The sequence below is a fragment of the Ochotona princeps genome, chromosome 15 (assembly GCF_030435755.1).
Source record: "Ochotona princeps isolate mOchPri1 chromosome 15, mOchPri1.hap1, whole genome shotgun sequence".
NCBI lineage: Eukaryota > Metazoa > Chordata > Mammalia > Lagomorpha > Ochotonidae > Ochotona > Ochotona princeps.
In genome coordinates this window covers 14,299,874-14,407,044 of record NC_080846.1, presented here as the reverse complement: position 1 = coordinate 14,407,044, position 107,171 = coordinate 14,299,874, and the positions used below count along the sequence as shown (strand labels likewise).

The 107,171-nt window shown below is 38.6% G+C and overlaps 4 protein-coding genes and 1 non-coding gene across 8 annotated transcripts; 2 read left to right on the top strand and 3 right to left on the bottom strand.

Moving 5' to 3' along the window:
- Window positions 1-14,903: 14,903 nt before the first annotated feature.
- On the bottom strand, window positions 14,904-47,283 carry NUP37 (nucleoporin 37). The gene is made up of 9 exons (XM_004589602.3): window positions 47,127-47,283; window positions 36,963-37,087; window positions 35,951-36,023; window positions 34,649-34,743; window positions 20,557-20,647; window positions 16,594-16,775; window positions 16,090-16,140; window positions 15,644-15,737; window positions 14,904-15,169 (listed from the first exon to the last, which is right to left on the bottom strand). Exons 1-9 carry the CDS (start codon window positions 47,280-47,282, stop codon window positions 15,056-15,058), a joined length of 981 nt encoding a protein of 326 aa, XP_004589659.1. The 5' UTR covers window position 47,283; the 3' UTR covers window positions 14,904-15,055.
- Window positions 47,284-47,960: 677 nt separating this feature from the next.
- On the top strand, window positions 47,961-95,066 carry PARPBP (PARP1 binding protein). Of its 4 annotated transcripts, XM_058673544.1 has the most exons (12): window positions 48,307-48,418; window positions 49,766-49,919; window positions 60,148-60,378; window positions 67,620-67,727; window positions 72,552-72,722; window positions 73,701-73,855; window positions 80,998-81,181; window positions 83,579-83,757; window positions 87,039-87,117; window positions 92,690-92,825; window positions 93,621-93,893; window positions 94,310-95,066. In XM_058673544.1, the coding sequence occupies exons 2-12, from the start codon at window positions 49,767-49,769 to the stop codon at window positions 94,354-94,356; spliced, it is 1,716 nt and encodes a 571-aa protein (XP_058529527.1). In that variant the 5' UTR covers window positions 48,307-48,418; window position 49,766; the 3' UTR covers window positions 94,357-95,066. The 4 variants fall into 4 exon arrangements, 3 of the variants coding, with proteins under 3 accessions (XP_058529527.1, XP_058529526.1, XP_058529528.1); XM_058673543.1 differs by having other exon boundaries at window positions 93,621-95,066; XM_058673545.1 differs by lacking the exons at window positions 48,307-48,418; window positions 49,766-49,919; window positions 60,148-60,378 and adding an exon at window positions 64,470-64,877 and having other exon boundaries at window positions 93,621-95,066.
- Window positions 63,582-64,317, top strand: CCDC201 (coiled-coil domain containing 201). Its single transcript, XM_058673546.1, has one exon. The coding sequence runs from the start codon at window positions 63,612-63,614 to the stop codon at window positions 64,281-64,283; it is 672 nt and encodes a 223-aa protein (XP_058529529.1). The 5' UTR covers window positions 63,582-63,611; the 3' UTR covers window positions 64,284-64,317.
- Window positions 94,631-95,441, bottom strand: PMCH (pro-melanin concentrating hormone). Its single transcript, XM_004589600.2, has 2 exons — window positions 95,175-95,441; window positions 94,631-94,837 (listed from the first exon to the last, which is right to left on the bottom strand). Exons 1-2 carry the CDS (start codon window positions 95,421-95,423, stop codon window positions 94,631-94,633), a joined length of 456 nt encoding a protein of 151 aa, XP_004589657.2. The 5' UTR covers window positions 95,424-95,441.
- Window positions 95,442-100,326: 4,885 nt separating this feature from the next.
- Window positions 100,327-100,433, bottom strand: LOC118757648 (U6 spliceosomal RNA). The gene has a single exon (XR_004995306.2). It is a non-coding gene; the product is annotated as a U6 spliceosomal RNA (small nuclear RNA).
- Between the last annotated feature and the right edge of the window lie 6,738 nt (window positions 100,434-107,171).

Sequence of the window (107,171 nt, the reverse complement as noted above, 5' to 3'; positions counted from 1 at the left end):
ACAGAAGTTGCTCATAGGTCAGATTGGGGGACAGTAAAAATGAAAGCAGGTGATTTGCGTGGATACTGTGAAAGCAAAGGAAGCTGCTGCGTGGGATCGCTGCATCCCATCTCAACGTGCCTAGGACCAAGTTCCTGCTCCCTGGGTTCTAGTTCAGCCTCTTACTGATGTATCTGGGAAGGCAGCGGATGAGAGCCAAGTGTTTGTGTTGCTGCCACCCATGTGGGAGACAGGGATGGAGTGGCCAGCCTTGGCTGTGGTCTGGCCCTGCCTTAGCTCGTCTCCCCTCCCCCTTCACCCTTGCTCTCCTGTCCCCTTCCCTCACCTGTTACAGCCTCCCCCTCTTCTTCCTCTCCTTTTTCCTTTCCCTCCCCTGCTTTACTCTCTGCTCCCATTCCCTTCTCCTTTCAAATAAAGGGAAAAAGAAAAATTCTGTGATAAAGACTCAGCTTAAAGTATGCCCTGAGGTGGAGCCCTAGTGACATGAGGGGAGACTTTGTAAAGGAGCTGATGTCTGAGCTATGTTGGAGGACCTAGGCTAACTGAAGAAGAAAGGAGAGGACCATCAAAAAGGCAACGAGGTTTGTCCTCCGGAGCTAGAGTGCTCAGTGAGGGAAACTGTGAGGTTGAGTGTCCAGGTATAAAGGATTACTTCAGGAGACCAGAGATAACGGAGACACTCGGCCATCAGTGCCAGAAGAGGAATGAGTGAGGTTTTCAGCGGCAGTAGGCAGAAACCCTGAAAGGATAATATAGTGTCACTACCACCAAGGTTTAAAAAAAATTTTTTTAAGTGATTTATTTATCTTCTATAGGAAAGGCAGATTTACAGAGAGGAGGATTTCCACCCACTCCCCAAGGAGCCGCAACGGCCGGGACTGAGCTGATCTGAAGCCAAAAGCCAGGAGCCTCCTTTTGGTCTCTCACACGGGTGCAGGGTCCCCAGGCTTTGAGCCGTCCTCCACTGCTTTCCCAGGCACAAGCAGGGAGCTGGATGGGAAGTGAAGCAGCTGGGACACGAAATGGCGGCGATATGGGATCTCGGTACAAGCAAGTGGAGGATTTTAGCCACTGAGCCACAGCGCCATTTTAAGGAGTTATTCGAACATCCCACTCAGGACCGGCGCCATTTCCTCTTCCTCACAGCTCACGAAATTCGCGCCGGGCCACCCGTCCACCAATCGGATGTAACCCGGAATTGCGCCAGAGAAATCCCACCCCCAATCTTCCAGCCCCTCCTCCAACCCTGCGCACTTACCAATCATCCCTAGACAGCACGTGTGACAGTCTCAGGCACCAATCACCTGAGGGCCTGCCCTCAATCCTTCCCAATCCCCGCCCCCTGCACCTAGTGGGCTCACCTGAATGACGTAAAGAGCCCCCAGGTCGACTCAGCCCCCCCCTCCCCTTTCTCTCTTTGTCCTCTCTCTCCCGCCACCCTCCGTCCCCTTCCCGCCCCGCTGGAATAAACCTCCCAGAGTACCTCGTTGTGCGTCCGTTGTTTCGGCTCAGGGTAAAAGAACCAGGCTGCAGGAATTAGCTGCGCGTAATAACGTAAGAACTTTAAGTGGTTTTAAAAAACAACCTCCACCCCCCAAAATATATTTTAAGCATCTTCCCCAGAGCTCAGAGTTCTTGCCATGAAGGTACACAGAATGATGTCCTCAGGGCAATCGTCCACAGTGTCCTGGATTGCTACAGTTCACTTTGTAAAACATCCGTAGAGGTGATCCTTCCCTTACCTGAGCTCTTAGTTCTTACATGCCCGTGACCTTGTCCCCCTACCCTGCTACTTCGGCCCTGCTTTTGCTTCTCTCTTTCATCCCTAGAACTCGTCATGGCCAATGTCTTCTATTTGCAACACGCACTCTCTAGCCACTAAGGGTTCCAGCTCACTTTGTTTCCCTGCCTTATTACAGTTCTCTGAGCTGACGGGAGTTTTAGGTTTTCATTGTTCCTCAATTCCCTGATGGCCTTACTTCCTTTTTTAGCCATTTTAGATCCTGTAATTCATCATAATCAGCTGGGAAAAAAAAAAGTCCCCTCCTTCCCGTGGTCGTACTTACCTGGCAAAACTTAGTAAACAAAATGTTCTGCTTTTTCTGGAACTGCTACCAATAATATACAAGCAGTGTTGGTTGGCCTTAAGCAGGGCTTGTTTCAGTTTAAATTCAAATACTTCTGGGATTGGATCTGCACATGCTCCGGCCACGTTTGTTTCTCAGCCACAGCCAAGTGCTTGAAGTTTGCCTGCTCTTCAATTACTGTGGATAAACTGTCCTTGCTCTGCTAGCAAAGGCCAGTGTCTTTACCTGTGTTCTGCATACACATTTGTTCTCACATGCAAAACAACATAATTTCAGTAATTGTCTCCCTGCGGGGTTTTTCTTTTTTATTCCATAATTCCCAGTAAAATACAAACAGACTGTTGTTTCAATCCCTATTTCACAAAGTAAATCTCCTTGACTCCCCTTTTTATGTCCAGAAAAACAAAAAAGATTTTATCCTCCCTTACTTTTTTCACTTCGTTTCCTTCCTATTGTTTTCCTGAGCTTGTTTTAAGCAGCCTTGCTATTTTTTGCAAAAACTGGTGATTTTAAGGCCACTGTGCTAAATCTGTTGATCAGTTCTTGTCTAGCTTGACCTATGATAATAAGCAGCATTAGAGAGAGGGTGGGTCACCTTGGTTTTTCTGGTCACCTTATAGTTTAATTTGCTGGCTCCCCCTCATTTCCCTAAATCATAGAGTTCCCTGTATTTGTTTATCTAGCCTAGAGCTCATATTGGGACTCAGTCTAGCTAGAGCAGAATGAGCAAAGAGGGGAAATGAAGGACTTAGACAGCTGGCGAGGCAGGGCTTTGTAGGGCTTCAGGAGGAGTTTGTCTTTCACTCTGTGTTCATTGGGAAGCCATGGAAAGAGCTTGAGCATGTTGGCATCCGAAGCAGGGAGTGTCATCCATTTGTATTTCGGGGACAATCATTCTATTTGGGACAAGGTTAGAGACCTGACTTGAGGTTAGCTGTCACTGCTCCCCTTGGTTCTGCCCTTAGTGTCGTCAAATCACCTGCCGGTTTGTGTATCTTCTAGCTCCTAGGTAGCTCTCGTATTCATCTGTAAGTTTACATTGTCACTGCCAAACTTTTCTTTTGCCTTGTTTTTAACTCTGCCTTCAAAAAAAATAATCCTTAAAAATAAAGCAAATTTTCTGCTTCCCACCCTTTTTTCTCTCTGTGTGTGTAAGAGTGCATGTGTGTATGGGCACGGTAAAGCACTTAGTGTTGTTCATAGGTAGCCGAACCAGTAGCTGCAATCATTCTGTGCGTCCCTCCTCTCTTTCTGTCACTCTGCCTTTCAAATAAATACGTACATGCATGCATAAATTCCTTAATACAAAGAATTCAGCACTGGAACACACTCCCCCCACCACCGCAATATATTTTTTAGCTTGTGACAGAAAGAGAGAGGAGGGACGCACAGAATGATTGTAGCTACTGGTTCACTCCCCAAATGACAACATAACCCAATCAGCCACACAGAGAGGAGGAGAGACAGAGAGGAAGATCTTCCGTCCAATGATTCACTCCCCAAGTGACCACAATGGCCGGTACTGTGCCAATCCAGAGCCAGGATCCAGGAACTTCATCCAGGTCCCCCACATGGGCGCAGGATTCCAAGGCATTGGGCCGTCCTCAACTGCTTTTCCAAGCCACAAGCAGGGAGCTGGATGGGAAGTGGAGCTGCCGGGATTAGAACTGGTGCCCACATGGGATCCCAGCGCGCTCAAGGTGGGGACTTTAGCCGCTAGGCCACAGTGCCAGGCCCTCAAGTTAACATTCTGATAACTTGATGCCAGGGTCCCAAGGGATGGCTTAGCTCACTGCACCACAATGGGTGCTCCAAAGCACAGACTTACATGTTTTCTCATGTCAATTTATTATAAAGCTTATCCAATAAATTTGATTTTGGCTGTTTTAACTTTCAATTCCAAAACTATTTTTAGCTTCTATCCTTCTCCACAAACTTTCTTCACTTATTATTTTCTATATATTAAAAAATTTATTTGAATAGTCCCTGTAAAATCTTACTCTAATATTTCCAATATTTACTTCATCTCTGTGCCTGCTGTATGACCCATTCTTTCCAGGTTATATCTTCCGCTTTTTAGCATGTCTCATAATTTAAATTTTGTTCTGGACGTTGTAAATGAAAAGAACATTTGGAAAGTTCATTAAGGCATAGAACCTGAAGATTCATTCACAAACTTAGTTGAACTGGTGGTCGGCATTATGGCTGTAGAGCCTGAATCCCTTAGGGGCATAAGATCAAGTCCCGGCTTCTGTACTTCTGATGCAGCTTCCTAATACTGTCCTGGGAGCAGCAGAGGAAGATGGCCCAAGCACTTGGAGCCCTGCCACCCAAATGGCAGATGCAGAAGAAACTCCTGGCTTCTGGGTTTAGCTGTTGTGACCATTTAGGGAGTGAACCAGCCAACGGAAAAGCTCTCTTTCAGTTTCTCCTCTGTTGCTATTAGCTCTGAGTTTCAAACAAATGACTCTTAAAAAGCAAAAATAGAAAAAAAATCAGATTGAATTGAATTGGTGCTAAAACTGCAGCTTTAGGTTGTGTTTATCTGCGGTTAACCCAAACGGACCCCCTGCAATGAACTGAGCTCTCCTTTTTTTTTTTTTTTTTAAGATTTATTTATTTTTATTGGAAAGGCGGATATACAGAGTAGGAGAGCTAGAGAGGAAGATCCTTCGTCTGATGGTTCACTCCCCAAGCAGCTGCAACGGCTGGAGCTGAGCTGCCAGGAGCTTCCTCCGGGTCTCCCACATGGGTGCAGGGTCCCAAGGCTTTGGGCCATGCTCAACTGCTTTCCCAGGCCACAAGCGGGGAGCTGGATGGGAAGCGGGACTGCCAAGATTAGAAGTGGCGCCCATATGGGATCCGGATGATCAAGGCGAGGACTTTGACCAATATGCTATTGCGCCGGGCCCTGAACTCTTCTTCTAATATCTTGTGGAGGAGAGTCACAGAGGGGAAGAGAGAGAGACAGACAGAGAGAGAAAGAGCGCCAGCGAGCCATGAATCTCCCCATCTGCTAGTTCATTTCTGATTGGGCAGGGATGGGCCATGTCTAAAACTAGGAGCTCAATGTTGGTCATCCACAGGGTTGTCAGGGATTCATTGATTTGAGTCAAAGCTGCTGCCTGCCAGCATGCATGTTAACTGGAATTGGGAAGTGAGCCAGGCCCTTCGGGGGGGACACAGGTGACCTAAATGGCACCTTACTCTAGACCAAAATTCCTGCCATGGGATTACGCTCTTTGCTTTGTCAGTGTTTGAATTAGAGGAGGATAGGTCACAGTTTTTGGTCACTTTTGGATTAAACTTCAGCAGGGCCTTGGAATCCAAATAAGACATGGTGAATTCTTTCTACTTACCAAAAAAAATGTATTTCCTCCATTATTGCCTTTTTTTTTTTTTTTTTCAAAGCAATCTTGGGACTGAGTACAGAGCTAAGTGATTTGTTTTTTAGATTGCTTTCCAATTACAGGCAAGTCTGCCCAAGCAATTCACATTTGTAAGGTCTGAGCTGGTGTCTTCCTAATGACGAAGCCTTAGAGCATCACACTCCCACCATGTGCACCCAGGCCAGGCCCTCTCCCTGGCCTCGGCAACACTGCCTCTCTCTGCTCATTTGTTTCCTTCTAGGCAAAGATAATTTTTCAATTTATTTCACTAAAGTCTCATATCTATACCAACACTCCAAGGGGAATGTGTGATTTTTGTTTGATTCGGTTATTATTATTATCATCTCAGCTATTAAATGCTTTCTTCCATCTTTTCATATGTTATCCAGTGGTAGCAGTCTTATCAGCCATCCCTAGAGCTTTCCCTCACCTACCAAGACCAGATTAGATGTCCTAATATATGCTTCCAGGATATATTCTGCCTAATGGAACCTTAGTGCACTTTGTACCTGCCACTTTGCTTGAGTGTCGACCTGCTTATCGATTTGGGGCAGAGGTTTTACCTTGTTCACTCTGAACGTCCTAGCTCAATACCCGCCATACAGGAGAACCTCAGCCGGTATCTATGGAGTGTCATTTGGGCCCAGTGACCCCTGAACCGCTGTATATTACTCCATCTTCCATGAACCCTTTCATTAGTTGGAACTAACAGCTCTGGATATTTCTTTAAACTACTTCCCTGAGCAGAATCCCCAACTAACTAACCTAACTTTCCTCTCCTGAGCCAAGAGAGGCTCCCAGTCAGGGCAGCAATGAACTTGGTTGAATTCCTTGGTTATGTATAAGTACCAGGCGTATTCGTGCTTGAAAATTCCTCCAAAAAGTTCATGGAAAATAGTTGTAAAAGACAAGTTTATTTTGGTGCAAAAAAAAAAAAGAAATCTATGCATGTTTTCTTCATAGTACTTATTTTAAATAAAGATTTTTCTAGTTATTTATGGAAAGGCTGACTTCATCTGCGGAATCACTTCCTAAATGGATGCTTCAGCCAGATCTGGGCCAGGCTGAAGCCAGAATATGGAATTCCATGTGGGTCTCCCACATTATTAGGGAACTGGAGCAGAAGCAGAGCGGTTGGGACTTAAATGGGCACCCAGTGTGGGATGCTGGCTGTTATGCAGTAGCTTAACCCTTTGCACCACAATGCCAGCCCATTCCAAGAACCTTTTGAAGACCTCTCATTTGTGTGGATTTCAAAATATTTTTGTACCAAAATGATTTTTAAATTCCGTTTTCCATGAACCTTTTGAGTCAACTTCATATGTAGTGTACAACAACAGAAACATGACAAAAGTGAAAAAAAAAAAACTTTAAAAAATGGTTTCCTTCTTGGAGGGTGGGAGTCACATGTAAAGCTAGAAGTTGTGATTTCCAGTTAAAGAGCGGACATGCTCTCTGCCTCCTAGGATCCCTGATGATTTCTGTTCATTAGCCATCCACAGCTTGTGACAGCAGTGCCATTCACATTCTAATAGCTGAATTTCCAGCACTTAAGAACAATCTATAACCAGAAATGGCCAACTGCCAGAAAGTCTCTGAAAGATGGATTCTTTCCTTCAGGCTTTCCATCACTGGTAAAAAATGAAAACTGTGTTACCAGATTTCATTTACTGTAGTGCATGTTGGAGACAAAACCAGGAGACTGTAATGAGTACTGATCTCCAAGGGCCACCTGCATGTACTCAGTAAAAAATCCAAAGAATTTCCCAATAGTTATCTTTGTTTTCATAGTAGATCACCGAATTGCTGTTATTTCATTTTATCATGAAATTCTTTCTTATCCTGGGAACGATGAGAAATGGGATCTCATTTTTCTTTTGTGTTTCACTCTGTTCTCTTCAGGAAGGAGTGGTTAGGGAGGCATGGTGTTTGGCTCATATTGATGGGAATAGAAAATATCCACCATCCCACATCCTTCATCCCAAGTCTCAGGAGTAGTATAATTCATTTCTAATGATTTGGTGAAGTGAACATACCCTACCCGAGTTACTTCCATTGAATGATGTTTCAGGCTACTTTTATTTGTTCTGGCTTTTTAACTCCACTCAGCAAGCTGGGTTGTGAGCTCATATTCTCCACACAGGACACAGAGTCCCCAGGAAGACAGAAGAGTAGCCAATGATTGTTCTTTCCTTGAGGGGAAAGGATCTCACTGTCTCATGTGTAACTGTGGTGGTCCCTGTGTAATGACATGGAAAAGGTAATGCCATCAAAGAATTGATTGTTGACATTTCCCGAGAAAAAGGAGCCATGTCACACCATGTAGGTTCACAGAATAGGACCAGGATGTGGGCCAGGAGGAGAGCCTGGCCAGAGGTAGGAGAGGCAAGGCAGGGCAGAGCCCATGGTTTAGGATTACAGTTTAATCACTGGTGGTGGTGTTGAGGCATAGGAAATTCCTTGGTTGTGTGGTGTCTGGCCCTGGGTTCAATCAATGCGTGGGACATGTGGGCTTCACATACAAGTTAGATAAGGAAGTGAGTGGAGTATGTGGGTATAGGATTCGTTGCTTTGACCCAGTAAGTAGTTTTGTTGATACACTTGGCCCCAAGAGGAATGATGACAAATAGATACACACAGAATCTAAGAAAACACAAAGCATGCAGCATCCAGTGTGGGGACTTTCAGGTAATAACCCTGGTTCCCAGAAGACACGTCACTCCTGAGAACAGAATCTCAATAATCAATTTCTCAAGTTATCAGTCAGGTGGAGTACAATTCGGAGGGGGGAAGAGATGGGGCTGGGGAAGAATGAGGGGGTATGCTGATGACCTTCAATCAGACTCTAAGCCAGGCCTCCTGCTTCCCCAGCCTCTGAAACTGGTGCTCTAAGTTCCTTAGAGATGTGTTCTACATCCCCAAGTTTCCTAAAAAATGAAGACCATGAATGCCCCTTGCCTCTCTGAATCCTTGTACTTCTCCTTGCTTGCATGCCCCTGGGCACACGTGACCTTTATCTTGTGACCATGAGGGAATTGCCAACCTCTTTGTAACTTTGAGATCAATCAGAGACCAATTTTCATCCTTTAATATACCTTTATACTTATAACAGACCCATGCACATGGTAGACAGTTAATACTGGAGCCAGCATTATGGCACAGCTGTTATTGGTATCCTGTATGTTATTGCCAGTTTGTTTCCCAACTGCTCCACTCCCAATCCAGCTCCCAGGTGAAGGCTTGAGAAAGCAGCCAGAAGACAATTCAAGTCCTTGCGCCCCTACACTCATGTGGGGGACCCAGATGGAGTTCTTGGCTCCTGGCTTGGCTTGGCTTGGCCTAGCCATGCCTGTTGCGGCTACTTGGGGAATAAACGACAGGGTGGAAGATGCCTCTCTTACTCTTTCAAATAAATAAATGTTCAATAAAAATGTTTTTTATTGAACACAGAAAATGTAGAAGTAAAAAAAATGCATAGGAGGGTAAAATGTAACCCATAATCATTCCTGTTAGCAGTAATTGGTACCATTTCTATAAAGGTATTGTACTTCGTATTTTGTTTTTCACCTTGGGCGGGAGGGGAGAGGGTGGAGACGAGTAGGCCGCAGACCTGAGTCTGATTAGCTCTGAACATCTTTGACAGCACTATTCTCTTTATGGTGAAACCTTTTTCTTTTTTAAAGGCAGCAAATGATGCCATGATCAGCTGCTTCTGATTAACTTCCCCTATTTCAGAAAATGACTCAGCACCTGGACTTCTTAAAGCTGTCAGGTTATTTTGAATCACAACCACATAAAGCCCCCTAACCTGACTCTTAAAGTTCAATATCAACGTTTCTTCCCCGATGCATTGTTTTCTGGAGTCCAAGATGGTTATTATATAGCCTTAAAAAAATGGTAAATCTAGGAAAGTGCTTCATAGTTTCCCAATCTGAGCTTTTATTTAACAATTAAAAAATTGAGGAATCCAGTGATTGTGGATGGACTTCCACCATCCATCGAGCATACCTCTGGTGTAGTTGAGGGAAGTTTAAAATAGGAACATGGAGAGGAAATTGATGTGTTGGGAAACCCATCTGAGGATTCAGAAATTTCACTTGAAGCCGGTATCATGGTGTGGCCCCTGGCTAGGTTTAGCCCAGGTTCTTTTCTCGATATTAGAAATTCACAAATGAGACATAAGGAAAAGCAAGCAGAGGAGCAGGATTATTGAAAGCTGAAGTTACCATGGAAGGAATGAGCAAGGAAAAAACTTCGAGCCCGTTCTTTCTTATGTTCTAGGGTCATGGCACATGAATATTTAATGAACATTCAAAATGAGAGCAACATAGAGCTGGGCTTGAGCAGAACTCATTTCCCTGCTGTTTTAAATCTTGGGATTGTCATGGCCTCTCAGGCATGAGTGCTAGTCATTTCACTATAACTAACAGGTCACCATGGGACCCAGCGCTCTGGCTGTTTGGAGCGTGCAGAGCACAGTGGGTTTGGGTGGTGTACGTGGGGCTGCGTTGGAAGTGCGGTTGTAGCAACGGTGCTGGCAGTCCTCAGCAACTCTGCTAGCTACCTCCCTTCCTACAACAACAGTACTTTTTTGGGCCTGGCGGCGTGGCCTAGCGGCTAAAGTCCTCGCCTTGAAAGCCCCGGGATCCCATATGGGCGCCGGTTCTAATCCAGGCAGCTCCACTTCCCATCCAGCTCCCTGCTTGTGGCCTGGGAAAGCAGTTGAGGACGGCCCAATGCATTGGGACACTCACCCGCGTGGGAGACCTGGAAGAGGTTCCTGGTTCCCGGCATCGGATCGGCGCGCATCGGCCCGTTGCGGCTCACTTGGGGAGTGAATCATCGGACGGAAGATCTTCCTCTCTGTCTCTCCTCCTCTGTGTATATCTGGCTTTCCAATAATAATAATAATAAAATCTTTAAAAAAAATGAGCTATTATACAATAATTATAAGAAAATATATCCAAGCTATTCCATGTATGAAACCAACTTTGGTAAGATTAGTAGAAAAATTAACATTTGACCAAAGAATCACTAAAATAGTAGAAAGTTCAATGACAATAACTTCTAATGCTCTGATTTATACTTGATTTGGGGGAGGTCTAGCAACAAAGGTGGCAGCATATGGTATCAGAGTACATGGGGTCTTTACCCTGCAGACTGCACCTTCTGCCAGTGCACATGCTGAAAGGCAGCAGGGGATGGTTGAGGAGCTGGATCTCTGCTGCCCATGTGAGACAGCTGGACTGAGTTCCGGGCTCTGGCCTCAGCTGTGACCATCTGGGGAGTGAACCCGCAGATGGGAGCGCTCTTCAACAAATTAAAAAAAAAAAGTTAATGTCAACTAAAAAAGTTATTTATTAGAATTCTAGTCAAAGTAAAAATGAACCCAAATGAACTCATTTGGTTAGACAGTTTTCACTTTATCACTGTGGTGTAATTTATCATTGAGCTGTCTCTGGCTTACTTTAGGTTAGTTGTCTGGGACCTATTTCCTTTGTCTCAGAAATAGATATTTCCTAAGCCAGCATTAGAGAGCTCTTATTTGAGATGGTTGTGAAGATTAACCTTAATTTTGGCCTGAGTCTAATCCTGTCTGGATTTGGCTCAATGACAGGACAACAGCTGTGTTTATAAGGAAGATCAAAGTTTTGTGTTTAATCACTATTAGAAGCAAAGATACCAGCAGCATTTATTGTCCTACTACAAAGAAATATGAAGGACCGCCCCTCCAGAGCCACATAAACCCAAGCAGTCTTTCCATAATACACATTTTATGTGAAGCCATGGACAAATGTCTCAGACAATTCAATGCAACTGTAGAATTGAAAATAGAAAGACTTATTTCCTAAATCCTGAATTCTATTGAGTTACAAAACTTGTCTGCAAAGGTTGAGAAGCCTGGTGGTTTCTTTACTTATTGTTCATTACAGGGATTTTACAAGCTTACATTAATGTTTACAAGTTCTAGGTTCTTCTGTTAAAAATTACTTGAAAAGGCACATAACTAATGCAGTTCAAAGAACAGTTACAAAGGCCAGAAGGTAAATTAAATGCTTTTCATTTTCCATGAAGTCTATCTCCATGCATAGAAAAGCAACTACTTTGGCCTTCTGCATGCTATCACAAAACATGTACTTTTTCTCCTTTTGTAAAGTGAGATCTGCAAAGTTGATCTCTTATTTTGTTGTGTTGCTGTGCTTAGGTAACTAAATGGTTGCATTAAGTTAAAGTCATGTTAATAGAAATAAGAGTATGTCTGCCTGTTTTAAAGGACACATTTAAGTGTTTAATTAGACATGAATGTTAGCTGTTTTGAAATTCTTTGCAAGTGTATTAAATTATTTTGAATCAGCAAGGTGTTAAGATTAAGGAAACGGTGTTCTCTCATCTTTGTTCCTTGAGATACGGCCAGAATGCTGCTTCTCAGTGCTTGACCTGCCTCACGGGAATGACCTGTGCGAATGGATCAGCACGGTGGTCACCTGCGCTTTGCACACTTTAGGAGGGTTCAGAGCTAAGGCTACTGCTGCTGTAAGATAAAGTGGGGTTAAACTGGGTGTAACTTTTTGAACTACAGAGAAACACGGGGAATACTGTGCAGCTACAACTTTTTTCTCTCCTTTCAAGTGTTAAATTATATTTGGGTACAACATTGTCCTCGAATTCTTTCCAATCAGCATTTCTCGGATAATGTCAGGTTTTGGGACATTTACAAAAACCAGACAGAAATGTGCAAACCAGATTTCAATTTCTTCTCCACTGACATGAGATTTAAAACAGGAACGTTTTTAGGTCAGTGTCAATATGCAGTCACAAATTACCAAAGTAAGAAACAAACTAGAGTGCATGGGTGTGTGATTTTGTGTTTTGGCATGGGACAGACATTGAAATATTCCCAATATACAAGCCAAATCATAAAAATAAAAGGGGACTTATGATCCCATCATTTTGAGAAAGCAGGATTTAGCTTTGACATCTTGCAGATTTGTGATATCCTGACTTGCTTCAACAGTCCTAAATAATACAAATTTTAGTACATAAATACAATTTTTTTCTTTCCAAAATTTTTGTAAGTGAAGCAATCTTGAGGAAAGCTCAATTTCAACAGAAGAAAAACCCTTTTAGACATATTTATAAACAAATATAGAAAAACTAAAACTGGGATGCACACGGTATATGGCTCATGCTAATTATCAAGAATTAGAAGTGAAGACCAATAACTGCTTCCCTATAAACATTTTCCCTGGTAATAGTTTAACTTAAACATTTTCAAAGAACTCAGTTCACTAAGGAAAAAGAGCATCATTGTACCATTTCAAAGTAATTCCAGCACAGGGTTTAAGAGAGCAGAAGTTGGAAAATGGATTTACATGTAAACTAAAGGCAGAAAAAGAGGTTATAGTTCTCAGTGCTCAAACTTTCAGGTTGGAACACATTCCATCCCTGAAATCCCTCTCTCGAGACTGTCTTAACTCACAGTAAATATTAATTCACAAATGGAAGTGTTTTCTTCCCTGTGAGGATAACACCTCCTGCCTCTTTTTAACATACTCACATTTACATGACACGATGAGCTAGCTTTTTCCAACACAGCTTTCTCTCCTACTAGATAGCAGTTCCACTGGGTAATTCTGACAGACAACTTTGTATTTTGGTAGGACTATTGTAGAGAACATGTTCCTTCATACCCAAGCCTCCAAGACTCCTGTCCTAATCGCTATCCTTGGATACATCTGACTGAATCTCCCAACGAATTTTTAAAGTGTAAGGTAAATATTTTCAAATATACTGGCTCACAGGATGACTTATTTTTGGATGCACTATGGAAATACAAATTCTTGTGACACTGTTGATTTGTGTCCCTTTTACCTGTTCTGATTCTTTCAGCCACCTTGGTCCCATCGGAGGATGCTACATGGGACCAGGTGAAAACCCATGCACTTTGCTATTTCCTTTGTTCTGAATCTAGTCATGAAGGGGTCAAGGAAACTGTATTTTTTGGTAACATTTTACTGTATTAAATAACTGACCTGGATGTGTCTTTACGATAATTTTCCAAAAAATTCTTAGCATTATTAATTAAATCTTCAAATTCTTAAAAATAAGAACTACTCATCCTTAAAATAAAGCAGCAAAACCTACAAGTCCTTGATTTGTGTGGCAGATGTATGCAAAGGTATTTCCATTCATCTTTATTTAATCCTTACAGTGACACCAAGAGACAGTGATTTCAAACTATATTTTACAAGAAACAATGCTTTCATGGGAGGTTGCTTTCAGGAAAGCATGGTCTGTGAAACTTATCTAATACCATACGCATGAGATTAGTAAAACCAATCTCATACTTTTCTGACTGCGTTGTAATGTTGCTTTACATGATGATGATTTTAATGATCATGGGGGTAAAAGGGTTCTAGACCTACTAGGTGCCATCTCAAAAACCCTTAACTTTGTTAGTGAGAAAGGTGAAGATCCATGAAAAAGGAAGGCCATTGTTAGTAAAATACGTAAGTTATTTATTCAAGGTGAGCTCTGTCCCAGGTACCAAAAGTTTTAAGAACAATGAAATGTCTAAGGAAAGGAATCTATAAGCAGCAAACAGGGTTGAATGGCACAATTTATTCAAAAGGAAAATTTTTTCATATTAACAATTTTTCCTAGTTACTGACAGAATTATAAAAACCCTGTACATACAGATTACTAACAAGTACAGACACACAATAATTATTCAAAAAAGTTTGTGGAAAAGAGTAAAAGAGAAGTTTATTTTGGTGTAAAAAAGGAAATTCACCCATACTTGTATGTACAGTCAATCACTTTTAAAGTACAGTGAGAGATATTCTCTTTTTGTAGATGTCTATGGCCCTGAGAATTAGGAAAACAACATATAATCAAAATTTAGAAGACAGGACCCAATGTGATAGTCTAGTGGCTAAATCCTTGTCTTGCATCTGCTGGAATCCCATAGGAGCACCAGTATATGTCCCAATTGCTCCACTTCCCATCCAGCTCCCTGCTTGTGGCCTGGGAAAGCAGTGGAGGATGGCCAAAGCCTTGGGACTCTGCACCTGCACGGGAGACCTGGAGGAAGCTCCTGACTCCCTGCTCCAGATCAGTTCAGTTCCGCCCATTGCAGCCACTTAGGCAGTGAACCAGTGGATAGAAAATCTTTTTCTCTGTAACTCTGGTTTTCTATTAAAAATAGACAAATCTTTAAAACAAAGCAAAACAAAACCCAAAATATATTAGGCAGAACACACTTTGAATAATTCCTTGACAAAATAAAAAAGCATGACTTTTTTCTAGTCATCTCTTACAGAGCTGTGCTTCTACATCATTTGTAGTCTTATGAAACAGTTTAAAATATATCTACATCTCTCTACTTACCTACCCATCTTCCCACCCCCAAAGTAGAGCAGGAAAATAATGTCCAACCACCAGCACTTTATTTAATAAAAGCAACAACTCAGATGTTTCTAGAGTTTACAGTAACATTTGATATAAAAATAAGAAATTCTCAAAAATGTGTACTAAAAATACGAAGTTTATGCATCTAAAGAACCGAGGAAATGTATGTTACACTTCAGTCACCCAAAACAACAGCTTGTGGTCTCCTCCAATTGCACAGAGTGGCAGAGTTCTATGCCAGGAGAGGCCAGATCCAACAGCTACAGATCCAGTAAGGATGGGCTGCAAAATATGTGAAGAATTGAAGAAGCACAATAAGTTTCCAAATTTCACAAAAAGTACTTCCAAAAAAAATGCACTGATTATCTTTGCTTATAGTAGAAACAAATTTTAAAAAATGTTCCCTTAGGCGTGACTTGCACATTATTTGCAGTTGGTGGGAATGAAAGATATAGTCCCTCTATGAATAACTGGCACAGCCAGCATGTACCAGTTTTGTAGTTTGTACCAATTAACCAAACAAGCAAAATTAAATTTAGGAGAAAATATAAAAGCAACAGGGTAACTATGCTTCTTACATGAATACTGGCAAAAGAATTCCTTGTTTCCATTGGTAATTTAAACATAAACACCTTTTCATTTTAAGCAGATAACAGACATAAATGTCTTTGGTTCCAATTACAAATGTGGTGGCTAGGGACCAAAAAGCTGAAAACACAAAAATAGGCACATGATCACAGAACATTTCTACATTACCTGAGGGTGTCCCAAATGATGAATTTGAAACTGACTTGCCATCTTGCCAGGATAACCAGTGGTTGCAAACAAGTGTTCACTAATTTTGGACCACCTAAGAAAAGGGAAAATAAAAAAACATAAACGTGGTTACGTCTACTTTTACATCCTTATCAGCACAGAGCAATAAGGAAGTAATATGCTTACAGCAAAAACTGCTGTGCTGGCACTGGGGGGGGGAGGCAGCATGTATTTTTGGTTAGACAACGCTTCAAAGCAAATATGTGAAAAAAAAATCACTGTGTTGCCTGGACCAAAAGACAAAAGCAACGATGTTGGGAAAGCAAGACAACCACATACAAAACAAACAGCATGTAAAGGAGAGGAAATGTGAAACCATTCCAGCGGTGGCTCAGTAAAACACCAACATTTCAAATCATTATGACTCCAACAAAACAGCCCCTTACCTGAATAAGTAGGCTCGATCTATGTGAATAGGTCTCTTTTCCTGAGGATAGCTGAAAGATAGTATTTTGCATTTTGTGAATCATAGTAGAATTTACTAGATGGATTTATTAAAGTCAAGGGCTTTTCTCTTTAAAGGACATAATTCTAAGTACCTAAACTGTCAGAAAATTCCAAATAAGCATTCAGTTAAAATACACAAACTGCACTACAACTCAGAAACTCCATGAGGCACAATAAAGTCAATGTTTTTCTTCTTTTCTAACAAAAGTAAACATTGCTCACATCAAAGATTTTCTTCTCTGCACTGTCTTTTCTGGGCTTCTCGCAAAGTCAATGCGCAGAGCATGATTATGTTACGTAAAAATCCATAGTCCTGCCCCTTCCATGGGAGAGCCTTATTTTCACCCTACACTTAAGCCCAGGTAACATGAATGGTCCAATGGCACATTTAGCAATAGTTTTCTTTTTCTTCTAAGCAGGAGATAAACGTGCTGAAGAAGTACCTGGACCGAGTAATATCCCAAATTAACCAGTCATTTCCTGCAACAGCTCCAACTTTGAAGGTGTTTTTCAAACACCAGTGTGCTGACATCAATGGCACCTGCTCTGATTCCAGAGACAAAAGAGCCTGTTGGGCCATAAGATCGTAAAACCGGATAGTTCCATTTTTTTCTGCGACCATCAACTGCAAGACAGAACAATAAAAGGAAATTCATTTACTTATCTTACCAGCTAAATCTGAGAAGCAGGCACTTCAGTGTTATGCAGTAAAAAGGAAATAGTTGCCTATATTACAAGTGGATGATCAAATGCAGCAGAAGTAACAGCAGGCTATGCAAAAACCTATGTCAAATATGAACCTCAGAGAAAACTAGCAACAGACTCAAGACACTTAAGGAGATTCACAAGTGATGATGTATGGTCACTAGCAAAAAAATCAATTTAAAGACCTTATTCCAAGAAAAGTCACCTTTAAGTGATGTTAGTTAAGCTCTCCAGAAAGGATCACTAAGAATGTATTTCTCAAGCCAGATTCTCATTAAATGTCACTTCTGTTTGTATAATCATATCTAGTTTCTGGAATGGAAGGCAGCATACACAGTTAAAAGGTATAAGTAGATCTGGGTAGAACTGAGTGACTGTCGTGACGGGCAGCGTCCTCATTTCTTTCATGGAGCTGTGAGGACAATAGCTGTTGTGTTGTTGTGATGAGCAAATGCACAACGCATGTAAAGCACTCTGTACAATACTTGACACACAGTAGCCATTCAGTCAAAGAAACACTAACTATTGCTTCGGTTATTAACTTTTCTTCTAGGATATCACTTGTTTAAGACATCAATAAATTGCTTTTTATCCATCTATGGCTCACCTTATCAAAAAAGGAAAAATTATGAATCTCAAGGCTGGTGTTGTGGTGCAGTGAGTTAAGCTGCTTTCCTGGCTGTTTCAGACCCAGCTCTGTCATAATGTACCAGGAGTAGTGAAGATGGCCCAAGTGTCTGGGCTCCTGGCACCCACATGGAAGCCTACGCGGAGTTTCAGGCTCCTGGCTTCACCCCGGCCCAGACCCTGCTGGTGTGGTCATATGGGGAGTGAACCAGCAGATAGAGTAGCGCTCTGCCTTTCAAATAAATAAAGTAGATCTTAAAATAGATAAATCTGAATTTTATAAAATATTATATTGTGCAGTTTGTTTTTATAGACTGAAAAGTAGAGCATTAGGAATACACAATTTATGGGAGATAAGATACAGAGATTGCTGTGACTATCTATGTGTATAATTAATTGATGCCCAAAAGTGCTTTAAAAAATTCCCAGTAAGGGCTTGGTGGCGTGGCCTAGTGGCTAAGGTCCTCGCCTTGATCCCATATGGCCGCTGGTTCTAATCCTGGCAGCTCCACTTCCTCTCTGTCTCTCCTCCTCTCAGTATATCTGACTTTGTAATAAAAATAAAATAAATCTTAAAAAAAAAAAATTCCCAGTAAGAGTGTCCTTTTTTAAAAATTATTTTTACAGGAAAGGCAGATTTACAGAGAGAGAAGGAGAGACATGTGTTGGGTTGCAAATGGAGCAGCCAGGACATAAACTGGTGCCCATGTGGGATGTTGTGCTTGCAGATGAAGGATTAACAAGTTAAGCCAATGTGCCGACTCAGGAATGTTCTTTAAATTCTGGTTTCTTTAAGGAGAATATATCACTGAGGGTTGCAAGTACTCCTGGAAAATTCAGAAGAATGTGGGATGGACACACACACACACACACACAAAGACACACACTGCATTATATTCATTGAGTGACCTGGAGTTTCCTTTTTTTTTTCTTATCTCTTTTTTTTTTAAAAGATTTATTCATTTTATTACAGCCAGATATACACAGAGGAGGAGAGACAGAGAGGAAGATCTTCCGTCCGATGATTCACTCCCCAAGTGAGCCGCAACGGGCCGGTGAGCGCCGATCCAAAGCAGGGAACCAGGAATCTCCTCCGGGTCTCCCACGCGGGTGCAGTGTCCCAATGCATTGGGCCGTCCTCAACTGCTTTCCCAGGCCACAAGCAGGGAGCAGGATGGGAAGTGGAGCTGCCGGGATTAGAACCGGCGCCCATATGGGATCCCGGCACGTTCAAGGCGAGGACTTTTAGCCGCTAGGCCACGCTGCCGGGCCCTTTTCTTATCTCTTTAAATGAGATCATTTTTGCTATTGATTTGCATGTTTGTGAATACAAAAGTACCATAGTATTGATTTGGGGATGCCAGAGTTTTAATGAGTAGATCAATTAGTAAACATAAAATCAGCAAATAATAAGGACTTACCCCCAAACACTATGTCAATTTCAACAAAAGTAAATGAGAACAGACCCTTTGTTTTAAACTTTCCATGTAGAAAAAAATCATAGGGAAAAGTTCTGACCATATTTCAAGGTGAACTGAGTACAAAAAAAGGGGGGAATTATTTAAGAATACAGGCAATTTTTGGGACTATGGAGTTCTTCAGAGAAGGAGCAGAATATAAAACTATTTCTTAAGAAGTGGAAAATGTTTAAATAGTACTACCAATGATAACTTACAATGAGGGAAATGATGAATATACAACAAAAGCAAGCACAGCCCAGAGGTATGATTCTACCTCATACCCTCTTCATTTAATCCTCAAATCCACTCTAAGTGGTAATATTTTAGATGAGGCTCACAGATTACAGTAATCTGTTCATGGAACCTGGATTTGAACCCAGGCCTTCACCCCATAGGAGTTCAGCTGCAGACCATATGGAGTTTGTTATCAGAGGCTGGACTGCCGAAGACGCGTGAGAGGTCTGGTGTGTGAAGTACGGATGTGGGGAAGGGCTGGCAACAGGAAGAGTTCAAAAATCAAATTTATCTAAACCCTAAACCATGGAAGGCAGCAGAAGTGGTTAAGACTGGAGTCTGCTACTGTATATGTTTTTCATCTTTCCAAGTCAGTATGTTTTTTTAAAACTCCTATTAACACTACAGGTATTAACATGATACAGGGAAAACTAACCTCAGGTTCCATTCTCATGTTCATGTGGTGAACAAAAACTTGGGTAAAAATTGTAAAACAAAACCAACCAAACAAAAACAGATACATGGATAGTAGCTCATGAGGCAATACAGCTTGAAAAGTCACTGAAAAAGTTTCAAGTAGGAGGTGATGGGTAGTGTTAGTAAACTGCCAGCTTCCTGCTCATGGCTTGGGAAGGCAGTGAGGCAAGGTCAAGTGCTTGGGCCCCTGCACTCCCATGGGAGACCCAGAGAAAGTTCTTGGCTCCTGACGTGGACCCATCAAGTTCTGGCCATTGCAGCCATTTGGGGAGTAACCCAGTGGATCAAAGATCTTTCACACTCTCTCTCCTTGTAAAAGGAAAAAAAGACAGAAGAAGGGTGGGGAGGAGGGGGAGAGGGCCAAGGAGGGTTCACTGTAGGGAGGGAGGCAGTGTGCTGATCCTCCATCTGCTGGTTCACTACTCAGATGTCCACAATGGTCAGCTCTCTGGGCTAGCCTGGACCTCCACCTGGCTGGCAGCTAAGCCATCACCTGCCCTCTTTGAAGGTGAATTAGCTGGAAGCTGGCTGGGGGGCAAAGTTGCCAGCACTCCAACCAACACTCCGGTGTGGGAGGCAGGAGTCCTAAGTGGCTGCCTAACCCACTGCATATAAGGCCTGCTTGCTTGCATGCTTCGTTTTTTAAAGCTGAATACAGCTGCCAGTCACCAGTTTTTAAGACTATAATCCACCAAGGCTCAGGAAAAGTATATTAATAAATGCCATCTGTGGATGTTGGCAGCCAAGTGAAGACTATTAGTTATAGATAAACTTTCAAAGTATTGATTTCTAGACTAATCCAAATCTATTTGTGCCTTTTAGTCTCTAATATATATTTGCATATGCACTGTTTCTGCATGTCTTTTCAATTTGCTGAAGGAAAGCTAAGTTACAGATACTAACTTTACAAGTTTCCTCAGGATGCCAGCACACACTCATTCCTGGAGAATGAAGAACAAAATGGGCCGTTTGCATTCCTTCCAAGTTCCAAACCCTAATAAAGAAGAAGGATATAATGTTAAATATTTTTGATATATCCCTACTAAAAATATCAAACTTCTTTGGATTTCTTCAAAGCTACTAACTACAAATTATAAAGCAGACATTAGTACTCAATTCACACGCTAAAAAAATGGTAATATTACTTTTAGAAAATCTGAAAGTAGGACAATGAATTTAAGTTTTACTATGTTCAATCATGGAAAAAAGGTCAAACGCACATTCTGTCTCTAATATAACACCAATTGTGTAACACAGTAACCACATTAAATTACTTATGCATTCTTATCTTATGGAAGTTTCTAGGTTAACTGGTCAGACAGTATCCCTAGTCATTCCAACCAAGCCTCACTCCTACCAAGGGTGCTGGATATGCCTCCTCCTCCCAGCACACGACAGCACTTACATGTCAGAACACACGAGCAGCCAGTGCATAGCCATCTTCCATACTGCTTTTCTTGACAGCTCTAGGTTTCCTTCCCAGTGGCAACTTCCCATTATCTGCCTGAAATTATTTGGCTCATTTCTCCAGCTGGCTCTTCCAAAGATGGCCATGCTTGATGGCTACCAGATTAATGGTGGGTTGGAGAAAACAGGCTCTGGCCTGCTCCTCCTTTCCTCAGTAGTTACAAATCCATAGTAACAAGGTCCAGATTGCTTCCTGACATGGCTCTCTAGTTCATTTGCGTTCCCATTCCCAGAGGAGGATCAAGACTCAGAAACATCAATTACGGATTTTGCTGTGAGAATTGCTATTCCCTACCCAGACTGCTAAATATTTTCCGGCTCATTCTTTATACTCAGCACTGTTAATATAGTGCTGGCACAGAGTGCGGTAGTTAGAAAGGCAGGAGACAGAAGCGGGTGGGTGGCTGGCAAAGTGCCCACAGTTTCCTGATCCTTAGGAATCAAACCCACACACTAACATGACCTAGACTTTTTCCCTTCAGGTTTTACAGTTCATATCTCCTTAAGTCCCATCAAACAACTTCTAGGATCCTCAAGAATGTATCTTTAGTGTTTAGGCACAAATCTGTTTTCAAAGACAGTAAACATATTTATTAGGCAATGATAATATTCTGTGTCAAGCCACATTACTGCAAGTATTTTTATTCTGTGGAAATTATAGGGTCTCTGACCTGAAATAGCATAGTTACCGATAAATGATCACAAATGTTTCTCAAAATGATTATCTGCTTGATTAAATAATTTAGAGGCATATTCTTTCCATTGGTAAATCAGTTTTTTATCTGTATTTACAAAGGAGATAATTACAATTTAATTGAAGAGAAGAATCATAGTTACTGAGGGTTTTTGCAACTATGCTTCACTCCCCACAATGAATGAGATTACTAATTATGGCAACTGGCTGTTTCTTTCTTCCCAATTTCTTTTTGCAAAGTGAAGTGCTGGGTTAGCATGTATGTCACCACTACTGAAACAGTGGGATCTGTTTTGCAAATTCAGTCAGTCCCATGACAGGATGGTTTATTTATTTATTTAACAATGATTTTTTTTTAAATTTTATTGGAAAGGCGGATATACAGAGAGGAGGAGAAACAGAGAGGAAGATTTTCTGTCCAATGGCTCACTCCCCAAGCAGCTGCAACGGCTGGAGCTGAGCCAATCCGAAGCCAGGAGCCAAGAACTCTTCTGGGTCTCCCATGTGGGTGCAGGGTCCCAAGGCTTTGGGCCTTCCTCGACTGCTTTCCCAGGCCACAAGTAGGGAGCTGGATGGGAAGTGGGGTCACTGGGATTAGAACCGGTGCCCATATGGGATCTTGGTGCGTTCAAGGCGAGGAGTTTAACCACTATGCTATTGCACTGGGCCCCTAACATGCATTTGATATTTTGTTGACTATTATAAAAAATTAGCAAATACATACCAGTTTTTCCTTTCAAGTGAAGGTACAAAAGAGGTGGAAAAACTTGGACAATCTACAAAAATAGGTCAACTGAAAAGGTGCAGTCCTGTCAATGGGCCAAATTTTAGCCTAACTTTTTTTTTTTAAAAGATTTTATTATTATTGGAAAGCCGGATATACAGAGAGGAGAGACAGAGAGGAAGATCTTCCATCCGATGATTCACTCCCCAAGTGAGCCGCAACGGGCCGGTGCACGCCAATCCGATGCCGGGAACCAAGAACCTCTTCCGGGTCTCCCACGCGGGTGCAGGGTCCCAAAGCTTTGGGCTGTCCTCGACTGCCTTCCCAGGCCACAAGCAGGGAGCTGGATGGGAAGTGGAGCTGCCGGGATTAGAACCGGCGCCCATATGGGATCCCGGGGCTTTCAAGGCGAGGACTTTAGCCACTAGGCCACGCCGCCGGGCCCTAGCCTAACTTTTAAACAGTATTTTACCCTGAACAAAACCTAGCCCCTTAAAAAACAAAGCAAAAACCAAACACACACCTGAGTTAAAAATGAGGCTGAAATTGATTATTTTTCAGGGATCTAGGATAAAATGATTTATGGTTTATAGTTATATGCTTATTCAATAATTCACACTGGTTGCATAATCTAAGTATGCAAAACCAAACTAATGAGTTATCCTAAATTAGTTACAGATGATATAATTTAACTATTCTCTTTTTAATAGATTCCCTAATTAAGTCAGTCTCAAATCCATCTGTAGGGCTCAACTCATTTTTCTACATGGTCCATCTAGTTTTTTTTAACCCCATCATAGTCGCATGTCTTTTTGCTTCCTGGATAAATTCTTTGAAACTTACCATACATAACAAAAAGTACCTACATCTTCTATGTACAATTCAAAGATAACACCCTCAAATATGGCATTCAAATCAACAGCATCTCCAGGATCCCAGAGCCACGCTGTGCTTACTTCCGTCTTAGTTCCCTGCTTTCATAAAAGGTACCCAATAGTCTAACTTCTAGTATCACATCTTCCACTTACTTGTTTCTGTGCATTATGGAAATGGATAATAAATTACACATGTTTTTTGACCTGGCTTCTGTTACTCATCAAGTGCTGCGAGATTTATCAACATGTTGCATGTTTTAGTGTGTTCATTCTAACATACAGTATATGCCAATAATTAAGCACAACATAATTATTTATTCTGTTGTTGAAACATTTTAGGCTGCTTCCAATTTGTTTGTTTTCAATATAGCTGCTACATTGCTTCTGGCACATGGTTCCTAACACATCATGTCCCATCATCCTATAAATAGGATACTTGCAAAAACTTTACCTGAGCAGTAACAGTATCACTTACAACTTTTAAATATATATTAAATTGTTGTAATAGTCACAATATTGAGAAATTATAATGTAACAGTTGCTGAGTATAGGCACGAATATATCATCTCCATTGTCCTGTTACACACATACACACACACCCCCCCCCACACACACACCCTCTGCTGCTAGGCCCTTACCAAGGTACAGAATTGCTGCCCAATAGGTTAATAAACATGTTCACCTGTAGCAGCACCATGAGATTTGGTTGTTATATATTCTTGTTCCTTTCATATGTATTTTTAATAACCAATGGAAGAAGCTAAAACTTTTCCTTATTTTCTGACAAAATCAGTCTGAAAATAGTCACTTGCTTGTTTAAAAAAAAAAAAAGAGGTACAGTTTTAAGTTGGTCTTACTTTACAGGGTACACTTCTCCATCCCTTTCTCTGGAAATTACTTTGTTGGCCTCATTTATTTATGTCTGAGTAAAGCTGTGTCAGCTTGAAAATGCGGAGAACACAAAGTCCAGCAGAGGCTTACTGAATCTCTTCCTTGGAATCCGTCATTGTGTGCATTTCTCACATGCACACCAAGGGAGGATATGGGCTCTGTGCTTAGCAAATGATATATGTTGTAAACCTATGCTTACAGTGTAATTACACAATATTTTATAAGCTGAAATAAATGTGAGCTTGAGAGAACTGTTTAAATGAATCCAAATAAATAGCAAACTAACTAAAGTTTCTTCAAAAAATAAAACTCTTTGTGTAACAGCTATAAAAGACTAAACCAAAAAAGAAAAAAAAATAGATGTACCCTGAATCAGGCATGCTTTTCTAAGTGTTCTTTTTATCTTTTTATTGCAGAGGTTGTGTTATGGTCCAACATCCATTAACACTCATAACCTAGGAAAAAACTGTTGGGACCATATCAAAAGATTGGCAAATGGTTTTTCATACAGACACACAGTGCCTGCCTGGCACAGTAGCCTATGGTTAAAGTCCTCGCCTTGAATGCGCTGGGATCCCATAAGGGCACCGGTTCTAATCCCAGCTGCCCCACTCCACTTCCCATCCTGCTCCCTGCTTGTGGCCTGGGAAAGCAGTCGAGGAAGGCCCAAAGCCTTGGGACCCTGCACCCACATGGGAGACCCAGAAGAGTTCTTGGCTCCTGGCTTCCGGATTGGCTCAGCTCCAGCCATTGTAGTCACTTGGGGAGTGAATTATTGGACAAAAGGTCTTCCTCTGTTTCTCCACCTCCTCCTCTCTGTATATCTAACTTTCCAATAAAAATAAATAAATCTTAAAAAAAATATATATATATACTGTATATGTATTACAATAGAATAAGATATGGACAGTTTTACAGTTTTGGTTAACTCATGTTTTGGTTACTAAGAAAACCATAGGTCCACAGCATTTTACATACTAGGGGATTACTGTAGCAGGAAATACAATCAAATCGCAGAAACTCAGGTTGTATATTCTTTGTCAATAAATTATTTTACAATACATGATTCTCACAGAAGTGTACTTTTAAAGAAAAGGTGCATCACAGGGAAAAGTTTTAAGAGTTCAGTTTTTTTAGTAAGTGTGATCAAACACTTAAAGATAACATACCACATATAAAGAAGTAGCATATAAGAATGGTATAAGTATTATGAGATTATGTATCCTTGAACAAAAGTTAGAAGTTATAGCAAATATATGTGTGTATATATTCTGGACAGTCACTGTGGCATAGCAGGCCAAGAGTTTCACCTGTGGCTCTGTGGGTGCTGCTTCAAGTCTGTGCTGCCCGACTTCCAAAACAGCTCCCTGCTACCAAGTCTGGGAAAGGAGCAGACGATGGCTCAAATGCTTGGGCCCTTGCACCTTGCGGGAGACCCTGAGGAAGCTCCTGACAGCCCCAGCTCTGGCCGCTGAGGCCATTTGTGGAGTGAACCAAAGGATGGGAGAGTTCATTCTGTAACTTTTTCAAATAAAAATGAATGTTTAAAAAATTTTAAAATGTGTATGTGTACATATTTAAATGTTTGCAAGAAAAATTTCAAAGGAAAAGCTTTTAGGATGAAATTAATCTGCTGACGTATTAAACGCTGTGATCCTAAACTCCTATATTTAACTATAAGCTTGAAGGATGAGGAAATGACTTGATCTGATGATTATGAATTATACTTAATTAGTTTATTGCTAAAGCTATTGCCTCATCTTTGCTGAGTTCTTTTCAGCAGAACATTAAACAGAAACACCATAGGGCATTTAAATGTAATCATCCCATATAATTAATAAAAAAGCGCCCTAAATAGGGTGTTGACATTCAGGAGATACCCTGACACTGTCAAAGGGCTTTCAGTTGGCAATTAGTAGAGGGTAATGTTCCTGCTGAGAATCCACAAGGATGCTTCCTTGGAAAATAATCTGTGCTTTTCATTTGCTTCTTCTCCATTTTTAATTGGTAGCTCATTGTCTATTAGGGAGCCCACTGTGGAAGGAAATTCCTACTACCAAATGTTTTGGACAAGGGACAAAAGGAGAAATGGATGACATTAAGTGACACATCTGTATCCATTTGGCCCCCTGTAACTAGTAAAGCAAAAATTACAAACCACAACCTTTCTAAAACCATAGCTGGATGGGGAGGGGTTGGGGGAATCCCAGAGCCTATGAAACTGTGTCATAAAATGAAATGAAATTAAAAAAAAAAAAAACCATAGCTGGATCATATGAATCTGCGTTCTGATTAATTAAATATGAAAACAGGAACAAAACAGTTATAGAGAGATGTAGCTATAAAAACGAAAAGGCACTTTATAATTTTCCTGGGTACATAAAAGGGACTCCAGGATTTTTAGAAAACTTGCATTTTTCACTAAATCCATGCTAAGGAAATGGGGATTTCCTCTCTCATTTGCAAATAATCAATCACTAAGTTACTCATCAAACTACTGAGAGTCAAGCAGGGCAAGCATCCATTTCCTTAAGGAGTGAATGTGCAATTAGAAAGGAAAATGAAACAAATTATACAAGAATTTAGTGCCAAAATACCTAGTTTTAAGTGGAAATTAATCCAGAAGTATACAACTATGTCAGCAAGAGCATCAATCCAGGCACTGCAAGCAGAGAGGTGGATATACCTCGTCAGTTTATAGCACAGACCATGGAGAACTCTGACAGAAACAATGCAACGGCCTGACAGCTGTGGATATGTAGAAGGTACTCTGAGTATGTATCAGTGTTCCAAATATCTTCATAAAAATGATTATGCTTTTAAAAAAATACTTTATGCTACTGGACACATAGTAGCTTTAGTCTACTAGCAATATTAATAAAAGTGACTACTAATTAGAGGCTTCACTGGTTTCAGAGTATCAAAATGGTGAAAATGGCAAATGTATACTATTATTTTAGCCCTTAAGAATTAAAAATGCATCAAAAATTAGTCAATAGTCAAAGGCGATGTATACTTGTGGGGAGAATGGCAGGAGGGGGAGTGGCCTGCTTCAAACACTAACAAGAAAATTACACCATACAGACAGTAATCAGCTGTGCTTCGTGAAGCCTTGAGGGTGTTCAAAAATCTCAAACTCACACACAACTGCTGGAAGTATAAACAAGCTCTGCAGAAGCTACAATTCTGTCATCACAGAGGTGAAAAACTGAGGCCACTGCAGAGGTAAATCACTGCCATGCTACTTAACCAACACAGGCACACAGATATCTTGAAGGATGGGAACTGTGAGAAATTTTGTCACATTTAAAAACAATCCTCAAAATTGAACTCTTAACTGCAAAGACACAGCACATGGCAGCTTTCAGACAGATCCTATGCAATGGCTGCATCGGTAAGGAACTCGGGGCTTTGCCTTTAATATACTTGTTGACACAAACACCAGTAATGCTACCTACGAAATACTACCATTTTCTTATTTTTGAGAAAAATGTTGACAAACCTGAGTTTGGCTTTCTGCAAAATACCAAAGCCATACAGGAAGGGAAGTACTTATCATTCATAGATTCTCATAATAAACTTTTAATAGTTGTAAGGACATGACTGTCACACAATTCACTACAATGTAAATCTTACTAGCTGCTGGTTTAGGAATCTATAGAATTACTTAACTGTAATGGTTTTGCATTGATACTTTGTATTAATTGTATTGTTTTTGTACTTCACTTACAAAGGAGTATGAGAAACAGCTAAGTGTTGAATATTATAGTGGTGTTAACAGCACATGATTACATACTCTTTTAGAAAACTCATCAACTTAGACTTTTCTTTTTTAGAAACCTTTACTTACACTATTTTATTGCTTTGAATGTAAAAATGTCTGCAAACATGATCATCAGACTTGAGACACAGAATTCTTACATTCCATTCAACAGAGGTAAGATATTAAGAAATTCAATATAAATTGGAATTGTTTTCTAGAACTAGGCAGTAACTGACATTGATTCAACTTTATTTCCTGAATTGTTTGGCCCTTAAGTTAGCATGAATAATATAAATGATCCCGATTTCACTCAGAACTGGAATTATTTAGGTTTGATGAATGTGCTCCTAAATGTGGATTACTTTCCAAGGAATGTTTCCTTGGCTGATCTTCAGAAGACACTCAGTCTCCGCTTTGTTTCCCACAAAGATTGTTTTAAAATACATCACATTTTTGTGATCCCAGTTGCGAGGGGGAAGGAGGAGGTGTACTCCAGCGTAATTACAGATGGTAAAGGCGCTCTCACGTACAGCAACAGAAAACTAAGAACCCACCTGGCTGGCATGTGGGACAGAAGGGACATCTGCTGAACATTCTTTCTCCTCTTGTAACTTTCTCAAAACTCTACAACTGGTTTGGTGAATGTCTTAGGTAATTTAGTAGTTCCTTATCCAGTTTATTGATCTTAAACTAAGAATTCCCAGTTTTTAGACGTTAATTTGTCTCAGCCATAAATTCTAACCTTTCAGGATTATTGATGGGTAAGGAAGAGGAGGAAAGGGAATTGTGACATTCTTTGGCATTACAGTGAGTACTAGGTCTTCTATTTCTTTTGTATCCCCTGAAGTACTAAATGTTGGCTATACTAAACGTCTTTAATAACACTTGTTGATCTGAGTTGTTCTTACAGAATGGTACTGTTTCCAATATACAAGAACATCTGTTATTTGGCACTGACTGGGAATGAGATGTTCTGTATTAGCAACTTTTAAAAATAATATGCTTAACCCATTAATTACTTACACAGTATTCCTACCTCTGTTTCTAGGCAGAAAGTAATAAATCTTTCTAAATGAATCTATACTCCCTTACATCTCAAATATTGTAATTTTAACCTTATTGTGAGGATAATAGGCTGTAACTATTAACATTAGTATCTCTGGTTTCCTGTCTGCATATGTAAGTGCATAAAACAGAGATGAACATCAGTTGTTTTACATCATACAGTTTGCTATCTGTAGGCATGTAGGTGTATACACACATATTTCTGTATATACATGTATGTGACTGTGTATTTGTATATGCTGGAGATGATGAGATACCATAAAATAAGTGGTGGCATGAAGCCAAATGTTAGTAATCTTACATTACTTGAGAATTTCTTTAAATATATTTGGGAAGTGGCTGCTTTGGAAGGTGGGCAATGCCCCCCTTATAAAGGTGTAGTGACATTTCAAACTGCATTCCTCTCATCACAGTCATTGAGCACTTACCACTAAGAGACTCTTCCATACCCTGTCTGACCTCTGATGACCTTCCCAAACGCCTTCTTACTGAAAGGCTGACACAGCCCACTTTAGGAGAACTTGCTCTATCCTCTAAAATGTTATGTCTTAGCTGCGTTCAAGGCTTTTGTAACTTAAGCATGACTGAGTTCATGAATCTGTGGCTCCAAATAATGCTTGAATCTGTTTACACATGTAAGTTAATACAAATGTTAACTTCCTTAATAACATACAAAAAGAAACTGCTTCAAGAAGCTTAAAGTAGGGCTCGGCAGCGTGGCCTAGTGGCTAAGGTCCTCGCCTTGATCCCATATGGCTGCTGGTTCTAATCCCGGCAGCTCCACTTCCTCTCTGTCTCTCCTCCTCTCAGTATATCTGACTTTGTAATAAAAATAAAATAAATCTTTAAAAAAAAAAAAGAAGCTTAAAGTAGAGACAATATAAAACTTGAGGGCCTGGAGGCGTGGACTAGCAGCTAAAGTCCTCACCTTGAACACACCAAGATCCCATATGGGAGCCGGTTCTAATCCTGGCAGCTCCACTTCCCATCTAGCTCCCTGCTTGTGGCCTGGGACAGCAGTCGAGGATGGTCCAAAACCTTGGGACCCTGCACCCTGCACCCACATGGGAGACCTGGAGCAGGCTCCTGTCTCCTGGCTTTGGGTCGGCACAGCACCAGCCGTTGTGGTCACTTGAAGCATCGGATGGAAGATCTTCCTCTCTGTCTCTCCTCTCTGTATATCTGACTTTGTAATAAAAATAAATAAATCTTAAAAATAAAAAACTTGAGAGCCAGACTATTTGGGTAACTCATCTGTAAAAAGAAAATAACAACAGAATCTACCCTATAATATTTCTGAATATTAAATTAATATAAATATTTAGAATATTGCTTGGTCACATGTTGCTTTATACAATTACAAATCAATGCTTATAATACCAAGGGGGCTATTCTTGGTTGTTAAAATGACTGAGGTGCCTCGGGCATGAACTGGATAAGAGCCAGACACACTATTTTCTGTGACTTTTGAGTTCCAAGAAAACATTACAGACTTATCACAAGATGGGCACATTTCAAGAAAGGAGATGGCTGCAGTGTTGGGTTACTATCCTTTTTCTCATAAACTATTTAATTTTGTTCCATCACTACTAAACATGAATTCTCACTGTAAGACTGAAGACTTATTCAGGGCTATGATGCTGCAGCACTCCAGATGGCACTATTTACATTATACTTCATGCCAACCAGATCCCGGGAACTGGGCAACTTGGCCTTGCCTCTGCCTTCATGTTTCCTAATGTCTTACTTTTCTGATAATCATCACCACTGTAAAGCAGGATAAAGACTATCCCACTATGTACATGTCAAAGGTTGTATCTGAGTACAAAAGCACTGTTACTTTATGAACTCATTTTAACAGAAATGTGCAACAATTAAGGTATTGTAACAGACTTTTTTTTTTGCAATTTTTAATTGATAGGTAATGTCTTCTATATTGTAAAGTACTGACAAAGATGGTACTGGGACTGAATGTTAAGTGGTATCCCATTTGTAGTTTTGTTTTTTTTTTTTTTTTAAAGATTTATTATTATTGGAAAGGTGGATATACAGAGAGGAGGAGAGAGAGGAAGATCTTCCGTCTGATGTTTCACTCCCCAAGTGAGCTGTAACGGGCCGGTGCTGCGCCAGTCCAAAGCCGGGAACCAGGAACCTCTTCCGGGTCTCCCACACGGGTGCAGGGTCCCAAAGCTTTGGGCTGTCCTCAACTGCTTTCCCAGGCCACAAGCAGGGAGCTGGATGGGAAGTGGAGCTGCCGGGATTAGAACCGGTGCCCATATGGAATCCAGGTGCGTTCAAGGCGAGGACTTTAGCCGCTAGGCCACGCCGCCGGGTCCATAGTTTTGGTTTGTTATTTTACTATTAAGTAATAACATTCAGCATCTTTTCATATGCTTGTTGTTACTTACACATCATCTGTTGAACTAAGTTCTTTGTCTACTTAAAAAGATACCATTTTGTTGAGACTGAATTACAAGTTTTTCATATATTCTGGATATGACATGATTTGCAAATTTTTTCTCCAAATCTGTAAACTATCTTCTTATTCTCTTGAAACTATCCTTTAATGTCCAAGTTTCAATTAAAAAATTCATTTATTTTTATTGGAAAGGCTGATAAGATTTATGGAGAGAAGGAGAGACAGAGAAAGATCTTGCACCTACTGGCTCATTCTCCAAATGGCCACAGCTGAGCCAATCCGAAGCCAGGAGCCAGAAGCTTCTTCTGGTGCACAGTCCCAACGCTTTGGGTCATCCTCTACTGCTTTCCTAGGCCATAAATGGGGAGCCAGATGGGAAGCGGAGCAGCTGGGTCATAAACTGGTGCCCATTTGGGATCTCAGTGCTTGCAAGGTGAGGATGCAGCCACTGAGCCATTGTGCTGGGCCCACAAGTTTTAAGTTTTGATAAAGTACCATGTATTATTTCTTATTTTGATTTCATATTTAAGAAACCACAACTGAATCTGAGATAATGAACATATCACCTTGTGTTTTAAGAACTTTCCAATTTTAGTTAGATGTTGAGGCTTTGTTATCAGCATAATGTTGCTGATAATAACAGAATGAGTAAGAAAGTGTCTGCGCCTCTTCTATTTTTCCAAAGTGTTTGGAAAGGCTGTTGGTAACTCTTGAAGTACAATGATGTCTCCAGGAAAGCATTTTGTCCTGGACTTTTCACCACTGAGTCTGCATTGCTGACTCAATCACTGTTACAGGTCTGTTCAGATTTTTCTTCTTCAGTCAATTTTGGCAGTTTGTGTGTTCTGGAAATTTGTCCATTTCATTTTGAAAATTCAATTTTCAGTGTATAATTGTTTTCATCATTCTTTTAAAATCCTTTCTGATTTCTATAAGATTGGTGGTTGTATCTCCTGTTTTTGTGACTATACTATCTGGAGTAGTATTTTTGTCCACTTTAGCTAACAGGGTGGAGAATGTTGGGCCCAAAGGCCATATAAAGCTGTGAAATCATTTGGTTTGGCCCTGCCAAGGTAAGAGCAAGTGGGAATAGAAATTAAATAAATCTATAACTGGCTAATTTTTAAGCTGATAATTTTATATGGCTCATGAATGATATTATAAATATCCAAATGGCTCTTGGCAGAAAAAAGTTCCCCACCCAAAGACTTGTCAATTCTATTGATTAAAAAACAAAAAAACTGCACTTTTAGTTTTCACTCCCTCTTTCGTGTCTCTTTTTCTTTCCAATTTATTATTTATTTCATTCTTGTATCTTTGGTTTTTATTTGCCTTTTTTTTAATAGTTCCTTAGGGTTTAAACTTAGGTAAATAGATACGAAATCTTCTGTTCTTACCCATTACACAAGATTTTATATTCTCCTTTGTTATTTCTTCCTTTATATACTGGCTATTCAAGCTACACAATAGCATATAATACCCCCCTACTATATATAGATGTTACTGATTTGTTTCATTTCTTTGTAGTCTAGGTGATGCTTTGTGTACTTTGTGTGATTTCAGTTCTTCTATTAAGACATGCTGTGGGGCCCTGCGCCCTGCTCTAGTGGCTAAAGTCCTCACCTTGAACGCGCCAGAATCCCATATGGCAGCCCGTTCTAATCCCAGCAGCCCCATTTCCCATTCAGCTCCCTGCTTGTGGCCTGGGAAAGCAGTCGAGGACGGCCCAAAGCCTTGGGACCCTGCACCCACGTGGGAAACCTGGAAAGAAGTTCCTGGGTCCTGGCTTCGGATCGGTGCAGCATCAGCCATTGTGGTCACTTGGGGAGTGAATCATCGGACGGAAGATCTTCCTCTCTGTCTCTCCTCCTCTGTACATCTGCCTTTCCAATAAAAAAAAAAGGGCTATATCCAAAGAGTGGGAAAAATCTCTTCCTTTTATGGGAGACGGAAGACAGAGAGACCACCTGATAAGCAATAACAATGCTAATTATGGTCTAGCATGATTAGACTTTCAGGGGTAATGCAGCAAATTTTTTAAAAAGTCAAATTTATCTAAATGAAAAGACTTCCTCTGAAGTTAAGAATTCTGTACTTTTAAAAAAAGTATACACTGTTCCTTTCATAAGGTAAACTTGAAATTTCTTATTACTTAGTAAAATACAAAATTTGGAACCTTTTTCCAGTCCCTAAAATGCTTTGCAAAAAGACTCCAGAACAATCAAAGCCCTAAGTGCAACCCTAGGGCTTTTTTAGGCTGTGGCTCTTTCTTTACCAGCTACTTCTTGGCTTGTGAAGATAATTCTTTCCTGCCTTCAAAGCTGTTCCATTTACTTTTCAGGTCTCTATATATACTTGTAATACTCGGAGCCTTGGAATCTTAATGTCCTATAAATCTGTATGTCTTTTATTAACCTATTAATAATGGCTCTGTCCCTAAAACTGTCAAAACATGAGTATAGTATAGTATAGTATAGTATAGTATAGTATAGTAAGGTTAAAATTGTTGAGAAAGCTGTCAGCATTTTTACATCTAACATAAGTGAAGCACTTTAATAATTTTATTAAATGGTTATAGTATTGATGATTTAAAACATCAAAGCTGTGCAAAACAGCTTGTTGATGTTCTCAGTTTTGTTACAGAAAAATGAAGCAATGACACAGCTTTAGCGACTGAGTCACTCAGTTCATTACTGACTCTGTAGCTGGTTTCTCCCTCCCATTCTTGCTCTTCAAGTGGCTCTTGTGATAAGATCCAGTTTTCAGTCTATTAAAATGTTAGTGGAGTGGAGGAACAAGATATTGGCATATACTGTATCAACAGAATTATTGAGACTTGAATTTGTCAACATACCCAACAGTCCAGGTATGACATTCAGAGAGTATATCAGATTCGCAGTTCACTGCTAAACCCTAACTTACCTTACAGGGTCTGGAAGTACTTCACAAAATAGCAGCCGCCACATAGGGCCGTAACAAACATCAAAAACAAATAAATCTGAAAACAAAAGTTACATTTTCCTCTAATTTTTGAAATGCAGTTCTAATTACAATAAAATAAAAAATAAAAAATGTGCTTCTAGCATTGGCAACGTACCTGCAGGTATGATCATCACTCACACTTGCGATTTCTTGGCCTTCTTTGGGATCAAATACCAAATCATTAATGAAATCTGAATGGCCTTCAAAACACTGACAGAGGGGAAACAAAGCTAGTAAGAACACAGGAAAATAATCTGCAGTATTCCTACCTAGTCTTTCCACTTCACTGCCTTAAAAAGTTTTCATTGCACACTTTTCTTTTGTATAAATACTTCTTAGACATTCTGCTATTTTTAAGACATGATTTACACACTTAGTTTTCTGGAAGGTTTTTCTTGGAAAGAAGTTGAACATTCAACACACTGCTATTAGCTTGGTTTTTCTTTTACAGCATTCACTTCTTACAAAAGCACACTTTTTAAAAAAAACTGTACCTGTCTTGTTTTACCTCCTTTCCTGTGTATCTAAAGTTTAAGTAAAAGTTAAAGCTACAAGCCTTTCAGGGGTACTAAGACAAGTGTTCTGGTATGCTTTTTACCTCCTATCTTCTCCTTTGTGGACTTATTACTACTTCACACACACACACACACACACACACACACACACACACACACACACGGTATGGACTTCTACCTTCTACATTCTTTATTCACTGTTCACTCTGATTGCTGGCACTGGTGAGCCAGCATTCTAAGTCAACAGTCACAATCAATATTTTTTATTTACAGGAAGACCAAAAAGGCAATACATTCTTAAAAAAAAAAAACATGCTAACCTTTTAATCTAGGAACTATTTATCAACTCAACATGGAAACATATGTGAGGGTCACTCTTAGCATGTGCTTTATAGATGTCAGCACAGCCGATCATGATCGCGTGAGGCATAGGATCATTCCCGTTTTATATACAAGGAAATGGGTGCAAAGACATGAGGGTACTTGACTAAGGTCACATCATTACTAAAAAAGTTAGAGCTGGCACTGAAAGAAGAGGGCCCGGCTCTGGTATCTGTGCTCTTCCCACTTCGCAGTCCTGCCCAAGCTATGTTACATTCAGCATTTGTTTGCTTGCAACTCTAATCTTACTTTACAGTCTTTTAAAGTCTACTATATCCAAACATGAATGTCTAATTCTTTTACTTGCTGTTCCTAATTTTTTAATGTTATTTTTGATAATGTAAATTATTAACAATGTAGTTACTGTATTATTGAAAACGTATTTACGTTAGCCTTACATAAACAGATCCAAAATTATACACTTTAAAGATTACCATGTCAATTTAAAAACTGAGTTAAATCTAATTTATAAAGCAAAAAGTAATGAACTATAGGTTTGTGAATTTTAATGGCTAGCATACCTTATATTCATTTTTATCTTGAAGATCTGAAACAAATAATCTGATTTTCATATCAGCAGCTGAAGTACAGAATCTGGAATAAAAAAAAAAGACAAATCCATTTTTAATTTCTAAAATGAAAGTCCTTCACCCCCTATATTATCAAAGCTTTTATTGAAACTCATAATCACAATTTTTGGGGGGAGTGTGATGTGGAAGAATGGTGTAGCTGCTTTAACAAAATACCAAAAGGCTCCTAATTGGAAGTAAAAGGCATATGAAATATTCACAGCAGTTTTTGTCATGACAGATAAAAACTGGTCAACTATCCATTCACAGGTGAACAGATAAAGAAGCTGTGGTATAATCACACAATGTAATGAAAATCTATTAAAAAATAAAGAGGAATGAAATGGGAGTTGTGTGCAGGGATTAACTTGTGTAAAGAGGAAGGTTGTATACTAGCAGGGTGTTGCTTATGGAAGTGCATGCATTTGTCAAAACGGATCCAACTACACTCTACAGAGCTAAGACTGGTGTTTATTATGCTTTGATTAAAAAAATTCAGTGAGCTCAATGACAGGTAACATGACGGCTAGGTACTATTTAGCATCTATCTTTCAGATCAGACACTGTAGGAAGCAAGATTAGTGTTTTGTAACTGACTTTGGCCTATATAAAGGTCAATAAGGCTCAATAATGTGTTAAATTTAGTTACTTTAGCAAACTGTAAATTCAATAATTAAAGTGGGAAAGTCAATAAAGAACTTGTTAAATTTCAAATGGATGAAATGAACTTCAGGAAAAGAGCTTTATTGTGTGGCTTACAAACATTGTGAAGGCATCACTGTAGTGGCTGCATATTTAAATCAGAAATTCAGTTGATAAGCTTTAATTGATAATAGCAAATGTCAAAATATCTGGAGTTGGAGAAAATGAAAACAGAAGAGTTCCTATGACCCAAGATTTCAGATTACTTAACACAACCAAAGAACATGAGAAAATAATAAATTTGTGATGCTTTTAAACTTACTTGATCACTGGAGGTAATGAGTCAAGTCTAGTCTCTGGGCTCCAGGCTATGCCATCAACCCTGACTCCGTGATGAAATGTTCGCAGTGTTTTATACTGAATTCCTTCAATGTTTGCTTCTTCTTCCTAGCATACACAGTGTATGTTTTAACAAGTTATCAAACACTCTGAATTTTGTCATAATATTTTGTCAGAGGCTATTTATGTACATTCTCTTGAAAAATTCAAAAGCTAAGACATTCATATTTAAATAGTTAATTGAACTATAAAAAATTCAAAGTTGCCTAATCCTTATGAAATGACTAAGGCAATGAAAACCAAAGAGTAAACGTTATATCTTATCTTAGGAGACATTTCACTATTCAGAACAAATATGCTTCCTAACAAATTCAATGAAAATGGAATGTCCTAAAAATCAGAACATCAAAGGTAAATGAATTAGTATACATGGGTTATCAATTAATAACATCAATAATATACACTGAACATGAAGCTTTGATTGCTTAGAAGATATTGATGCTTGAAAGTCATTCGTGTCAATGATTGTTATATAGTAGTACAGATGGCACTAACTGTGTAACTCATCTGTTATTAGTCTATTGACCAGTGAATATGCAACTGAAAATCTGGTTGATTTAGTTTTGGGCATTTGATCTGGGTATGAATGATTAACAACGTCAGCTAATCTACTTATTCAGTGCTATTAAAATGGTTTGTTTGTCCTCATGAAAAAGGAAAAATGACTTTTAAAAGTTAAGCCGCCTAATTTTAGCAATGTGGACACGACCCAAGAAGCACTCCTGCTACAAAATAATGTTAAAACCCGCACTCAGAGAAGTCTCGGAGTACCAGGGTATGCAGCTGTTCCATGAGCACTTGCTTACATCTAAGGGCTTGACTTCAGTGTCAAAGGGAAAGATAACACAGGTTAGTGTCCACAAAAGGAAGGATGCCAGAATGGAGATTTCTGAATAGATACAGGTCTCTTAGAGAAGTAGGACCAAATAAGAAGAAACTTTTCCATGTAAAATAACTCGCAGTCAAGCCCAGGAAAATGAGACCTGTCCACAAAGTTTCAACCATTAGCAGGCACTAGCATGAGCTTGCGGCATGAATCAACACTAATGATGTGGTCCAGAAAATAAGAAAAATGGATTCCAAAGTGGCCATGTATTGGTGTGTCCTCATGAATCTTAGAGAAACAGGCCATTTCTTTTTGGGTTAAATACTCCTAACCAGACATCAAAAAGTTCCCATGGATACAGTTCAACTAAAAATCTTAAATATAGGTACACTCATAAAAACAAAATAACATGAATAAAAATAACAAAATATTATTATTAGATAGGAAGACAGTTTTTGGAGAAATTAAGGGGAGAGCAAACAATCACTGACCAACGGAACAGGATAAAGAATTTAGAAATAAGCCTATGAGTTTATGGATAACTGGTTATTGGTAAAGGTGCCAAAAACATACAATGGGGGAAAGGACGGCCTCCTCAATAAATGGTGATGGGAAAACGGTCTTTTTACATGCAAAGTAAAATTAAATCCTTATCTCACACCATCTCAAAGATCAACTACACATGGAGTCAAGTTTGAAATGCATGAAGGACCTTAAGACAAAACTGCAAAAAGAGGGGAAAGCTTTATGTTACCAGACTGCCATGAACCCAAAAGCAGTTAAAACAAATGGGATTGGTTCATGAAGAAGCTTTGGCCTAGTAAAAAACAGAGTCTATTAACCATATAACCTATATGGGCACGGGAGAAAAGTATCTGCAAACGATAAAACAGGTTAACAATCAAAACACATAAAAAACTCAAATATACTGGGTGTGGCGCAATAGTCCTCGCCTTGCATGCGCCAGGATCCCATATGGTCACCGGTTCCAGTGTCCCTGCTTCCCATCCAGCTCCCTGCTTGTGGCCTGGAAAGGCAGTTTAGGAAGGCCCAAAGCCTTGGGACCCTGCACCCACGTGGGAGACCCTGAGGAGCTTCAGGCTCCTGGCTTCGGACTGGCTCAGCTCCAGCCACTGCGGTCACTTGGAGAGGGAACCATCAGACGGAAGATCTTCCTCTGTTTCTCCTCTTCTCTGTATATTTGCCTTTCCAATAAAAAAAAAAATATTAAAAAAACTCAAATATACCAATACCATGAAAATAATAACCTGATCACAAAACGATAACCCGATCAGAAACTGGGCAGAGGACCTGAACAGGTATTTCTCAAGGGACATTCATGCGGCCAAATAGGTAAATGAAAAAATACTCCGTATCATTATTCATTAAGGAAATGCAAATTAAAACCACAACTAGATACTGCCAGATATCTGCTATACTGGCTATCATAAAATGAAAAACAAGACAAAACAACAAATGTTAGAGGGGAGATAAAAAGGAATCTTTATTCTGTTGGTGGAAATGCAAATTAGTAGTGGCATTTTCAAAGTTGTTTGAACAGTCTCATTCCTGAATAAATCACCAAAGAAGTGGAAATCAGCATATAGAACTGACTGGTATACAATCCTGGGCTCTACTGTATGACTCATAATGGCGAGCAAATGGAATTCACACAAGTACTCACCAATGGATGATGGATAAAGTAAATGCCAAAATATTTTCATGATGGGATACTACTCAGCTTATGCGGGAATCTGATCTGGGAATACCTCTAAGTCTCTTTGGTGATCTCCCCAATCGAACTGCTGGACTCAGAGCCCTGGCTAGGAGAGGACGGAGGACGGAACAGGTCAATCAACCACCTCAGCTAAACGTTGGGCAGCGAAATACTGGGCAAATGAAGACCCCATGATGGACTGTGACAATCAGTGGCTTCTTCAATGACCTAATCGAGCTGGGAGGGAAGTGACTGGCAGCGATCCATAACTGGAAGACTATTAAGACCACTTGAGCAAGTATCTCAGCATGCCCCACATCTGGGACCTTGGGCGGGTGGGAGACTGGGTGGGGATTCTCCCTCAATATCCCCTTCTCCTCAGATACATAAATAATATAATAAAAATATATATTAAAAAAAAAAGACAAGTTAATATTTTTATCAGCAATGAAAATGGATGAACTTGTAAGACACCATGTGAATGGAAATAAGCCAGGCACAGAAAGACAAAAGCACACTCATACAATGGCAATTTAAACGTTCACATATGGGCCCAGCACAATAGCCTAGTGCCTAAAGTCCTAACCTTGCACGTGCTGGGATCCCATATGGCAGCCGATTTGTGTCCTGACTGCTCTGCTTTCCATAGCCTGGGAAAACAGTGGAGGATGGTTCAAAGCCTTGGAACTCTGCACCCACATGGGAGACCCTCTCTTCGAACAACCTCCTGGCTCCTGATTGGCTGAGCTCCGGCTGTTGTGGCCACTTGGGGAATGAACTAGCAGATTGAAGACCCTTTTCTATCTCCTATCTGTAAATCTGACTTTCCGCCAAAACAAAAACAAAAACAAAACAAACATAAAAACCCACTCATACAAAATGTAAACAAAAGTTTATTTATGTGAAGTTTCTGAAGATCTCGTACATGTGGAATCTAAAGACCTCATGAATGCAGAGTAGAATAGCAGAGACTGGAAACAGGAAAGGCGGAGGCAGAGGGTTTGGCTCAAATTACTCTACAAAGCAGGAATAAATTTTTGTGACAGTCATCACAAATTATAGTGAATATCATAAAGTAATGTATTTTTCAGAAATGGAGGAGTTGAAGTCAACTCATAAATATGGAGAATGGTGCTGGGACAGAAAGGGTGGCTGGGACAGACACAATGGAAGGATACTGCTCAAAGGGCATGATGTAGCATCACAACACATGATGTGGGTAATGACATGTTCTCAAGCTAATTTGTATACATTAAACCATCACACGTATCCCATAAGCACAAATAATTATTCGTCAATTAAAAAAACCAAACTATACAAACCTTTAGAGATGAAGATAGGATACTTAAAATGACGACAAAAATCAATGCTTAGATGCAGCTGAAAATAAAATTTCCCAAGGGTCGGAAAGAAGGAGAGCAGGTTGTGATGTCAGCATTCCATATGGGCGCCAGTTAGTCTTGGATGTTCTACTTCCAAACCAGCTCCCTACTAACGTACTCAGGAAAACAGAGGAAGCTGGCCCCTGCCACCTTTGTGGGCGACCTAGATGAAGCTCCAGGCTCCTGGCTTTATCTTGGCACATTTGGGGAGTGGTTTGATGGATAGAAAACCTCTGTGTCTTTTAAACAAATAAATTAAAAAAAAAATTGCGCATGGGGCATGGCACCATGGCCTAGCGGCTAAAGTCCTCGCCTTGAACGCGCCGGGATCACACATGGTTGCCGTTCTAACCCCAGCAACCCCACTTGCCATCCAGCTCCCTGCTTGTGGCCTGGGAAAGCAGTCGAGGACAGCCCAAAGCCTTGGAACCCTGCACTCATGTGGGAGACCTGGAAGAAGCTCCTGGGTCCTGGCTTCGGACTGGCTCAGCTCCAGCCGTTGCGCTCACTTGGGGAGTGAATCATCGGACGGAAGATCTTCCTCTCTGTCTCTCCCCTGCTGCATATCTGACTTTGTCATAGAAACAAAATAAATCTTTAAAACAATCACGCAGAATACAGTGAGGACAAAAAGAAGAGAGGCACAGAGAATTCAGTGACAATTTCCACTATAAAGCTTGTATAGGTCACAAAGAGAATGGAGAAATAAGCAGTATTTTCAGAGTTACAAATGATTTTCCATACTTGACGAGATGCATCAACAATCATACTTGGGGCAATAAATCCAGGCAGCTAAAATAAAAACAGATCTGCTGCTATATTATTCATGGAAATTTCCAAAAACAACTCCACCCTCCTACACCCTACCCCTACCCCGCACAGAGATGGGAATTAACTTGTGAACTGAAGCTAGAAAGCCAAGGTTTCTATTGAAAGAATAATGATTAGATCAACAATCAATTTCTTGGCAGAAAACAAGATTAGTAGAATCTTCAAAACAGATTGACAATAACTGGAATCATAGTAATTTACTAGAAAAAGGTTGCATTAGAATACTCTCCGAAAGACCAAGCCAAGAGTTAACATCAATAAAGACTTGCTAAAACATGAGCTGGCAAACTGTGGCTCATGGGCCAAATGTGGCCTAGGACCAAGCTTATGTGGCCTAAGAGCTGAGGATTGTTCTATTGTTAAAGCAAGTAAACAAAACCTGAACGATAATATCTATCAGAAAGCTTTAAGCATTTGGCCCTTCAAATAAAAAGTCTGCAATTCTTCCATAAAGGATGTGCTTTCAAGCAAAGAAAGAGACAGTGAGTACAAAATGCAACAGGTGGGTGGTAACTGTAAGCAACTCTTAGCCACAGCAATTAGAGGCTCACCCTGAATTTGCAGGTTAAAGCAAGAAGTGTGGGAACTACAATACCGCAGGAAGTCTGCAGGAGTGAAAACTCATATGGGAAAGGTTCTTAACTCCTTCGTGAAGAAGTCAAAGATAGTTTTATCTTGTCTTATTAAATATATATATTAAAATATGTTTGGTAACAACTTTAAACAAAGAGGGGCATTTAAACCGCCAAAGCATCAGGGAGGAAGAGAAATAAAGATGAGCACAAAACATGGCGCTTTGCATTCTGGTGATATTATCAATAGAAAAAAGTACAAGTAATCCAAAACAATACAGTTCGGATAAATATGTTGCGGTGTATTTATATTACACTATACAGCAGTAAAAGCAAATGTAGTTAGGCAAGGAGGCATCTAACAAATACAATGTCAGCCAACAGCAATGAAGTTTAAAAGAACTGCTAATGTCTATCTTAAGCTCAATATTACATATGCAGGGATCTACTCTTCTTACGTCTTATGTACATTTATTAGTGGTATAATCTTAAAAATAAATCATTGTTCTGTTATTTGCATCAGTATCAAACTGGGTATAGACTTTATAGGCAAAATTTTTCATAACAGGGCCTGGTGCGGTTCCCTAGTGGCTAAAGTCCTTGCATTATATGCACCAGGATTCCATATGGGTGCTGGTTCTTATCTCGGTGGCCCCACTTCCCATCCTGCTCCCTGCTTGTGGCCTGGGAAAGCAGTCGAGGACAGCCCAAAGCCTTGGGACCCTGCACCCACGTGGGAGACCTGGAAGAGCTCCTGGGTCCTGGCTTCAGATGGGCACAGTTTCAGCCATTGTGGCCACTTGGGGAGTGAATCAGATCTACCACTCTGTATATCTGACCTATTAAAAAAATCTTAAATATTTTTTGTAACAAAGATGTCCAAGGAATCCTGTTTAATATCTTTTATAAATTTATAGGATTATAAAATATCACAATCTACCGCAGATCAAATTTCATACTTATCGAATTGAAATACATTCAGCTTGAATTCAAATGCAAACATTTATAATGTGTACTTTTAACTGAATGCAGGTGGATATGCTGACTTTTCCAGCCTTTGGGATGATGGTAAAATCATTTCACAGACACATGATCTTTCTCTATATAATGCTGACATTATTAGAAAATAAATTTTGGTTGAATTCAGAGTTAACAGCAAAAAACTGTTCCATAAATAAAAGAAGGAAATAGAAATGCACTCATCAAGTAGAAAAACACTGTCAAATTTTATTATTTTATAATCTGGGTGTATAATAGCTGTATGGTTAACAGTCAGATATGCCAAGGCAGCAACCACTAAGCAATTTTAAAGCTTAGCAGCCTAATCATAGCTGACTTCACAGATTGAATTACATCTATTTTCCCAGACTTGACAAATCGTTCTTCTAAAAAATGAGGCTTTTGTCTGAGAACACATTATTTTGCTACTATTAACAACAGTGTTGAAGGTTAGCTCCTGCAATTTGTTATTCAAAGTATAAATGAATTATTGGGTGGCCATGGAGATAAAAAAATTGCAGGGATGGTGTATAGCCTAAGCTTTGTGTATTACCATGGAACCTTTTTTCCTGGCAGCACTGTCTGCCAGTGAGTCAACTAACAAGCCAGCCTGCGTGTGGTACAGGCAGTGCCTAATGCTATTCTGGGCTTAGTTTGGAGTGTAAGCAGTATTGTAAAGGCAGAAAATTAAGGCACTTTGGGAAACTTGCTATAATACAAACGATTTTACAAGGCTCCAACATATTTGAGGTTGGGGCCAAGCCAGGTTGATGGAAGTGCTGCTGTAAGACTTTGAAACTGGTAGGTCCCAACACACCCAATGAAGGCCAAATACATAGGTTGTTTCAAGACTGGAATTTATCTAGTCCAAACCTTTTATTCAACGTTTTTTAAAAAAAAATCTATTAACATAAAAAAAAGTTAACACAACCATTTCCTGATGAATATGGAGAGAGGCAACTAGCCACTACTTCGGGGACACATACAAATGTCAGTAGGGCTAATTAAATGGAAGGGCTCTCATTCTGTCTCTAAATCCATACAGAATAGCCTCACTTAGTGACAAATTATCTAGCCAGAGCTGATCTACCTGAAGTGAACACACTCAAGATGCACATTCAGTATCATTAGTTTAAAACAAATACTGCCTTTTTGACAGGGATGTAAAAAACCTTCCAGTGAAATTTACCTTAGTTTTCTCATAGGCCTACTGGCATGAACTGGGTGCTATAGAACTTGTAGGTTCTATACGTAAAATAAAAAAAAAATCCTCCCCTATACCCACTAATTTTGGGCCAGTGTCACAGCACAGCGAATTAAACTGCTAGTTGTCATGCTAGTACTTCATGTTCAAGCACCAGTTTGGAGTGTTCTACTTCTGACCTGGCTCTCTGCTAATGCGCCTTGGAAGGCACTGGAAGATGTCCGAAGTGCCTGTGCCCCTGCCACCTGTTTAGGAGCCCCAGAAGGAGCTCAGTCTCCTGGCTTCAGCCTGACCCAGGCCCGGCCACTGGGGCTGTTTCAGGAGTGAACCAGCACATGGAAGATCTCTATCTCTCCCGTCTATGTCACTCTGCCTTTCAAATAAATAGGTCCTAAATGAAAAAATAGATCTTAGAAAAAGCAAAATCAAATTACAAACAAAGCAAAAATCATTTTTAAAAGTAATAAAGTAAAAATTAGCCAAGAGGGGCTGCTTTCTTCTTTAGTAAATTGGTGACCTGCCTGGAGAAAAGATGTTTCCTTAGTTTTCTTCAAGAGGTTCCTATACTATTTGCCTTCAGTAATAGGATCCTAACCTGGTAGCTCCAATGAAATTAGGTTCAAGGGCATATGTAGCCTACAAGTTAGGAATTCCCACCTTCACTGGAACAGACAATGAGCTTACATTCTGTTTGGGCACCAACAATCTGATGCCTTGACTTCATACTTCACCTTAGTGTAAGTGCAATGGGACAATAAAAGATATACAACCACCCTCACATGAATGCACCGAAATATACAGCTTCATAAATTTATGCTATTGTAAAATGATAAATTACATTTTTGATGTCAAAACATTCTAAGGAATGGCATTTGGCACAGTGGTTAAGCTGTCACTTGAAACATCCTCATGTATTATCAGGGAGCCTAAGATTTGAGTAGATTTCAGGATTCCTAAGTTCATCTCTGCTTTCAGCTTCTTCTTTGTGCGTATCTGGGAGCCAGCACCTTGAGTTTCTGCTACCCATGTGGATGACTGAATTCTAGTCTCCTGGTTTTGTTCTGGCCCAAACCGAACCATTGTACATCTCTGGAGAGTGAATCAGTGGACGAACATTCTGTCTCCTTCAAATAATTAAAAATAAATGTAAGAAATAAAATATTATGAAGTGCACTGTAGATGCAGAACTGCTCCCGAGTAAAACAGTAAAAGAACAAATAAAGTTCAGAACAATATGCTACCATGTTAGTGATGACATTATCTTCAATCAGCAAAAATTGGTCATTGCTAGATTACTTCTGTTAATCTGAGTAATACAGTTCTATGAATAATGTTCTTATAAACAAAGGATTAACTAGAGACTCCTGAGGGTTGAATGTTCCTTCTTGGACTCTTTTTTGTTTATATCTTTTTTTTTTTCTACTGGAAATTAAGATTTACAGAGAGAAGGAGAGATAGGGAGAAAGATCTTCCATCTGCTGGTTCACTCCACAAGTTGCTGCAACGGCCGGAGCTAAGCCAAACCGAAGCCAGGAGCCAGGAGCTTCTTTCAGGTCTCCCACATGGGTGCAGGGTGCCAAAGCTTTGGGCTATGCTGTATTGCTTTCCCAGGCCACAAGCAGGGAGCTGGATGGGAAATGGAACAGCTGGGACATGAACCAGCACCACGTGAGATCCTGGTGTGTGCAAGACCACTAGGCTATCGTGCCAATCCCCCTTCTTGGACTCCTATCCTACATGCACACTAGCTTTCCTGCATGCTAACAATGATGTGCTCAACATAAAGCAATCTTAACTTTGGCGCCTGTAAGAGGCTGCGACTGAGTATCACTGTTGCCCATATCAAGGTAAACTAAACTTAGGTACATGAATTACAGGGTGCTGATGCTTTCTGGGAATCTGACACATGCTAGCTCATTCTCAGAGAACTCCACTGAGCATTATTTCCTCTTCCTTACAGGACAGTCAAGTACTTGGTCAAGATCTTACAGCTATTAAGAGGCATAGCAAAGCAGGGATAAACACCTGCTTCTAGAATTCATTCTCTTGAAGCCCATGCTGAACCGTCTGCTCAGTTCTAACAAAGAGCTCCTACTTGGCATTGTCCAGATGTACACTTGAGAGATAAATGAATCAAAGGAAATTGATAGGAAGTCTCAGAAGACCTGTAACATCTCCAGAAAGGTCATTTCTTAGACCCTCATTATTAGCTTGTTTCCAATTAAAGCACAATGCAGAAAAATCAACTGTATTTACTTAATTGGTGCTTTCATTTTACATTCCAAAGCTTAGTTAAGTCACAGACTTTGTATGTCCAAATGTTTCATTACTAACCGCGATGAAAAATATGGGTTTCTCATTCCTTTCTACATATACGCATTTTTTATTATTATTATTATTTTTACAAATCTTAGGTATATTTTGCTGGGAATGTCTTTAATCTTCCCTTTCTAACATTTACAGTCAATACACCTTCAAAAGTTAGCTTTTGTTTGTACCAGTTTTCTTATCATTGAAATGTCTTCACTATTGTCCACTGCAGCTTTGCACACTAACCTGAAACGCACACGTGCCGATGACCACAAAGTTATTGCCACCATACGCAATTAGGTTTCCCGAATCCCCACTCTCAAAGGGATTAAATTCCACCACATGCACATAATCCTCACAATCCACGGTATAGGTAGCATTTCTCGTGGCATCTTGCTTCATCTTGTATTGTCAGAACTCGGGCAGGTATAACAATAGAATCGCAATCTACAGGAAAACATCACAAAACTGTGGGTTACAGGCCAGAAACAATTATTAACAGCCAACATGTTACTCAGCAATGAACCCAAATCAAGTTATGGCATTGTAAGAACAACCCACCCCCCCCAAAAAAAAACCCTAACATTTTGAAGTTAGGAACAAACACTTGCAGGAAAAGCCATTCGATGTAACGATCAATGGCTCAAGCCTTGCTCCACAATCTTTCTTCAACCCACACTTGTAATACATATCCACAAAAGATTAATACCACAAAAATCCTGTGTACCTAGATGACATCCCGAGTATTTGAAAACGGAATCATTTTAACAGAAAATATATTCGTCAAAGTCAAGCGTCCTTCACATTTAGGGAGCACTGTTCTGGGATTATGTTAAACGCTGTGCTGACAGCATCATGGGTTACACCTGCATCCCCGCCCCCTTCTTTTGAAAATTACATCCAACCCGAGTTAAGAGTCGTCAGGGAAAATGAACTCAGTCACCAAAACATAAAAGTGTCTGCCGATTATCTTCCACTTTTTGGGGTTTATAAACCAGTCACCTCAACGAATGAACGGCAGGGACTGCACACCTGTTCGAGGGGGTGACCAGCTATGCATGGGGGTCACAGCACGACGGGAAGTGCCTGAGACTCGGGGGGCAGGCGACTGGCCCTGGCAGCTTACCTAACCTTCACAGGGCAGCGCCCTGGACCACTACGTCCTCAAGGGTCGCCTGGACCACGCGGACTGGACTCGCCTCTCTCCAGAGCTGGGAGGAGGGAGGGACAAAGTCCCGAGAGGCCCCGCAGCCACCTCCCTGATCCCGAGGCGGGAGGGGCAGACCACAGGCCAGGAAGCGCGGCGCCTCGGGAGCCCCGCGCGATACGCACCGGACAGCTCCAGGGACCCCGCAAAAGCCACCTGGTCTCCGCGCTGGGCTGCCGCGGCGTGCGCCGGCTGGGCTTCCGGGTCGGAGGGCGAGCGCAGCGATTGGCTCCCGGGCCTGCCGCGAGATTTGAAATGGAACCGGCCGGGCTCTGGAGGAGCCTTGGGGCCGCAGCGGGGGACTCTGCGCCTGCGCATCGCCGGGAGCTAGGTGAGTCTGGCTTTCTGCGGTGCCTAACCTGTCCCACCTGAAGTGGTGATTTAGGCTGCTGCAGGCCGAGCTGTTTGGGAGACAAGCAGGTGTCGTGTCGCCGTGTGCGGTGTTCTTGGAGCTTGCTTGGTTCCGGGGCTTTATGGGAAGGTTCTGAAGGGTCGTCGGTGTGTGGGAGGACAGGCTCACGGATGCGCTCGTTTGAGCCCATTCCACAGGCCGGGAGTCAGGGTTGGGAGGTCCACCTTCCCCACCCTCCGGGATCGTTCTGTGACTGCCTCAGGTCCCAGCCACGACTGCCAGTGTTAGCTGAGCGCCTACTTACCGCCTAGCACCATTTCGCTAAACGTCCCATTTATTCCAGAAGATTGGAACCACGTTTCTGCTCTGCTCAGAAATTTTAAATACGAAGGGGTGTGCCTCCAGCCCATGGGAGGGGGAGAGAGAGTGCTGGGTGAAGAAGGTGTCTTTCATAAATCATCTCACATTGCAAGTTCTTGTTTGAAAGATAGTCTGAGGTACAAGGCTGCCAGACAAGCTCAGCGAAAAGCAAAGGCTGAAAGGGCAAAGGCAAGGGGAGACCAGTCCCAAGGTTCCAAGGATTCTCTCCTTGCAGAATGGCTTGCTGCCTTGCGGGGGGTGGTGGGATGTTGTCTGTGAGGGACGCTCCGCAGGGACTCCGTGCCTTGATTTCCAGTGGGCGCTGAACAGGCGTCGTTTGTGCATCCACTGAATTCCGGGGGAAAAGCAAGGATTTGACAGAAAGTACCTTTGGCTTCAAAGGATACCGGGCATTCCTGCCATGTTAACTCTTCTACATGGATGTCTTCAAACCCTAACTTAGAATTCTTGTCCTGCCGTTGTCACCACATTGTGCTGGTCACATCCAGTCACAAGGCTGGCCCAGATTCAGAGGGCTGGAAGAATAGAACACTCTTTTGGGCCGGTATAGAAATTGTTTTTATTATTTTTTTTCCTTATGCTAATCCACCACAGATACTACCTCTACTTCCAAACAAAATTTTTCAAATACAACTTTAATTAGTTTTGCCTGGATCTGTGATTTGCAGAATTTACATGTCTGTTTTGTGTGATTTTTCAGAATTAAAGGTTGAATGTCGTTATTTCAAAAGATTTGGCTTAAGAAAACTAAAGAGGAAAATATGATTGGGCAGAAATTGTATTATTCTGTTTTCCTAAACTTAATTAAAAGCAGTCTTGGTAAACATTGGCGTGACCTCTAGTTCACTGCTTATTTTTCTCTAATTGTGCTTGCTTACACATGTTCAACATTAATTTCCAATTAAAACAAGGCACTCTAACATGGTATTCTTTCTTGCTTTGAAGAATGGCTGTGTCTCACCAGGAGTCTGTCTTGGCTATGATTAAGGAGTTCAGAAGGAATTGGCGCGCTCTGGGTAATTCTGAGAGAACCACTGTGTGTGGCGCAGACTCCATGTTGTTGGCCTTACAGCTTGCTATGGCGGAGAACAACAAGCAGGTTGGTCAACTTCGTTTAGGTTAACTGAATTTTTTTTAGTCTGAATTTTCTGATTTTGGTTGTCGCTGTTCGAATGAATTTCAGCTTAAGTATATCATTTCTTTACAATATTGATACTACATGATTTTCACAATGAATTGCCTTTGCATATTTTTTGTCAAAATATTACACTTTCAAAACGAAGGCTTCATGTGCTTAATGAACACAGGACATGCACATAGGATGTTTGATGGGAAGTGCTTAATATATACTTGCAACTACTATCATAGCTGTGGCTCAGAATTATGTCTGTTTCAATAAGACATCCTTTATTTCCTAAAATAAATCCACAAAGGTGAATATAAGTATTTTCATATTTTAGGTCTAGTTTCAGACTCTGTGGGTTAAGTATGTCTTAATTGGTAGATCAGACACCCACCTCAAGAAATATATGATCTTAAAACGAGATAATTTTTCTCACACATGGATAGCAGGCATATTTAAAGCAGTGTAAAATTAAGATAGACTTTAAATTTGGCAAAATATTATATTGATTTATGTAGTCTTTCATTCTTACAACAGATACCTATTGAGTTTTTATTATGTATTAGGAATTATTCTGAACATTAGGAATATAGCAAGGAAAGAAATCCTTGCATTTTTGGATTTAATCTTCTAGTGAGGAGATATAGGTGGTGCTCTTTTTTTAATGATAACTTTATTTTATTTTTGATGATGTTTACATAGTTGAGAAAGATGTATGTTCATTTGGGTAACCAACTAGGGTGGAGAGGGTTGAGGAATGGGGCAAAGTAGATGAGACAAATGTTTCTACTCTTATTTCTTATAACTGGGAAAAGGGGGCGAAGAAGCGGAGAGGGCCATTCCCAGCAGCCCAACCACATTAGTACCTGGGGAAGGAGCACGGCCACCAATGTCATCCCAGGGTCCCCAATGTGGAACATGTTCCGAGGATACTGCTTAAATGATTTTCATAGTCTCCCTCCCCTTCCCCATCTGCAGACATGGGAGAAGATTAAAAAAAAAAAAAAAAAAGCCAACCTGAAACACCTGTCCCACACACCTTCCTTCAGATCTTGACCCACCCAGCCCTAAATGCAGGTCACACAGGTGTGCATCCCTCTTAACTATGTAAACAATATTAAAAAAAACTTACATAGTCGCAAACTAGCTCTATATAGGTTACTCAGTAATAACAACAAGGAATAAAGTTTTTTTAAAAAGAGATAAGATGGGGCCCAGGATGGTAGCATAGTGGCTAAAGTCCTTGCCTTGCATGTGCTGGGATCACACATGGGCACCAGTTCATGTCCCAGCTGCTCCGCTTCCCATCCAGCTCCCTGTTTGTGGCCTGGGAAAGCAGTCGAGGATGGTCCAAAGCCTTGGGACCCTGCACCCACGTGGGAGACCCAGAAGAAGCTCCTGGCTTTTGGTTTCGGATTGGCTCAGTTCTGTCATGTGGTCACTTGGACAGTGAACCAGTGGATGGAAGATCTTTCTGTCTCTCCTCTCTGTAAATCTGCCTTTCCAACATAAATAAATCTTTTTTTAAAAAAAGAGAGCGGTAAGATTTATTTGGGCCTTGTGTGGTGGCATAGTGGCTAAAGTCCTCATCTTGAATACGCTGGGGATCCCATATGGGCACTGGTTTTAATCCTGGCGGCCCCACTTTACATCCAGTTCCCTACTTGTGACCTGGGAAAGCAGTTGAGGACAGTCCAAATCATCAGGACCCTGCACCTGTGTGGGAGACCTGGAAGAGCTCCAGGCTCCTGGCTTCTGATTGACTCAGCTCTGGCCGTTGCAGTCACTAGGGAGTGAATCATTCAACGGAAGATCTTCCTCTCTGTCTCTCCTCTCTCTATATATCAGTTCTAAGTGTTTGGGCCCCTGCCTCTGAAGTGGGAGGTCTCAGATGAATTCTGTTTTTTTGACTTTGGCCTTGTCATTGCTTTCGTGTGCCGGTTGGTATTGGTTGATACCAGTAAGCCCAGGTCAGATCTACTATGTGGGTGTATTGGATTGTCCCTGAAAGGTCATTTGGTTTCCCTGCTCTGAACCACCTGGGCTTAGTCCCTTCGTTTACCTGTAAGTGTAGTAGACTGGTTGGTGGCAGTCCTTGAGAAGTCACTCTCTTACGACATTCTCCCTCAGCAGATCTCAGTTGTACACATCTCCAGACCCACTTCCCTGAGCAATCCACAGCCCTCTGATGCCCACAAACACCTGCAGGCCAAGCCCCATCCTCCTGTAGTGTGCCATGCCATCCTGGGGGCTGCTTGCATACCCAAGGCCCATGCTCATTCATTCGTGGGTCTCCAATCCTGTTTGCTCCCCATATAACTTAAAAAAAAAAGTAGAATAAGCAGCTGTGCTGGCATACTGGTATGGATAACGTGAATTTGGCATTAACCAGGTCCAGAATGCCTGAGAGCTATTAGGTGCTTTTCTCATGGAAGTGTAACACTTGCCTAGGTAGAATGCAATCTAGGTAGTTGCCTATGTCTAGCCAAAATTTCTTTTTCTTAAGCAATCTGTTTCGTCCAAGCTTTAGCTATGTACTGTGTTTCATTTCTCCTCTTAGAGTTTCCTCTTGATGACCTTTGGCCAACTACTTGTATCTAAACAGAGACAAATGCCTATCAGACTGGCTGGGTCTTTGGATGGGGAAACATCTGATAGAGTTGTCCTTGTGATACTCCTTTGAGAAGGTGTTTTCCTGACAAAATAATTTTCTTTCTTCTTATACGAGTGCTGTAAAGTCCAACCACTGATGTGTTAGGCATAAGGTGGGAACCCAAAATTCAGAATGTAAACATATTTTGTGATTCCTTTCCCTGCCCTTAGTTGCACTCATCAATCTAGCAGCTCCATTTTTTTCCTTAGGGAATAAACTTCGTTTCCTGCAAAGGTAAATGATTGCCTTCCACTATCTTGGCAAACGGTTTTAGTCCAAAATCTAAGAGGTGTTTATTCAGAGAGGTGTCATACTGAAGCTACTGCAAAAACTGTTTCACTGCACAATTTCTCTTATTACCTTGTGTTGGACAGTATTTTTTTCTTATTGGCTGTGTTAAGTGTTGATGTTGCCCTTTTTTGTTTTGTTTTCTTTATTTTCTCTCCCTCTCTCTTTTATATTATTATTTGAAAGGCAAAATTATAAAAAGACCGAGAGAGACAAAGATCAAGATCTTCCTTCTGCTGTTTCACTCCCCAGGCTGGCCAGGCTGAAAGCAGGAGCCAGCAGATGTTCCTGGGTCTCCCACATGAGCACAGGGGCTCAACCACTTGGGCCAGCTTTCAGTGTTTTCCCAGGCAGCTGGATCAAAATTGGAGCAGCCAAGTCTTGAGCCAGTACTCATATGAGATGCTGGTTTCTCAGGTGGCGTTCCAGCGTGCCATGCCATAATGCTGGCTCCAATTGTGGACCTTTTTGAAGGTTTCTGTTTCATATATTACAAAGGGAGCAGAAGTCTTTCTGGTGTATTTGCTGGTCTTAGCTTTGCCTCGTAAACTATTCTCACAGCTTGTATAAACCCAGTGTCAGACAAAGCCTGTTTGCTTATGCCTCTATTTTGTACATTGTCCTTGTTTTTGACCTTTGTAGTTTTTTTTTCTTTTATGAGTGATTCAGTAGTTAAAAAATTTTTTTTTTGCATTTTTTTTTTTTTTTTTTTTTGGTGGCAGTTTTAGGTATTCTCTCCCCGGAGAGGCTTGTCTGCATATATAGTCAGCAAAATTACCCTCGTACAGTGTCTATTTTCAGATGATAACAGATGGTGTCAAGTTTTTCTGTATCTTGTTTTTCCATCAAGATTGTTTTAAGACCTTTGCAGGTACTGATAGAGCAGTTGCTTTAGTATATCCATTTTAACAGCTGTATGTGCTTCTCATATGCCAGCTGTGTTTTGTTCATTTCCAGAGCTTTAACTTAAGTTGTTTGAAAGTTTTGGTGTTACAGAGTTCTGCCTGTGAAAAGTTGTGCTGTGAAATGAAATGCCTGTGTAATGAGAAAGAAGCTCCAAACATGGTGTTTATTTGAAACACATCTTTATCTTGCTTGTGACTGTGAGAATATTTTTATTTTTGTTTTTATTGGAAAAGCAGGTTGACACAGAGAAGAAGATAGAAAAATCTTCGGTCTGCTCCCCAAGTGGCTGCAATGGCTGGAGCTGAGCCGATGTGAAGCCAGGAACCTGGAGCCTCTTCCAGGTCTCCCACGTGGGTACAATGGCCCAGGGCTTTGGGCTTTCCTTGACTGCTTTCCCAGGCCACAGGCAGGGAGCTGCATGGGAAGCAGAGTTGCTGGGATTAGAAGTGAAACCTATATGGGATCCTGGCAGATGTAAGGCAGGGACTTTAACCACTAGGCTACCATGCTGGGCCCGAGAATTTCTAATTATGTCAATAGAAAACTATCATGAACTTATCCACATTTTACATGTTTTCAGCTTTTATTAGGGAAGGGGAAAAGCTGTATTCCATTTTAATTTTTTTCTGAAACTACAGTGTTTAAATATTTATAAATGCTTATTTGAGTTATTTGTTTTTATAGCAGAATCATATATGCTATTGGAAAAAACTAGGGGTAGCCCACATGTACATCTGGGAATGTTACTGTAGGAAACTGAGCGGGTGAGACATGGTGGGTAGAGGTGCTCCCATGGACATTTCATGTTCAAAGATGAGCACTGAAACTACAGTGGACCGCAGGTAGCTCTCAAGGCAGCCTGTGTTGGTCTGCAGATTCCAGTGGCCATAATGGCTGTCACTCTTTTTTTTTTTGTTTTGTAAGATTTATTTTTATTGGAAAGGCAGTTTTACAGAAAGAAACAGAGACAGAGATTTTTCCATCCGCTGTTTCACTCCCCAAATGGCTGCAAAGGATGGAGCTGAGCCAATTCAAAGCTAGGAGCCAGGAGCCTCATCTGGGTCTCCCATGTGGGTGCAGGGGCCCAAGGCCTTGAATTGTCGTTCATTGCCCTCCCAAGCCACAAGCAGGGAGCTGAATGGGATGTGGGGCAGCTGGAACATGAACCTTCACTCATGGGATCCCGGCGCATGCTCAGCGAGGACTTAGCCACTGAGCCGTAATGCTGGGCCCTGTAACTGGTTCTAATTTTTTTTTTTTTGAAAACTCCCCCTAAAAGATAGGCAGGAGAAATTTAGTAAAGACAGTTATTGGGTTTCTGTGCAGACTACGGGACAGTAACTATTGTAGGGTGTTAGTATGGGAGCTAGCCAAGGAAAACCTGCTGTTAAGCAAGGGAAGGGGTTCTTTATTGTCCTTGGTCCACAACTCTCCACAGAGTTGGCTGAGTCATTCTCAAATGTGCCCTGATTTCCAAGCACTCAACCAAAGGAAACAACATATCCATAGGTTTGCAGGTATATTTATAAGTAATGCATAGTAATAAAAGGGCAGAGTTGGTTGTGTATAACCCTTACCTATAGTTTTCATCTTGTGTTTGAGTTCCTTTAGGCTTTCAATTCTCTTAAGTTTGGCAGCATAGTCCTAGACTATAGCCCTTACAACTGAATTTAGGACCTGTATGTTAGCTCAGTTGGCTAACCCTCACCTTGCCTGTGCTAGGATCCTGTATGGGTGCTGGTTTGTGTCCCGGTTGCCCCACTTCCCAACCAGCTCCCTGCTTGTGTCCTGGGCAGGCAGTGGAGGATGGCCCAAACCTTTGGGACCCTGCACCCGCGTGGGAGACCTGGAGGAGGCTCCTGGCTCCTGGCTTTGGATTGCCTCAGATTCAGCTTTTGCAGCTATTTGGAAAGTGAACCAGCAAATGGAGGATCATTCTCTTTGTCTCACTTTCTCTGTCTGTAAATCTGCCTCTACAATAAAAATAAATAAATCTTTAAAACTTTAAAGCAAAAAAGTAAAATAAAACTGAAGCTTATTATAATAAAATTTGAATTCCTAATAGGATCTAGCTAATAACACTTTTATTAACCACTTAGTTGGGAATGAAGGAAAAGTAAAGTAAAATAATCTTCGAGTTTTAGGTTATGGGCATTTTTTTGAGCGGGGAATTTTTTTTTTTTAGCTTGGATCTTATAATGCTTCTCTAGCATTTTATACTGCTAAGCAGTATAATTATAGATCAATAAGGAATATTGATTTGTTTATATGGCAAATAACTCATTGACTGATAATATTTTGACTTTTCTTTGACATTGCCTTGATAGGGTAAATTTTTCTGGCAATGAAATTGTATAGCATATTTTTCGTGTTATATAGTCTTATTTAAAAAAGGGTTTAGGTGTTCCATTATATGAAACAGAAGAAGTTATTAATTTCTCAACTTCATGGAATGTAACCACAGAATCTTTGGCTCACAGATTTGAGGATGGACTGATAGCGACCTAATCAAGATAGAGGTTTTAGAATTGTGTTCCATGGAACCACCTCTTGACTACCCACACAGATTTTACCTTTGATTATACATCTTTCTGGCATTATTTAGTTTGTGTAATCTAATGTTATAATCAAGGAAGTAGATTCTTACTGAATTTAACATCTTACTCTAGGTCATATACCCAATTGGTGCTTTAGGAAATCCTGCTATGTTTCCTCTAGTGATAACAATAAAAGCATCAAGTTAATTAAAAATTTTAAGTTTATTTGAAATTCAAATTATTAGAAAAATAACTTTGATATATACAGAGTGCAAGTATTTTGAAAAATGTGTAATTTACTTTTCTCATTTTTTGCTTGTGAAATAAAAGCCCAAGTCTATCAGAGAATTAAAGCATTGAACATTTTGAACTTTCTTCATATGCTAGCCAGCTGGCATGTTTTCCTAGCAAAACATTTTCTGATTTAACCACAGATTCTCTCAATCAGTTGTTACTGGTTTGAATAATAGAATATGCTGTCATAGTGGGCACCTGATCATGAAAACTGATATCTGGAGTACGTTTTTATTTGGATTTAAAATGTTTTTGCAGTCCCAGTATAAACACTGCTAATCTAGTCAAAACCATTTCTCACAAGATCAGGAGCTTACATAGTTTAACTAGTGGGAATCAACAGGGTGAGAATAAATTGTCCACATATATTAGGCAAAAATCTTAATTTATTTTAGATATTAATGATGTACTAAAACAGTTTTAAGAATTTTTGAGATAAAGCAATTTAGTTTTGAAATTCTTAAGTAGCTAGATTTATTTAATTTAAATACCACTTGGACATTTTCTGATATGTAGCCTTTGGGATCAGAAAGTAAAATGTACAGGTTTTGCTACAGTACTGGAAAATTACAAACCTGTCTTATGTTTGGGTTAGAGAGCCAAGATTTGAAAGTTGCTGGTATTTTTTTTTATTGCCTGCTCATTGAATTAATTTCATAAAATGCTGTGAATTTTTATGTTCATGACATATTTACCCTACCCTAATGATAGGATGATTTTGTTTGTTGATGGCATTTATTTGTTTAGTTGTCCCCTTTGGTTGAATAAAGAGCTAATTATTTTAAGGCAATCTGAATACCTTATCATAAACCTGTGTAGTAATTGATAAAAGTCACTGATTTTTGTAAAAATCCATGAAGGGATAGGTTTATAGTGCAATTGTGTGGATTACCTGAAAATTCCTTCTTTTTAAAAGTAGTTTAAAGGATTTATTGATTTACTTAAAAGGCATGGTTACAGAGTGAGAGAAGAAGAGACAGAGAGAGAGAAAGAGAAAGAGAAAGAGGTAGAAGACAGAGAGACATCTTCTGTCCACTGATTCATTCCCCAAATGGCCAAGATAGCTGAAACTCAGTTGATGTGAAGCCAGGAGCCAGAAACTTCTTCCTGTTCTTGCATATAGTTATAGGAATTCAAGCAGTTGGGCCATCCTTTGCTGCTTTCCCAGGCAAATTATAAGTGAACCGGTTCTTAAGTAGAGTAGCCAGGACTTTAACTTTGTGCCCATGTGGTTCTGATGGCACAGATGGTAGCTTTACCCACTGTGTCATGGTGCCCATCTGAAGTTTCTTTCAGTATTCATGTCAGTGGCAAAATGCAAATGACGGTCTAAGTTGTAAGCAGGAAGGAGTTTCCTGGTTTTTATAAACCAGGAGCTAATTGGTTTAGCAACTAAAGCAAGTTTTATGGGACGTTGTACATAGTAACTGAAGTAAAGTTATGCATATTCAAAAAAGATGGGTATTCATGCCCGCTAAGTCATCATTGGTTACATGTATTCTGTCTTTGGTTGGAAATCAAGATGTAAGCATTATTTTAATTTAGTTAAGCTTTCTACATTGGTGAAATTAAGGACGTAAAGATTATTGCTTGTATACGTGCTGTTTATGCTATACAGATGGACCAGAACGTTAGAAGTTTCTTGATAAGGAACATAGCCACTAAATTGTTTCTCTGTCCACTCAGTTATCTCTTTGTGTCAATGTGTAAAAAAAAATGCTTGATTATTTTCAGCGAGGGTTGAGTCAAGGTTGAGCTATAACTTTAAAGGGCTGGAGGTATTAAAAAGAATCACATACATAGAAAATAGTATACTATTTGCATGTATTTGATTACTTTTAATTATTCTTCCATCAGGTCAAAGTAATGTCACAATTTATTTCCACTGATTTATAGATCTGCCTAAATTCCTATCGATCTTAAATACAACTCATGGAAAGACACTGGTGTTAGCAAAAACTGCTAATATAGTACAGATCTTAAGACAGCAGTGGGGCCTGGCACAATGGCTCAATGGCTAAATCCTTGCCTTACACATGCTGGAATCTCATATGGGTGCCAGTTTGTGTCTCCCAGCTGCTCCACTTCCCATCCAGCTCTCTACTTGAGGCCTGGGAAAGCAGTGGAGAATGGCCCAAAGCCTTGGGACCCTGCACCACATAGGAGACCTAGAAGAAGCTCCTGGTACTCATTACTGAGTGGTTCAACTCTGGTTGTGGCTACTTGGGGAGTGAACCAGCAGATGGAAGATCTTTCTGTTTCTCCTTTCTGTAAATCTTCCTTTCCAATAAAAGAAAATCTTTAAAAACAAAGAGAGAGAAAATAGCAGCATATTATGTTTCACAAGACTGTATGTGAATACTTAAACGTGTTTATTACCCATCTGTGTTCGAGAAAGGTAATTAGAATTTTTTTTTTATACTGAATTAGAGTTGGCAATTTTTGGAAGGCTTCATTGTTAGTGTCTGGGACATTAATGTGGGAGAATTCAATCAGTTAAAAAAAAGTCTTCACCATATCCACGGAGAGAATTTATTATGTGAATATTGAAGAAGAGTTTAAAGAAAGCCTTATGATAAAATATTGACATGAACATGTTGGTAACATTTTGAGTCTCTCAGCAATGATATGTCACTGTAGCTAGATTTAAAAATCTGTTTTGTCTCTTCTGGGAAAAATAGCCGGTCAAAAAAGAAAGAATGATTTGAATGATTAGTAACATGGTAACTTACAGAAAGAAAACTGACTATGGCTTTGTAGCATTTATTTGTTATAGTTTAATATGTCTGTGAATAAGAATGCATTAAAATTGTTTCTGGCCCAAGATTTTAAGTTTTGTTTTCCTTGTTAACAATAGTAAAATGAAACATGATTTTAAGAAGTTTAGTCTCTGTGACCCTATTTTTAGGCTGCCATGTAGACTATGGTTTTGCATGGGAATTCACTATGGCATTGACAGTTTAAAATAAGAAATTAAAATAAAATCAGTAGCTTAAATAACTAAATATTAACAGAATGAAATATTTTCTTTGGATAGAAAAAAATTTAGAGAGAGGTCACAACAAGTGTACATAGTATCCTGTTGAAGTGGAGCCAGCTCTGCTGCTCCGCTTCTATTTCAGCTTCCAGTAGAGGCCTGGGAAAAACAGCAGAGGATGGCCCAAGTGCTCAACCCCACTGCCCTCATTGGCTATCTGGAAGGAAGCTTCTGTATCCTGGCTTTGGTCTGGCCCAGTGCTGGCTGTTGCCACTGTCTGAAGAATGAACCAGCAGATGAAAGAGCTCACTCTCTCTTTTTGTAACTCTTTCAAATAAATACATACGACTTTCTTTTTCTATGAAAGAAAAAATTTAGAGCAGTTCTGGGAATTAGTGACAGTTCACCAATTTTGTCATGTACATATTTGCCTGTATTGTTTATTCATATGTTATAAATCATCAAAACTTTAAAAATTCAAGTTTTGTTTTCATCTCAACTGCAAGTCTGAATATTCTGATACCTGACTTTTTTGTATTATCTTTTTAGCAAAGTGGAGAATTTACTGTCTCTCTCAGTGATGTTTTATTGACCTGGAAGTACTTACTACACGAGAAATTGAACTTACCAGTTGAAAATATGGAAGTGGTTGAGCATTACAAGGACATTAGGAAAACTTATGATGATTTCTTGAAGAACAGTAATATGTTAGATCTGATTGATATTTATCAAAAATGTGGGATTTTGACTTCTTATTGTGAAAAGGACAAGATGTCACCTGTAAGTATTCTTCATTTATTTTTTAATCAACATTCAGTTATATTTACTTTAATTTCAAACTGTATCACCAATTATAGTAACTTGACAGTGTTTTTCTTTTTGGAGGTCATGCCAAGAATGAATACTTTGGCCACTGAAAGCTAGCTGTTACTTGAGAGAGTAGTTCATTGTAATTTCTTACGATTTTGGTTATTATTTGGTTATGTAAGAACAACATTTTATTAGATCAAATAATTGGTAGCCAAGAAATCAATCCCAAATACTTTATTTTTCAAATATGGTAAGTATTGATTTCTGTTTATTTCTTTGTTTAGTGTACACCTGATACTGACATGTTTTAGGAATGATGGACATGGTTTCATAGGCCAGTATTACTTTGATCAGAGTGTCATATCATGAGAATTGTGTCATTCCCTATGCAAACATTCACACACTATTCCTTTTTTACACAGGCATACTTTTTAATGGTAGATAAATTTTAAAAACTAAATGAAATAGTATTCCTTACAATATTGTTCTGTCTACATCAGAATTTATACACTGTTTAGAATATAGTTGAGCATATTTAGTTTCTTAAAAATTTTAAAAAGATTATTCTTTATTTTAACATTTAGTGAGTGCTAATAAAAGATTAACTAGTGGTAATAACTGAATAATGTAGCTGAATTTAAATGTAGCTGAATTGTATTTTTTAAAATATTCAGAAATTTTTACTGTATTTCTATCTGATCCTTGGAATTCTATTTTCGCTGTATATATTAGAAATCTGCACTATAGCAGTGGCTTAGAGAACATAGAAGTTTGTTTTGTTCTTCTGTGAAAGAATTCTCAAAATCTTTTAGGATGAGATAATAACTCCATAGTTCTCAGACAGCTCTGGCCTATCCTATTATTATTCTCTGTGTCCTTCTTGGTTCTTGGTCCTGCCTGCAAGACCGTATTGTGGTTCGAGGTGTCGACTGAAACTGCAGACATTCTGTCATTGATCCTTGCAGTAAACAGTAGTAGAGCTGTTCATAGACTTTGGTTTCCATGCCATTGCCCCTTGCTTTGTCACATGGTTTTGGCAAGCTAAGATATGGTATATAGTCTTTATTCTGAATATAACATAAAAAACCCTATTGCTAAGGAAAAGGGGAGAGTAGTAACTTACAGGTAATATATGGCCCAGTCATTTAATTGGCTATCATAACTTCATTTTTTTTTCTTTTTTATTAATTATTTTGCATTATGTGACAGTTTCATAGGCTCTGGGAATCCCCCCACCCATCCCCACGCCCATCCCCCCTGGTGGATTCCTCCACCTTGATGCAGTATTACAGTTCAAATTCAATCAAGATTCCTTCCTTGCAAACGTATACCAAGCATAGAGTCCAGCTACTTATTGTCCAGATGGGTTGAACAGTTTCTTGGGGAGACCATTTCTGGTCCGAAGTTAGAGCTGGTAGAATATCATCCCAGTCAATTAAGAGTCCCAGTATAACATCAACAGCAATTTGCAACATTATGGAATTGACATGGTTTTGAGTAACCAGTATGTTAAAAAAAAAAAGCAAGTTCTTAACCACAACCTCTGATTAGCTCATTGACATTTCAATTTTAGTTCATATACAGGACCGGCTGCCATATACCTTAAAATGGCTATAAGGTACCATTCAGCTGTCTTGTGTCTATTTCATTTTAGTATTTAGCCGTTTGTTGTGTTGAAGTATAATTTTGCTGGTCTTGGCAGATTTTAGGATAATCTAGACTGTCTTGTAACTCTAACAAGACATCTGTCGACAATTAAGGTGCAGGACATTTTTTTGGGGGGGGGGTGTGCAGGAAAATCCTCAACACCATGGTGAGGAGTGACTAATCTTTATCATAACTTCTTCAAAACATGTATGTGCACATGCAGATTCACATGTACACCATGCTGGGGTAAGGACACTTGCAAATTAATTTTTTTTTTTAATTTCTCTGTTTGCTTGCTCATTGAGAGGATTTTCAGTTACTTTTTATATTATTTAGAAAGGCTAATCATGCATATGTATTGGATTGTAGGAATAACGCAGAAGATTGTTTGATAAACTTGTCCTTCTCCAGAGAGCTCTGGACACGCTGTGGTCACTGCCCTGCACCTGTCCTGCCATTCTCTGATAGGTCTGCTCGTTGGAGTGAGTTTACTTGTAATATGAGATACGTTGAGAGTATTCCAGAAAAAAATCATGGAAAATAGAATTTTGTCTTGGTGCAAACCATTTTGGAAATCTAGCCGTACTTACTAAATACACAGTTACACATTTGTGATGTTTTATATTGTCTCCAAGCGCCAGCATATCTTTGCAGAATACCAGGAATGAATTTGGAGCTGCTAAAATGTTAATATATGAAGCAGAGTATTTTCCACATTTAAAATGAAACCTTAAAGTTTGGTCTCTGATACTTAACTTTCTCCTAGGGAAATGTCCCCTGAGGAGAAAAAAGACAGGAAAATAGATTGATTTCTCAAAATGTAGCACATTTAATCTTTATTTGTATCTTTAAGAATACGTGGTATAGATAGATATCTAGATTCCACAGTTTTGAATTTCATGATCCTTCATTTTCATGACTGAGTAATTGATAGAGTTTGTTGTTTGTTGTGCCTTAAACAAAGCTACTATTACTAGGAATTAAGATAATGCCAAGAGCAGTTCTAGGAGCAAGGTTAGCTCTCCCTTTCCATTCTATTCCCTACCATATCATTCCTTACCCAAGGAACAGCAGTACAGGACCTGTAAGGTGAGGACAAGAACACAGGTTTTTTGGTGCTTCCTCGCCTCAGCTGTGACTGGCAGCCAGCCTGAAAACTGCCGCTCCATAGGCACAAGGACAGTGAGGCATTTCTTAGGGGTAGAACTGTCTTCAGTTAACGTATCCCACTAGTCAGAGCCGAGCCAAGGGAACCAGTGACACAAAGGAACAAACCAACTGAGTAAGGAAGGGTTCCAGCATCCAAGGAGCTGTGAGTCAGCTGAAAGCGCATGTGCCTAGCAAACGAGAACTGCTGGAGAGGAAAAGCAACTCCTGAATATCTAAAAGCATGATGCAAGGAAGGACCTTCACCGGTAGCAATTAAGCATGACTTTCAGATGTTTGGAGAAAGAAAGAAGAGTTGTTGGGCCAGTGGCCTTTCACTGGGCCTTCAGGCACTAGGTTAAGGGCGCGTGCCCTCTGCAACGGCAGACAGCGACCGGGCAGGGAACAAGATGGGGCCCGAAGGGCAGCCCCTGGGGTTGAATTCGTCTGAGCTAGAAAGCCCCTCTTTCCTAAGGAGAAGGCCACTCTTGAGAAAGCTCATCAAACACAGCACCCCTGAGGAGGAAGAGGCATTCAGTTGGAGCTTTAGGCTCCTGGGAGATCGCTTGGACCTCAGCGAACGGGGTTCTGCGGGTGGGTCCCCACTTCCCGTGCATTTCCAGGGCCGCTGTACCCACTTGACAGGGGTCAACTGTATCACCCCCTTCAGAAGGAAGAGACTTTCTACTGTTTGGGCTTCTGGGGAGTCCAGTAGGCGGTCTGGACCTGAGCAGCACCAATCCGCTCCTGGGAGGGAAATGAGTGGGTCGTCCTTGTTGGTGCTGGAGCAGCATCAGGACGAGTCCCTGCATATAAGCTGCTGGCCAGGATTGCCCGGCATTTCTAACGTAACCCACAGGAAGAGACGAAACCTGAAGAAGCTGGCTGCTGCGATGGAGCGAGTCAGGCAGTGGGAAAGGCACCTGCTTCAGAACATCGAAGAGGCCACCCAGCATCAACTCACCATCCAAGTGAGGAAGAAACGGAAACCGGAGGAACTGAAGTTGAACACAGACGATCAGCATCAAATCTCCCCAGGGCAGGCTGCTCAGAACACCAGTGTCCATGAACGTGGCCACTGAATATAAAACCAGATTTGCAAATGCTTGCATCTTCCACTTTGTCCGAAAATTATGTTTTTCTTGATAAGAATGAACACCTACTTTTCAGACGTGTCCTTTGCTCTGCTGCTCCTCCTCTGTCCCTTTTCCCTGGTAGGCTGACTGCTCTCCAGGATGGTTATCAAAGCCTATTGCTAGATTGGATTAAAAAAGGACTACTCTAAATGACATTGCAGACAGAATGGAAAAATAGGACACAAATTCTCAGGGCATGTAAAGTCTAGGATGTCCTATTTTTAAGAAACAGGTGAAAAGTTTGACTCTCAAGCTGCAGGTGTTTCAGGGGGTTGTGGAGGAAGCATTCTAAATCAAGGATATTGTTTGTCCTGGAAGCAGCCACATTTCTTTGGAGTGTTCTAAAAGTGTCATGTCATGAACTTCTTCCCTCACAAGAGGGATTACAGGCAGGCTGGGAGCTGCAATTATCCTCATAGTTTAAATTTCCTTTGCTGATATTCTTGATAAGGGAACTTTTAAAAGTTCATGGAAAATGGGTTAGTTTGGTGCAAGAAAACTTCCAAAATTTATGCAAATGACAGAAGTTTGTCTTTCAAGGTAAGAAAACCTGAAAGCATAAAGAAGCAAGAAAAGGTTGTGTGTAGCTACATAACAGAATTTGCAGCGCTAGGGTTCCTCCCCCCCCCCCCCGTTTTTTCTTTCTGCTTAGAGCCATTTACATATTTGTGACATCATTCACTGGCCATCCAAAATGATTAACTTAAAAATGAACCTGTGTTAATAGATGTGTGGAATTTTGAGCCCTGCCCATGGTTGCCTTGGAATGATTTTGAGGGCCTTATGTGACCCACAAGCTGGACGTTCCCCACTATGGCTGAAGTCAGTCCAACTTTTATTACAAAAAATCAGCTTGTCATGAGAACTAAAAAACGAGAAGAGCTCCCAACACAATGACACAATAGATAAATTCAGAGCCAGATCAGTGTTCTGAAAGTCATTCAATAATTTTTTAAAAAGTACAGAGATAAAGAAATCATGAGGGAAATGTTAAGAAATTTGGAGTTGAGCTCTAGAGAGCCCCACAAGTAAATTATAGCAATCCAAAAATGGGTAAAAAAAACCTGTAGAACATTTTATAATTAAATGCATTTTATTTATATTACATCTCCTTTCCCTAAAAGAAGTTTGAACCTGCTGGCAGTGTTTACCAAGTTCTTTCTGTTCACAAGAAAAGACACATACATAGTCATGTTCAAGTGAGATAAATTCCCCCAGCTTTCTGATCATGTTTCATGCTTTGCAAAAAACCCTAAGTAGATGTCTTCAAGACACTGACCGGAGGCTCTGTCTGCCACCCAACCATTTATCAGTTAATCTAAAAGAAGAATTTGTGTGGCTATGCAGAAATTTAGAGTGCCATGCTGGTGTCACCTCTGAAGAATCTAATTTTCCAAAGTATCTAATAAGTAAACACACGAGCAAGACAAAATGTGAAAGGAAATAGCCATGGTCATTAAAGCTGGAATTGTGTGAGTGTAGTTAAAATCAGAAAAATGATCCACCACTAAATAGGTGTAAAAATGGATGATTGTAACAGTTACTTAGAAGTAAAATTGCCAGCCCAGTGCGATGGCTCAATTGGTTAATCCTCCCCCAGCAAGCACCAGGATCCCTTATGGGTCCCAGGTAATGTCCCTGCTGTCCCTCTTCCCATCCATCTCCTTGCTTGTGGCCTGGGAGACCAGCAGAGAAGGATGGCCCAAAGCTTTGGGATCCTGCACCCATCTGGGAGACCCAGAAGAAGTTCCTGGCTCCTGGCTTCAGATGGGCTGGACTCCAGTTGCTATAGCCATTTGGGGAGTGAGCCAGCGAATGGAAGATTTTTACCTCTCTGTCTCCTTCTCACTTTGTATATCTACCTTTCCAATAAAAATGAATAACTTAGAAAAGAAGTAAAACTGCGAAATACCGAGTGTGCAGGAGAAGTGACAGGCATTATCACTTTTGAAAAATAAGAGAGAATATAGGCCCGATTTGAGTATGGGGGAAAGGAAGGGCAACCATTGAATAAATGAAAAAAAAAATGTAGTGTACTTCCAAATTAAAAGGATAAAAGTAGAAGAAGTGGTAATCTATCAAGTCAGTAGAAATAACAATTTGTAAAATTAGTAGTGCATGACAGCAAATATATTGGGATTTTTATACTTCCCTCAGAAAGCTTTGCTTTCTATTATCTAAGTCTTGATGGTCATAGTTTTAGGTCTCAGGAATTGTCTACACTCTGAGAAATTATTTCCAGTTACAAGGAGGTTTTGATTTATATTTTAAAATATTTACTGTACTGAAGATTAAAATTGGGAAATACAAAAAAAATCAATCTTTCAAAAGTTGATACTAACTCCATTGCAGGTGAACTTCAGTAACATTCGATGAATAGTCTTCAGTTTCAGGAAATGGAAAAATTGTTAGGATAGTGGCATCACTTTGTATTTTTACGGACATCTTTAGTGCTGTGTGTGGTGGAAAATAACGGAATCCTCATGTCTGCTTCTGTTAGAAGCATCATTTGATTGAAGTATAAAAAGGAAGTTTCTCTTCACATTGGAAAATGGAAGATCTTGAAGGACTTTTTAGTGTTTGCAGGAGTCCTTTGCCCATTTTTTAAGTGATTACTCTATAAGCATGCACTTTGTAAATGTTTAAATATGAAAATAATTTTAAACCAGAATAGTGTCCTTTCTTTGTACATTATATTTATGAAAAAAATAATTCTCAGCCTCCAATTTTTTTTTAAACAATTCTTTTTTTAAAGATTTATTTATATTTTTATTGGAAAGGCAGATGTACAGAGAGGAGGAGAGATGGAGAGGAAGATCTTCTGTCCGATGGTTCACTCCCCAAGTGACCGCAAAGGCCGGTGCTGCGCTAATCCAAAGCCAGGAGCCTGGAACCTCTTTCCGGGTCTCCCATGTGGGCGCAGGGTCCCAAGGCTTTGGGCCGTCCTCAACTGCTTTCCCAGGCCACGCGCAGGGAGCTGGATGGGAAAGCAGGGCTGCTGGGATTAGAACCGGTGCCCATATGGGATCTTGGTGCGTTCAAGGTGAGGACTTTAACCACTACATTATCGTGCCGGGCCCCAAGTTCATCTTTTAACTCAAAACTTGTAAAACTCTGGTACAAGTTTCATTGGAAAATGATTGAAACATTTGATTTTGAAGGTAAATACAATATATGGTGCCAACACCTGTCAGGTAATATTCTATGTACTGGAGTGCTGGAAGGGAAGTATTTTATATATGTATTTGATACAGCATTTTGTTAATAACCTTTATTTCCCAGAGTCAACTACGGGATTTTCTGTGTGGCAGTCCGTGTGCGTTAGATGATGAAGCTGACCGTCGTGTCCCAGCCTCACCAGTGCGTGACCACTGGCAGGACAATGAAAAGGTACTGATGAATTGTGAGAATCTCAAAGCAGAATATGACCCGTGTGGCCACTGTGAATTTGGTGCTATTTTAGAGTTGCTGATCTTTTGTTCTTTTTAAAAATCTGTTTTACTAGTCCAAATAAAACTTCATTTGTCAACACTGAATCATTGACAGCTGGGGAGGACATGGTATTAGTCATGGTTTTCATGGTTTGGGGCTAAGGTAGTGGACTGCATGAAAGTGGATATCCACACTACCAGAAAAGTAGTTGAAGCTTTCAGGTTGATAGAGTTCTCTCAGTTTTTCGTTGGTAAACCTTGTGTCTACTCTTTTGGATGGTTGATTTTTATCTAAATACGTTCAATTGAAAAATCTGATCTAAATTTGCCATAGTACAAACTATATGTCAAGAGTTCTGCTAGCAAAATGTGTAAACAAACCCCAGGAAAAGCAGGGCCACATGATCGTTTTTCTAAGATAACTTACTATCAACTGAACCCTATATAAGGTACCTAAATATGCATATGAACCTTCTCTGTCTCCCCCCGACCCCATGAACATACGTTACCCCAACTGTGGCAGTTATGTATAAAAGCTTATATGGTTATTAAAATCACCACTGAAAAAGTGAAATTGTAAAATTATTGGAAAAAGCAATAAAATTACATTGAAAGTATTTTAAAGCTGTGATATAGAAAGGTGTAGACTATCTACTTTCAATACCAGGTGCTCCAGTAAATGATCACATTGGATGAATCACCTTCATTTTTCAGGAACTATGCCGAGGGAGATTTTCTCCTCAGATACCACTGTAAAAAGTATTTTTTATTATGACACTCCTCCCCTCCCCCATAAAACCCTGTGTACTCTCTGGGCTCAATAACATCTTTATCATGATAATTGATGTTCTTTCTGATCTATGTGAATGTAAGTTATGTAGCGCTTCATCCCTGCATTTCTTCATGCATTTCCCAAAAAATAAGAGCATGACCACAGTATCATTCAGTATACATTAAAAGAAAAACTAAGTTTTCCTAATATTATTTATTAAATTCCATACTCAAACTTCTCCATTTACCCAAAAATGACTTTTGTTTGTTTGCATTTCTATTTTGGAAGACAGAGTTACAGAGACAGAGAGAGAGCAAAAGGGATCTTCTATTCTCTGATTCACTCCCCAGTCGGCCAAAATGGTTGGAACTGAGCCATTCCAAAGCCAGGAGCCAGGAACGCTTTCTTTTTTCATGTATATATTACTGTGAATTCATGCTTTTTTTGTTGTTTTAAAATCAATTATACTCGTTATTCTTTAAAGTAGAGGAAGCCCCCTTCAATTCTGTGTCTGTTTTACATTGCCTGTTAGATTTTTTTGAACCTTTTCTTTTCTGGAATAAGAAACTGTTCTAAGCCTAAAGTTTTGCTTACCAAACCTTGTTCTTTTACTGATTTTGTGACTGTATTTTACTGTTTGAAATTAATTTTTCACTTCTCCTTATTTTGCCCTCCTGCCTTCAGTCTTGAGGAACGCTGACCAAAACCTGGTCTTCTCTCACTGGCACTTAAGGAGTGCATTCCTGTCTCAAGAGGGGAGGCACCGACAGATTTCTTCCTTTCGGTCATTCTGCACTGTGTAATAACAGTTCCACCTTTCTTAAAATATAAAGCCTGATAGTTAGCTTCGTCATTTTAATCCTCTACTTTATATTTGTTGCATTCTTGGATTGTGTTCTCTATTGAAATTGCATCAATTTGTTAGCTGATGGGTTAGAGTTTCTGGGAGCTATTAAAGTGACAGCCATCCTCTTAGCCATGCTTTTAAATTATGGCGGTTTCTAATTTTTCTAAGGTATTTTTGGAAGTCAGTATATTTCTACTAAAGTTGTACTGTGGCTTTTGGGGCTGCAATCTTTAAAGATATATTTTGATAGCCAAATATGCTTAATAATGCCATACTAGAGTCTTCAAGTAGATGGATGGAATGATTTTGAGAATTAGCAATTTGTTTCCTTATTTAGTTTTCTTCTCCTAAAATCCTCAGCAATTGCCTTAGAAATTCTGAAGTAATTAAAGAAAAAATTAGAATGGCAGCCCTACAAGAAAATAATGAGTTAATTAAAACCTTTTACTTATGTATTTGTTCTAGTCCAACTTTTTGTCATTATATTTAAGCATTGAAATATTGGCAGAGAAATTAAAAAATATCTATTAGCTATTGATCTTTTTACTTTAGAAAAACTGACTTTCTTCAAGCTTAGGTTGAATATCTGCATTTCAGTAAGAATTAAGGGTTAGGAAAAGAAACTTTAAATTGTCAGAAACTTTAAATTATCCAATTTCTGAACAAACATTGCAAATACTTTGTGGTATAGATAGAGTCACTTTATTAAACAAATATACAGAAGTGTGTCTTTATTTTTGGTATCTTGGTAAAAGCTTCAGTCTTGTGGACTTTTTCAATTTGGGCTCTTGCTCCCGGACATCATAACTGTACTTATGTGGACTGCTTTTCCAGAGGACCTTTTGAAAACCCACTTGAAAATACAAGAGCAGGGAAACCATAACTGCCGTGTTATCTGACCATAATGATAGGGATAGATTTCCAATTGCAGCGAGGAGTTAAAAGAAACACTCTGACTGTGAGGACTCCAAGATATTTTTTCCCTGACATTTGCCCAGAATCACAGATCAGAAGAACAGAATTTGCAAGGTTTGAAGAGCAAGTTGAACATGTGGGAGCTTAAGCCTGGGCTTTGTACCCAGTGAGGATCAAGAACTTTCTGGGAAGCTTCAAAAAATTCATAGAAAATATGTATTAGGGAAAAAAACCTACCTACTGTACATTGATTTTGATTTTTTTTTGGTACCAAAATAATTTTTTATTCTGTTTTCCACGAGCTTTTGGAAGCACTTTCCATAAGTCCCTGTTGCTTCTGAACAGCAGAGCCACAGTGAAACTGATTGCATTAAATTGTCTGAAACAATGTTTATGATTGCAATGTTAATTCCATAGCTTCTCTACTTTGACTTTTGGAAAATTGAGCTATTCCCAAAGGTCAATGGGATAAAGGGGATATTCATGTTTTAGACAGACTTTCAAGTTAAAATAGAAATGTTTGTAACATAGATCATGCAAAATATTATGCTTTATTGTGTCTCTTTGTAGGTATTGTTTCGTTTTATTCTGGTTGCATTTAAGATTTTGTTTTGAAGGCCTGTGTTTTGGCGTTGCAGGTAAAGCTTTCTGCAAAGCCAGCATCCCCAGTGAGCACACGTTGGAGTTCCAAATGTTGCACTTCAATGCAACCTGCTGATGGCCTTGGAAAGCAGTGGTTGGCTCAAGTACTTGGGCTGCTGCCCTCCTGGCTCCTGGCTTCAGCCCAGCTCTAGCGCTGGCTGTTGTGGATGTTTGGGGACTGAACCAGTGGATGGTGGATGTCTCTCTTTTTCTCTTTTTTTTTTCCTCTATCTCTTTCACTCACTCTTTTCCTTTCCCTCCCCCTCCCTTCTCTTCCTCTAGGATCTCTCATATGCTTGTTTTATTTAGTTGCTAGCCATAGATTTGGGCTGTTTGCACCTTGAATTGTTACCAAGATTCTCCTCTTTAAATTTCCATCTATTTTTCCAGCCTTGAATGCTAATACTAGCACCTTTAGTCACCTGTCTTTTCTGCAGCTGTAACCATGGGATTCAGGCATACTCTTGGCCCAATTAACCAAAAACTTAATTGGGATTTCTTAGTTGTTATCTGTAGGGATCTCAGACCACTGCTCTGTTACTGGAAAGTTCAGGATATTAGATAATTGCAAATTTAATTTTTACCCCTGTTGCTGAAGTTCTTTTGAAACTAAATTCTCCAGCTTGTGTCTGCCTATTGGATACTTTGTGTCTTTATGCAATTAGGCTTTAAAAATTTCCCTGATATTTTATAGTTACCTGTAGGATCCACACCATCACTTCTCCTTTGGTGCTACAAGTTGCAAAGCCTTGGATAGCTATAATAGCTGAGCTAAAAAAATCATTTAATGTTCAGGTCTGTCATTTTGCAACATGAACAAAAAATGCATTCTGTTGGAGGGCTTCAAAAAGTTTGTAGAAAATGAAATTAAAACCTTATTTTGAAAATTTTGCAAAAAATTTTGAAATTATTGTAAAAATTGTTCTCATATAGATATTTTCATGAACTCTTTGAAGAAAATACTGGCTGCTTTACTAAATTATCCCAGATATTATTTCTCTTGTGCTGGATACTGTGTAGCTCTGTTTGAGGCTAGTTAATGTCAACATCAACTACATGCTCTTCTTAGCTTAACAAACAATTGAATTACTATTTTAATTCTGAATTGGTAGGTTTTTATTAACAAAGTGAAGATCTTACAGTTCTAAAAGTTTGAACATTTAGCTTGAGGTCTCACATATACTATAGGGGTGTAGATACAGAATCAGAGCCTTGTGCTCATACTCAAAGCCTTAGAGTTCTTTATTATAAAGTATTATTTGTCAGCCAATAAAAAAGCAGGTAAGGTGGGGCCTCCTCATAAATACATATTTGGAATGTGTTTTTCACATCTTTTTCTAAAATCAATTTTCAACTATTCTAATAGTTGGTATTTGTCTTTTTTTTTTTTGGATAGTAAGTTGATTTCATGTGCGAGAAAATGTAGATGATCCATCCTAAGTTTTTAGTTTATATGTCAATTTTTAAAAAGGGATAAGAGGGGTATTATGATTGAATGCTCATAAGCATTTTTCCAGGATGTAAAAAAAATTGAGCACAATTGGAAAATTATAATATTATGATAGAAAAGTACAATAGTAAAGATAACTGAATATTTTACTATCCAGGTGTCTATACTGGCGAAGAAAATTATCTTCTCATATTTAGACTTGCTAGTGAATTCGAAGAATGACTTGGCTTTGGCTCATATTCTAAATATTCCTGATAGAGGACTTGGAAGAGAAGCCTTCACTGATCTGAAACATGCCGCTCAAGAGAAACACATGTCTATTTTTTTGGTATGAATGTGTTTTATTTTCAGTATTATTTAAAAATGTTGTGAGTAGTAGAGTTTTATAGAAACTGTAATGTAGAGTTCTTGTGATATGATGAAATGTCTTTTAAGTGTTGAATTTAAATATATTTCAGTATTTGAAAATCCATAATGTTATTCATTTTTGCTTTATTTTTCAAATTTGGTAAGGAAAAATTTCTCTAAAGCAGTGTTTCCCTAAATATTCTGCAGAATGTTAACCCTAATTATTTCTCCTTAAATAAATGTTACTAATGGCAAAATGTCTTTATGAAATGACCCCTCAGTAAATATTTTCAAGGACAAAAAGTTTATAAATGAATTGTATATGCCAGTATTGCTTATATGTACTACCAGAAATCTTGAGAAATATTGCTATAACAAAATCTACTTGTAAATTACAGCAGATTAACCCTGTCATTTAATCTGTTGTTTCCTAAGTATTTGACTGTGGAATTTTCCTTAAATTATTATTATTTGTGTAAGTCATATTATCATAAGTCCTCTATGCCAATTCATAAATTAAAAAGAAATAACCCTGAGATTTGGATATGTTGAATTGCCCAGCCATTCTACTGGTTTAACCCAATGAATTAATTAGCATTGAACATGTCTTTGTCCCATTTAACGATTTTAAAAAGAACAATAAATTCATACAAGAATGTATTCCTGACATTTTTTATAGACAGTGGTCTACTCTTATGAATATACTCTGTGGCCCTTAATTTCTTTTACTTAGCTCCTCAATTTTTACCTCGATGGGTGCCATTACCACCATCCTTCTTATCATGAATTTTGCATGACAGTTATTTCTTTAATTATTAGTTCCTGCAAAAGGTATAACATATGCTTCACTGCAACTGCATACCCAGAATTATATGGACATAACTGCTTCATAAAGGGAATTATAGGTTTTTAGATTGTTAAATTATTTAAAAATAAAAGTAACTCCTTTATTTCACAGGTGGCCACATCATTTATTAGGACACTAGAGCTTGGAGGGAAGGGCTATGCACCGGCGCCATCTGATCCTTTAAGGACACACACAAAGGGGTTGACGAAGTTTATTAACTTTATTGACAAATTAGATGAGATTCTTGGAGAAATATCAAATGCAAGGTGATGACTTTTTAAAAAAAAATTGTAAATGTGTTTTTAATCTGTCTATAAAACTGCCCTGAATTACATAAAATATATGTTGAAGTGACAAAGTATCAGACAAAATTGTTGGGAGAAGGTGAAATATCTAGGTGAATAAATAATAGCCACGTAATCTTCCCTCCCAAATTCACCTCTTTGTGATTCTAAGATTATTGCCAGTTTCCAAATTCAGTTTGATTAAAGAGTTATTTTTCTTTGCCTGGATGAGCCAAATTTTTGAGGATTGGGAATGCCTGATTAGTTTCTTTCATCTTTATATATATCAAGAAAGAAATGTGATACTAAGAATTAGTAAGAAATTGACAAAAATATCATGAAATCACCATCTGTTTGCTGCAAGTGTGTGTGTGTGTGTGTAAAACTTTGGCTCATCTGGGATATCTTCTTACATAATATTGGAGATAGAGTATTTTTTATTTACCTGAGAGATTCCCATTTGCAATATAGATGTTTCAGATGGTAAGATGTGCGCTCAGAGCAGTTGCGCTCCGTGCTGATGTTTGAGAAGGGAACTAGCTTAGCTGCTGAGAGCAGAAGGAAGGTAGCAGTGCAAATATTCACTGTGCCCATGGTGTCCCATGTGCCAGCTTCATCATTGCTTTTAGGATTGCCCTCACTTCCTGAGACTGATGCTGCTTTTCACTAATGTCTTCTTAGAGAGGGTAGAGGGTCTTTGACTTCTCCGTTCTGGGCAGGCGATGAACACCTGCACACCCCTTTTCATCTTGCCTTTGTATTTTTTTTCCATGAAATGTCTTTGCCATCTTTAGCTACTGTCATCTCTTCCTCATTTTCCCTTTTTAAGATAAATTGAAGACTTTTTTTTCGTTAATTTAGTAAGGTTTTGGCAGGGGACAAATCCAAGGTAATTTTGCAGAGATTAATTGGTGAGTAAGTGATCAACAGGATAAAAATATATTGTTTTGGAAGTACTTGGGTTGAAAAAAAATAGATTTTTCAACTTAGCAGCCATTTACTTTGGATAGTCTACCTGATTAAAATGATTAATTATTCTGTCTTGTAGGAAAGATGTGTAAGAAGTGAGTATTTAAAGATTTAAGTGCGCATCTGATAGTCTGCATGGGAAATCTTTATGCTTCATGATTTTTTAAAAATAAGCTTATATTCATTATATAATAAATATATACAGAGGAAGGGGTGTTTGACCTAGTTTGTGGGAGCCAGGAGTAATACTTGAATCAAGAATGCTTATGTGTATGGATGTTGCAGTTGATATTAATCCTGAAGGATGAACTTGGAAGAAGTTAACCAGACCTGGGTGTTGGAAATAACTTCCTGGTTCGTTGCTCCACTGGTTATTTTGTCATATGATTTCAATGTCTCCTTATAATAATACTTTTGGGAACAATGCATAAAGATAGCAAGAAGAAAGCTGTTTCTTTTTTTCTTTGTACTTTCTGTACAGATCAAATTCCTGAAAAAAAAAATACTGTTCTTTTTGCATTTGTCTATTTCTAATTATTTTATGTGTTTTTCTCAGGAGGTAGCAAGCCCTATTGAGGACAGCCAGTATTTATTTACTTGTCTACACTCGACTGGCTCAGACACGTTCCATTTTTTGTTTTTCCTGCTGTTTATTCTGTTTTTGGTCTTTTGTGATCTGCCACCTGTCTAATTTATTGCTGTGTTTGGTCATTTCTTCTGAGAGCTTCCATTCCTTCCAAGACTTCTATTTTATACCTATCTCTGACTGCATGAATGTGGATTCTTCAAAAAGTATTTTTCAGTGAAATCCAATCCTCTTTTATGAGTTTCAAAAAATGAAATAATAATAACTTCAAGTACCTTTAAGGATAATAGCCTCAAAGGCAGCTTACACTTCCGTTGTCCCAATATGATTCCTTGCAAAAGTTTTTCTCCTCTTAAAGTGGCAAAGCCTTTATCCTTCCAGCTATCCGTGAGAATCTGGGACATGTCCTGAAGTGATGTTTCTACTTCCTCTATAACCGTTTCACTCCCTCAAATCTTCTTTCTTGACTTGTGTATGTTGTTTCTCTTCATACTTAGTTCATACCTGCTGTCCATTTCCAACCCTTATGCTCTCCGTTATCAGACTTTCATGGTTTCGTACCTGAAGGCTTTCACTAGTTTGTCTTGTATTGCCCCAGTCTGTTACTGTCACTCTTGCCAGTGGTGTTTCTGAAACAACAAGTTTGATTAAAAATCCAATGGTTACATTTTGTGCCATGGGAGAAAACTCCAGGAAACCTCAAATACAGAACTGTTTACCGTCTACCTGCTGCCAGTCTCTCACTGTGGCCTTTTAATCCTGTCTCACCTTAACGCATTTAAATAAACATGTATTTTGTGTCTGAGGATAAGCTTGTCTTACAATAGGGGAATGCCAGTAACTTTGGGGTGAAGGAAGGCGAGGGTAGACAAAAATCGATTTTGTAAATACTTGATTTTCGTATTTGTTGAGCCCTGCCAGCTTCTCCAGGGCCATCTTCGCTGTGGTTGGCTGCATTTCTGTACTTTACCAGTAGATGCCACCATAAAATGCATACTATGCTCTCTTATCTGAAAGATGTCTCAAATTAAAGGTTTTGGTTTATATAAAGTAGTTTCCTGTTTTTGGAAGTTTAAAATTCTCTATCCCGCATGTGTTACACAGTCTTGTAATACATACCTGCATTACATATTGCACTAAATGTATATTATTAGAATGTTAATTTTTGGTTAAAATTATCTAGTCTAATCTATTGTTAATTATTTTCTTATGGGATGGCATTGTGGCACAGTAGGTTAAATCATTTACTTGTGATTCCCCCATCCCACAGGAGCACCCATTCAAGTCCCAACTGTTACAGTTCCAATTCAGTTCACTGCTAATTTGTGTGGGAAAGCAGTAGCAGAAGGCCCAAGTCGTTGGGTGCCTGCACCCATGACAGAGATGTGGATGGAATTCCTGGTTCCTGCACTCCATCTAGCCCAGCCATCTGGGGAGCAAACAAGTGATGGAAGATCTCTATATCTTTTTTCTTTCTGTAATTATGTCTTTTAAGTAAATAAGTAAGCCTTTAAATGTTTCAGAAAGAATTTATGTGGTGCTCTTAATATATGTCACTGAAAGATTTACTTGTTTACTTATTTGAAAGGGGGGGTGAGAGAGCGAGAGCGAGAGAGAGAGAGAGAAATCTCTGCCTCACTCCCCAGAAGATTTGCTAACTCCCCAGATGTCTGTCACTGCCAGGACTAGGAGAGGTTGAAACCGTAAGCAGAAATTTGACTCTTGTCTTGTATTTGAGTAGTGGCAGGAACCCAGGTACTTGGGCCGTCTTCTGCTGCCTCCCAAGTGCGTTGCCAGGAAGCATTACAAGTCATTTGTCTGTGTTATTACTTATTGCTAGGAATTTTGTGCTTTTTCTCAATTGCCTCATGTTGGATCTTGGTGTGACACAGTAAGGAGTCAGGAGTTGCAACTGATTTTCTCTTTCTTATCAGTATTGACCTCTGTTAGTGCTCATCCGGCATAGTCCTAATGTATGTTTTGAGAAACCTTCCTGAATACTTCTTGTACTTCTCTACCCCAAGACTACTTGTACTTTAAGTGTTTCATTGTATCCTGTAATCAGTTTTGACTTCTAAAATAAGAGAAAAATATTTATTGATTTGTGTTCCTACTGCACAAGTATCTTGGTGTCATTGAATTAAGATTTCTGGACTTTCTAGGCTCTAGAATTAGGACTTTAAAGCAAGCTACCATGTTACCAAAAAGGTATTAGTAGAGTTACTAGTTGGGTGTAGTAGTAAACATACAGCAATAGATTAGTCATAACACTCGTGTCTGGTGTTTTGCCAGGCATAAAAATTTTGACCTTGGTAAATGTCTGAAATACAATTTTTTTAAAGATTTACTTACTTATTCGAAAAGCAGAATTACAGATAGAGAAGGAGAGAGGGACACAGAGAGAACTAGCATCTACCAGTTCATTCCCCTAATGATCGCATTGGCTGGGACTTCATCTCTTGTTTCTCACATGGATGGCAGGGGGCAAGTCCTTGGACCATGTACCATTGCTTTCCTAGGCACATTAACAGGGAACTGGATTGGAAATGGAGAGGCTAGAACTCTACCCAGTACTCATATGGGAAGCCAGTTTCACAGGTGCCAGCTTAACCGACTGCCAGAATGCTAGCCCCTGAAATAGAAGTGTTGCAAATTTTGTCCCAAGTACAGTTTTGTTAGTGAGCTACATCTTTAAATTTTGCATTTTTGTTCCCATTGAAGGAATGGAAAAATAAGGGCAAAAGTGACTTTGTGTGACTTTGTTTTTACAATTGACACTAAGGCCATCTTTCATATTTTATTAACCATTTTAACTTTTCCTGAACTGTTTTTTCCATTACAGATTAATTCCCAGAAATAACACATAGTGTTAATTACATTTTCCCTTTGGCTTCACTTCATCCAGCTCAAATCTGGGGTCTCAGATGAAAATAAAAGCATAAGAAACAACAGAGAAAGAAAGTTTCATCTATATGAAAGAATTTCTAGAATCTACTGAAGACATCTGGTAGAGCAGACTAGAACCCCTGATGGCCCTTTCACTGAAAATCTTAATGCTGGATAAAATGCTTCTTAAATTCGTTGCTGAGCAGGCAAATGTAATAAAAATACAGGTCAAAAAGTAGGTGAAGGAGTCAAGCCAGCTTTTATTTTGAGAACATTTGCTGAATTTGAGATTCTATTCTTATAGTCACCAAAGTCTGAGGGGACAGGGGGACAAAGTCCAGGGACCGCCAAGGTGGGGGGTCTAAAAGGAAACACACAGCCACTGTGTAGGGCTAACCTCTCTGTGTCAAGATGAACCAAGAAGGGCTTTTACCTGACTAAAGGGTTTCTATAAAAACTGAGTTAATGGTAGAATGTTGTAGCATTCAGTTTAGGAAGGAGATGAGAGTTCATGCTATCATCATTTCTTTTCAACATGGTGTTGGATGTCCAATTTGGTCAGGTAAGGTAAGAAAAAGAAATAGGAGACTTAACAATTGGAAAGAAGAAATAAATCTTTTTGATGATAACATGATTTTATATATAGAAAATTCCAAGAATCAAGTTAAACTACTAAAATTAGCAGTGGAATTTAACAGTGTTGCCAGATACTAGGCCAATTTAAAAGGGAAAAAAAAGCAGTTTTTCTATATTATCACTAATGAGAGAAAATTTTTAAAAGTAGTTTCAAAATATGAAGAACATGGAACAGATGTGAAAAGGCCATGCTAGCTCCATCCCCCTTGGAAAGTTCTAACTGAATGTGGTAGACTGGATGAGCTGCTGTCCCACTTTGCTGCTGGTCCAGGGCTCTCTGTACTGGTCACTGTGGTACTAGGATGTTTGTCCTCATAAGAACACTCCAGCTTCTAATATAACCTCTCCAGCTCTCAGTTGTTCCTGTGTGAGGGGGAAATTGGGTGGCCCTTGAAAATATTTCTCTATTCCTGCCAAATACAGGGAGATGCTTGCCTAGAGCATTTGGTCTACCATAGTGTAAGCAGGGTGACCACCTAAATGCTTCTGTGTTGCAAATAATAGTAATATTCTTGTTATGCCACATAATAAGAGATAATTAAACTTTAGACTCTTCTGTGTGGTAATGTCCATTATTCAACAAACAGGCATCATTCTTTTCTTCCATGTGCCAAGTGCAAACTGGTACTAAGATTAATAAAATATGGTACCTTTCTCAAAGAGTTACTTTTTGCCTAAAAAGTTTCACTAATATGAAAATCACACATGTTATTCTTAAACCAATCCAGTGTCTTCCTCTGGATAAGATGATTGAGTAAGATAGACCCTAGAGTTGATGTGTGAGTCACCTGTTGAATGATTCCGATGATCAGGGAAAATTGGAGCCTCTGGCCTAATGTGTTACCATCATATCTTAAGTCTGATTTTCTCCTTTTCCTTTTGTATTTACAGTAGCTAAAAAATTGTGAGCAGTTATTCAAGGGATCTTCAGAAGCTTCATGGGAAATACATATTATGAAAAAGATTTCAATTTTTTGACACGAAAATAAGCATCTTTTAATCCCATCATTCCATAAACTCTTTATGTATCCTCTATTTCCATTGTTTGTAGGGAACCTGGATGCTCCCTAACCCATAATGCCTGGAAATTTTTATAACAATGAGACTGAAAATTTTAATTCATAATTTCCTTTAAGCCACTACTAAAAAAATAAGTAAGAGTATACCCAAGGCACAGAGTGGCAGGGCTGTATTTTGTACCCAGGAAGCCATATGCCTTAGACCAGACCACACTGCTGCCCTTGTAGGAAGGACTTCTAACAAGAGGCTGTTTCTGTTGTTGGCATTTCCTCTTTCTTCTTTGGAATGTGCATCTCTCACACTTTCTCCTCTATGTCTTGTTCCAGCAGAGCAGGAGCTACAACGTTAAATTCAGGGTCAGGCCTGATATGGAGAAATACTGATTTCAGATGTTTTAAAAACTCTTGTCTGTTAGCCATATCTGGTCCAGTCTGGTTTGCTTTGAATCTATACTAACTTGCTTAATTTCCTCTTTAATATAAGATAATCCTTCACATGTCAGAATGTAATAACATGTGTTTCAGGTTAGTCTCCTTCCTCTGTAGTCCAAAACACCATGTGTTCTTGGACAACCTGTTTAACCTTTGTGAGTCTCAATTTTCTCATCTGTGATTTAGAGGTAAAAATAACAACTGACTGAATAGGTTTTAAAATTAAGTTAAAGTAACTTAAGATTCTGGGTATTGAGTAGGAGATGCCTATTTTTGTTATCTGTTACATATCATATTTTAAGTACATTGCTTCTTTATAACTGTATCTGAATCTTATAATTATTTCATATGTAACTAAATTATTTCTCCCCAGCTATTAAATCAAGGAAGAACTTGTTGAAACAACTTGCTTTAGATTAGCTTTAATCATTTTGTTTTCAGTGGCTCTCACCTTTTTCTTGAATGCTTTATTGGTTTGTTAGATCAAAACTGTATTCTTTGAAGAGTGTTGATTAACTTTTAGAGTTATACTGTCAAGCTGTGAACATGTTGCCATTTAGACCACTATTATGAAGCAATCTTACTTCTATTTCCAGCCTTGCAGGGGGTCGAATCCTGTCCGTGATAAAGATGCAGCTGATGAAAGGCCAGAATGGCAGGGATCCTTTTTATAAAGCAGTCGAGGAAGTTGCCCAGGATTTGGAACTGAGGATTAAAAATATTATCAATTCTCAACAAGGAGGCATAGCTGCTAGCGCTACAGACATCAGTCCTGCTCGGGTAATGAGCTTTCTGTTTTTCATTGTTCTTGCTTACAAAACATTACCTCTTCTATTTATTGAAGAATTGGTTTACTATTGCTGCCTAAGTCAGAAGAATGTGTTTGCTACCTTTAAAGATGCTGTTGAAAATTAAACTTTCTAATAGGATTAGATAGGATTACGTTTCCCTTGGGTAAATCATAACATCTTCAGGCCAAATTGTCTGTGTTTGTTAAAATGCAGTAATTTCTGGCTTTCCATTTAACACTTAAAAAGTTTATTCCTGATGGATATTAAGTCTTCTGTATTATTATTTTTTCCAGTAATTCTTATAGAGGGATTATTTTTCATTTACTCAAATATAAAATGAAAGCATGAGTTCTTTGGTTCTGAGCCCAGCACAAGGTCTTATACAGGACAGCAGCAGTTCTGCTAGGAAGTGTGCGTTCAGCAGCTTACCCTCCCTTGTCTGATCGCTGTGATCTCTTCTTTTCCACCTCCATTCCCAACCTTCTCCTACCCTACAGAAAATTTATTCTTTTTTTCAATTTTTTTTAAATGCAGATAGTCAAATATAGTAGACTCTAACCATAGTATTATGGGTGAAATTGACTATCATGTGTTTGTAAAACTGGTAGTCCCTTTTGTCTTTTAAGTGTTTCCTTGTTTGTTTATATTACAGCCCTTGAGGAAGTTGTTTTTTGTAATGATGGATGTTTTTGGATTTCCTAAGAAGGCATGGATTGGAGGGGAAATTCTGTGGTGTTGCCTCATCTGTCTTAATCCCTATGTGCTTGGCTCAGATGTCAGCCAGGTTGTTACTATAAGTCAGGAACAGTTCCAGTTTCAGATCATTAAGAACATTAATATCTCCCAGTTCTTGGCAGATGAAATATATTATAAACAACATGAATCCTAATTTTATGTTTTTAATTGAGAACTCTTTGAAAAATGCAGTCAACGAAAACTCAATGAAGTTACTATTAAACAGTGTGGAATTCTCTGGTTCTGAGGAAAAATATGTGTTAAACATCAGATTGTGATCGGCAGTTTGTTTTAATTTCAGTGAAGCTATATGCATTACATTTCACCTGGTGGCCCAAGTCTGCCAAGTAGAAAGAAGGGAAGCCAAAACCATGCTGATGAAAGCTGAGGAGCCTGGCAGGGCTACCATGATATCCCACAAAAGGCAATTTTGAAATCTAGGCTCACCGTCAACAACCCTATGGGTTAGGCACTCTGCGCTTAAGCTTTGCTAGTGAGTAAACTTTAACACAGAGAAGTTAAGCAACTTCCTTGTGGTTCTATAGCACACTCAATAAGTGAGTTGCCCTGAAACCCAAGTAGAATAAACTGTTATACTCATGAATTTTCTTTTACTCCTCTGTCTAGTCACAAAGTTACTTCTGCTGTTGCATTTAAATCTGCTTTTCTTATCTCTGCTGCTACTACCGTCTTAGTTCAGCCACTTTCACCTCTAAACTGGTTAGAGTATCTTACTTTGTGGCTCTGCCTCCTAGTTTGATAACATATTTATGCTGGAATATACTCATACTGTATAAACCGCCATACTTGATTTTTCTAAAGTGTAAAGAAGATCATTTTTTGACTTGCTTAACAAAGTAAGGTGTTTTATTCCAGTCCTGTTAAGGACACCTTGCCATTCTTTTTTTTGTTGTTGTTTAACATTATCTCTGCTATTACTATTTGAAAGGCAGAGAGACTTGAGAGAAAAATGTCCCATCCATTCTCTCCCTGAAATACCTGCAACAGCTGTGCTGGGCCAGGCTAAAGCTAGGAGCCTAGAACTTGATCCAGGCCCTCACATGGATAACACGTACCCAAGCACTTGAACCATCACTTGCTGCCTCTCATGAAGCAGGAAGCTGGAATCAAGCTGAGATGAGCTGTGAACCTAAGCATTCAACTATGGAATGCCCTTCTCCAAGCACCTGCCCCAGATCATGGATTCTTGGTAATTTTCTGCTCTGTAGCTTTAACTTCAGGCCTAGTTCTTGAGACATAGAATGTACTTATCAGTGGTCATCAAATGAATGCACATCTTTGGATTAGCTTCCACTGATATTAGAAAAAAATGCACATACATCAAATTGTGAAATTAGGCTACAAGGCTATGTAGTGGCTACATTTTTTGACTACAAGTTCAGTGGTAGTTTGATCAGAGTCTAATAGCTTCCTTTGATGGTATTCTTTTGTGTTATGGAAACTGATAAAATTAACTTTAGTATCACTTAGGAAGGAAATGTTGACATGCCTTATGGGCACTTCTCTGGCTGATGTTTTGTTACTTCCTCAACAGGAGAAGTAGAGCAGTGGCATAAGAAATGAAAATCTGTGGCCACTTCACCTTCCTGGGATGTCTGTTACATTTATTTAAAATTATGTTTTGTCTTAGCCAAAATCTCATGCCATTAACCACGACACTGCATACTGTGGGAGAGATACTGTGAAAGCCTTACTAGTTCTTTTGGATGAAGAAGCAGCCAGTGCTCCTACAAAAAACAAAGCAGAGCTTTTATACAATGACGAAAGCACAGATCACCCTAACAGAATGTCTGTTCTCACACTTTTCAGGTGGGTAATGTGCAAGTTACATATGTATGTAAACGTTAACTCCAGGGAATTTGTACAAAAAACACCTCATTACTTACAAAAGAAATATATGCTTATGGTAGGAAACTTTGGTGCTACAGAAAAGCATAAAGAACAAAAATAAAGGAGAGTGACTTTTTGAATGTGAAGAGAACATATGCACAGGTTGTGTTTTATGAGTTGGCAGATAGAGGTGTTTGAAGGTTCAGCATTTGGTTTTTGCTCTTTTTTATTGCTTTGAAATATTTATTTACCTTGGTATCTGTGAGGAATTATGATAAATGTTTTCACTTATCTGAGCCCTATCACCAGCCTCTTTTCGTAAGTGAGGAGTTAGAGGCTTGAGATGTGTATTAAATAATTTACCCAAGACAGCTCAGTTAGCAAGTAGCAAGGGTGGTAGCAAGTACCAGGCCTGTGCTCCAAGGATGGGAGAGATCATATACACCAAGCATACATGGAATTGACATGTACTGCTTCTTTCTCATGTTATGAGGAAAAATACCCAGATTACGTTACTGCTGGTTTTGTAGTAGAAGTCTCTTTCCCCAGTGCCCCACTAAAACCATGGAGACTATTGAACCCAGATATACTATTGTTTTCCTATACTTACATTTATACCTACATTTGCATTAAAAAGTTTTATTTATAAATTAGAATACTGTAATAGAAGTTCTATGAATGCAAAATACCTTATTTTCTATAGTAAGAGATGATGGTGGTCTTAGCTGGTAAAATGCCTTCCTCATGAGATGAAGCGAGGTGAGTGGTGACAGGCATTGTGATGTGGCATTATGCCAGTATCACCAGAAGGAGGATCATCTGCTTCACTGGTGTTTGGATTGTGTTTGGATTGTATTTGGATTGTGGTGGGCTGGAACCGCTGAAGGTAAAGCCACGCCTGGCCTTAGGCAAACGCCACCCATTGGTGGCTTGAACAACAGGAACTGGCTTTCTGTTTGGGCTGATGCCTATCTTCAAGTGCTGGCACAGTGGGGTTCCCGTGAGGGCTGTCTTGTGGGGTCTTCTGTGTGCTTCTGTGACCTCTTGGCTTTGTTTTCCTTCTGTTAAAAGGTCATTCAGTCCTGTGGGATTAGTGTCCCACCCTAGGGATTCCATTGAACCTTGACCACTTCCTAAATCTCTGAACACAGTCACATTGGAGATAAGGCCTCAATCTACATATTTAGCTTTGGGAGACACAATGTAGTCCAAAGCAGATGCTCACCAGTCTAACAATAGTTTGGTCAGTTGCTGAGTTGTTGGTGATATTTTTAAGTGAACATTGACTTTCAGAGACATTAGAAGTTTTAAAACAACCATATTAAATTGTGTGTATACATTGTGGAGCATTTTTATGCTATCTTACTCTTTAGCTTTTCTATTTTCTACTGGTGCTATTTTTTAGGAATCTGGTTTTATGTCTAAAATTGTTCATATCTATTCAGGATTGTTTTAGGTACCCTCTTCAATGACCCAGCATCCTTTCTCTTCTGTTGAAAGGAAAACTTTACAATGATCTATCATTCAATGTTACCATCTAAATCCTTTCATATAAATCTCCTCTTTACTTTCTTCCTGTGAGTATTCTTTTAGATATGCCCATGATATAATTCTTTGATATTTTATCTAAAAATACTCAAATATTTCCTGACAATAAAAAATTCTGTTACCAGAAATACAGTTATAGACTACGCTGGATTCATAGGAAACACTTTTGAAAAATGAATTTTTTTTGTTTTTCTCTATATAGCTTATTTTTGCAAAGTTTGTTTTTAGATAGAAACAGTGATGGTTTTGAATATTTTCTCAAATTGAATTTTTATCATTTTCTTAGAGCAAATCATTTTCTGTCTAAGATTTCATTAAGGGCCCGGTGCAGTAGCCTAGCGGCTAAAGTACTCACCTTGCATGCACTAGGATCCCATATGGATGCCGGTTCATGTCCCAGCGGCCCCACTTCCCATCCAACTCCCCACTTGTGGCCTGGGAAGGCAGTCGAGGATGGCCCAAAACCTTTGGACCCTGCATCCACGTGGGAGACCTGAAAGAGGCTCCAGGGTCCTTGTTTTGGATTGACTCAGCTCCAGCCAGTGCAGCCACTTCGGGAGTAAATCAGCAGACTGAATATTTTTCTCTCTGTGTTTCTTTCTCTCTGTATATCTGTCTTTCCAATAAAAAAATCAAATAGATCTTAAAACATTTTATTAAAATTAATTCTTAAGTCCATTTGAAAGAGATTTCCCTGCACTGGCACATGTGAGCAGGCACATTTCAGTTGTTCCCAGTGTGGGTTCTGTGTTAGCATTTCCAGCTTCAGTGTGCGGACAGGTCCCAGTCTGTGTTGCTAATGATCTGTACCAAAATGATAAATCTCAGGACAACGTGGTATATGAATTTAAGGCAATCATTTAAGTCAATAAACTTGTCAGCTACTGTTTCTTGGGGTAGACCTTTTTTTTTTTATTTAATTCTTATATAATAGTCTTTTGTATCAAATGGCTCTGACTGTGTTGCTCCAAAAAGGGTTAATTCGTTGAGAAACAGGTTGTTGGGACTCACATCCTAGATTTTCTACATTGCTTCTTCTCTGACTTTTCTGTTTCTTTGTTTTTCTCATTGTGCTTTCCTACTATTTTGAATTTTAGTTAATGTATATGGATCATTTTCTTTACTCTGATTTCCAAATACCTGTATATATCTATTATCAATAATGAATCAACTTTCTGGCTTCTACAGTATCTTGCATAGGGCCTTAAAAATAGAAACGAAAAAACAAAAATAGAAAACTTGGGAAATATTTAGTTAACTGCATTAGTTAAACTTATTATTTTGAGGCTCAAATTGGAATACCAACACTTTCATAACAAAAACACACAGATTCAATTTTCTTTTACCCTGTAGCTATTTTTTTCATGGTGGTAATGGGAGAACTAACTTAAAAACCTTTTTACCTTAATAGTGGCTTGGCCTTTCTGGCTGGTTTAATAAGATGCTTTTTTGGTAAATCACAGAATTTTATTTCTCATAGTTCTGAATGTTAGAAAGCCAAGAGCAAGGCCCCAGCAGCTTCACTGTCCTGTAAATCCGATCCTCACGCACACCCTTGCTGTGTCTAACCATGGCAGAAAAGGTGAAGAGGGAGAAGGCCTATAATTCTCCCCAAGTGCTAATCCATCCTCTAAAAATTTTAACTTCAGTTTTGGAATGACACAAATGTTCAAACCATAACAGTAAACTTTTGCCTCTATGTTTTAAAATAGGTCTCCCACACAAGTGAGCAATCCATTGAAACCCTTAAGAGAACGCATTCAGAAGTCAATGCAAGAGAAAAACATTAAGGTACAGTTTAATATACTGCGATAAAAATACAAGTAGACTTTATTTGGAAGAAATAGATATAAAACTGAGGTAAATTTTGTAAACATACATTGTATAGAGCACAGTAAGAATGCTGTAGAAAATGAGTTATCCAAACTGATACGCAGAAACTTTCATTTTTTTATATTGTCTTAACCTGTTTCTGGCATATTTAGCCTTTAAAGAAGGAAGGGCATTTTTTGTTTGCTAATTGCCATTTTCTGTTTGCTAGTTGCTGCTGTTAAGTATTAAATACCTTCAATGAGTGAAGGAGGAAAGAAAGAAGAAATGGCTTTCTCATTTGTATTTTTAGTGGCTTGAACTGAATCTTAAGTGACTGTGTAATTGAAAATTTGTGTCTGCCGACATAATGGCAGAATAGAATTAATTGTGAATAGACAAGAGGAAATCGTTTTACATTGTTGCTAGAGCTGTCCTTTGAATTTGTATTAGTTTGAGCTGAATTTTACTGTCATCATATAAAACATTTGTTCCTATAAACGGTCAGTAATGTGTTCCTTCAATTATTTAAAACTTTCTTGGTCTTATTTTTCAAAAAGAAATTTGCTTTTTAATTCACCATTTGTTCAACGTATTTTATTTGAATATAATATACCAGAAACTTGTTTGGTTGGGAATTAATGGTTTTGTTAAAAATTTTGTGTAAAGCATATACTTCTTAAATATTCATCTCAGTACAACAGAAAATTATAATATGTCTGCCCTTTATGTATTCCTTTAAAAAAAAAAAAGGTTAATTTATTTGTTTGAAAGTCAGAATGTTGAAGAGAGAAAATGAGAGAGGAAAGGAGAAGAGCCATCTTCCACCCACTGCTCACGCAGTCACAGCAGCCAGGGCTGGGCCTGTCCAAAGCCAGATGTCAGGAACTTAATTCAGTTCTTTTACACGCGTGACAGGGGCTCAGGTACTTTGTCCAGCCTCCTCTACCTTCCCAGGGTCATTGGCAGACAGCTTGTTGGGAAAAGGTACAGCTGACAGTCAAACTGATGCTCCATGACAGGATTCATGTCATAAGCTGCAACGTGATTTGCTGTGCAATGTTGTCAGCCCTTTGCTCTGTAATGGTCCCACTTGGATATTTAGTCACAATTAACATAGCTTTTAGTTATGTATTTCATCCATACACTCCTAAACTCATTTGATTTGTCTTTTAATAAGTCTTTTCTCTATATTAATTACTAGTAATTGTTAGTAATTAGTGGCCTGTGAAATATATAATTGAATTTCTGTGACTAAAACTTGTCACCTATGTTTTAATGCTATACATACTTATAGTCAATGTCTATGCCACCATCTTGCCTCCTCAATGGATAAACTTTTTCAGAATATATATGTCCTTTGGAATTGGACAAAAGTCGAAATGTAACTTTTAATCCCTTTTATTTTTTTTTGCCCTTGGTACCAACTGACTGTAATATTTTCATTCAAAGCTAATTGATATATTTCTTACAAGTAAGTAAATAAAAATGAAAGTATTTGGAGGGTGAAAAGCCTTTCTAGAAATTGTTATGGTTTAACTAATTAGTATGAGGAATTACACAGATTTAGAAAGTTTTGAGTAATAGAAATCATCTAATGTATTCTCATTTGTTAGTCTGGAAACCAAAATTCTAAGGAAGCTCTTTATCCAAGATCTTTTAATTTAATGAAATATTTTATGCCAGTTGTAAAACTGTGGTTAAATACTAATGAGATTATAATTACATTGCTTCCATTACTTAACAGTGAAACTGGCTTAGACTGTGCAATTCTGAAACTGAATGGCAATAGAGAAAGGAAAGAATTGGTGTTTATGGGTTACAGTACTTTTTATAAATGCAGGGTATAAAAATAATCAGTTTAGCTACATAGACAACTGAACTGCTTGTGGGAAGAACAGCAAAGATTGCCGAAATTTATTACCAAAGTCACTATGTTAAATTGGCTTAGCAAATTACTACCTTGTTACCCTGTTGCTTTTATTCGTTCAGCATAAAAGATCTTTTTTTTTTAAGTAATGGGAAGAATATGTGATGTATGCTTAGAATATTGGAATAGGTGTTCCCAAGATAGAAATGTAGCCAACTGTGAAATATTCTCGTCTTCATTGTATGGGGATACTTAACTCTTAGTCTTCCCATTCATAAATAGAATAATGCTGCTATGATTCTAAAGTCCTGTGAAACCACTTTGGAAACTGTTCATTAGCATCCCTATTTTAGTAATACAACTTTCATTTCCTACTGTAGTTCATTAGGAAGCTCATTTACAATGGTTAAATTGATTCCCTTTGAAAGAAACTGGGAATTTCTTCCTGAGCCTTTGTTGTTATGTTAGGAACCTTTGGAGAATATTTTCTCTTCATTCCTTAGATCCACTTTCAAGGTACTTTAAGTAAATTAAAGTGCCCTTATATTTTTATTAAAAGATTCTTCTTTATTTAGCCTCCTATTAGTTTTGTCCCTTCCAGCTTAGTTTGTTAGTAGTTTACATATCAGGTACAACTGAAGTGTTGTATATTTGCAGGTCTTTTCCTTATTCTGAGACTGCTGTCTATTCTTGTCAGAATCATTGTAAGTTACTCACGGAATAATTTAAATGATCTGATCCAGAAAATACTGGACCTTTAAAACATGGAGCAGTTGAGACAGTTAAGTTATAGTAGATTGAGTTTAACTCATAAAATTTCTCTTCCGTGATTCTTACCCTGAATTTGTAAAAAAAAAAAAATCGACAAAAGTAATGACCAAAGCAAACAATAAATGATGTAGTCAGATATTGTGAACTTTGAAAGTGATGGCCAAGGGAAGAAGCTGAAGATTTCAAAGTAAAGATGTGCAGCGTGACTTACAACTCAACCTAGCCCCAGTTCCCAGATAACTGAGAAGCCAACTGAGTATGTTTTCTTGTTCTTATGCTTTTGAGGTTGGCTGTCTATTGTCAACTCTTTTCTTGACATTGGTGTTGATCCATTAAAAGGAACTCAGAGAGAAAGAGAGAGAGAGCACTTTTGGATATCTTGAGATACTGTTAATATATTTTGAAATTTCATGAGCTTTAAATGCAGATTTTTTTTTTACTTACAGTATAATTGATATTTGTAGCTGTGTAGTGGTAGGGAACTTCAGTACAATACACTAAAATCAACCATGATCCTTAGTGTTTCAAAGACAAGGTTCTGCTTGAATAGTAGGACTTGCCTAAGATCCATGGCTACTCTCCCGTGTGAAAATAAAGTGAGGTAGGAGGCCAAAGAGACTTATGAAAAAATCCTGAGAGGACAGGGTAAATCTTCCAGACTTTCAGGTCACAGGTGATTCAGGGCTGTCAGCTGAAAGCCTATACCTGAGGAAGCAGTAAGAATGAAATTGAATGTTATCATGTGGTTACTTTGTTGAACAGAACTGAGTTTGGTCTGTTCTGCAGAGTTTTCTACCTTCAAGCCTTTGTTATGCTTGCTTTGTGTACTCCTTTTGCTTCTGTTTGAATATAATTGTTATAAGCTAAAGCTTTACCATATTCATTAATTTATTCAACAAGCATAGCTCTCTGTAGGCACTGGAGATATATCTGAACAAAGAAACGCTGCCACTACTCCAATGGACAAGATTTCCTTAAATATTTGGGCAGCAAGGTACAAGAGTGTGAATGAAACCACCTGGGCTGCCCTAATCCCCATTCAAACCTGGTTGTGTTTTGTGCTTGGAGGGATTTTCAATTAGGAGGCATATATACTCTACTCCCTTTCATTCTTGCTATGTGCTAGTCAGTCTTTGAGCCTAAAGGAAAAGGCTCGTGTCTAGGGACTCCAGGAAGCTGGAGCAGGATCTGAAGGGAGTCATGTTGGTCTGGTGGGCATGTCTGTGGCCTGGTGGACTCCTCACCCTGTATGTGGGTTGCAGGGGAGGCAGGAAAATTGCCGAGCCAGGGATGGAGAGGATAGCCAGAGGAGGGCCAGAATAGGCTACCAGTTGCCAAACTTAAGGGTTACCATTCCTTGATTCTTGATTATTTTAATATACACAATTCTAGCAGTTTGGTGAAGTAATTCTAGCAGTTAGTTGTGACAGAGTGACAGGTTTAGTGGCCCCATCTTGAGGATTAATGGAGTACTTAGTTGCAAAACCCATTCATGATCACCAGCTTACTTTATTTCTTCTTTTCTAGAAAAAGAAATAGTCTTTAGATCTTTACATTGTCAATGTTTTCTAATTTTGTGCATTTTTATGCGTAAATAGAAGATAACTACAGTTGTCCAATGCCTCATTCAAGCTGATAAAACAATTTTTTAAAATGATCTGGGAAATAGTCTCATGGGCTCCATTAGTAAGAAAGGCAGAAAATGTGTCATCCCAAACAAACTGCTTTTGTGGAAGCAGCCATAGTTTATTCCAAGCCTTAGGCAGTAGATTTCATATCATTATCTTGTGATCTTGGATCTTGAATCTGAATAAATGACAAATTCATGTTATTTTGGATTTCAAGAGTTTATCATTCACTTTTATGCAAGTAATATTAAGCAAAATGTTATTTTTCTTAAGTGGGTAAGACCATTGTTTCCACAAAATGTTATGTTTTGAAGTGTTGATTTTCTGAGTGGTTGATATGCAATTCATTGAATTATTAGAAATTTTATTTGTAAGCAGAATGTGAGGTGACAGTCATTTAGAGAAATCTCCGCACTGGATGATATTGTCAATCATCTGTAATTGTGGACATTTGCATTATCTGTGTGGGCTCCTTTGTTCTGAAATTAATTTCTACCTGTAAAACAGGTTACTGGTTTTATGTTTGCAGTATACATTCCCATATCTACTTTTTTAGCATCCCTTTCAGTGGTTGAGAGTTTAACTTCTATTTCATTTTCTCATCTGTATGTAGAAATCCCATAGTGCACAAAGATAAATGTAATAACTTGTTACTTTGCAATGTTGTTATGTTATTATGTTATTATGCAATAATAATGTTATTGCATTTATCTTGAAATTTTAACCATTAAGTCACTTGTTCAGATCATCCTAGAAGCATATATTTGAATTGCCTTGTCTTCCTAGTTATTCAAATTTTAGCTCAGAAATACCACTTAAAGATTTTATGTAATCTTGTGATTTATTTACTTTGACTTTTCTTATTTATTGTTTATCATAGCATTTATCCCTTTACCAGTTTCTTGAATTTTGTACGTAATTTTTCCCATAAGTGTTATACTCTGTGCTTCCCAGGATGAAGAACTTATGTTTCTCATGATGATATTTGTTATGTGCATCCCAGGCACAGCACAGCAAGAGCCTCTAGCGTCTGAAAATTAAGTTTTTTTAATTTCTTTTTTTAGAAGAACTATCTAAAATATACATAAAGCTTTACAGAACAAGAATGCTAGCTGAAATGATGAATGAATTTGCAAAATATGAAATGAAGTTAAAAGTTCCCAGCAAATAATAGTCTTTTTGTATCAAGATTTTGGGTGATACCTTAGTTGCTAAAGGTTACGGACCCAGATTTTAGAAAACAAATAAATAAATTGCATACTTTCTTCTTTTTTTCTGTTACCAGACGAAACAAACCTTAATTAGATCCCAGTTTGCTTGTACATATAAGGATGATTGCCTGATAAGCAAGAATAAATGTAATAATGTTAATTTACCATCAAAACGTTTGTGTGTGCTTCGCATGGAAAGTGACCCTACTGGTAATTGATCTGATTTCAGCAATGGAATAATAATTTAACTGTAGTTTTTTTTCTTAATTTTTATTTTAAGGTTTATTTATTTTACTCGAAAGTTATTGAATTGCAATAAGAGGGAGAAAAGGTGGGGTAGAAGAGAGCGATTGATCTTCTATCTGTTGGATCACTTCGTGAACAGTCTCAGTGGCCAGAACTGTGCCATTCCAGAGCTGGGAGCCAGGAGCCTCCCCCAGGTCTCCAGCACAGGAGAATGAGCCCGATGCTGTGGACCATCCTCGGCTTCTTTTCCAGGCCATAAGCATGGAGCTAGGTTGGAACTGAGGAACCCGGGACACAGACCAGTTTCCATATGGGGTGTGAGTGCTTCAGATGGAGGATTAACTTGGTATGCTACCATGCTGGGCTCCTTCCTTACTGATTTTTATTTAATAAAACTGAATTATTTTTTGAAGTACCATGAAATATAAAGGTTTATGTGCTTTAAGGTGTGAATTTATTTAAAATATTAAATCAACATATAAATTTATGAAGCTAGAATAGGATATATTCTAAATAAATGTATTTAGAAAATCATTTGTAGCATTTGCCTAAAGAATCACACATTGAAACAAAATAGAGATAGAAATGTAAAATGAAAAGGAATGTGACAATAGTGTAATTTTACTTGCTAATCATAATTCCTATCTTATTACAAAAATTTTAAGATATTAATTGCTTTTCATATTTATTTGAAATTTCTCATGAGCAGTAATACTAAATATTACATAATTCCTTTCTCCTTTTCATCTTGCATGACAGAGGATGTAAATTCATCTGTTGGAAGATCAGCAGTTGGAACAAGCTTTGGAAGTGTTCGTCTGGACAGACGTAAAAATGAGAAAGTGTCAAGCAAATCAGATAGTCAGACAGGAAATAAAAGCTCAAAAAGGAAACAGGTGGATTTGGATCGTGAAAATATTTTCTGTGATAATGAAAATGAACTATCTCATCCTAAAACTGTGAAGATACCTAAGATACCAAACAATTCACACAATAAACTGGATGGGAAACTAGCCAGAGTACCAAAAAGCAGTAAGTGTGTTGCCAAGGACAAGTTGATTGCTGGCCAGACAAAGCTAACTCAGTTTTTTAGACTATGAATTTGTTTTGTTTTGGATTTATGTGTATGTAAAACCAGTTTACCAAAGAGTCTTAGTTTTAAAGAGATTAAGGTGCAAATTATGGTACTTTATTATTTTGGTCTGAAGTGTATGTAGACTACTGTGTTATGCGTTGTTCAAAAAATACTAGTAAGTCATAATTATGCAGAATTTTCGGAGTTTAATACGTAGCACAAGCATGTAGTTTAAGCTATTGATATATTTTTAATATTACTTTCTTGTAAAACAGACATTTTAAAACAAACATTATAAATAATACGCAAGTTATGGTAATATTAAGGGCTTTTCTCCCCAATGGCAATGAAGTGGTTTTGTTTTCTTCCAAAGAGATGATGTGGACCAACAGACCTCAGACTTGCCAACATGGTCGGTAGACTCTTCCCAGCATGCACCTGAGCACTGAAGGGAAAAAGAAAGTTTAAGTTGCCCAGCAGCAAAAACAATGCATCAATAAAAACTAATTCCTGGTAAATCAAAGTTACGATAACCAACCAGTTCTTTTAATCTCATTTTTGGACAGAGATCACTTAACATCAGCCATAATTGAACCATTATCTCATTCGGTTTTGTGAATGATTGGATCCAAGTTCAGTTAAACTCAACAGTTTTATTTTATGATATTAAAATACAAAATTGGGTTTAAAAATACTACTCACTGTCAAAATCTCTCCTTCCTATAGGGAACTTAGCTGAATTTTCTTCATCCTCAATCTCTCTCTTTTCTTGTGTTGATTCAGTATTCTGAACTCCATTCTCAGGTGGAAAAGCTACTGATCCTTTTAGTGCAAGAAAAGGCTTTAGAGCCAGATTGAGTGGCAGACCATGATTTAAGAAATTATGTTTGGAGCCTGTGTTCTGTAAAAAGAAGGTTGATTTGTATTTATTTGTTCTACTAAGAATGAAACTACATGCAATTTATAAGTATCTTTACTGATCAAGGATGCTCTGCACTATTTTTAACTCTTTAAAAATACGTTATATACAGGTTTATTAGGAAAGTTAAAGTGGTCTGTATGAAATTTCATCAACTGTCTTAATGCGCATTGTGACTATGTGCATATACTTCTGATTAGTAAACCAAACAAACAAAAAAACCCCAAACACCCCCCCCAAAACTGCAGCTATCTATTTTACTTTCTAAAGGATTTATAGATTTCCACTGTAAGAAAAGCCAAGTCACATTGCTACTTACCCTTGAGTTTTTGTTTTCCTCATCATTCATGAAAATGCTCTCATCATTTTTATATTGTTCCAGTGAGGGAGCAGCAATCGATTTTTCTGCAGTATCATCCTTCGGAAAGGCTTTCCCCATCCTAAATGTGTTAAGTACCATGTCATCTTCTAAATTTCTTATGGATTTGGAAGCCGAAAGCAAAATACCTTGAGAAAGCAAAGAAAAAGTTAGTAATAGTATGTAGCAAGGGAGACTCATTTTTGCCATTCTTAGTTTGATGATTGCCAGAGTTGAATTTGCAGTCAACCTGCTTGGTAAATGAGTCTCTGCCTTTATATATTTTTCAGCTTGAATAGAAAGCACTTCAGGGACTTATACTTTGATTACTTTCAGAAATGACTCATCATGTAGAGGGTAACCTTTCACATAGCTGCTAATACCTGCATTGTTTTGGTTTTAATGGCATACTGTTTGATTGTGAGTTTTCTCAGAATCTCATTACAATCCTAGGTAGAATGCCTTCTGTTGAGTAGATTATAGTCTCTTGAAAATGGGTTGTTATTAAGGAAGACCACAGGACATCCAGCTCTCTCTATTATTGTTTCCTTCTGTGTATTTTCTTATTAAACAAGATATTAAAACTCAAGTTACTTTACTAACAATGTGTTGGTGAAAGTTTTGTTTCCCTTTAATCCTGATTAAATTGAACTAATCTTCAAAAGGAATTTTCTTGTATAAGTACTTGATATTGTCTTTGGTGATTAAAGCACATATACTTGTCAGGGTGAATAAAAAGTTGTTCATGCTGCATCTAGAATTGACCAGCCAGGCATATATTATCTCTTCATTTAAAAAAGATAATATTGGCTTATTTATGAATTTAGTAATAAATGAAAAAAGTCGTGGAAAATGGTACTTATGTGATCCATAAACATTAGTTTGGTATAATGAGTATATATTGTGTGGATTTTGAATTGAGCATTCCAGAATTGATTGCTCGTTTTATCCCCAGTGAGTTAGAGAGTGCATCTTGTCTGTGTCTTCTGGTACTTGTGTGGAAGAGCTTTTATGAGGTGCATTCCCAGGCATGGAGTATGCATGTGTTCACCTTTGCTAATGCCTAAAATGTATTTCTGAATAGGAATAACCAGTTGATACTCCAATAAGCAAGGTATGAGAATGTCCTTGCTCTGTTCTACTTGGGATTTCAATGTCTTTTTGATTTATATTTTCCTGATTATCAAAGGGATGGAGTGCTTTTCCATATGTTTATGAATTGTTTATCTTTGCTATTATATGCAGTGCTTTTTCTTGTTATTTGTCTTTTTGTAATTTATGAGATTTTTTTATTTTGAATATTTAGTTGTATATGTTGCAAATATTTCAACTTGGCTTATGACTGTTCAGCCCCTTCATGGTATCCTTTTATGAAACAAGGTGCTGAATTACAGTGTCTAAATTTATTTTTTCTTTATGGTGAGTTTTTCTAATATATTGTTTTTTTTTTTTTAAAGGAAATCTTTCCCAGCAGTGATATTTTTAAAATACTTGCATTTCCATGCATAGTCTTAAAAAGTTTAAATCTTTTGAATTTCATATCATGTTTAAAATCTTAATCTCGCTGGATGTTTTATTATCGATGATTATGTATATATGTGATTTTCAACATTTCTTTAGATATTTGATCTTTCAGTAACATTTTATAACTTTATTCATAAAGATTTTATAAATCATTGTGGACATATTGTAGCCAAATTCCAATTCTCTGTTTTTGTTGATTTATATGGTATCCTTAAAAATATATATATATATATATATATATATATATATATATATATATATACATATATATATATACACACACACACACTATAGCTGGTTTGTGCACATGCGTACAGTTGGGTGTTTTTTTGGTAGTTATCTAGTACAGGTAAAAACTTTGTAAACAGTTTGTAAGTATATGTATTCTTTCAAATCTATATATTCTTTGGACAATTGATGTAATAATGGCTTTTTTGTTGGTGTTTGTTTACAGAGTTGTCTGCACTCTAATGTGTGTATGTTTTTGAGTGCTGATGTGTTTATACACGACGTCCAAAACAGTAGGAAATGGAGATAATGGACACCTGTGTGGTGTTGCTTATTTAACAAAAAATGCTTAATGTTTCATCACTAAGCATGAGGTTTCCTGTAGGTTCTTATTGTATGAGTGCAGCATATTCTCTTCTATATTGGGTTTACAGATAGTTTTTATACTGATTTTTGTTGAATCTTACTGAATTTTTTCTGTATATATTGAGATAAATGAACAACTTTTCTATGTTAAATTAACCATGTATTCATGAAAGAAACCTACTTATATAACTGGATTCAATTGAGAAATATTTGGTCCAGTATATTTTACATTTATTATCACCAGAGATTGATCTACAATTTTTCTTTTAAAAAAATCTGAAAGTCATTTATTTGAAAGGCACAGAAGCAGTGAAAGCACTTGAGCAAGCCCCCATCTGCTGTGTGAACTGGGAACTCATCCAGGTCTCCCACATGAGTGGCAGGGACCTAGCTACTCATCAAATGCCGCCTAAACTTTGCATTAGCAGGAAGCTGGAATCCAGAGTTGAGCGGGAAGCTGACCCTAGGCACTCTGAAGCTGTAGGAAGTAGGCATCCTAAGTGGCATTTTAGCCTCAACCATCATGCTAAATACCTGCTTCGTTTCCTTCCTATATTGATTTTGTCTCAGTTTGACATTAAGCTTTACAAACTTCATAGGATTTGCACATTCATTCTTTTTTGTTCCTTTCCTGTTGAGCTATCTGGGCTTGACATGTTGTTTGTTTTCCCCAGGACTGTTTTACTTTCTTCAGTGGTGCTAGGAATATTTAGCTTCTGCTTTTTTGTTGTTTTAGGAATTTACATTCTTGCATAATATACCAATTCATTGAAGCATGTTGTGTCAGAGGTGGACACAATTGCTGCTGATTCTCTTGGGGGATATTTAAATCTTGTTAGGCAAGTATTTTCTGAGTTTGTTTGTAAACAAATGATTCTGAAGTCTCCTATTTTCCACTTGTAACGCTTCCTCATTTTTTAATGTTACTAATTTCCCAAGGCTTAAACGTTCTTAGACTTATTAATCCATGCAAGTCCTTGTTAATGGTAATCTTGTCCTATACCTGCTGTTCTGGGAATGTAATGAATGTTTATCATTATGCATTTTGTTTTAAATTTCCACTATATGAATTGTTCTGCCTGATTTTATCCAAAATTGGGATCAAATTCAAACCATTTTGGTGGTTTAAAAAATTAATGTTTTCCTTTGTTTTGCTTAAATTATCATAGCCTTTGAACATTATAAGATCTTCCCATAATGATTTAATTGTGGAGATAGTTTCCAATAATTTAAATGACAACTCTTTAAAAATTGGTTGCTCTGATGTGCAGTGGAGCATAGATTTATTTTTCCTTAATGCTGAATATGAAATGTCCCAATATGGTAGCAAGGAATTTTTAAACATTCTTCCTTATTTTTATTTTTGATTATTTTTACATAGCTGATTAGGGTGATAAGGATCAAGGGCTACAGGAAGGTGGTTGAGATCACCATTTCCACATTGTCTTTTTTTCCTTCCTGTATCTGGAGAAAGAGGGAGATTAAGGGAGAAGCCACACCCAGCCTCCCAACCATCGCAGTGTTCCCAGTGTGGGGCATGCTCTGAGGGTCCTGCTCAAGAGGCTTTGATAGTTCAGTAGTTCTGAATTACTGCCAGTCTCGCCACTCCAAGCATGATGAAATCTCTCCAAAATCTACTGGTTGACTTAGTCCGCCTTAGAGTCTCCATTTGCCCAGATAGTCACTGTGAACACTAGGCTGGGATAGTTGATCAAATTGTTCTGTCCTTTGTCCTCTGTTGTGTACCAGGTGTCCTCTGCAGACTCCAACGTACTGCCATATTCTCCATGTACATCCAGACCAGGAGGCCCTGATCTGACACATATACTCTGCAGTAAGACCATGGAACCTGCAATTCTCTCCATGGTTGGGGTTCTGAGCCCAACAGCTCAATTTGGGGGATCCCAAGGTCTGGTATCACTTAATCTGAGGTGATCCCAGACCTGATTCTTGTGTATGCTTGCCAATACAGGGTCCAGCACAGTCCGTCACCCCAATCAGCTTATGCATATGGTGGTGGTTGCAATTGCTCAGTCAGTTCTGCCTCCAGCCTTTCTTCTGTACAAACCATTGGGTATTGTAGCCCGGTCCAATCCTGCCCACCACACACTCGACCTTCACATACACTAGTGGGAGCTGCAGCTCAGTCAGAGTGACCCGCAATAACCCCCACCAGGCTCACCCCCTGCCCTTGTTCCAATGCTTGCCAGTATGTACAGCTGACTGGTCTAGTCTGTCCTACATCCCATTCAGCTTTCATACATGTCAATGATCATTGGAGCCTAGTTCAGCCTAACCAGCCCCACTATCCAGCCCATACACCTGCTAACAGATGTCACTCTCTGGCTAGCCATGCCTGCTCCAGTCCTTGTTTTCTGCTAACCAGCTGGAGTGGCAACCCAAGAGGAGGTACCCACTGTGGTAGCAAGGAATTTGAAGCAGGGAGGGGGAGATGGGAACTATTGCCAGATGGGTTGGTTGGTTTAGAAGCCTTGGAAAAGCAAAAGGTGATATCAAACGCAATCTTCTTTTCTGAAGAACTGCTTGCTAACACTATATTTGTAGATCATTTTATATTAAACTTCTTTCTCCATTTTATTTGCATGTCTTTGCTGTTGAGGTACTAGTAAATTTACCTTAATTCAAAAGACTGTCACTCATTGGTTTGTTCAAAACCCAAGTTTCTTAGTGACTTGTTTTTGTAATTAGAATGCCAAGAATTTTTACTCCTGTTATTATCAAGAAGAATAAGAAAACTTAAAATTCCTTCCAAATTTCTGCACACTTTATTTGTATCAATTGAGATGTTGTTAATTACCAATTAAGTGGTTTTGAACCCTTGTTTAATGTTAAGAAGAGCAGCAATATACATTACAATATTTGGGTACACTTTATTTTAATATGGGTTAACATTCTGCTATTGTTTCATTCATTCTTTTGAGAAACTAAAAAACAAAGAGAAACCAAGGATAATCTGAGTGTAACTTTCAACTAAAAAAATATGGAACGCTTCACGAATTTGCGTGTCATCCTTGCGCAGGGGGCATGCTAATCTTCTCTGTATCGTTCCAATTTTAGTATATGTGCTGCCGAAGCGAGCACAACCCATGTACTTTCAACTCAATTATAACATTGGCATTTACATGTATCCTTCTCTTCCACCATTCATCATCTTAATACACTTCAAAATGTATTGCATATAGCTATATACTTTTCAGTAAATATTTCAACATGTGTAAGTCGGAATATAGTATTGCTTACAATTCTTTTTGTGGTAAGATTTACAGAAAACAAAAGAATGTGTGTTTTATAGAAGGGATTTTGAAAAGTTCATGGGAAATTAACATAATGAAAAAGTATGCATGAATTTCTTTTTTTTTTCACCAAAATAAATGTGTGCTAGTTGGTATAACACATTTGAAAAAGATATTGTTTGAGTCATTAAGAAAAATTAAGACAGCATGCTCGATAGGAATGCCTATCAAAGCAATGTGATTCTAGTTTAGTTGAAGCAAGAACAAACATTCAATTTATTATGAAGCTTGGAGAAAGAATGCCTTGAAGGAGTTAGTTTACAAATGACTAGCTTATTTTAAGAAGAGATAGTGTTAAAGATAAAGCCCACATTGATATTCCATCCACGTTGATTTATCAATTTGCAAAGAGGAAATTACTCCTGTTCCTGTCCTCATTAAACATCAATGACAGTTATCAAGAGAAGCAATAGCCAAAATCATAGGCATCTGAATTTGTTCAAGTCATTATAATTTTGAATTCTAGAATGTTAAAGCAGAGTGGGTTCTGCTCAATAGTGCCAGCACTGTTGGGCCTGGATCAGCTGCAGATGAGCAGAACTTCCATTGCAAAATTTAAATAAGTAGGGTCAAGGTCCAGAAGCATTTCTTAGGACAATTATTATGAGATGAAATACAGCTTTACCAGACCCATCCTGAAAATAAAACACAATCAAACAACGGGTACCAAGAGGTAGAAGTGAGCTGAACAAAACAAAAATGGACTGACTAGTCAAGACCAACAGTCAAGAAAGCAATTTTTTGAGATACTCAAGAGATTATGTTTGTTGACTTTCTGAAAGGACAGAATAATAATATTTGCTTCTTATAAGATTATGTTGGACAAGTTATCCAAAATTTAGCAGATAATTGCTCAAAAAGGAATCACTAGAGAATTTTCCATTATGTCAATACTTTTAATGAAACAGGTAATTTTATGAGAGTTTTACTGGCATATAATTAGGCATCTACCATACAGTTCTGACTTGGCTCCTGACTTACTTATTGCTAGCTAATCTTAAAAACAAAACAAAAAAATCTTTGGAGCCAGTGTTGTGGCATATCAGATTAAGTCCCCAATGGAATCCCATATGGATGCCAATTTCAGTTCTGGCTGTTTTATTTCCAATCCTGATGCCTGTTAATATACCTAGGAAAGCAGTGGAAGACAGCCCAAGTTCTTGGGCCCCTGCCACCACTGTGAAAGACCCAGAAAGAGCTGGCTTCAGCCTGACCTGGCATTGGCTACCTGGGGAGTGAACCTGTAGTTGGATGATCTCTGATTATCTCACTTATTTCTCTCTCTTTACTTTTGCATTTCAATAAATAAATCAATCTTTAAAAGACAAAAAAAAAATCCTTTTAAAGAGCATCTGTTTTTCTTTAATTAATATTCATAACAAAGATTGTTCTGACAAGATTAACTCTTAGAACTCCTTTTAAAAAAATTTTAAATAACGTTTATTTAATTTTTTTTAAGAGGCAGATTTACAGAAGGAAAAGGAGAGATTGAGTTTTTGTATCTGCTGGTTCACTCCCTAAATAGCTGCAATGGCCAGAGATGAGCTGATTTGAAACAGGGAGCCAGGGGCTTCCTCCAGGTCTCCCACACAAGTGTAGGAGCCCAAGGACTTGAGCCATCCTCTGCTGCTTTCCCAGACCGTAGACAGGGAGCTGTATTGGAAGTGGAGCAGTCGGGGTTCAGACTAGTATCCATATAGGATGTCAGCACTATGGATGGAGGAATAGCCTGATAAACCACCATGCTGACCCTAGTATCCTCATTTCTTTAGGAATGGACTAAATAGTTTGTGTTGTTGCTTCCAAAAGTGCCTCAAGTTTGATTAAGATCCTATTGAAAAATAACATAGCTTTGTTTAACCTCTTAATTCCAAGTTTTCATGTACCTTGTATACATTTGCAGACTTTTGACAAATATGTACACCTATGTAACCCATACTTCTTAAAATATGTAGGATACTGCCATTACCCCATAAAGACAAGTCTTAACTCTTCAGGATTTTTTACAGCACAGTCTGTCCCTGACCACAGCCTCTGCTTTGCTCTGAAGTTTTTTAAGTGTGAATTACTGTTGATCTCTCTGAAATCATGCAGTATTTAGCCCTGTGCAAGGTGTCCTTCACTTAGCAATTTGGTATGTAAATATGATATTATGTCGACAATATCATTACTATTTTTTGTTACTATTGTATGGATGTACATTCTTCTATTGGTGGACTCTTAGATTCTATCCAGTTTTAGACTGTTATGAATAAGGCTGCTATGCATGCGCTTCTTTTTTCCCCCACTTATTTAAAAGAGTAATCGCTCTTCCATTTGCTGTTTCTCTCCCAGGTCACTACTTTCACAGTTTTGCTAGGCCTGTTAGCTAAGGATTGGAGATACACATATTCTTTTATTATTATTATTATTATTATTATTATTATTATTATTATTTTAATTACATTTGGTTTTATAACACAGTTTCATAGGCTCTGGGATTCCCCCAACCCCTCCCTGTACCCTCCCCCCCGTGGTGGATTTCTCCACCTAGTTGCAGTATTACAGTTCAAATCCAATCATAATTCTTTCATAGCAAATAGATACATATATTCTTATACAAGTATTTTTGTGGGCATGAATTTTTTTTCTCTTGAGTAAAGTTGTAGGACTAGAATTTGTCAGGTATATTTCTATGTTTAATTTTATAATAAACATCCAGGTTATTTTTGAACATGGTTTTACTTGATTTTCTTTCAGCTAAGAACATACTGGAGTTTTGATATCATATCGCCAGTATTTGAATTTGTCAATTTTAACTGTATTGGTAGGTGACTAGTGTTATCTTGTTATAATTTTAATTGCATTTCCTAATGATGTTGAACATTTCTTCAGTGTGCTTAGTAACAATTCATGTGTCTTGTTTGTTTAAATCTTTTGCTTATATTTTCGATGAGGGTTTTGTTTGTGCAATTGAGGTTTTTTTTCTTTTTTAATATGCTGAGTACTAGTACTTTGTAAATAGTATCTCTTAATCCTTTCCTTGACTGTTTTCCTAGTAGAAAAGTTTGATGAACAGATGCTTTTCTTTTTGGTAAAGACAGTTTATCAATTTGTGTTATTATTGCTTATAATGTCTTGCAATACTTTTCCTACCTCTAAGACATGATGATATAATTCATCTACATTTTTTCTAGGCTCTTTATGGTTTTAGCTTATGCAATAAGGGTTCATGATCTTCTTCAAAAAATTTTTTTAAGACTGATTTTATTTATATGAAAAGCACAGTTATAGAGAGATAGATCTTCTGTCTGCTGGTTCCCCTAATTGACAACAAAGGCTGGGGCTGTGACAGGCTGAAGTCAGGAGCTTCATCTGGGTTGTCCACATGGGTGCAGGGGCCATTATCTGCTGCTTTCTGAGCTGCATTAGTAGGAACTGGATTTAAAGTGAATGTTGGAATAGAACTTGTACCTGTGAAGGGTACTGGCACTTCAGGTAGCAGATTAACGTACCATGCTGCAGTGCTATCCCTTCAAGTTAGTTTGGTGAGTAGGGTGAGGTAGGTTCCCATTTTTAATATGGGTATTTAACTACTTTGTCACCATTTGTTGAAAAATTTTCCTTCCTCCCTTTTGTTGCTCTGGTGCCTTCGTCAAAAACTAAATAATATTTCAGACCTACTTTGAGATTCTTTTCATTCATTTGTTTTTATTGCATTGCCACACTATATGAACCTGCAAATTGGTATAGAGTTTGTGTGCTCTTTGGTAGCTTGGTAAGGTGTCAAGTTGCCTAGTACTATTGAAGCCACAGGTATAATATGTCCGTTAATTTCATGTTCAGCATCACTCAGGATATTCTAGTTGCTAGCAAGCTTCGTGTTTGGGTTCATATTGTAATGAAATCCCAACTAAATGGAAATTAAGCAACACATTTGAAAAATGAGTGATTCAAGCAAATAATCCCAGTAGGAATCTGGATGAATGTAATGCATTGATGCCATCTTATAAGATTTAGATAATGTCATTCTCAAAGGGAAGTTCATTGCTCTAAAATGTGTACTCTAGGATGTTAGATGACTGAAAAATCAATGATTTAACCTTACATATTAATAAAGTAAATAAGCAGCAAAATGAACCGACGTGAAATGGAACGATCTGCCAAATATAAAAGCAGGAATGAAATAGAAATCAGTAAGATAATTGAAAAAGTTAATGAAGCTAAATATCAATGAATTAATGACAGCACCAATATCATGAACGCAAAGGAAACTGCTACAACACATTTCAGAGACAGTGAAAGGAAATGCAAATTAAAAATTTTTTTTGCATATTTGAAATTTTAGAAGCAATGGACCGGTAATTAGCTGACTGGGGCTGGCATTGTGGTACTGCAAGTGAAGTTGCTGCTTATTAATGCAGCACTTCATGTTGGAGTGCTTGTTTGGGTCCTGGCTACGTTGCTTCTGATTTATCTTAATGCTAGTGGGCCTGGAAAGGCAGCAGACAGCCTATGTGAAGGTCCAGGATGAAGTTCCTGGCCCCTGGATTCAGGCTGGCCCAGACCTGGCTGCTGTGACCACTGGGGAGTAAACTAGCACATGCAAGCACATGTTTCTCCCTCTCACTCTGCCTTTCAAGTGAATGGATGAATGAATACTAATTAAAAAAAGTCTTCAAAAGCAAAAGCAACAACAAAGTACAGGGAGGCACTTTGTGAAAGGTAAATATATGGGGCCTTCTGGGATATAAAATCATATCAACTTAATCCTGCCATTTTAGCACAATCTATAATGAATGCATATTCCCAGTGAAACTTTTTGTGCATGAATATCCTGAAGACCATTGTTTGCTGACTCCTGAAATAGACTAGTGCTATAGAAACAAAATTTACAAGATTGGTCTACACACAAAAATAACACCAAGTTGGAAAAATATAAACATTTCTGTATAAAGGAGTTGAGTCCATAAATTTGGGGAAAGGGGGAACTGTCACAAAGAAAATTCCAGGCCCAGATGGTTTCAGTGATGAAGCTTTTCAGGCACTAATACCAAGCTTGTAGTATTCACAGTAGAAAAAGAGGAAATATTGGTTGGGGGTGGGTTGGGGAGATATGCAAAGAATAAAAAGTTTTAATTTGTAGGGATAAGTTTAAGAGATGTGTTATACAATGTGGTAATTATCATTCTTAACACTATACTTGAGAATTGCTATGAGTAGATTTTAAATGTTCTGTGGTAATCTTGCAATGTGTTGACTTGTCCAGACTAATTAAATTTTCCAGAATTTCCTTCTCTTTATCTGTATGTTTCTTATTGCAGTGGACCACAAAAGACATTCCTGTGTGTGATTTGGAGGGCAGAAGTTTAACAGAAACCACTTATAATGCACACATGATTTTTGTCTGCTGTCTCTTCTCATTGGCTGGGCAGCAGAAAGGCCTGTAACTGCCCCCACTTTCCCCTGGAGCAACTCTGTGTCTCTGACTCCTGGGATATATGTGTTTAGTTCTGAGAAAAGTAGTACTTGGTCACCAGAGGGTGTCATCATGTTCGTGTCAGAAAGAGCAAGATGGGATGAATTTCAGTCTCCTCTCATGCTGATGGATTCCATCTTTCTTGATTGACATTTGTTTCTCCTTTGCAGCTTTCCATGCTGTAGACTTCAGCTTCCACAGTTGCACAAAATCAAATTCTATAACAAATTATGTATGAGTTTCTGTATATGTGCACATACATGTAAAGCATTATGCTTCTCTGATTTAATTATGGGTGATGTGCTAACCAACTCCTCTTATGAGTCTAATGAAGTTGATACCAAAACCTGACAAGGTAAAATAAAAGGCAGATCTTTTTCATGAACATAAATGTAAAAATGGTGAACAAAACACGATGAAAAGAATTCAGGTATGTAGAAACAGTCTTATTTGATAACCACATAAGATTTGTTTTAGGAATATAAAATGGTTTAATTTTTAACAAAAACCAATGAATTCACTACTTTGAATGAACCGAGGAGAAAGAAAGTCTCAGTAAATGCAGAAAAGCATAATGTTCAGCTGTGCCAAATGTTACAAATGTTCTTAGTAAGAAGAGAACTAAGAAATCATCTTTTATCTAGCCGGACGGTGGTTACAGTTTCAGTAATGCTGGCAGGGACTGAATGTTGACTGGAGAGGATTTAACAAAGTATGGAATGAGGCTTAGTGGAGACAGCACATGTAAACAATATGCCAACAATTTATTTTGAAGAATGCCAGAAAATTGGGTTGTGGCTGGAATAAGGTGTGGTACCAAAGGAAGATTTCTATTTACAGACACAAGATGTGGTACATTGATGAGAGAAAAGGTTAATGCTGAACTTACGAAACTCAAATAACAAGGTTTCAGACACTACTGGTGGAATTGAATGGGCTTGAAAGATTTCTCTCTCCCCACTCTCATAAGTATGAATGGCAGTAAAAATATCAGTGAGATGTGCTCCCGGAAGGCTTAATATAAGTATTGGCGAGGGAAGAAAGAAGACACAAAGTGATATTTAGAGA

Bases quoted from the DNA above. Each gene is read 5' to 3' on its own strand.
- NUP37 (XM_004589602.3), bottom strand. From the start codon at position 47,282: ATGAAGCAAGATGCCACGAGAAATGCTACCTATACCGTGGATTGTGAG. The intron at 37,088-47,126 runs GTTAGTGTGCAA...TGTGTATGCTAG, and splicing joins TCGGCACGTGTGCGTTTCAG to GAAGAAGAAGCAAACATTGA. The intron at 15,170-15,643 runs GTAATGTAGAAA...CATATTTTGCAG, and splicing joins ATCATTTGGGACACCCTCAG to CCCATCCTTACTGGATCTGT.
- PARPBP (XM_058673543.1), top strand. From the start codon at position 49,767: ATGGCTGTGTCTCACCAGGAGTCTGTCTTGGCTATGATTAAGGAGTTC. The intron at 73,856-80,997 runs GTGATGACTTTT...TTCTATTTCCAG, and splicing joins GGAGAAATATCAAATGCAAG to CCTTGCAGGGGGTCGAATCC. The intron at 87,118-92,689 runs GTACAGTTTAAT...TTCTGTTACCAG, and splicing joins TGCAAGAGAAAAACATTAAG to ACGAAACAAACCTTAATTAG.
- CCDC201 (XM_058673546.1), top strand. From the start codon at position 63,612: ATGGGGCCCGAAGGGCAGCCCCTGGGGTTGAATTCGTCTGAGCTAGAA.
- PMCH (XM_004589600.2), bottom strand. From the start codon at position 95,423: ATGGCAAAAATGAGTCTCCCTTGCTACATACTATTACTAACTTTTTCT. The intron at 94,838-95,174 runs GTAAGTAGCAAT...TTCTTTTTACAG, and splicing joins AGGAAAACAAAAACTCAAGG to AACACAGGCTCCAAACATAA.